A 144,179-nucleotide genomic window follows, 5' to 3' on the forward strand; every position below is an offset into this window, starting at 1 on the left:
ATGAGTTGTTCTGCATTTTATATGCACACCAAGTAGCTGGAATCACCAAGTAGAGGCCCTATAACTCTAGACCAAAAGCAAGCAAGAGTCCTGGGGTATTTTAGCAGAAGTTAATGCTTAAAGGGGAGGGGCGCACACAGAAGAGAGACATTTTCATAAATACAAAGGGGGAAACCCAAAGTTGTCCATCCACCAGTGGAATCGATTGCTTCTTTCTCCCTCTGCAGGCCCTCAGCCTCCCAAAATCTGTTTCAGAGGGTTGGGAGACCCTCTGGAACAGATTTTAAGGGGGGGGGGACTGCAAGGGAGAGGAGAGGAGAGGAAAGTTTCATCACACAAATAGAAGATGTTGATGTTGCCCAAAGTATTTTGATTTTAATACTAAATAAGAAAGTTAAGTCCAATCTATCAGTCCATTTATCTGATGAACTATACATATCAGCTTGTCCATGTCTGTTACTTCCAGAACTTAGTTCTGGAAGTAACACTTTTTCATTGTAGGAAGAAAATGCTTTTTTCCAATAGCAAGTCAGAGTTATTTTGGTTGCAACAATAAGGTTTACTAGTCACAATTTTGCTAATCTTCTGGGGATATGCTGCCCACAAAAGTTCGATACAATTGTCAAACAGATGACAGGATTGTAAAATATAAAGAGTAGGAAAGGGGTGAACAAAAGCTGGACCAAATGAAAATTCTGATCTTAGACATGTTTCTTCAAAAATAAGCTGTGTTGGCACATACTTCCAAGAAACTATGCTTATGAGTGCAGTCAGTGCTGCCTGCCCAGGCAGAACTTTGAAGTGCTTCTGCTCACTCAGACAAAAATTAGAATCCCCAAATGCAGCAGGAATTAGTATCTGCACTTTGAAATAAGTGAAGTACCACACAGCCCTCCATAAGACTATTAAGTCCAGAGCCTAAGATTACCCAACTGCACAGTTATTTGTACAATAAGATTGCAACTGACTCTGCCTAAATTTAATCAGTTTCAGTGGCTGCAGAATTATAGGCCTAATCCATTGTTTAATGACAGCAAAAGCCACATTGTCTTGAAAATACCTAGTTGAGAAGGGTCGACAGTGGTATGGTGGTGATGATTCTGATGTGTGCTTCTAACCAGTTAGCATATTGATGCAGAACCCCATGATGCCTACCATGCCTAATTAACGAAGTGACATATCTTTATCTATTCTCCACACCCCCCCCACTCCCACCCCACCAAGCAACTGTGTTATTCTTGGTCAACAAAATGGTAGCAATATTGGAATGACATACTGATGGAAGTGAGACTCCCCCCCCCTTTTTTTACAAAATAATAATAATAATTTATTATTTCTTTCCTCAGCCACTCTGGGCAGCAACAAAAGATTAAAATACATTAAAACATCAGTAATTAAAAACTTCCCTAAACAGGGCTTCCAGATGTTTTCTAAATGTCATATGGTTGTTTATTTCTTTGACATCTGATGGGAGTGCGTTCCACAGGGTGGGCGCCACTGCCGAGAAGGCCCTCTGCCTGCTTTGCTTCTCACAGTGAGGGGACCGCCAGAAGGCCCTCAGTGCTGGACCTCAGTGTCCAGGTTGAACGATGGGGGTGGAGATGTTCCTTCAGGTATGCTGGTCTGAGGACATTTAGGACTTTAAAGGTCAGCACCGACACTTTGAATTGTGCTTGGAAATGTACTGGGAGACAGTGTAGGTCTTTCAAGACCAGTGTTATGTGGTCTCGGCGGCCACTCCCAGTCACCAGTCTAGCTGCCGCGTTCTGGATTAGTTGTAGTTTCTGGGTCACCTTCAAAGGTAGCCCCACGTAGAGCGCATTGCAGTAGTCCAAGTGGGAGATAACCAGAGCATGCAGCACTCTGGCAAGGTACGGCCTCAGCCTGCGTACCAGATGGAGCTGGTAGACAGCTGCCCTGGACACAGAATTGACCTGTGCCTCCATGGACAGCTGTGAGTCCAAAATGACTCCCAGGTTGCGCACCTGGTCCTTCACGGGCACAGTTGCCCCATTCAGGACCAGGAAATCCTCCACACCCACCCACACCTGTCCCCCAAAAACAGTACTTCTGTCTTGTCAGGATTCAACTTCAATCCATTAGCTGCCATCCATCCTCCAACTGCCTCCAGACACTCACACAGGACCTTCACCGCCTTCACTGGTTCCAATTTGAAAGAGGTAGAAATGATTATATAAGTTCTCTTGTGCCTTTGTGATAAGCTTCCACATAAACATTTCACTTTAGCATTTTTAATCTCTTCATGGCTTAGAGGGGTGGGGCAGAGGGATAACTCTTTCCAGCCCAAGAGCCGCATACTATTGTGGGCAATTTTCGAGAGCTGTAGTAGGTGGAGTTGGAGGCAAAAGTGAGCATGACAAGTCACAAAAGAGCATGGAGCAAGGGATGTGACTCTTTGTGGTCCCAGTTGCAGTGTCACCCACACCCTGGCAGTGGTTAAATTAAGGGGTGATGAGATGAACTCAAACAGACAACGATCTGCATTAAAAATGGCCACAACTTTATTGATAACAAACATAGATAGTACTTTGGCTCAGGCATTGGATGTGTATGTGTTCCAGCCTCCTGCCAGAGGGCTGAAACCATTTCAGAGTCATGCCAAGGATTATGGCCCCCGAAGATGCTGATCTACAGAGGTGGCTATCCTAAAGCTACCGCTAGAAGCTCTATGGCTTCTGGACAAAGACTTCCACCAAGACTCTTCTATCAGGGTAGAATCTGCTGATGGTTTGGGACTAGAATTGATGACTAGGATTCTACCCAATACCTTAACAAGTCACAAAAGAGCATGGAGCAAGGGATGTGACTCTTTGCACAGCATACTACATTCCAGTTAAGCAAAAAGTTTGTACACACAACACACATGCGCACCTCCATCCTCCTTTGCCAATGCTGTGGAGTGTGTAGGTCACCTTGGTCCTTTAGTGACCTGCATGCGATGAAACGGGAAAAAGGGTAGGTGGTGCAAATCTGACCGAACATGCATTATTGCACCTATTATGTGGCAATGGTAGCAGTGAAGAAAGTGTGCACAGAGCTTTTCCATGTGGTGAATGGACTTTTGTCATCTGGCCCAGACATCAATGCTCTGATTTTCCTGGCAGCCTGCCATGACAATTTTGCTGGCTGCTTTAGGGTGTGTGTGTGTGTGGATGCTTTATAATTACTGGTCTCCTCTGTGTGTTTCATTTTTTGTCTTGTCTACCCTAGTTAGTTTGTTTTTAATGGTCTGTTATCTACAGTACAGTACTTGTTTTATTGGTTTTTAAATCTGTATATTTTTGATGCATGGAAACTGCCTTAAATTATGTGACCTATTAGTTCAATTACTAAGATATCATCATCATCATCATCATTTATAAGATTCCACCATAGGAAAATACAAAAAGTGCTTTTTTGAATAAAAAATAAGTGCACCAATGCGTTTGAACAGGATACATAGCTGCAATTATATTAACAATTGTAGTGAGGCAGAACACAGTTTTCCCAAATAAGAAGTGCAATCAACACTGCCTGGTTAGAAATGTTTCATAGTCATTGAGTTGGAGGACAATGGAAAGAGAGTTCAGCTGCCATTTTCAGTTGTATTCTGAAAGGTTTGTCTGCAATGAAGGAAGATCCTTGTTTGTTCAGAGTTAAGAGAGAGGTGTTAATTTTTAGTGAGCTGAAGTGGTACTGCTTAAGAGGTGGGAACCTGTTTTGACTCACACTGCCTCTCAAATTGATGCTGCCATCTTAACTCACTTACAGCCAGAGTACATCCCACTGAACTCAGTAGGGCTTCATTTTCTTTTACAAGCATATTTATTCATTAAAAAGACATGCTGAAGGCAGTTTCCAATCTTATTATCAACATGTTTGGGTTAGCTATATCTTTGTAATCTTGGAGCTGCCTACTTGGGGGGTTTTTTTTTTGGTACTTGATATTATACTTATAGGCATTTTGTACTGATTTTCTGTGCTTTATTATTATGGGAGATATCCACATTGTACAAGCAGACGTCATTGGCACAGGGAAACTTTCCCTCCCTTTCTTCCCCCTGCAGCCTCCTGCAACCCCCACCCCCATTTTCTTAAGAGGGTTCACCACCCCAGAGCAGATTTTGGGGGTGTACAGGAAGCTAGAAGAGGATGGAGAGTTCCTTGTTGCACATAGCACAAGTATATTGTGCTAGCAGATAGGCACTCTAGATGTTACCCTATGTGTTGGTTTAACTCACATATTAATGTTTGCTGCCTCACGAGAAATTTTCTGGAAGGACAGGTAGAAGGTCATTAGACAAATAAAATGAAATAAATGTGAAAAACAATAAATAAATTGACCATAAAAGAGGAAGCCAATAAAACATTTCCAGTTAACAAATCGGGGAGATTAAAATTAACACCTTGACAGGCCAAATGCCTGCTGGAAAATAAATGTCTTTGCACAGGGGCAGAAGGGCCATCTGAGAAGTGACATGGGCCTCCATTGGCTGAGTGTTCCAAGGTGTAGGCATGGCTATGGAAGATGTCTTTTCCTGCATCCCAACCAAACCCATTTCAAATGTTAGTAGGATGTAAGCAAAGAAGATCAGAACTGGCAGGCAGGTTTCCTTACTTCTGAATGGACATTCATGGGCATACACTGTGACATTCTTACTAAATTCTGCATGTATGGGATTGTAGCATTTCATAATTACATTTTCTAAAATGTAATAAATGTAACATACACATGAGATTTGTTTCAGAGCGAACAACCCCTTTAAAAAATAGTTTTGCTAATGGAACTACAGTATGATAGAACTCATTTTTTCAGTACGAACATTTTCCTTCTGCTTATATAGTAAAATTGGGATGCGGGTGGCGCTGTGGGTTAAACCACAGAGCCTAGGACTTGCCGATCAGAAGGTCGGCAGTTCGAATCCCCACAATGGGGTGAGCTCCTGTTGCTCGGTCCCTGCTCCTGCCAACCTAGCAGTTCGAAAGCACGTCTAAGTGCAAGTAGATAAATAGGTACCGCTCCGGCGGGAAGGTAAACGGCGTTTCCGTGCGCTGCTCTGGTTCGCCAGAAGCGGCTTAGCCATGCTGGCCACATGACCCAGAAGCTGTACGCTGGCTCCCTCGACCAATAAAGCAAGATGAGCGCCGCAACCCCAGAGTCGGTCACAACTGGACCTAATGGTCAGGGGTCCCTTTACCTTTTTTATATAGTAAAATTAGCTTGCTGAGAATTTTTTTTTTTTTAGTAGTAGTGTTTCTTCTAAAAGGATTCATTACTTTCAATTTATAATCCAAAACCCTTCCTCATATCAAAATAGAAAATCAGTATATTTTGATTAAAAAAATTATTTCCTTGTTTACAGTTGGAATAACCACATTGTTTTGTTCATCTGAATGATGTTCACAGTTCCTCAGTACTCAGAAATATGCAGCCCATCATAGGCATATACTCAGAAGTACCTTGCATTAAATTCCAAAAGGTTTTTTTTCTTAAAGAAGTGTTCATAGAACTGCAGTCTAAATACAAAGTCTTACCATTGGATTGAAACACCAAAAATGATAAAAACTACTATTGAGATGATTACTAAATTGGGCTGTTTGAATTGCTTTTCTTAACAGTGTTATTTCTCTTTTTCTTGGCTGGTGGTACTGCTGGTGCAATTAGTAGTGATTGCAGTATTAAACTTTTCAATGTGCAAAAGTATTTTGGAGGACACGTAGCAGTTGCACCCATCAGAGATTATTCCCAGAGAAATTATCTACCTGACCAGCATTCTATATGCAGAGTCACTAGTTGTGAAATGAATCTATGATAACAGTTACATCAGGCCCCATTCCCCATAATTTCAGTAACATTTTATTTCCCAGCGGTGAACTGCTTTATGCAATCACACTAATGTTCAGTTCATGCAGTAATGCTATTTCCTACACAGATGAGCTTTCTCTGTTGGAATTTTGCCATGTTTGTAGCAGCCCCGAGTGTGTCCAGATTGCAGCTCATCCTATGCTAAATATTCAGAAGTCCAACTCAACACCTAGCTAATATGTATTGGATGAGTCAACTCAGATTGACTACATCACATTAAAAAAAATAATCCTGTGGACTGGTTCTGTCTTCAAGTTTTCAAGACCGTGGAATCTCCTGTAATAAGAGGTTCTCAACCTCAGAAAGTCATTAGTGATAAAGAGGTGACAAACTAATTACCTTGGGTGTTTTCCTGTCATCCGTAGTGAAGCAGAACAGAATCCTGGCTGTAAAAGTAAGATCTGTAACACACACTGAGCCCTTAACATTGCATATGTAAAATAGAGATATAATTCTGCTTATTGTTTACAAATAGAAGGTCCACAATGCAGCATTGTTCCAGTGATAGCAAGAGCTCTGTTCAAACTTTGTTAACTCAGAGGTAAAAATGAAGAGTGGAATGTTTTCCATCCAGATATTCCCATGTAAAAGTGTCATTAGCACCACCCTGCCAAATCTCACCCTGAGCCATCTGTGAACACCCTTCTTGTTTGGATTAACACACTCAGGTTTGCCCAGATCTCAGTGCTTACTCTTGTGTGTCCATGTTATACCACATTGTCTCCCAGTGTTGCACTGTGGACAATGAAAACATTTCTTAAGACGGATTCAGTCCAAATGCCTGGTTACTTAAGTGATAAAGCTGCAATTAATATATTAAGCCAAATGTTCAAAAATAGCTCAATTCCAAATTAATCCCCTAAATGTCCAAATTGACAGTCTCCCAAATGTGTGCATATATCTAGTATCTATATCTATCTTTCTTTAGACATTTACAAAGCGTGTCTAGAATTGTCAGCTTCAATATTCATTTAACTTTGGACATTAACTGCAGCATATGTACACAAAGAGGCGGATAAGCAAAATTTATACTTTTTATATATTTGGCTGTGTGTGTGTGTGTGTGATCATCAGTACTGGATACGATAGCAGAACTGTTGTAAGTTGTAATACCACAAATAAATATTTTAACACTCATAAAGTACCGTAGATTCCGGCGTATTAGGCGACTGGGCGTATAAGACGACCCCCCCAAATTGGCAGATGCCAATTTGGGGGGTCGACTTATACGCCCAGTCTTATACGTGGCAGCTTTGCTGGGCAGCAGCAGTGGGCGGCGGGCTCCGCGCCGGGAGGCAGCTGCCCAGCAAAACCGGCTTAGCATCGCTGGGCAGCTGCCTCCCGGCGTGGAGCCTGCCGCCCACTGCCACTGCCCAGCGAGCCCATACCCAGCGTATAAGTCGGCCCCCGACTTTTTAGAGGATTTTCCGGGGTTAAAAAGTTGTCTTATACGCCGGAATCTACGGTATATAATTCCCAACATTTTGTCAAACTGCAGAGTGGCCTTGGCTTCATCTGCACCAGGCGTTGAAAGCAGTAATATACCACTTTAAATAGTCAACCACAACCCTACATTCACCCCTTTTGTTTCTTCCATATAAGTTTATGGATGCCATTTACTCTTAAGGGAGAAAAGGAAAGTGTTACACCTGGGAATACAGTGGCAGTGAGGTTTTAAATAATCTGCCCTTCAGTTTGATATTGGGTAGCCCCAACTCCATTGATTGTTGCAACAATTGCCTATATATATGAATTCATTCTTAGAGATAAAATTTGGGGTGGTCCAAAGTTTACCCCCAGTTCATTATTCATTTATAGAAATCTTGTCTTAATATTGGCTGGGGCACACACACCTGTCAGCATCATGTGCACCTACCCTGCATTGGGTCAGACATGATTGTATGGCTTCTCATAGGCCATACTCTCCTCAACATTTGGGTGCATCATTTGAGGTACCACAAAGGTTACTGTGAGCTGCACATCCCCACTTATTTCTTCTACCTTTAAGCACATTTTGTCAGTGTCTTGCACCCAAAGTGTTGGACAGGTCACAATTCACTGTCACCTCGTGGACAACACTCTCCGATATGACTGTATGATCTGTAATGGTACGAAGCTTATTTTGGGATGTGCATCCCTAGTTACTCATCTTACTCATAGTAAATAGTTTTAACTATTATTGCATTGGAGGCACATGACCTGCACCTAAACTAAGCACTGTGTTAGATGTGATTCAACATCAACTTCCAGAGGATACTGTCCTGCAGGAGTGGGTGTGTCATTTGTAGTGACCCCAAGATTATTTTGGAGTGCACAACTCCACTATCTTATTCTGTTCTATAACTGTTGCCTATTAATGGCTTTAGGGCACAATCCTTGGCAGTGTTTGTGCGTAAACAAAGCACTGGGACAGATGTGATTCGGGGCCATCTCAGGGAGGACACTCTCTGGGAGGTGCATGTATGTCATTTGCGGTAGCTCAAGGCTTCTTTCCTTCCTTATTCCACATATTTTGGTTCTTATTGGCAATATAGCAAAGGAATGCAGTGAATGGAATGGAATGGAGTAGAATGGAATGGGCTGGTATTAAATCACCCCCAAACTTGTAGTTTGATGTACTTTTTATGAATGGAGGAGTCATGTTTGATGGGATAAGTGCTGCAAGAGGATGGTTGCAGGCCATTTTGGAGAACGGCTGGAGCAGACGTATGCCAACTGCATCTGCTGTCTACTCAATATCTTTTCACACCAAACTATGCATCTTCTGTGTCATCAAAGTGGAAATTGCTGTCAGTAATGACTTTCCTGTTGGAAATTCGGGTGCAACTCAGCTTAATGAGTGAAGTTTGCATGGGGTTTGCACGGATAGCTTGATGAACTTCAGGATTCCTAGACTATCCCTCTACCTTTATCTCTATGCTGACTTGTTGCTCAGTTTAGACTGATACATCTTAGGTTGCATCCTGTTTACAACTTGTTCCTCCTCACACTTTTACAGGACCTAAAAGTGAAAGGCCATCTTGATCTACCTTCTAAGAACAAAAAGGCAAGTAGAACGTCTTTGTTTCTCCAACTAGCTAGTTAATCGTAAAGGGACCCCTGACTATTAGGTCCAGTTGTGACCGACTCTGGGGTTGCAGCGCTCATCTCGCTTTATTGGCCGAGGGAGCCGGCATACAGCTTCCGGGTCATGTGGCCAGCAGCGCATGGAACCAGAGCAGCTTCCCGCCGGAGCGGTACCTATTTATCTACTTGCATTGCGTGCTTTCGAACTGCTAGGTTGGCAGGAGCAGGGACCAAGCAACGGGAGCTCACTCTGTTGCGGGGATTCGAACCGCCGACCTTCTGATCGGCAAGCCCTAGGCTCTGTGGTTTAACCCACAGCGCCACCCGCATCCCTACTAGCTAGTTAGGTATATCAAAAATGTTCTTCCTTTAATAAATATAAACTTTTAATTTTGTACCAAGTCTCAGTCTGAATACTTTACAACCCAACGTGTGCTCCAAGCAATGATTCATTTAACTGAAGTTCTGCTGCTGCATGTGCACTCTATGAGTTTGAGGTGCTAAGCTATGTATATGGCAGACCCCTCTAATCCCTGGATCCAGCAAGTGTTAGAATTTAATCAAGGCTTCTAATTCTTGGAATAGCCAGGCTAGCTTCCTGGTGAGGTGATAACCTGGGTGATGAGCCATTAGGGGATTAACGAGCTCAGTGTGAGAAAGCAAATGGGTGGAGCCTCTTCCTCAACAGACAAAGCCGGAATAGAGTTTTTTGCAGTGCTGTGGACCAGAACTAAAGCAGCAAACTGGAAAGAGAGAGTCAGAGAAACATTTGAGAGCAATGTATGATTTCTGTTTGAATCCAAGGCTCTGATGATGGGGGAAGCAAAACGCTCTTGGGGTGTTGATGAACCCTCCAGTGTAGTCTCACATTGTACATATGTATGTAAATAAACCATATACCATAAATACACCACAGTCTCCACTGTGCTGCATTCCTGAAGGAAACACAAACCCTGGGTAAGCGTGCCTGGAAACCCTGGAATTTTGCACCGCTCAGAGATTGGATTGACATGCAACAATGTGGACTACTTAATGGCTCATCACCCAGGTTATCACTTCACCAGGAGGCTAGACTTCCTATGGAAATCTATTACATGGACAAGCCTATCTTGGCAGATGTGTCTCTGTACATTCTGCACATGGAACAGTAACCACACATACACTAAACTTGCAGAGGGGACCCTGTAATATACAAGCCCTTCCTTCACATATGCCCTACCAGTCATAATAATGATCATTTTAAGACCATGAAAAACACTGTGCATTAACTATATGATATTGTTCTACCTTGGCAGGGGGAGAGTTGCTATTTGCTTGGCTTATGACCATACTAATATCTGGTACACAGCTTTTCACTGTGCATTCTTCCTTCTTCCCATGACACCTATAGGCATTCTATAGGTGTGCACACATTGTGTGCACTGTTCAGCCTGCTTTAAATAATTGAAGTGACAACTACCACTTCAAATAGTATTACTTTTCTTATGAATAAAATATTCCTAAAGTTCCTCTGCATATTATCATGCAGTACCAGTTTCCCAGTCCACTATTCAAACCTTTAACACTCTTTCCCCTCAGTATAGATCACCCCTGCTCTTGCCTTGAGTGGTATTTTGTTTTACTGTGTGCTTAGCTCATAAACCCTCCTGCAGCTAATCAACAGCTCCAATTCAAAGGTAACATAAGCCACCCCCGAACTGATGAAATATTCCTAGTGACCCAATAAATGTGGAAAATTGGAGCCAAATGCATCATAAACAACACAAACTAGGTCTATGTAATTGGCACCCTGATGGAAAACACTTGACTCCCATGGAATGTGCTTTCAAATCTGTAAGCTTTTGACTCTAGCCTTCTATCGCAACACCACAGACCAGCTTTAGGAGCTAAAGCAACATCCATGATTTTGTAAGTGGCACAAAGCTTGTGGTGCTGGCACATGTACTTCCCATGCAATGTGGCCAGGATCCAAGTGCTCCTTCCTGCAACCATGTGGAGGCCATGTGGGGAGGCCTTCATTGTGAAAAATAAACATGGAGTGGGCAATTTCTGGAAAACATGTATAAACTAGATAGTGCTCCATTGAAACTTTCGGTCATTTCTTCTATGGTGTTCTGTGGATGCCTTTAGGTATTTCAGGTGTTTTGTTTCAGCTCATTGTTCTTGCTGTTGTATTTTAAATTGTTATATATATATTTGTATATAAAATTGTTATATACATACATGTGTCAGTGTGTAGCCAAGGGGGGCAGGAAGGGACAGCTGCCCCCCCCAAAGTAAAAAAATAGAAATACTTAACTGACAAATTGGTTGGTTCTGCCCCCTAACAAAAGTCCTGCCCCCCCCCCCAAAAAAATCCTGGCTACGCCCGTGTGTGTGTGTGAGAGAGAGAGAGAGAGAGAGAGAGAAAATGAAATTTATATATTTGTTTTTATTGTTCAATTCTATTGTTTTTTCCCTGCGTTGGATCTGATTGTTTAATCATTACAAGTTGTTTTGGACACGATTTTTGGGAAAGGGAGGACTAAATATTCGAATGAACTAAAAATACAGTTGCAGGAATTTTCCAACGCGGGAAGCGGCATTTCTCCCAGCAAAACTGAGCACACTCGGACACAGATACACACACGCTGGCTTTCTCACGCTGGCCACTTCGCAGCCCGAGCCCAAGCGTGGTCTCTCCCCTCTGAAGGACAACACAGCCATGTGTCTGCTCAAGTGCGATTCACACTCCCTCGCCAAACCTCTCCCTGGGCCATTTGGAGCTCGCACGCGTCCACGCTCCTTGTTTACCCTGACGCGCCTTTCACGCGCAGCCTTTTTGTTTACCTCTCCGGCAAATGAGAGAAAGCGGCTGGGACCCTGCACGGCGAGAGCTATAAAAACCCCTCGGGCGGCAGCCGCACCAGAACCCAGGCCAGGCTAAACCCCCGAAGGGGAGACACAACGACAAGGAGAGGAGGAGGAAGAGGAAGCGGTGCGCCAGCGGCGTCTGCGCCACTTGGGCTGCCTCGACGGCTGCCAGCGACGCAGCATGGACAGCTCTCGGCTGCGCCTCTGTGCTTCTCCACCTGGCGCGCCCAACGCCCGGATCTGCTGCAGAGGACAAGCGAGGTAACCCGCGCTTTCCTCCAGACCCGCTAGCCGGCCAGCCAGCTCCAGAAATCATAGGCTTCAAGTGTTTTCCTTTCCTTTCCACCACCCTCCTTTCCAACAACCGACCACTTTTTTGTGTTGCCCAGCTAACGCAAAGCTGTATTCCCTTCTATTGATTTTACAGGTCCGGAGGATTCTGGAGACCTTGGATTCCCACCCCCAAAGATGCAGAAAGGCAGCGCAGGCGAAACTACAGGGCGGTGAGTGTGTCCATTCTGATTAAAGCGGCAACAATCCCACGTGGGGTGGCTGGAGTGGGGAGTTGTGTTCTCCTGACTAAGCTGGTCCTTGAATCGTTAACTTTGTGGGTGTGCAGGAGCCAGAATGGGAAAGTCGTCCTTTCCTTTTCAGGCTGTCAGTTAAACACAATTCGGGAAAAGTCATAGATTTGTAGAGTCGGAAGGGATTCCGAGGGTCATCTACTCCAACCCCCTGCAATGCAGGAATCTCAGCCAACGCAACCATTACAGAGGGCCAGCCAACTTCTGCTCAAAAACCTCCAAGGAAGTCATATTGGGATTTGACATTATTTTTATGTCCTTGCTGCTGCTGCTTCAATTTATATCCCACCCTTCTTCCCAAAGAGCCCAAGTTGGCAATAGTGAGGGCAACGTCATGCTTATTTTGATGGCATGCTTTAATTAATTAATTAATTAATTAGAAAAGTTATATATGTTTTTGGCAAAAATAAAAATCCCTAAGCAGGTTACAGACAGGGACGTGGATGGTGCTGTGGGTTAAACCACAGAGTCTAGGACTTGCCGATCAGAAGGTCGGCGGTTCTAATCCCCGCGACAGGGTGAGCTCCCGTTACTCGGTCCCTGCTCCTGCCAACCTAGCAGTTCGAAAGCACGTCAAAGTGCAAGTAGATAAATAGGTACCGCTCCGGTGGGAAGGTAAACGGTGTTTCCATGCACTGCCCTGGTTTGCCAGAAGCGGCTTAGTCATGCTGGCCACATGACCCGGAAGCTGTACGCCGGCTCCCTCGGCCAATAAAGTGAGATGAGCGCCGCAACCCCAGAGTCGGCCACGACTGGACCTAATGGTCAGGGGCCTCTTTACCTTTACTTTAAGCAGGTTACAGAAACTGTAAAATTGAAATACAGCAAATACAACCAAGTAATACAAATAAGAATCCATTATAAAGGCATTATAAAGCTTTGGTCATTTAAAAATGCCAAGTCAATAATTAAACAGGATGACACTCTTCTTTGATATCTGGAATGTTGCTTTACATTTCTTTCACAAGTGATGCCCGAATATGCATGTCCTACCTGTCAGGCAGGGCTGGGGAACCTGTGGTCCTTTCAGATGTTGTTGAATTCCCAACTCTCATCCACCCTCAGCTAGCCTGGCCAGTGGTCAGAGATGATGGGAGTTGTAGTTCAGCAGCATCTGGTGGACCACAGATGGCTAAAACGAAATCAGCTTCCTTACGTTCCACAAATTTTCCATGCTCAGGAATAGTTTTTATATTACTTTTGAAACTGCCCTTTCTGGATACTGTTAATCATTCTGTTTTTGATCTGTGTCTCCTGTTTATTACTCCTAGTTGTGCAGCTCTTCTGAGACAGACTCAGCAAAACTCACACAGTATATACATCCAGTCAGGTAAGGTGTAAGCATTAATATTATTATTTACAGTTTCTGTTAGGGCCATTTTCACTATTTTTTCCTAGCAGGGAATCATTAACAGCTGCCTAGTGAGAAGAATACCAACAGGTGGAAATGGTTATGGTGCAGAACAGTGGACACTTTTTGTTAATTTCAGGCAGCAGCTACATCATTGCACTGTCCCTCTGACCCACAAGGCTTTATGAGGTTGCTGCCTGTATTGCATACCTGCTTCTCCTGGTGGTCATAGAATAGCACGTGGCTCACCTATTGAAGACCATGATTCCTATGGTGTATATTACAATTCCACATGAAAGATGTTCTTCTCTCTCCCGACCCTGCAGTCCTGGGTGAGTTCATTCGCTGCACCAGAGAACTGTGGACTACATAGTTTGTGTGGCAGGATGAGATGAGTTTGAAAACCTCTCTACCGGATTGTACATCCCCACCCCCTCAGTTGTATAACTGTTTCTGGTTTTTTCACCCAGGGGAACGGGAAAATGTACTATGCAGAGTTGTCAGTATCAAGCATCATGGCAAAGGTTCCAGTGCAAAGCTAACCTTTCTTGTATGTGTGTATGTCCTACTCACTATATGTGCCCAGGAGCAATTCAGACCTGCATTGTTAAATTTCCCATCAGATGCTATCAAACCATATCTGGTGTTTGAGTTGTCAGAGGTATCTGTTTGACCTTGTACAACAATAATTGTGTTTGAGGGCTTACATAGCTTCTGTTTTACTAATTCTAGAGTTTTGCAGAATGTATGTTTAAGTATTCTGGCCAAGGACAAGAAATTTTCACAAGGGTGGGGAACTAGGTTGCAGACTGAAGTGATGGGCCCACTAAGCAGCTGCTGCGGAACCAAAGTTCTGTGTCATCACTAAGAATGTAGTACATTTACGCCTTTTGCAGTACAAGAGCAGAGCTATTACCAGTACCAAACCATTCAGAAAGGTTTGCAGCATCATTTAATATTTAATTGTAGGGAAACTTTAGGTGTGAAATGCCGCTAATTACATTTAGGCATAAGTAGGGCCTGTTTTCTCATTAAACTTCCATTTCCTGCTGGACTTTTGTAGCTCTAGTAAATGGAGTATCAGAGTGCAGCCACATATTATAGCTCCTAACTCTGGTTTGCATCCAATGGTACCCACCATGTAAGCCGAAAGAAGATCCACTTGCTTAAGGTGAAGTATCCAATCTCCACCAATTACCTCTTACGCGTGTACTCTAAAACCTAAAGAAGTAATTTTCAGCAAAAGTTATTTCACATTAACCCTAGGTCAACTAGACTGAAATGAATCCCTTAAATATTAAATTAACAGAACAGGTTGTCTCTGTGTGTTTTTAGGTTATTCTGGCCCAAATCAAGGTGCTTTGACTACTTGTATCAAGAAGCTGAAGCACTTCTGAAGAACTTTCCTGTCCAAGCCACAATTTCCTTCTATGAAGATTCAGAGAATGAGGAAGATAGTGATGACTCGGAACATGATTCTGGAGCAGAATTGGATTCTTAATTATAATGAATGTTAATACCACTGTTCATATTCATTCCTTAATTTAATATTGATATCAACATGCTATCATAGTATTTTAAACTAATTTATATGTAAGTTATTTTTCATTAAAAATCAAGCATTTTACATTTTTATAGGAACAATATTGAGTTTTGTTTCATTTTATGCCTGCTACTCTCCTCTGTTCCTCTGAAAATAGCAACTCTTTTATGCTGGTAGTACCATAGGGCAGCAGAATCGATTAGAATTACAGCTGCATAGGTGGTTGGATGCATTGGGGCAGGGGACAGAAATAAGGGGGGGTGAGCTTGCATATTGGAATCTGGATATATATCCAGATATATATCCCTTAAAAAGAAACATTTTTTTAATGCCCCATACCCTGATTCTGAACATATTCATTCAGAAGAAGCCCTATTGATTTCAGTGGAACTGATGTTCATGTAAGAATTTCAGCCTTGCATTGTTTTTCAAGGTTTGAAAAGAGAAGCATACAAACCGGCATGAGGGAGAAATGTGAATTTGTGTTTTCCGTGTTGCATGTCAGACATCACATATGAAAATATTGTCATTCTGGAAGCTGCCCTTAGAAAATGAAAGAGGCAGCTCATTCTTAAATTATTCCATTCTTAAGTCAACAAAGGATCTAAGCCTGCAATCCTACACTAATCTGAAGTCCCACTGAACTCAGTGAGACCTACTTCTGAATAGACAAGTATAGGATTGCACTGTAGGGCTGTAATCCTATGTACATTTACTTGGATAGAGCTCCATCACCTTCAATAGTTGTGTAGAATAGAGAATTTCAGATGTACCTTGTTGTGCAAGGTGCACTCCCTGCTGAAATTTCCTATTCTGCACAACTATCAAAGGTGGGGAAAACCCCGTCCTCTTTTGCATCTAGTTATCCTACCTGATATCATGCCTCACTGAATACAATGGGGCCTGCTTTTGAGTAAACATTGCCTTTTTTGATTACTGAAATCTCCATAAAGAGTTAAAACCAGACTCAACTGGAGTACAAAATGTATCTGACTTGATAAACTGGATTAACTCAATGCTGATTTACACTTCATAAACTCAAACAATGTTCCATGTGTGTGAAACTGGAACCACTCAGAATATACAGTAGTTCATATATAGAAATTGCTCCTATAGGGAAACAAAGTGAGATCCATCTGTAGGACATTGTATATGAAAATCACACAAGCACATATACTGCTCTTGTGTGTTTGTAGTAAGCTGCATAGAATTTCAGCTTTAGTAATGGAAATCTTTCTCCTTTAAGTGAACTCTGAAGACATTTTTACTCAGGAACACTTCTTATTAGATTATTTGTGTATCCTGATGTGTGAAAACAATTTTTTTAGTTAGGCTTTCTTTTTGTATTTTTTCATTTCGTTGTTATGATTGTTTTTATACATTATTGTGAGCTGCCTTGTAAGAAAGTTTCTCTGAAAAGTGGAATATAAATCTACAAAATAAATAGTGTGTTTACAGGCAGTAGTAACATGTTGTTGCATGGTATGATCTCCAAACACAGACACTTTCCAGATAAGAAACGTGGGTTTTATTAAAAAGTCCTAAATCATTGGTGCACATAGATTTTCTAAAGAGCATAATATGTACTGAATTCTGAGCACTTTTCTACAGCATAGATTGCTTACTCATCCACTGAAGTAACTCCATTGACTTCGAAGGGACTGCTGTGGGCTAAACAGTTCAGAACTGTACTCTATCAAATAGTGAGATCAACATGGGTGTAGCTTACATAGCAAACTGAGGTTCTGCACCCCCCCAAAAAAACCCTGGCTACGCTAATGGAGATCCACAGTAACTGTATTCAGGCGTTATGCCTTTATAGGCAATGCAAACGTGAGTAGGGTTGCTATACACGTGTAGTAGCCCTCATCAGACCTTCCTGCTTAACGCAGGAATGGGGGTGGGACGGGTGAGGTGGTGTAAGTGGTTCTTTCCATTTCAACCTCAGAACAACCCTGTGAGGTAGGTTAGGCTGAGAGATTAGGCAGGCGACCTTTACTGCACTGAATACTTTTTTGTTGAGGCAGGAATACCCAGGCATGCAAAACTGACGTCTATTTTAATACTTCGCATTACTATTATTAGTAATAATCATAGCTGTCAACTTTTCCCTTTTCTTGTGAGGAATCCTATTCGGAATAAGGGAATTTCCCTTTAAAAAAGGGGAAAGTTGACAGCTATGGTAATAATAATAATAATAATAATAATACTTCGAATTATTATTGTTGTTATTATTATTGATGTTATGGTTGTACGATCCTCTGCCGCCACCTGGAGCAAGCGCCACTCGAAAAGCAGGATGCAAGCATTTTAAAGGAACAAATCCCCGCGCACCAAGCGCGCGAAACAAAACACAGGCAAGCGGTTAAGCGGCCAGCTAGGAGCGTCTCTGGACCACGTGGGCGGAAGATCCCGCCCCCGCCGTGGGTTTTTGCTGTGCCGCCGTCAGTCAACTCAGGTGGGTGGGGCCTAGGCACGCGCCCTCGTCGGTGGAGAGAGCTCCAACCACCCGCCCCGCCCCGGTTCAACCTCACGCCTGCGCAGTACGGCCTTTTAAGTCTCCGCCTGCCTTTCAGCTAAGCTACTGGCTGCTTCGGCGCCGGGCCGGACCCGGAAGCGGCTCTTTCCGTCCGCTTGCAGTTTCTGAAGAAGAAGAGGAGGCGGCGGCGGCGGCTGGGGCGGCTGTCCTGCGGCCGGCAGGATGCTCAACGTCCCCTCTCAAGCTTTCCCTGCCCCAGGCTCCCAGCAGCGGGTGGCCGCGGGAGGGCGCAGCAAGGTGCGGCGGGAGCTGGGGCCGGGGGGTCTGCGGTACTCCTCGCCACTGGGTCCCAGGGCAAACTGGCGGTGTGAGAGGGGTCGCCTTGCGCATTGGCACCTGCAGAGGCGGAATGGGGGTTAACGCTTCCTTTGCTCGTTGAGGGTAGAGATCTTGAACCCAGATGGGTGTTACAGGCGGAAACTCGGCGGGTGAAGCCTTTCCTGGCCTGGAGATGTAGGAAGTGAGAAAAGCTGTACCTGTTTGGTTTCTGTGTTATGCAGCTCCTAAAGTTCTGCCCGGCGAGAGGATGGTGTCAGTCCTTAAGGAACTGAGGTTCAGAGGTGTTTTTAGGTTAAGAGCAGTTCGTGCTGCCTTTTCTTGTGTTGTGTGTGTGTTTTGCAAGGCAGCACAGATGCATCCTCTTTTCTGAAGACTGTTGTGTAATTATGGGGCACGTAGTTTCTAAAAGAGAAGGGAGCTCCAGGGTTCAAGCTTGCTTTCAGAATACGCTCATTATCCTGGAAGCCCTAATAGCTGACGGGCGGTGTCTGGCTTTTTTGTTCTTTAGGGCTGTGGAAAGACTATAGATGCTTCTGTGCATCCTATTCCTTTCATGTGTTTGGGACTCAACTTAAGTCCAGTGTGGTGTTTGGTTAAAACTATAATAGTGGCAGGGTATGGGGAACATTTGCATAAAGGAAGATTGGTTTCGAAGTGTCTTCAAGCTGATTGTTGTGATTATGGAACTAGTGGGCTGTCATGTATAAGGCTGAAGCCATGTGGCAACAGTGTTGGTATGTCAGCTGATTCCTGTTGAGTAATGTGGTGGGCTGTGGAAATTGCAGAGTCCTCAACAAGTAGAGTCAATGAATTTTTCATGGTACAGCTCTTTTGCAGGCAGTGCTGCTTGAGCTTTAGAGAAGAATGTGCACTTTAAAAACTACGCAGCTGTTAAGTGTGTCACAAATAACAGTTGTAATTGGAGTGAAGTTCTGCCCATATTGAAGATCTAAGGAGAAGTTTAATAGAAATTTAGAGTGACTAAAGATGCAGGAAAAGCAGGAACTGATGCAATGTTGTGTTCCTCATGCATACACAAGTTGCGTATTTTCCAGCATAAGTATCTCCCTATTGTAGGGAGATAGAAATTCTGTTGGGGAAACAATAGCCTCCCTTAAAATCCCCTATGTTACATGTTCTCAATTGCATTTAAAGCATAGTCTCCTTGACCACGAGATTTGCTGTATGCTTGTCTTTCTAGTTTGTATATCTTCTCTCTCTCCTCCCACTGCCAGGCCCAATGTTGTCTCTGATTTAATTTCATATAGAAGTAAAGACAATATTTTATGTTATAAAATATTGGCTTATTAAGTAGTTACTTTACTCCTCCCTTCCCATGAGCAGTGAAATATGGCACAAAGCCAGAGTTAACCATAACTTCCCACTACATCAGAACCAGGAAACTATAGTTACTGGCTTACAGACAAGCCAGGATATGAAATTGTGATAAAAAAATTAATTCAAGAGCCTAGACCATTAGCTATAATGATGTTCATGGGGCTTGGTTACATACATACTTTTATTTTTATGCCACATTTCCATAGTTCAAGTCATGTTCAAGGCAGCTAACAACATGAAAAAAATCCCTAATTGCGAACTTAACAAAAATAGCTGTAAATAATAACTAAAATATCAAAAGTGCACAACCAAGTTAAACAATTTTCACATAAATTATAAGATCTAAAAAAAAGATACAGAAAGTGAATATTAATAACAGCAACACACACAGCCTGAAAAAACCTTAAACTATACCCCATTCCAAGAGTCCGTTCAGGGAAACGTGTTTGGATAGGAGAACTTGGCTGGAATAAATTGAACTTCCCTCCCCCTCCCCCAGTTCTTCTGATTATTAGCTTACATATTTGTATTTACCTCAGAAGCAGTCCTGCATGATAACTTTCCTCACCATTGTCTGCTATGGCTCTGTCTGAAGGTTATTTTCTTCTGCTTTGTATAGCTTTGTCTTTGTGTGCCAGAATTAAATGAGGATTTTTGCTGTTCACCATAAAGGATGGCAAGAAACCAATCTACTTCTGCTTTTTGTTGCTAATTATTTAATAAACTTATCTTCCTCCACAAACTTATCTTCCTTTCTAGGTACCTTTGAAACCAGGCCGAAGTCTTATGGACTGGATTCGATTAACTAAAAGTGGGAAAGATCTAACTGGTCTAAAAGGAAGATTAATAGAGGTGACTGAAGAAGAGCTTGCTAAGCATAATAAGAGGACTGACTGTTGGATATGCATAAGAGGTAGGCTGCTCTATTGACATTTTTTATGAATGTGCTATTGCTACTTATTTTCCCCCAAAGCTTTTATGCAATAATAATAATAATAGTAATTATTTATACCCTGCCCAGCTGGCTGGGTTTCCCCAGCCACTCTTATATAGAGGAAAGAAATATAACAAAATAAATATGTGTAAGTGGTTTTAAAGTTTTATTAGAGCTTAGGTAATGAGATTAATGGACGCGGGTGGCGCTGTGGGTTAAACCACAGAGCCTAGGACTTGCCGATCAGAAGGTCGGCGGTTCGAATCCCCGTGACGGGGTGAGCTCCCGTTGCTCAGTCCCAGCTCCTGCCCACCTAGCAGTTCGAAAGCACTTCAAGTGCAAGTAGATAAATAGGTACCGCTGCAGCGGGAAGGTAAATGGCGTTTCCGTGCGCTGCTCTGGTTCGCCAGAAGCGGCTTAGTCATGCTGGCCACATGACCTGGAAGCTGTACGCCGGCTCCCTTGGCCAATAAAGCGAGATGAGCGCCGCAACCCCAGAGTCAGTCACGGCTGGACCTAATGGTCAGGGGTCCCTTTACCTTTAATGAGATTAGTTAATAACAATGCCATTTAGCATTTAGATAGCAGCAAGTGAACACCTGGAACTATATTGTCCAAAATTTTGCTTTGAGCATATTCTTTTTTTTCTCACTCACCTTCCAAAGAGTTATCCTTGCCTTTCATTTACTGGAAATATACTGCAAATGTATATCCTCTGTCATAAGCAAAGTAGAAACAGATTTGTGGAATTTCCAATGGGTGTGCGGAGAGTGCTTCTGAAACTTAATGCCCACTAGGGGACGTGGGAAATGATGCCCCTTTAGTAAAGACAATAGACCAGAGGTTGTTGGACTGCAATTCCCTTTCTGCCAAAGCACCCAAGGCAGTTTACTATTTTAAAGCATTAAAACAAATACGTTACAGTGGTACCTCAGGTTAAGTACTTAATTTGTTCCGGAGGTCCGTACTTAACCTGAAACTGTTATCAACCTGAAGACCACTTTAGCTAATGGGGCCTCCTGCTGCCGCCGCGCCGCCAGAGCACGATTTCTGTTCTTATCCTGAAGCAAAGTTCTTAACCTGAAGCACTATTTCTGGGTTAGCAGAGTTTGTAACCTGAAGCGTATGTAACCTGAAGCGTATGTAACCCGAGGTACCACTCTATTTAAAATGAAGAGTCACAAAGTCATTTCAGGCCAACTGTGAGCTGATGGTATGTGTTCTTCCTTTCCTGGGCTCCTTCAGGGTTGTCCAAGGTAAGGTGGGACAGGATCTGCCCCAGCGGTTTTCTCAGACCATTAATCGTTCTGTCAGGAGCAGATGGTACATGTGCTCCAGGACCTAGGTTCTCTTTCTCCTGCACACAACCCAAGGACTGCATGTGGCCCTCGAGGCCTCTTGGTGACCGTGGCAACATTTGATTACACCCTCCACAGCCCTCACACTGCCTTCTCAAAGCCAGGAGAGGAGGTGCTGGCCTCTGGAAAGGAGGCATGGGGGCTCTGACCGCATTCTAGAGTCGTCCTGCCTCCTTCCCAAAGCCCAGTTAGCATTTTCCCAGCTGTGGGAGGGGCTCTAGGACCCTTCCAGAGCCTTGTGCCTCCTTTTCAAAGTCCAGCACCTCACTTAGCTTGCTTCTGTGTGTGTGAAATTTTGGGCTTGCTCCCCCACGCAACAAGGCAGTGTACAGCCCGCAGGCTTTGTCTCAAGTACTCTTGTGGCCCTCTTGGTATGAAAAGTTGGACTGTCTGCCCTGTCTTATAAGAATCCTGAGATCAGCAATCAAATGGACTTTAATTCTGTTCAGGTTCAGGAAAAAAAAGTTTTGGTTCAGGTTTGAGTCCTTGCTTTTTTATGCTAGAAACAAGGGAGACAACCAGAATATGAACCACCGAACACCTGTTTTTCCTCAAATGGAAGAATAATATTTGGAGAGGGCCATAGCTCAATGGAAGAGCATTAGCCTTGCCTGCAGAACGTCCCAACACCATTTCCCCAGCATCTCCAGGTAGATCTGGGAGAGAACCCTGTCTGAAAACCTGGAGAGTCATGGCCAATCAGTGTAGAGTCTGTAGACGATGCTGAGCTAGATGGACCCAGTGGACTGACTTGGTATAAGGAAGCTTCCTGTATTTCTCTGTAACATCATTTGACTCTCTGGACTGTTCTTTTCATTCCGGGTTGTGTCCTGACCAGTACACTAATAGGCTGAGAGCCAAATGACACACAGACTGTGCTTACAGAATGCTTCTGCGAGGTTTGTGGGGCAAATTAATTGCCTTGCTGGAGAAAACCAAGGGCCAGCATTCTGCTTCTAGTAGAGACAGGCTTGATGCCTCTGAAAGTAGAGCTTTTGTACATGTTGACTCTACATATTTGTTGTCATAGTGGATTGCTGTTGATAGAGCCATGGTTCATGAATTCAAGGTAATACACTGTTAGATTTCCCTGGAAGACTTAATACCATATGTGTTCCCTTCTACTAACCTCTAATTTTCTTCCAGTGTGTTTTTTTTCCTGTTGGCCTTGGACTTGACAAACAGAGTCTGGCAAACATTGTAAACATCTTTGTTCCATTTTCACTGTTTATTTTTGTGCTCTTGAATGCTGCTTTTCATTTCAAAAAAATACCTCCAGGTGGAGTATATTGCTGGCATTGGCCAGCTTGGAACTCATTCCTCTCTCAGCTGTAGTTTTAATGCTCCGGAAAATATGAAACATTTATCTATAGTAGATAGTATTTTGCCAAGCTGCACAGATGTAATGCATGGTAATAGCTATAATTGCTTTGTGCTTTAGGAAAGCACTAAATGCAAAGGCAAAATTGCTTGTTGTGGGGCTTGGTTGAAACATGAATAAGGAATCTAATATACCAAAATAATCACTGAGTTGCCTGGCTATGAAGAGTACCATTAATTGCAGTAATATATGTATTTACACACACCTGTTAAATGCCACTGTACAACTGACATACTCCCCCCCCCCCCGCAAAGTCTTAAAATCTTGTCGAAACAAAATAAAATAATAAAATAAAATTTACAGTATTACAGTATTTTAATATTTTTTTGGAGGCCGCCCAGAGTGGCTGGGGAGGCCCAGCCAGATGGGCAGGGTATAAATAAATTATTATTATTATTATTATTATTATTATTATTAAAATTTTAAAATCCTTCCAGTAGCACCTTAGAGACCAACTATGAGCTTATACCAATAACTATCTTAGTTGGTGCTACTGGAAGGAATTTTTATTATTTTATTTTGTTTTGTTTTGTTTTGTTTCGACTACGGCAGACCAACACAGCTACCTACCTATAATTAAAATCTTGTGTAAATGATAGTGGGAAGCACACCTTATATAAATTTGTATGTATTGACTTGCTGGCATCACCTACATTTTCTGTGGGTCTCATGATTTGAGAAAGAAAAGCATTTCCATGCATTATGAACAAATTAGGATCCTTTCTATGACATCAGCTACATTGTGATAGCGTTAAAATGGCACTCACATCATTCTGACTGGTGAAATACCCGCTTCTGTTTTTTTTTTATCAGTGATGTTATAAATTCACCTGTCTGCCCAGGACACACTGCAAAGATACCTATGAACAAAAAAATGACTGAATCTACTTTCAGAGTTAACATACCTTTTCTGATATGCAGTGCTCAGTACTTTACACTAGATGGCATTCTGAGTGCATATTGGATGAAAGGCTTTGTTATGTGACATCTGTATTGAGCCAAGATATTTGGACAAGTGGTCCATGAGTCCCTAAAGCATTATTCTCTGTATCTTGTGCTACTGCTAAATAGACAGTGTTATGCACACACAGTCTTGGGGCATTTTTGAAACCTAGTAGATTTGTTGTAGCTTTCTAGCTTTGCAAGTTTGCAAGTCTGTAATGAGAGAGAACCCCACAGTTCTGATTAACCCATTTATCAGCAAATACTTTTCTTAGAGTGGATCCCTTGTCTATGTTGTAAACAAAAACTGAACTCTTTCCCTTATGGGGTCCACAAAAGCCCTTATAGAGTCCTTTGTAGGTTCTCCATCAGAAAGAGAAAATAACAGGCCAACCAGAGAATATTGAGAAGTGAAGCAGCTAGTAAGCCTGATTTTTATTGAAGCTGTTGCAACAGGGTGCTCCCCCACATGCAGGAGAGAGGAGGAGGACCCAAGACAAAGGTGTGCAAGCCCTTATATAGACTTTTGAACTGCCCACCCTGTAGCTCAAGACCACCATACATCATACATACATCACAGAAGGGGTGCAGCCCAAGACCCCCCCCCAATACATCATACGTACATCAGAGAAGGGGCGGACTACAACAGAAATCTGAGTGAGTTGTTTTTATCCTGTCTGCCAGGTTACCTGATTGGATTACCTGGGAATCCTGGCCACTCTTTTGTTATAATAACTACTCAATCCCTGAATCCAGGTCACAGGCTCACCCCATTCATATATTAAATGTGCCCTTGAGACAGGATTTGTGAGCAAAGGGACAATGGGGAGGCTCCCCTTTTCCTTTCACCTTGCAGAGAAATATTTGAGGTCGTTTGGGAGAGACAAAATCGTTTCAGGACTTTGTTCTGAGGGGTTTCTGTGGTGTTTTAGACATGTAGTTTATACATTTATGAATATTTATTTCAGTAGTTGGTTGCAAAAGTAAATATATGTATTTTCCTGGTTCCTTGCATGTTGCAGAGCATGCACAGAGCTCTTCCCAGTGTGACTACATCTCCATTGATTAGGGGAAAGGGTAACCATGCACATAAGAAGGGATGTATGCTTGGATCTACCACTTCCTCTGAAGCAAGGATAGATGTGACTCTGGATTCTGGACTCTCAGATGCCTCGTCACCAGAACATAAGCTCTCACATGTGCTGTAATATTCTGCCTTAGGTTTACCTAGCGTGGCATTCCTGCCTTTTTGTGAATATAACCACTTTCATTGTACAATTTCCTGTTTCAGTATTGCCAAAATAATAAAGGAGCAATGCGGATATATTTAATATTTTTTTTCATAGAGGGCATGCTGCATGTTTTAATTGGATTTTTTAAAATTCTTTTTACAAAAATTGTAGGTCTTGTGTATAATATCACACCGTATATGGAATATCACCCTGGTGGCGAAGATGAGTTGATGAAAGCAGCAGGAGCTGATGGCACAGAGCTATTTGATCAGGTAAAAAGAGTACAGGTCATATTCAGTTCATCAAAACTTAATCTGAAAGCTGCACACTATAAAGTATTCTGCTGCCTGAAGAAGACGACACTATTCTGTCATTTACAATATTTTAAAATTAATTGTGTATAATGTGTGTATCATGATAAACAACAATTTTTTGATGTTTTGAGTTGTAAGATGTGTTGTTTTGAAGTAAAAGCTTCCATTGTGTTCCTCCTGGCCAAGTGAGAGGAAAGGAAAGAGAGAAGTTCATGAGTCCACTCCAAAAAGAAACTGAAAATTCATATCATGCACTTGTTAAGCGATTGGGTACAACTTCAGCAAGGTGCCCTCTTAAATAGCTAAATCAGAAGCTTAAGTGCTACTCCATGTGTTAGTTGCATTGTTCCTATTTTGAGTTTACATTTCTTAAAAATGAAAAGCATATTATGCCACATTAGTACCTCTGTCTCCATGGTGGATCAGGACCTATCTCTGCTTCTGTTTGTTTTCATTCAGAAGTTCTATGTAACAAGTTTTCATTGTTTTTTTTACTATACCTTTACAGTTGCTTAGAAGCAAGTGTTATTATAAGTGCCCGAATCCTCTAAAATAGTCCTGGTTTCTTCTACATGCAGGTTCATCGCTGGGTTAATTATGAATCGATGCTGAAAGAGTGTATGGTTGGAAGAATGGCACTCAAACCTTTTGCTGCTTTGAAAGGTATACACTCTCTCTCTCTCTCTCTCTCTCTCTCTCTCTCTCTCTGTGTGTGTGTGTGTGTAATAATAATTTGTTTAATTTTTTTTTTTAAAAAAAACTAGGTGCAATCCTAATCCCATTTATGTTGGAGTAAGGTTCATTGACACATTCCATTCCAAAATCAATTTCCCTTGCTAGTGTAACTTGACAGAGAGACGTAGCCAATTCTGGCTTCCTCTGTGATATCTGAATTTTCAAACGCATTGCTGCATTACACTTTATAGTGTATGTGCACACCTAATTGTCTTTTGTTGAGGCCCTTAGCATTGACCAGTTAAGCACCTGAGTTTGGATGCAATGATAATCCATAGGCAAATTAGTGCGCTCATGATCTGCCTGTTATTAAAGACCCATTCATTTAACTGAGGCTTGCTTATGATAAGTGGCGTTTGTTAGATTGAATTCTTGGATGTGCAAAACTAGTTCATTGTGTTACCTCTGCAGAGCCATGGTTCCCTTCCCTCAATACATACTCCTGAGTAGCACAGTTTTGTTAAAATTTATTTTTAATGCTTGCCAAGTGTTGGTTCAGCTTTAAAAGGCAATGTTCTAGCTTCTTGTTTTAATTTGCTTGCTGTGTCAACACAACAGAGAGCTCAGGAGACTGGGTTTTATTGTTGCTATGTAGCTGACACTGTGAGTTATAGTAAGATGCTGCTGTGTATAAACGTAACCAAGAGTAGTCTTCTAGTTGAGCAGAATCTGTAGAATCCAGATTGGCTAAGGCATCTTTTAAGTACAAGAACAGGGTTTTAAAACAAATGGTCTTGGTGCAGGTTTATAACTTTTATGTGATTAAAATAGCATTAAAGAATTGGGCATCCTAGGCAATTTTGAGGTTGTGAATGATCATTATCTCCCGCCTCCCATAAGCTCTGCTAGCTTTTGCTCTACGTCTTCTGTTTGCTCCAGGGTAGTAGCTTCTTCATGACTTCTTGCTGACTTGTGTGATGCTGAAAGCTTGTTTTCTTCCTCTAATTTCTGTTGCACACTCTATAATGATATTGAACTCCTGGATTCAGCGAGGAAATGGAGGCTCTTTAGAATGTCTTATAAAGGAGAACTACGAAAATTTCCTTTTCAGTGTAATAGACATAGATCAATATCCTTTCATTTTATTTGGCACTTTTAAATTATACTGAGTATCACCTTCCAATACAGCCTTTCAAAAGTCAGCTTCATATACAAAGCTAAATTAATAGTTACAGTATTTCTTCTACTTAAGATAGTTCATTGTACAGCAATTTAGCTGTTTGTCTTTCCTAGCTCTAAGAACAAACACTAACAACGACAGGGAGCAATAATCTTAAGGGGGAAATTTTGGATACAATCTCCAGAGGTCCTTCATTAGGCAATCTCTGGGGCTTACATATGCATCCCATGGGACTTGTGGTGCTTCTTGAAAAAATGAGAGCCTGCCACTCACCACTGCTTTTGAAATCCATTAAAAATATTAAAAAGCAGAGGTGGTCTTTATGTGGCAGAGATGATCGCAATTTGAAAAAACAAACAAACACCAAAAAACCTACAAGCCTAAAGCACAGCTAGAGACTCGAGCAAGCTGTGTTTGTGGCCATAGTTTGCTGTTTGTTGGCATTTTTGGTACACTTACATTTAGAGTGAAGACTATCTGAATTATTTGAGGACAAAGTAGCAGTTAAACAGTTCATTTATCCCCAGTTGTTGGGACGTGATACTATATTTGAAAAGTATCTATTTTTTTTCCTTTATGAAAAAATAACATGTAAATGAATGTGCTGTAGCCAAAGTTTAAAGAGTAGGGCAAAGTATCCCAAGCTTTCAGTATTCCATATAGAGATCATTCCATTCCTAAAAATGTCTGCTGATAAGACATCAGCTCTAAAGTACTATACATTTTCAAAGGCCCGACTTAGGAATGACAACATTAAAATGCACTGTTAGTTACAGAAATGGTTGTAAACTTTAGTCTAGTGTTTCCTGCAGTTTGCTTGCAGGTGAAAGGGGCAAAGATGACTTGTCCAGAGGAGTAGTAGTAATAATAATAATAATAATTTTTATTTATACCCTCCCCTCCCCAGCCAAGGCCGGGCTAACAAGCAATAATAAAAACAAGTTGAATGAATACAACTTAAAAACAAAATTAAAATACAACATTAAAATATTGAAATATTAAAATGTAGCCTCATCGCAGGAGGAGAAAGGAAAAGAAAAAAGAAAGAGGGGGAGGGAATCAAATTGGCTCCAAGCCAAAGGCCAGGCAGAACAACTCTGTCTTACAGGCCCTGCGGAAAGAAATCAGATCCTGCGGGGCCCTGGTCTCATGAGGCAGAGCGTTCCACCAGGCCGGAGCTAGAGTTGAAAAGGCCCTGGCTCTGGTTGAAGCTAATCTAACTTCCTTAGGGCCTGGGACCACTAGGGTGTTGCTATTTGTGGACCTTGAGGCTCTCCGTGGGGCATACCGGGAGAGGTGGTCCCGTAAGTACGAGGGTCCTAGGCCATGAGTACTGCCACTGAGAGGGTTATAATGCATTCCATTTGAAGCAGCACTGGTGCAGCAAGTCCTAGGGCTGGTGCACATAAATGGGCGCTAAATGAAATGTGCTTTAAGCTGCTTCTTGCAGCAAGTGCTGCCATGTGGCAAACAGTGGCTTGCCATAGCAGCTGGGTGGCTTTTATTCACACTACCACAAACATTGCACAGTGGCATGCAGGGGAAAAAAATCATTCTAGTCTCTACACATAAATGATGTAGCATAATGAGGCAGTTCCATGTTGTTTTCATAGAGATTGTTTCATTATCCGAAAATATAGCAGATAGTTGTGTCATTAGCAGTACAGCATCCTACATGTTGGGAGCATAATGCTAAACATGGTTTGCAGCATTTCTAAGAAATCCAGTTTTCAATTTGTCACTTTTATATGTTATGCAGTTAATGTATCCAGACTGGGGAAACCGTGGCTTTAAATATATAATTCCTAAGGTTGTACTAACTTTTTCATCATATATGCCAGTAGCCCATCAAATAATTGCATTTATTTACATTTGGATATATTCTTCTCTTCAGTTTACTGATGTTTATTCTTTTGCATGCTTTATTTTTCTTCTCTTCAGCTATGATGAGCCTTCTTTATTTTTCCTCAGTTTTTTTGTTTCGTTTTGTTTTGTCCAGAATGATTGCATATTGTAGCATAACTTGTGGGAGTTTTTTTGCTCTCATGATCACAGCATTCTTCTTGCATACTTGCAGAATCTTGCCCCATTGTATCTGAAGAAAACAGAATCTTAAATGGTAAGTATTTGTGCAAACAGTATCGCATGCATTTTAAAAACAACAACACAGAGATATACAAATCAGAGACATGCAGATCACTGGTGGAACTTCATATAGCTATCTTTTTCTGACTAAGCGAAGGACCATCCCACTTTCACTCCAACAACTCTCTATCTAAGTTGCCTGTACTGTCATGTGCTACTGTCAGAAATAATATGGCACAGCAGAAAATGAAGTAGAGAAGATGGAGCATTGGGCTACTTTAGAAGACAGCTGTAGGGGAAGAAAAATGCTCCTCGGATCTGTTGCCAATAATAGTTGAGGAGTTTTTGTTGTTGGAAAACTTGCAGGAGCTTGATGAAATCTCTGTTCCTGTGTGCCCTTATTAACAGCACAGGTCTTGAGTTCTTCTTGCTTTCTGCTTTCATATTATTGTCTTATATTGAAGCCTGCTCAAAGATGGTGGCAGGAGTTTCGGGAAGAACAAGTTGGAGCAAATTGCTATGCATATATGTGGTGCTTAGACATCGGGTCAAATTTTTCATAGTGTTGAAGAAATTGTGTTTACAGAAGTCTTTTGGCTGAGTTGAGATGTTACATGAAACCATAGTGCTCAAGCATTGGGCTAATGCATTTGCTCTTCCAGCGTCATGAGGTGCGTATTAGAAGCTTTAATTTCAGTTTTCAACTAATTGTAGCGTGTTACGTCTGAATTCAAAATGTTGTTAGTCTTTCCTATGGCTTAGACCAGGCATCCCCAAACTCGGCCCTCCAGCTGTTTTGAGACTACAGTTCCCATCATCCCTGACCACTGGTCCTGTTAGCTAGGGATGATGGGAGTTGTAGTCCCAAAAAACATATGGAGGGCCGAGTTTGGGGATACCTGGCTTAGACTAGCAAATTGGGATTACAAACCACGGTTTGAAGTTAGTTTAAACCAGGCATAGGCAAACTCAGCCCCCCAGATGTTTTGGGACTACAACTCCCATCATCCCTGACCACTGGTCCTGTTAGCTAGGGATGATGGGAGTTGTAGTCCCAAAACATCTGGAGGGCCGAGTTTGCCTATGCCTGGTTTAAACCATACTTAAGACTAATCACTGTTTCTCAGAGAATGGACATAGCAACAGACTGCTATTAATTGGAAACAGAAACACAAGCTTCTAATGTCCTTGTGGTTGCACCAGAGGAAGAGAGTGGAGAGGAAACATACAATACCTACCCATTGCTTCTTGCTACAGTTGATTGATCTAGATTTGACACATACCAAACAATTTAAAAGATGATTCTGAAGAGATGATGAAAAAGTTTCTGTGTTTCTAATGCTGTCGCTTATGTCCTAATCAGAAGTCGGCTACTTAACTGAGCAGTGAGTTTGTTAACTGAAACTAGAATTTAGATTTCTTTATTCTTTAAGTCTGTTTTTAGGTTTGATTCCTACAGGGTTGACTGCTGCTAACAAAAGGATGTCTGCAGTTGTGAACAAAATACATTTCAGAAGCAAAATTCGAGATGAAGTTTTCCCACTCTCCCACCCCAGTGAGGCTCTACAGTGCTAGCCCTGCCACAATTCATGTCATTTCTTGTTGTTAAGAGTAAAATGCTTCTTCCAAAATACGGAATCTAGTTTTTAAGAGTATTGTGGAGAAGAATTAAAAAGGCAGTAAACTGGTTCTTCTCTCCCTCTCTTTCTCCCTATCCCTTCCTGTATCAGCATAATTCTGATCATATAAAGCGATCCACTGAGCTATAGTAAGGAATAACAGCTTATTGTATCTGCTGAGAATAAGGAGGAAAGGCTGTTAAATTGTTGCTTTGGAGAAATACCTGTAGAACATATGGACCAGGAATTATATTTGGCTAAAAATTAATACCATATTATCAGTAGCTATCATGGAGTAACACATTTGTTTTTTGTTTGAAAGGGTTAATGGGTGACTGAGCTGAATAAGTCACCATCAAAGTCTGCTTCAATAATATGCTTCATTAGCCGATAAATATATCTGAACAATACTAGAGTCACTGTACTGGACATGTAAAAATGGACTGAATCAGAAATTCATTGCAAATAAGCGTGGGCAGATATGAAGAGCAGCAAAACAACACTGAGTCATCTACCTTGTGTAAATAAGCCCTCTGACTCAACTGTCCCTCATCTGTCTTTCTTTATAAAGATAATCTACCATGCCTTCACCTAAAAAGCAGGTATATTTTCTGCTTGTAATTTATGAATAGAACAGGAACAAAACTATAATTAAAAAGCCTGCCATGAAACCAATTTTCTGTTGCCACCGTTCGTTGAGTTCATTAGCATAGTGGCAGAACCGGAGAAGAATTGGTATGCAGAGAAATCCACAAGGGCCAAATCTTTCCCTGTATATTGCATTAGACTTAGAACCGTTTTTTATTATGGGACTTTGGGAAAATCAGTTTTCCCCAGGCTGTGCTCTCCATCTGTGAAAGCGAAATGTTGAGAATTTGCCTTGTGAGGGTGGATGTAAGAATTAATCTAATATTGCAACACTAAAGGGCAGTGTAAGTTTATGATGAAACTGGGGGGAAAGCTTTATTGTGATAGGAAGCTTATTGAGCATAATATTCTGTGTTGTATATACTGTACAGTGGAACCTCTGGTTACGAACTTAATTCGTTCCGGAGGTCTGTTCTTAACCTGAAACCGTTCTTAACCTGAGGTACCACTTTAGCTAATGGCATGATTTCTGTTCTCATCCTGAGGTAAAGTTCTTAACCAAAGGTACTCCTTCCACGTTAGCGGAGTCTGTAACCCAAAGTGTTTGTAACCTGAAGTGTTCAAGGTACCACTGTATTGAGATGTAAAAGTAGAGGGCCAAGGCAGTTGTGCCAGTGGGGTCTGAATATGTGACCATGTCGCCACTAGGGGGCGCATTGGAAGATGGCCGACAATACCACCTCTCCTACCCACACGGGGTAATTAAGAGGCTGTTATGGGAGTAGGCAGCCTCCCTTGTTGCCCCAAGGAAATGGGGAACACTGCCCTTGCCTGCTGAGCCCATAAATCACCCCCTAATTCGAAAGAAGGGGGTGAGGGCCCTAGGCAGAATGCCCCCGTATGGACATCGGCTCTCCTGGACGCTGTCTCTGATCGCGCACTAGTTGCAGCAATTTGGAATAATTAATTACAAAAGAAGCAAATGCACATATTTCAAGTGAAGAAGGGGAGTGAAGTCTGCTAATTTAAGTGACCTCTGCGAAAGAAGACGACGGGCTGGAGAAACAGGAATATTTTATGATGAAGATACACCAAAGGCGGGGTATGTTGACAACGGGGCTGAATGGGGGGGGGGACCTTTTTTACTTTCCTTCTATGTGATTTACAAGAACCCCTCTTCATTAGAACCGTCGATTGAACTGATCCAAGCAGGATGATTAAGGTCTGTGTGGAGATAAACTTTAACCAAAAGTATGCTTTATGGAGACCGAGAAGCAATGAGAGCTTTTGGGAATGGCGAAGCAATTAATTCAGAGTCGCCATCTTGCCAAAGGATTTATAGCTGGGAGGAAGAACGGATTTGTTTTCAGACTGCATTCCTAGTGAATCTCCTCAGAGGTTTTGAGAAAGGAGGCAGATTGGTGAAGATTAATGACGCTAAGACTGTTTTGATGTATGGAAGTGATGTTATATGGAAAACGTCTGAATATGGCTACTGGATAAAAAAATTAATATCCACGCAGGATTACAAGCTGTTCTAACCAGTTTGCGGAGACTATCAGAGGTCACAAAGAGAGAGGAAAAATATATAAAAATAACAACAAGAGATGCGGAAAAATAATAAGAAAGGACTGGATAGTACTGTGAACATCATAAGGTTAGATTTGTGGACATTAAAATAGCAGTAAGAAGCAAGAAGTTGATTGGATCCCTTCGGAACTTGAAATATGGGTACCCCCAACAAAAATTTAAAATTCGGCTGTGTAATTTGGAATTTATGTAATTTGGTTTGATTTGATGTGATTGGTCGGTTAATAAAAAATTATTCTTGAATATGTGACCATGTCATGGACTGGCTGGAGGCAGAGGAGTGGTGGGAGGCACTAGCTGGAGAACCCTCCAGGGAACCCCCAGGGGAAGAAGGCTGAGAGCCAGGGAGGTTGGTGGTGGGGTGACGATTAGTGGTGAGAGGGAGGAGGAGCAGTCGGAGGCAAAAGAGATAACAGGGTTTAGTGAGCAGGAAGAGGCTGTGTCAGAGAGCGGTTCAAACTCTGTGGGAGAAGCGGAGGCTGGAAAAGAGGGGGACCAAGAGGCAGCGATGAGGCAGGCTGGTGAAAATCCAAGGAGACTCCCCCTCCTTCTGCGACCAGCTGCCCTCTCTCCTGGTCTCCTACAGCCCATTTCTCCTAGAGAAATGGAAAGGGAAGAGCAGAAAGTGGTTGTATGCAGATGCAGTCTGCGACTGCTTCAGAAATACCATGGAGAGGAGGAGCTTTATAGGGCGGCGGGAAGGCGGGGACCTTCAGTCCTTGCAACTGAATCATTGGGGCAAGACCTACTTGTGTAGCTAACTAATGCATCCGGTCAGCACAAGGATTTGCACTTGGACAACAGAACTTTCTCCCTTGTCCCCCTGCACATGCCCTATGCCCTCCCCAAATCTGCTCTGGTGGGTGGGATGTTCTGTTGCACTATAGGAAATCCTTGCGCCGACAGGACATGTTAGTTGGATGCCACCTATTTTCTTCTTTTTCCAGATAAGAGGGAAAAGGCTTGGGCAAAATGCTTGATCGTACCTTGGCTTATTAAGCGGAAATATTATCTTTCAAATGCAATTAGAATGTGGTCACACAGTACTTTCCCCCCTGTGCTATAGCAGACAGTTGATATTTTCACTGAGTTTTCTGTTGTGTCCCATGTTTCCTGTGTTGAATCTAGTTTAGACTTTAATATAAAGGTCACTTGCAGCATTTAGTAAGTTGGGAAATAAATTGTCAAGGCTTGGAAATTCAGTCTTGCTGCATTAAACTGGATTGTTTTTGTTGTTGTTGTTAACTTCAAGATAGTCTGTGAATTTCCAGTAGTAACAGTTTCAGTATATGTGGTCCCCGTAAGCAATATGATATTCCTGAACTCTTAGAACACTATAACATGTAAATATAGGAGAAAAAATGAATGAAGGAATTACTAAAAATCTACAACAACCCTGTAACATAGTTATAGTATAATAGTATAATTCTAAATATATTTTTTTTAGGCAAGCAGGAAAAGATCAATTTTAATCAATAAAAGAAATGCTAAGCATTGTTTACAGAGAGTTTCTAAAGGGCATTCTAAAAATCTCTTCCCTGGGAAGTCTTCATAGTGTATTATTGACAATTCATTAAGAGGGCAGGTTTTGTTTTTCTGTTGTGTTTCTATAGTTATAGCAAACTTTGATTCTACTTACTTTGGATCATAGGTCTTGAATAATACCGAGTTTCCTCATCCTGAAGAGATGGTTAATGGAAAATATTCCAGTTTTAACCATTTAATATTTTATTATAGTTATTGGTAAGGTTTAGAAACTGCTACCACATAGTGGAACAGGTATACTTTCACTGTTTGAAATCATCAGCAGTATTCCAGTTCTTTCTTTCTTTCTTTCTTTCTTTCTTTCTTTCTTTCTTCCTTTCTTTCTTTCTGGTATTGGCTTTGTTTGACTCATTTTCTGTTCAGACTTGCATTAGACACCTGGGAACCTTAAGGTCAGCATTCTTGAATGACATTTCCATTACCAAGTGAAGGACATCTTTTCAAATAACAAGAGCTATATTTAGATGGTAGAATTTAGACAGAATGCCTAGTGGTATTGGGGTGTGTGGATTTTCATCTGGCTACCTGGATCCTTTATCCTCACCTTTTAACGGTATTTGACTTAAATCCTACATGTCCATTCTGTCCACAGAAGCGCGTTCCATCTAGTGGTAGCTTCCACTAGCAGATTCTCATCAATTTCCCCTCCTCTCCGAAATGCCCCATGTCTCCCCAACTCACACACTTTTTGAGAGTTTTCCAACCTTTTGGAAAAGATTTCCTTGGGAAATCTGAGAAGACCCATGAAAAGCAACAGGACATTGACATAAATTTATGTCTATGGACTTTGTGTGACTTTCTTTGGATTTGAGTTACTAGTTGTCTCTGTTCTTTTGTTGGTTCTCATAACATTACAAAACTCTTATGGCTGGGTGGGAATATTACTGTCTCTTGCACCATATAACTATGTGCAGTGGATCCAGCATTCATTTTGATCCTTTACACTGGGAGTGGTGAACCCTACAACCTATGAGTTGGATCTGATTTGCCAAGCCTTTAAATGTGGCCCACTTCCCCGCATGAGGCTGGCTTCCACCAAGAGTAGAAGACTGCTGTGTTTTGGATGGAAATAGTACTTTCTCTGAGCTGGAAATCTCTCCCATCTCCATGCTGGGCTAAGAGCAGAGGTTATCCTAGTGCTGGGATGGGGAAGTTGCAGTTTGTGGATGATGCATGCCTGGATTAACAATTTTTATGTGTGTGTTTTGAAACAAGAGTTTGTGGTGAGTAAAGTGCCTGCATGCAACAGCAGTTGCACATTCAGAGACCACTTTGGCCATAGTCAGACATGTGTCCCTCATGGTTTTCCATTTTTGAATTGCAGTCATTGGACTGGGGAAAAAAGTTATCCACCCCCTACTTCCAAATAAAGTTTCATTAAAGTACGGATTACTCCAGTTTTATGCATAGTCTTCCGCTGCAGTGTCTTGTGTGGATGAAGGGGAAAGTAGTGCTCTCCTAACTGGCAACTGGGGCAGGCCCAAAGGCAGCAGGTATTCTGGAAGTGAGGTGAGATGCTTGTAACAACAAGCTGCTGGCTATGGGGTGAAGCTGAATGCTTTGTGTGACACTTTCCCCCCACCCACACCACTAAAAAAAAGACTCAAAGGCTGTTTTCACAGTACTCTGAATTGTACTTAGTTGAGAGCTGTCTAGATTCATTTTGCTTTCACATGCAGCAGACTCAAGGCAGGGCCCTTGTGTGATCAGATGGATAATGGCTCTAATTATGTGGTATAATCAGCGCTGCAGGTACTTTAGATACTTTAAAATATGAAGCAGTATATGAATATTCTTAAACAAATGAATTTGAGGTAAACAGCGGAAACACATCCAAATGCTGTTCTGCGGAATTTGACGTTGCGAAAGTTTGAGCAATGTCATGTTCAGGCTATGTTCAAAGGTGTGTGCAGCTGCTAGCAACTGTGAAACTCTTCCGCAGTCTTATATGGTACCTGGTTTCTTTGTGTTTTTGATACAAGTTCTATGTGTGTGTGTGTGTGTGTGTGTGTGTGTGTGTGTGTGTGCTGTATTTACTAAAACTGTTTATACATTTTAAAATTGCATCACACTAGCATGTTAGGCACCCTGACAGAAACCTCATCTGAGCTCAAAACAAATGAATTTAAACCAGGATCCCATCTGTTACGCTTTGCTCTTTGACAAGTGATACGTGGTTGCCTTTTCCCCCTCCCTGCTCTTGGATTGGGGTGTTTCTGTGCCTCAGACAATTTAAACTTGTGGAGGCATGAACGTTGTATCCTGAACTTGAGTGCTTCCAGGTACCTAAGGACAATCAACTCTGAACTGAACGTTCTGAACTAATTTCAGCAAGTGCCTGATATGTCGCAGGTAGACAGTGTTCTTTATTTGAAAAAGTTATTATTACTATGTTTTTATATTGCCCTTTGTCCAAGAAGCTCAGATCAAAATGCATGTTCTCCTCATATATTACTGTAACCTACTGAGAGGTAGGTTGGGCTGATACATGTCTCATGCTAATAAAATGGAATGAAACTAAGGTTATATCTGCATACTTGGGGGTGGATGCAGATTATCCCTTCTATAAACTCCTTCCACTTTCTAAAGGGACCAACCAGTGAAGGCTGCCACTGTAGAAAGAGGAAGGGAAGCAGTTATTGTCTGCTCTCCCCAGGCCACCCCCCCCCCATCACTTCCTCCGGCTTTGCAGGGGTCAGTGAAAATATCCTTTGCCATTCCTCCACAGGAGCAGACCATGAGTGGAGTTCTGCCCATGGGAACCATGGATCTAAGTCAATTGGTTTACCTAATGAATAACATTTGCTTTTTAGGTCCCTATATATGTATGTCATTTCTCTCTCTCTCTCTTTTTCTTTTTTGCAGGTCTGTTTTCTAAAAAGAAAGTCCCGGATAATTATTCCAAAGAAGCAGTTCCCAGGTACTATTCCAAGACACCATTATCATTTTTATAAAATCTTTGTAATGTACGGTGACCATAGTTACACTATTTAATGGCATGAATAACAATTCAGTAATTTCTAGGGGGCTGGGATTCTTGGTACATTTCCCACTCCACCACTTGGTGGAGTGGGAAATGGGCAGCTAAATTCTACTAATTTCAAATTATAAACAAAACAAAGTAACTCAACGTTTGTTCTATGTGATGGTGCCTTTCAGATTAAAGTAAACAAAGGTAATATCAATCTTTTGGTGCGACTGCCAGAATTTTGCTCACAAGCTTTGTTAGATAGTGGAATGTTTTCAAGTGCTTTTAGGCATATTTCTTCAGCAAACAAATGAAGACAGGTACAGAGGCAGATATATACATGCATTGTTTCAAAAAGATTAATAGGTTTTTTCCCCTAATATTTCAGTTATGATTGGTTCCAGACAGATGATTCCATCATCGTGGTCATATACACTAAACAAAAGGTAGAGAATTGCTTTTTATATTAAATAATTTTGAAAACTGTATGCTTGTTTTTCCAATATATCATTTAGTAGCTCCATTTGTATCCAAGCTTTGCCCCAAAGAGCTCAAAGCAACATACTTGTTCTCCCCCCACATTTCATCCTCATAACAACCCTGTGAGGTAGGATAGACTGAGAAATAGTGACTAGATCAAGGCCACCCTGTAAGTTTCATGGCTAGCTGGGAATTTGAACTCAGGTCACCTTGGCCTTTGCTCCTCCAGCACCTCACTGACAGCTGTCCAGAGTTGTTTCTTGCTTCTCCATATGCTTGAAACTGCCTCCAAGGACACCTGTGTGGTGTCACTTGCCAGTGCGGTGTAGTGGTTAAGAGCGGTAGTCTTGTAATCTGGGGAACCGGGTTCGTGTCTCCGCTCCTCCACATGCAGCTGCTGGGTGACCTTGGGCCAGTCACACTTCTTTGAAGTCTCTCAGCCTCACTCACCTCACAGAGTGTTTGTTGTGGGGGAGGAAGAGAAAGGAGAATGTTAGCCGCTTTGAGACTCCTTCGGGTAGTGATAAAGCGGGACATCAAATCCAAACTACTACTACTACTCTTCTTCTTCTTCTTCTTCTTCTTCTTCTTCTTCTTCTTCTTCTTCTTCTTCTTCTTTCTCCCTCTGTCCTCCTTCTGTACCAAAACCAAGCTTAAGTATGTGGAAATGAAGTGCCTTCTTCATCCATTTACCCTCACCACCTCCTTCCTGTCTTCTTTCTTGGCTCCTCTTGATAGGTTCAGATTGAAAACTCTCCACTGTAGAGAACTCTTGTTACTTTGTAAAGTGCTGTGCGCATTGATGGTGCACTATTATAATAAAAAACCCTTCAGTTTTAACAACCACTTTGAAAAGCCTTCATTTTCCTTCCTCTGTAAGGATATGAACAGTGAATTGGTGATAGCTGACCTTCAAGAACGTAAACTGAGAGGAGAGCTGATTGTGAAAGACTACTCGTATCTTTTACATCTTGGTAAGGACTTTACTGGCAAATTCTTCATTTCAGAGGTGTGCATGTAATTATATACATGTAATGGATGCACATATATACTCATATATAAATGCAGCTCAGCTGCATTAAAATCCCGCAGTGATAAGAGTGGAATGTGTATTGTACTCAAGCCATGGTACCCCATGAATGTTTTGTACTTGGTAGGCATAGCTGGAGGTCAGGGTTGATGGGAGTTGTAGTCCAACAATGCCTAGAGAGCACAGGGTTGGGAAAGGCTGGTATCTCTATGTTAAGGCTAGACTCCAAAGATGTGAAATATGTTGAGGGAGAGACTTGTGCATTCAGTTGGAGTTTCATTCCTGTATGCAGTTGTTCTGTTCCTTAAGTGTAGCTAGTGTTCATTTTTAAAAGCATCTTTCCTCTCCAGCAGAAAGTGAAGAGAAAATTCAAGTGATAGACTTTGGGCACCATTAAAGGGCACCATTAAATGGTCAGATATTGAACTTAGTAAAACAGAGCAACTGAGTGCAAGTGTAGGATGCTCCATCTAGCTCAGAATCGTCTCTACTGAGTGATAGAGGCTTTCCAAGCTTTCCCCAGCCTCTACTGGAAATGTTGGAGACACTGTGCATGTAATGCACACTTTCTAAAATTGAGCTTTGACCTTTCCTCTTAGTAGCATGAAGCTCCAGCTGTGTGCGCACACCAGATACGTGGATCCTTGATTTATGACTAGTTTTATCACGAGTCTTCATTTGTAAAAGTCTTAGTTTTGTTTTAAATGTATCTGTTGTTTTCCTGTTTTTAATTTATGTGTAAATCACCCTGAGACAGTGGTTTATAAGGTGATTAGTAGATTGGTTGCATTATGAGGCTCAATTGAAGTATAACAGCAAGCAATAATTTGGCAGTACATGAAAACAGCCTTTAATTCGAATGCGCAATTCCTCCTTCCCTCTGGTGCTGCAGTTTCTTCTCTCACTTCCTGTTTGCCACCAAACCAAAATATGCTATTGCGTATTTCCAATTCTGGTTTCAAAGCAAAATATGCTTAGTGTAAAGGGAGGGAATTTCCACCTGGCAAGGAAAGGGGGAGAACGGAGCATGCACATCCAAGACTTGAATATGTACTGCCAAGCCATGCCTATATATTAATTTAATGGAACTTTGTGGTATAGCTAATTATTTGGGTTTTCCATTGTAGAGCACCTCATAACTTTATTTAAATGATGAAATCCAAAGCTCTAAAGCTTTGCATTTTCCTGACACCTGTACATTTAATGGTTATTCTACTCATAATAATCGATGTAGACACTTGGTTTTTATTAAATTAAAATATATACTTCTGTTTTAGAACTAAGTTATGCAGTTCATGAGGATATGATAGGTAAGCAAGTACATCCTCTTACAGTCAAAACATTTGTGCTTTTTTTGCTCTGACTTGTTAGTATATTCAGTATCTGATCACTTTTTTCAGTAATATTACTACTAGTGCTGTTTCCGAAATCTTACATCGTGCAAGAAATGTAACATATTTCTTGTATTTCTATGTATTTATTGTGCTGTATATTAAGTACAAGTAACTCGCAACTTGCGTACATTTAACTTACGCACATTCAGCTTTTTGCTCATGGCCAAAAAGTTAAAAAGAGGGGGCAAAAAGAGGGTGGGCATCTGGAATCCCACCTGCTGTTGAACCCAGGGTGTTTTGACTATATGCAGTTTTTGACTTTAAGTGCTGTCAGGGAACTGCCATCGGTGCCGAAGGGAGAGAGCAAAATCCAGAGGGATTCCAGAGAGTGTCCCGGGATTGGGAGAGATAGCCCATCTTCTGGGGGAGAGAATCAGCGTAGCACCAGTGGAGAAGGGGGGCAGATGGGGAAGCGGCGAGGCGGTCCCATGACTCCTTGCCGGGGACCAGCGGGGAGAGTAGGGGTCCTCCGCTGTCTACGCCCTCCTTGCGCAGAAGGCTTTCGCGCAGAGAGAGTAGGAGGAGACTAGGCGTCAAAGAGCTTCTTTGCTGGAAGAAGTTTAAGAAACGCCCACTGGCGGATTCTGCCAGTGATTGAGACAGCCACGGGTGAGTGGCTGTCCGGACAGAAAAGGTTCACTCAGGCAACCCAGCCAGGTGTTTGCACCGGCTTACGCACGAGCAACCCCTAGAACCACTGCAAGTGCCATCTGCAGAAGCGTAAGTTGAGAGTTGCCCGTACCTTCCAGATGACTGTTTGAGAAACTTAAATAAGACTAATCTATGGTAGAGTGCCCCCATGTGAAATACTTTCCCTGTTCTAACATCATGTTAACTCTTGTGCTAATCAAGACTGCAGAGCCTTAGCAAGTATTTGTTGGCATAGCAATTCATATGATTGGACTATAATCTTAGTCTGTTTGCATGGTTCACCACACATTGATGCATGCCTATATAAAAACAATGTTAGATGCACATGGTGCACCATTGAAGTTAAACTGGTTTAGCTTACTGTAGCAGCATGTTAACTTAAGAACTGAGAGTATCATCTTGCATCAGCTTCTTTGCAAAGCTTACATTTTATGTTAGTTATCTTATTCATTGTAATGCATTTCATAGCTGTCAAGATTCTTGAATGACTATCTTAATGTCTTTTGAGTCTTTTGAGTCTCTTCTTTACTGATAAACTGTTTGAAAGAAATGCTTTTCTGCTCATAGAAGTGTTTTCTATTGATTTTTTTTTTAAAAAACCCTTTAATGCCGTGTTAAAGACTCCTGTGCCATATTGCAAACTACTTTTGAAAGTTACTTTACTTTAGAAACAGTCTGTCATTCTGCATGAGGGCTGCTGTTAAAAAGGAACCAGCCAAAAGCTTCCTTATATTGCTGTTCTTTTTGATTCAGGCTATACTATGTTGGGTCCCGTAACAATGATCTGTTGTCCTTTGAATATAATTTGTCCCTTCCTTCCTTCCTTATTTATTTATTTGCCATATGTAAAACTGTCTTGTTGAGCATGCATCTGCTCTCATTCAAATAAAAACTGCAAAGTGTGGTATTTAATCAAATGCTTTTCACATTCTGACTATTACTGCTTACATTTCTGTTCCATCTCTCTGTATCAAGCAGGTCATGGCAATATTGGTAGATAAGGAGTTCAGGCACTGACTAGACCAAATCTGTTTAATTTCAGCAAAGTAGCTGTGTTTCGTTCTTTCAGCTGCTGCCCTGCAATTTTATTGTCTCTGGAGAATATCCAACTACCATACGCGGAGAAGACTCATTGAAACGAATGACCATTTCTTTCAGTGGGTCTCCCAAGGGCTTTACTCCGTCTCTCTCTCTTTAATAAATTGAACAGAGGCAGGTTGTGAACGCTATAATTACATTTTTTGTACAAAATGACATGTATGTATTAGTATAGAACAACACTGTGTATTTTTAGTACAGGTCTCTGAAAAAGTGGGAAAGGTGGAATTTGTCCTGAAGAAGAAAGAAATTCTGTCTTGGAAAAAACTTGGACAGCCATTGGAAAGTCATAACTCCTTTGTCAAACGCACAGAGAGAGGTAATTAGTTTTGCTGCCATACTCATGACTTATTTTCAGCACACCCAAACTTTAGGAGACAAAATCAGATTGCTGTTCAAGGTCTGCAGCATAGTCAGAATGACTATGTTTAAGGATGTATTATAGTCTTAGCAAAAGCATTGTGTATAGCTGTGTATAATATGATGGCTTTGTGTTTTCATTGTACCTGCAAAATGTACTGTCCATGATAATAAAACCTCTCTATATCCCCTCTTCTCCTCAGCTGCTTAAAAATTTTATGCAGAGTGCAAAGTATCTTAGTTATGTTTCAGATTCTTATATAATGTATTTGGAAACCAAAAACGCAATGATTCAAAAATGCCATAACCTTTACATGGGACCAGATATGATAGCTGAAATTTTCATATTAGCAAGAATCTGTTGTTGCTGTATAAATAACTAATTTTAATACCACTAATGGTTGAAGCATAAGTTGTTGACTTTTCAAGTGATAAAGGCATGAGTAGATATTTTGCATGACTTTGGTTTGAGGATCTGAGGAGTTTGTTCCAGTCATGGAAGAAGAGTTATTCACACAGAAGTATCTCTTTAGATTCATGGAATGTGAACATTTGAGTGGCCTGGATTGAATTAATTACAGTTTCTGTATTTTAAAGGTCTGTATTACAGAAAATGCAGATTGCTGTCAAAGACAAATGTCAGTCATGACACCCAACTCTTCTGTTTAGCATTACCACTGGGAACTCATCTCCTGGTCCCTGTTGGGCACCATGTTTACCTCAGACAAACTATTACAGGTAATGTAATGAAAGATCCTTTGTTATTTCCTAGAATATATTCTAATTCTGTTGTGGTGTTGTTGTTTTAAAAAGGAAAGGCACACAAATGATCACACAAGTTTATCACTTACCTTCTTAAATGAAAAACATGTTCCACCCTAATTAAATAGGTAATGCTCAGATGTCTCAAATGTTGAAAGGGAACCATATACTGTGGAATTAAAACTCTATTTTATAAAGGTTCATTTAGCAGTGTTTTGTGTATGAAGATGTCCACTACTTTACACCTCACCAGAAAGAATTTGCAATGTCCAGCCAGTTAATCTTGCATAAAATAGGATAATACCCAGTTGTGTTCCTCTGCTCATAGAGGGCTTTATTATGCAGAAGAGGGAAAGAAGCCATTTTTGCAAATCCCTTATTTCTCCTACAGACATCCCCCCATGCCACCTACCACACTATTTGAGAGGGTCCCCCAACCTCCAGAATGCATTGGGGGTGTTCAGGAGGGATTGCTGTGGGAAGGGGGAATCAACAAAAATAGCTCCCCCAACTCTGTTATCAGTGGCTCCCGCTGGATTGAAGTGTGCGAGTGGAGAAGCTACAAGGAGAAAATGGCAAGCAGTTCTGAACGGGAAGAAAGGTGATACTCTATTTTCGTTGAGCGTTGTGCCTTTTCACAGTCTAAAAAAATAGGTTTTAGCAACTAGACAAAGATAATAGCCAACCTTAAAAGCTGCATTTGTTACAAGTACCAGGATAAAATACATCAGTGCTGAAACTCAGCCCATCAGCTCGTAATTATTAAGTCAGCTGACAGCATGACTTCTTTTCATAAACACCAGTAAGCTGCTTTTTCTTTTTAAAAAGTCGCTCAGATGGTATTCAAAACTTCTTTGTTTAGCCCATTTATACACACGTGGTCAGGTATGTTGAACATTCAGTTTATCTAGAAAAGGGGTTAGGGCTTCTGGTCCATATGACTTCCACATTTAGCAGGAAGTAATTGCATTATTTGTAAGAATATGTGATTTGACATTGACGGTTGACTCTACTAAAAGGGATTGTTTCTGTGAATACTAAATGTTGAATTTTCTTCTTCTTTTCCTCAGGCACAGAGATAGTGAAGCCATATACACCAGTGCCATCTTTCTTGGTGTCTACATTCAAAAACCCCTGTCATGATGATCAGTTGCATATATTTTTCATAATCAAAATTTACCCAAGTGGACTATTCACACCAGTACTTGATGCCCTACAAATAGGTAAGTGTTTGCTTTCTTTCTTTTTCTCGCACTCTTTCGGGATATTCTAAAACAGTGTTTGTTGCTATAAATCTTGTGAAAGTTTCCATTTTAAATTTTTTTAATGATATGAAAATACATTTAATAGAAAATGGAAAAAAGGGGGAAAGCTGTTAAGCATCGTGCGGTGGTCTATCGAAAAATCTGGTTGCAAACCATTCATTTCAAAAATATAGTTTGTTTTCTTGAAAAATTAATAAAATATAATTTATTTATTTTTAAGTGTTTTGTTTCTCAATCTTTTCCTGATGAATGATTGTTTTATACTAGAAGGAATTCAATGCCTCACTAAGGCAACCCTTCCATCAGGGCAAGCATTTTGGCTTACCAAACAAAACAACCCACTCTTTCCTCTCCTACCCCCAAAGGTGCTGTTACAGAGATTCTCCCAACTGCCCTGAGTCAAATCCTGTTGCGCAAACAGGGTAGGGTTTTGTGTAGGGCTTCCATGGACAGGACTCATAAGTTGAATCCTGCCCACTGTTTTTATAGTTGTATAAAATGTGAGCTAATGCACCCTTAGGTTTCTTTTAATGGGTGGATGTTGAGAGTGCCCTTATTTCATTCTCTCCAAGATTCACTGCACTGTATGTTTTTTTTTTCCTTCTTCTTCTACAGGGGAGTATATTTCTGTGAGTAATCCTGAAGGTAACTTCATGAAATCGCAAATGGAAGATGTAGAGGATCTGTTTTTATTGGCAGGAGGCACAGGATTTACCCCAATGGTTAAGCTGCTCACCTATGCTCTGACCAGTAGCAACAGCCTCAGGTATCTCTCTCTGCTTATGACTAGGTGCAAGCATTATAAATGACAAGAAAAGTCATTTTAAGTAGTTCTTGCTCTGGTTATGTGCTTAGCAGCAAGATTGTTTCAAAACACTGCACAGATATTTGATGATAGAAACAAAACAGTCTTTTGCTGTGAAGGAAGGTTTTGACAAAACAATACAAATTGCTCATGTTTGTGTTGCAGTATTTCTTACTACCTTGTTTTAGCAATATCTGCAGGTGCAGTTTTACACCCACTGTCCCTGGAGTAATCCGTATTGAAATCAGACTTAATTTTGAGTAGGCATGTATAGGATTGTACAGTAAGGCTTCTGCTAATGTTACTTGGCAAGAGTGGGGGCTTCCCTGGTTGTGGTTGTAAAGTTTCTCAAATCACATGTGCACAGTTTCCTACAAGCAGGTTTTAGTGTGGGGTCAGGGTTCATGAAGTTTGATTTCTTCATGGTAATTAAACTGCCAGGGGTCTAGCTGATTCCAATTCTACCATGAATTTCCTGTGACTACCAGTATGTCATTGAAATGAGAGCACCCTCATAGAATGTAGGAGTTTCTGTATAATCGAGGGATCCCAATTTTTCCATCACCCTTCTAGACGGGACCTCTTCTTTAATTTGTGTATTGAGGATCAGTGATTTCTGCACTAACGTGATTTCTCCACTAAGACAATGGAGAAAAAGAGATACTGGGCAATTTCAAAATGATAGGTAGCCCTAGGGTAGGCCTGCTTTACAACACCAACTAAAAATGTGAATTTTTTTGGTCACACCCCTTGTGTTGTTGAGTTGTTGAGGTTTTTTTTAGGGGAGGCACAGAATTTGCACTCCTTAATTCGGGAATGCCAAAGTACGTGCACCAAAAACGGAGCTGGGCGGCGATAACTCCATCTTCCGTTTTAGCGATCCTGCACAAATGCACAACATAGCGAGGGGGCGGGGCCAGAAATGAGCAAGCGATCTACCACAGTCGACCAGTATCACCCAGGGATCGACCTATCGATCGTGGTCGACCAGTTGGACACCCCTGGTATATGCCTGGACCACATAATGTAGTTAACTGATGCTTTTAAAGTGATTATAATATTTGATTGTTGTATTTCTTGTTCTAACCCATCCAGACAAAGGGCAGATATGTTATGTAAATACAAAGGTGAGCAGTGGTCTTAGTACAGCAATGGCGTGCTTGGAGTGAGTTTGATAGGGAGGGCAAAGCAAATTAGGGCTACAGAGGGGCCAGAATCATCTCTTCCAACCCCACTATACATAAGTAAACTTACATGAGTCTTTCACTGCTATTAAATTACACAAAGTGGCATTGTTAAAAGCTGTTGGGAGTTCTTACTGAGGAATACTTGTTGCATTATTCAGTGTCTCCTGCATGGGTACAATATTTCTAACAGCTGTGATTTTAATTATTGAAGCCCTAATTTCTTTTTAAGGGCAGTGAAATTTATGTTCTTCAACAAGACGGAAGATGACATACTTTGGAGAAATCAGCTGGAGCAAATAGCCCTGAATGATGCAAGGTAACTGGGGAGACCCTGGAACTGGGTAACTGGGGGAAAGATGGTAACCTGATTGTTCTTGAGGAGGATGGAGACTTCCCCCCCATTTTCCTTGCAGTAGGTGCCTGCTCAGTTCTAGCAATGTAGAGAAGTATGTTACTCCTGCAAGCACAAAATACATAGAAATGCAGCTTTATTGGGCAGTACAGGTTAGCTTTGAACAATATATATCCTATGTAGGGATAGGTGCACAGAAAGGAATTTAATGCGGTGATGATCATATTGTCTAAAGTTCACAAACCTCCTGTTACTCATATCCCCTGTTTACATCATTCATTGCTTGCACCCCTTGTCTTGCATTTAAGCTTGGTTTGAATTTGCAGTAGTGTAGCGTACAAGGCATTCATCTGTTAGTCATCCAAATTACTTTTAGAAATATTAATGAAGTGCTTTGGGCTGTGGGTGTGGTTGTGTTGAATAATTATTCATCTTGCTTAAAGCAAAGTGCCTCATCTCTGCAGGACCAACATCAGATCACTGCTTGATATCCAAACCATTCACTATTTTTGTTACAGAAAGGGCTATGTAAAAAGCTTTTATTCAGTTGTTTATCTGCCGCGTTAGTTACACACTGCAGGGGGAAGCGGCTTCCTTTATTATTTTAATGGGGGAAAATCACAGGGAAATTGTTTTTCACATTGATTTTGACAGAAAATGTAGAAATCTTGTTTCTGCCTATAGTGGTGATTTCCCATCATCTCAATATGCCTTTCATTGTTCCGAGCTGCTGCTGTAGTTCATAATATTTTTGTCCCCTAAATTCCGGAACAATATCATCACTGTTATCATTATTGCATGCCACTTATGCCAAAATGGTTTCCAAATGGCTATGAAATCAATGATAAAATACATACACAATTAAAATACACAATAACAATTTAATCAGAACATTAAAGCATTATTAATGAATATGCAATAAAAGAGGCCAGTTAGAAAGGAGAACTGTTAAAATAAGAGTAGGAGAAATCCTGAAGTCACTGTAATTTTCATACTTCCCAAATGCAATGAAGACTAGAAGGGAACAGATTTTAGCCTTCACTCTAGATCAAACTCCGTGTTGCAGAACCATACAAGACCTAGAATCATAGAATCATAGAATAGAATCATAGAATCATAGAGTTGGAAGAGACCACAAGGGCCATCGAATCCAACCATCGAGACCTGATATGCTGACATACAAATAATATCCAATTTTATTTATTTTTTGCTCGTTCCAGTTTGTTCTATGGCTGAATAAATTGTGCATGTTCTGTGACTTAATCATTCTGTCTTTCAGATTTGAGGTTCAGTTTGTCCTCTCGGAGCCAAAGAAAGGCTGGAAAGGCAAAGAAGGAAAAATTTCTTCCTCTCTTCTTTCCCAATTTGTGAAAAGAAGTAAATGTGATTCTAAGGTGCTCATATGTATCTGTGGTCCACCACCTTTCATGGAGCAAGGAATACAGTAAGTAAAAGAGGAACTATTGATCCGTTACATGTTGTATACTTCATATGCTCTCCTCGCCCTTAATTTTTATAATTGATATTTTATTTAAAAATTTCCAAATATAAAGCAGTAAAGAATTTACATATGTGGGAAACTTGGTGAGAGCCACCTAGGGTAGAATAATCCATTGTTTTCAGTGGATCTGCCCGGACTAAAATTGGATACCACTTGTTAGTTTTAATACTGCTTTTCTGTGGGCTAATTTTAAGGGTGGGTTGGTGTGACTGAAAAGTTTGTTTTGCTGGGCAGGTTGGGTCCCCAAGTGTTCTCTTTTTCTTTTCCCCTGCCAGCAAACGGTAAACGGATGGCAGCCTCTGATTGGCCAGGGTTCCAGGAGAGGGAGTTGAAAAGGAGAGGATTTTGAGAGACAGTTTGTAGGTTGGGAGAATAGGGTGGGAGGTAGGGAGTGAGAGGATAGAGAGAGTTGGTTCTGGGTAGAAACATCCACTTTAAGGAATATATCACAAGCTAGAGAAAGGAGACTCTGAGCTTAGTGTGAAGGACAGTGTGTGGTGTCCTGTAAGAGTAATAAGCCAGGAATTAACTGGGAGGCTGAGGCTGAGCCAGGAGAAGTAGAAGCTGTGAGGATACAGTCTACTTAGGTTTCATTCCAGTCAGGAGGGGAGAGATTCTTCAACCAAAAGAGAAGTCTCCCAAACCAGTTAAGAGGGGTGTGGTGATCCCTTGGGTCTGTTACCTGGAGTACCTCAGGAGTAGGGTTGTCTAAGGAGGGTGCAACTGACAGAAAATACCACCTTGTTTAAGAACCAAAGTATTAAGTGGCAACAGCTGTGCAACAACTGAGAAAGAACTGAAGTGAAATAGCATTATAATCTGAAGTATCCTATGTTTTACCCACTTTGTGTCATAAACTTCCTTTGTTTAATAAAATCTTTCTTGTTTATTGGATCAAATCCTGCCTCAGGCTCGAAATTATTAAGTTTTCCCTCACACAAGTACCCTACAAGATAATCTGGGGTAGTTTGTAGGAATTAGTGGAACTGGTGTTCTGTGAGGTGGGTGTACTATATTTAAGTGAGGGCGGGCCCAACAGCACCAGAGGGGAAAGTTGGTCATAGGTTTTGTAGCATCAACAAACAAATCCCAGTTTTATAATAGGAATAATCTACATTTTTAAAAAATAAATAAATTGTAATGCTACTTTAATATTCTTGCTTTCCCTCTGTACATTATTTTGTGTATATGTGTTTGTTTCATTCCAGGTTTCTGCAAGATCTTGGGTATTCCTCTAAAGAAATACACTGTTTTACAGCTTAAATATGCAGCATTAAGACCCTAGGTTGTGCACTTCAAAAACATTGTTTTTTAAAAAAATACAAGAAAATATTATGCATGGATATCTTGTTCTTTTTAATGTGATTACTTGAACTCTTATCATATTTAGGTGAGAGTGGGTTCTTTTATATTCTGCTGTTTTGAAATTGTATTTATTTTTGTTACTATATCACACTTAACCAGAATATTTTAAGGGGTAAGTAAACTAACACGTGTATGTATTGCACAGATATGAACTTTGTCCTCCATCAAGTACGATTTAGTAGCATCCCTTTGCACTGGTTACTATGTCTATATAGGCACTAGAGACCTTATTTTAAATTATAACTTCACCACTTTCCAAAGTCTCAGCAATATAGTATGAAGTTATATGTTATACAGTTAACTCAGGAAAACAATCTTACAGGTGTCGTAACGCTGTAGTATTGTAAATAACGAGTGTTCTTATAATTTATACGCAAAATATTGGTTTTATATACCAAATCACTTTTTGTATCATGTTAATAAAAACAAGATGGTTGCGTTTAAATACATCAATTTGTTCATTATTATTTTAAATATAATTTTATTGCATTTCAGAACAACCACAAAAATGTACAGAACTCAAAAACACCAGCCTCCTCCCCACCAGCATCCACTGACCCTCCACCCATCCGTTCCCCAGGTAGTTTAATATCATCAGCACATAGTTCAAGTGGCTATCCATGCTCATAACTACTATTAACCTAGAAGCATAGAATTGTAGAGTTGGAAGCGGCCCTGTAGTCCCAACCCCCTGCAATGTAGAAATCTCAGCTGAAACACCCATGACAGATGGCCATTTAACCTCTGCTTAGAAACCTCCAAGGAAGGAGAGTCCACCACCTCTTGAAGAAGTCCGTTCCACTGTGAAAGAGCTCTTAGCACCAGAAAGTTCTTCCTGCTGTTTAGTTGGAATCTCCGTTCTTGTCACTTGAAGCCATTGGTTCAGATCCTACCCTCCGGAGCAGGGGAAACCAAGCTTGCTCCATCTTTCATGTGACAGCTCTTTAGATATTTGAAGATGGCTATTGTATCTCCTCACAACATCCTCTTATCCAGGGTAAACATCCAACTCCCTTAACTGTTCCCGACCTTGATCATCTTGGTCACCCCTCTCTGTACACATCTCAGCTTGTCAATATCCTCCATAAACTGTGGTGCCCACAATTGGACACAGTACTCCATGTGTGGTCTGACCAAGGCAGAATTGAGCAGTACTATTATTTCCCTTGATCTGGCCATTATACTTCTGTTGATGCAGCCTATAATGGCATTAGCTTTTTTTGCTGCTGCGTCACACTGCTGCCTCAACCTGTATTAATACAATATGCAGTTTTCAACATAGGTCTACAAGATTAACTTCTTTCTGCTTTTCAGACAAGCAACAATCATTTAAAGACACTACCTTGAAAATCACCAAGGTAAATGCTTTCATTGGAATTTTAAGTGATGGCATCTGGCTTTAGAGCTGAAGAAATTGTACCCTAAATATGGAGACACAGCATACCACATATAATAGAAAATCAAAAGGAAAGTTAGCTCACTTTTGTCTTTTAAAGGTGTGTGTGTGTGTGTGTGTGTGTGTGTGTAGTGATGATTTACCTCTGGTGGGAGGTATGTTAGCCCATAAGAGACTTGCTTGATTAAACGTGCACATATAATCTCGGATCACTTGGAACAAAGCTCTGCTCATGTAAAGAGAATAAACGATCACTGCTTTCTCTTGGTAAACTACATAAGCGGATTAGCTGTAGTGATACAAAAAGCAGAGTGTCCAGGGATCATCACAGATATTTATTCAATTCTGAGAATAATACCTGGATGGGAGTAAATGCAGAGGAAAAAATATATCTTGTTGGGATTGTATGATGTTCAGAAGTGGCAGCCCTATCGGCCCCAATGAAAAGTACATACCATTACTTTCCCCACCAGGGATTTTGCTTAATTATGCTAACAATCATGGTGCAGGCAAAAGGAGCTATTTAGGGCCCAGCTTCCTAATCATTAGAAATCTTGCTAAACTTTTTCCACTCATCTGTGACACTTCATCAGACATTACCTACATGCTTTCCATCTTGTCATAAAGGTAATAAACTTGGTTTTGTTTGTTTTTAAAGTGAAAGCTTGGATTCTCAGCCTTGCTATGCCTAATATCAATTTCTGTATATAATGTAGGAATTTTAGTACATGATCTTCTTTCAGCTTTTCCTTTCTGAGCTCAGTGCTTAAGATGGGTTTATCTTTGCCTCTGTAATGAACCTGTGAAGTTTGCTGCTATATAGCAGGGGGAGAACACTGGTTTAAATGTCTTCAACAGGGCATTAGGTAAATTAATGGGGAATAGGTTATTAGCAAGGGCTGTCAGCAATGAATAGCTAAGGGAAACCTTCAGGGTGAGAGGCAGTCTACCATTGAATAGCAAGTGCTGAGGAGCAAACAGACAGAGGATTAAGAAGGCCCTGCTTGCTTTCCTTGTGGGATTGCTAAATACATCTCCCTGGCCACTGAATGGGTCTTTTGTCTGATCCAGTAGTTCTCTTCTTACCATCCTCGATGTCTGACAGTCCCAAATCCTGAATCATGCTCTCTTTGTGTGTGTGTGTGTGTGTGTGTGTGTGTGTGTAATTACTACAAGCAAAACATCTAGCTGTGGCATCCCCTGTTAAGAGTGTTGCCATAGTAACATGGGCACACTTAAACCAAGGGAAAGCAAACCGCTGGAAAATAATCATGTTCTGTTCTGTTTTTTTGTTCTGCACTTGGAAAGCAAGGTTGATCAGAACTTCCTCTTCATGGGAACAGGCAAAACCAGATAACGGCACTGAATGAAGCAACACCAGGTTGATCTTCATGTGAGAGCATCGCTTAGAACAGAATCAGAATAGACTTGTTCACAGGGCCATGTCAGAAACAGGCAATATGCTAAAACATTTATTTTTTAGATGCCAGCAGTTTCCAAGATATTTGTGTCCGCCCCCCCCCCCCGCTTGAATAATTGAGAGAGCATTTTAAAGGGGTTTTCTGTTCCTGCAAGAGGGAATTTGAGGGCCTTTTAAAATTGCATGATATGGAATCAACAGACCGGAAAATGTTAGTAGAAAGTTCATAATTTATTGACTGGTTTAGAAGTTTCCCCTGGTGAAACCTTCCTAAAGTATTAGAAGTGTGAACACAAGAAACATTTCTTTATTTTTTAAATAAAATTGGGAGAGAAAGGTTGGAGAAAATCAGCAGAGAGTACTCTGGTAAAGAGATCGCCCCATTACAGAAGGCTACAAATGGAAAATTATTTTCTTCAAGAACTACTGTTTAAAAACACAAAAAACAGCCTGTCTTTCATTAATTACCAGCAGAAGGTGCAAGGGCATTGCTATTGTCTCACCTGGTTTCTCTTGCCTCCCTCCCGTTCCAGACTTTTATCCTCCTGTCTGTTGGCCAACCAGTGAAACTTAGGATAAAGCCGTACTTGTTTCACCTGACTTTTAAAAACCCCACCCCAAATCTTAGGCAACATTAGCATTTCAAGTTGCATCACCCCAAACTCCTGTTCACGGAAACGGTCATCTGCTCAGGCACCTCAGCATAACTCTGGCTTGAGTTTTCAAATTAGATGGAAGCCGGTTTGAGGGAAAGGAATATTTCTCAAGGAACTGCAGGATCCCTGTGGATTGTGGTTGACGTCATGTGTACACAGCTTTGAACATCAGTGGTGGGAGCAAATGGTAATGTCGACACAGCCTTACTCTGCGCACTAGTGCTACAACGCCCTTTAAAAAGCAACCACAAATGATGCTCTCTCAGAAAAGCCCATGTGCCATGACATGGGGAAAGTTGATGAGTCCCTGAGAAGCCATGGGAGGGTGGAGGAATGAAGAAGGGGAGAGATCAGCCCACTCCCCAGTACAGCTCTACAAATGTCCTAGTGGACCATCTGAGCTCCCTCCAATCGCCAGCTCTAAGTTAAGCAACCTGCACAGATCCTACTCTGCTCCTGTAGGAAGAAATATGCTTGGTTTTGGCATCCAGGACAGAACAGGTCCTCTCCCTACCCCCAAGCTCTGATGCCCAGGGCAACATGCTTCAAGCAAATAATTATTAATTGTAGGGACCAAACCACACGCAATTTTGGAGGGCTGCGCTAGCTTTAATAAAAACTGAACAAAGGCAGCTCCTATTTCTGTTGCTGTCTGGAAGCAAGTGATCTCAACAGCATAATAAATGCTGTGGGAAGGTTAGAGAAATGGCATTTGTAATTTGTGATGATGTACACAAGCTGTAAACCTTCCTCCGCAGTTCACTGGAGTCAGTCTTCATTCTCTCCCCCCTATGATTTTTTTTCTTTATGCTTTAAAAGGCTGAGGATGAATGCTTGCAAAATAATAAAAAAATGGAAAGGACATGTAGAGCTAGGTTAGGGCATAATATCATTTTCTGTTGTCTTTTAATAGCTGTATGCTTGCTTAGCTAGCTAAAGCGAAGCCCAATCCTACAAGTAAGAAAGCCCCTCTGTGTTCAGTGCACTGATTTGTTTATTAGTGGCTGGGAGCGCATGTCCTTTTTACCAAGAGAGTTCAGCCTCAGAGCATAATCTACTCAGTTTCCAAGTGTGTCGCTTCTCTACAAATGTAAAAAACCTTAAAGCATGTATGAAGGAAAGGCCATTGTTGTTTTCCACTCATATGCAGTTACCCTCTACAAGAAGTGTTCCTCTTTCAGCTGGGAACAGGAGCGTTCTGCCTTTATTAGAATCAACTAATAAAGCAAGCTTCTAAGAAAATCAGAACTCGTGATCATACTGGATATTACGCAAAACAAACAGGTGAGGGATCATGAAAAAAAGCCCTTTTGCAGCAGGTGATAAGAGTCTTGTGATAGAGTGGAGCAGGAGTTGTGTAGAATTAAATTGGATTGTGTCTGGTGCAGAGTTGTTGGGCTCTTTTGGGGGAAATGTAGCAGTTTTTGGATTTTGTTTTGATGGACTAAGACAATTTCCCTTTTGAAATGGTTACTGGTGTGTTTTAATATTCAGGAACTTTTCTGCTTGCGTAAGCAGCTGAGTTCTGCTCGTGAATAATTCCTGCACAGTATGAAATGGCGCAGATGCCTAGGCATGGACAAAGACTTCAGAGAGCCGGAGTAGAATTTATTTGCTTCATAGGCCCAATAATAAAATTCTAGGTGCATAGGAAGGCGCTGACTGGCTTTTCAGAAGAATCAGCATTGAACTATTGTCATTCATGTGGGGATGGGGGTGGCTACCTCAAAATCACTTGGGAGGATGAATGTGCCTAGCCAGCTTTAATGTGCTGTACCTGAACAGAAATCCAGAGAGGCAGCCTCCAATACCTTACTTTATTTAATGCATATATTTAACAGGATCCCAGCAGCAGTATTATTGGGAGGATGAGGGGTGGGGAGGTCAGGACTGGGTGGGCCCACTGGTGATTATGACAGAGTTTCTTTACCAGTGAGGTAAAAGAGTTCAGACTTTGCCATCACCTTTCCCACTCCCTTCACTCTCATCTCAAGCACCACTGAGGCAGCTGCCAGGAGGCTATTCCTGTAGCTTCCGGCAACCCATTCCTGTTTTTCAAGTGGCTTGTAATGGCTATCAGGGTTCCAGGTTGGACTCCACGCCAGTCCTACCTGGAGATGCCAGGGTTTGAAGTTGGGGGATGTTCTACATGCAAAATGTATTCTACAGCCCTACCCTGTTTATATTTCCCTCCTTCAGTCATGAAGAGTTATCAGAGCAGCTAACAATTGAAAGTAGTAGCCTAAAAACAGTCAATCCATAATAAAATATTAAAAACTGCAAAAGATAACGGGTAGATTTAGAATCGTGTAAGACTAGAAACAAACAGCAGGAATAATAATAATAAAAAATAAATTTCTAGTACCCGCTCATCTGACTGGGTTGCTCCAGACACACTGGGTGGCTTCCAGCAGAATACACAGAACACACAATACATCAGACATTAAAAGGAAAAGACCCAGAGCCAGAGAGAAGGAACATGTGTCTCTCCAAATGTTGGACTGCAACTCAAGTCAGCCCTAGCCAGAATGGCCTATTATGCTAAAGGACTATGGGAGCTGTAGTTTAGCAATATCTCAAGGGCCACAGGTTCTCCATCCCATCGCTGGAAAAATGCAAATATCTTTACTGAGTGCTGAAAATATGAAGTCAACATCAAAGCAAAAATGTCTCTGGAGTGCATTCTAGAAACATGGTCCCACTACTAAGAAATCTCTGCCTTGGCTTTTCTCATCTCAGCAACAGAGCAGCTGAAGGCTGCCCACAGGCAATCCAAGAGGCTGAAGCGGAGTCAATGGCGCTTTGAGGTATTTGGTCTTGACCTACTCAGGGCTGGGAGGCGGTGGGGACAGCACTTCAAATTGTGTTTTGAAGTGGACTGGTTGCCAATGGACTTATTTCAAAACTGACAAGAATTTGATTTAAAATGTCGAGCCCAGTCTAGCGGCCGCATTTTATACTAGCTGAAACACATGTGAAGTCTTCAAAGAAATCCCTTAGTGAACAATGCACTAATCCAAAATGTACACACAGCTTCCATGAAGCTGTGTTTTCTGCCTTTGTACATCTTTAGGCCTCAGCAGCGAATGGGCTCCAAGTAGCTAGGTTCAGGTGTCAGAAGCAGGTGCTACATTGTTCAAAACAGCCAGGGAAGCACTTCAGGCCGGGACATAGTCACTTAGGCAGCCAGCACTTTCTTACCAGCCAACACCAAGACTTTATAGGGCCTGGTGGCAAAGATCCCCCTCAGGGCTGTCTACATTCACCCACTCCATTTTGCACTTTTGACCGAACGCTTCACTGAAGCAGCATGTAATAATAACCCATTAAGTGTTCTTTAACACAGGTAACATCCAGCACAAACAGGGACTTTTTTCTGATGATGTAACCTTGTATGATTTGTTTCTGAATTTTTTGTTCCAGAGAGACAAAAAAGAAAGAGAACAAATTGGTTTGACGTCTGGCTGAGGATTGATTGCAGCAAATGAGAAATGATAGCTAGACGTGTTCCATTTTAGGTTATTTCTAATGGTTTTTCTTATAACTGGATCCGAGACACTTGGGAGCTTTAGAGTGTCAATCTCACTTTAATACTGCTGGTCTAGTGATCTGACGGTAATTGACAAAAGAGAGTTCCAACAATGGAGAAATTAAGTCTTACGTGATTACACAGGGTAATTGTGTTAAACAAGATAGCTCTTCCAAAGCTTTTGTTCTCCTCACAAAGAGGGCCTATCCACATACATGGAAAGGCTTTGAAATCTCGGCAAGCCATGTCTAATCACTTCATGTGGCTTGGTATAAAGCTTAGATTTGGGAGGAAATGGGCGGAAGAGACCCCCCATACATAGCTGTCAACGTTTTCCTTTTTTAAAGGGAAATTCCCTTATTCCAAATAGGATTCCTCACAAGAAAAGGGAAAAGTTGACAGCTATGCCCCCATAGCCTGTTCTCTTGCAGTTTGAGTCTTGTGTTGTAATACTGCTTGCCAGCTAAGAAATGTATTGCTTTGTAATTATTATTATATATTCATTATACACTTACATTTAGAAAAACTACGACGATGGCGACTAGTTGGATTTTGAGCAGCTACATTCAGGACAGAGCTCTGTGGAGAATCTTATGGCTGCTAACAAATAAATCCAAACCCAAACTGTCATTGATGGGCCTATCTATGAATCCCTCCATAATAGAACATAATTTGTGTTTGTTTAATGTGTGCATAAGTGTATGCTTGTGTGTTTTTCAATATACCTTTTGTCGTCTCTTTAGAACACTTTTGTAATGTATTAAAACTTTTTCTGTATTCTTTTGTAGTTTGGTATCTTTAGCAATGTGAATAGTTTTAAAAATATGGAAAAAAAACTACCTCATAACTATTGCTGCCACATGTTAGTTTTAAAATGTTCCTTTGGAATGTTTTGTATTCTACTGAGGTTGATTGATCTACGGTTTGATGGCTTCCTTTTTCTCCATTGTTCCTTCTCCTCCTCCTCCTCCTTGCCAACAGCTTGCTTGCCTGCCTTTTTCCTCTGGCCAAGAGGAGGCAAAGGATGGTAGACACTTTCAGCTAGATCACTTACCCACCAGTAGCGTCCCTTCCTAGCAAGTAATCAGGTAATGGTAGTGAGGAAACCCAGTAGCTCCACTGTACTTAAGGGCCCGCCAAAAACCGCTGCTGGGAATTGAAAGGGAACTTTGGCATCGAGTTTCGAAAAGAAATAAGGACATCATGGTTTAGTTGATCTCAAAGGATAACTGAACTTTTATCCAATGATCTTTAATCTGCCTCTTTTTCACACAACACATACTGCAGAGCACAGGCCCAGGACACTCCAACCTAAATGTGAATTGAGCATTCAGGGAGCACCAACAATCATTAAAGGGGCTCAGCTTCTTTTCTCAAATTCTTGCTTCCAGGTAAAACCATGGAGACAGACCCATTCACATTAATCAGCGCACAACAGGTACATCCAGACCCCTTGCAACTGGTTGCTATGGAATCTTGTGGGATCTTAAAGGGTGACACATTTATTATAGCATAAGGTTCTGGGGACTGGGATCTACTTCATCAGATGCATTGTAAGTTGACCTATGCTTTTTAATAAACATTGGCACAGAGAAAACAATTGTTTCAGAAGCACATGATATTTCAGCCTCCAGGCAGTGCGTGAGACAAGATTGGCTCAAAGAAGGCCAATTGAAATGTCTTTAACCTTCTGGAAACCCAGAAGTGCAATCACATGCAGCTCTACAAGGAAGGAATTCCAAAGGCATGGAGCTACCACAGAAAAGGTCCTGTCTCTCAAAGGTCTAGGAGCTGGACACCCAGCAAAGCTCTCAGACTGAGATCCCAGTGCGTGGGCATCATAGTATGTGTGCAAGTGGCTCATCTAATAGCTCAGGCCTGATTAGGGCTTTGAAAATTAACACCAGCACTTTGAATTGGGCCTGAAAATACACTGGAAGCCAGGGCAGCTGATAGAACGCAGATGCTCTTTTTATTTATGAGATTGCATGTGTTAATTTCAGTTTGTACCAACTCTGGATCCTTCCAGGTGAAGGGCAGGCGAAAAGTGGTCTGCATATGAATAAAATAAACAAGAACAAATGAGAGGTATTAAACCTTATCTCCCTGATGCGCTAGCTTTCTAGAGGCAGGTTTGATTAAAATAAGAAATAGTTTGCAATATAATCGCCACCCACAGTTTGCAGAGGTAAAATCCAATAGGCTACCACCCGCTCTGCTTCTCCTCCAATGGCCCCTGTCCTTTTCGGAATTCGATGCCACGTGACCAGAGCCTTCTTTTTTTTCCCCTACGTGGGAGGAGCTTGAGAGCATTCATTCACGAGGCTGGCTGAGGGGGAGGAGCTTTCCTGCCTTTGCTTCACTGCGGCGCGCTTCTTCTTATGAATGAAAGCGGCTTGCCCGCTCGTCTGGAGCGGAGGAAGGAGCCCCGGACAGGTAAGGGGATTTATGAAGTGGGGGGCGGGACACGGGACACGACGAGCTTCGGGCGTTTCTCCCGCGGCTTCCTCTCCTAGCAAACTCAAGGGAGTGTATGTTTTGATGGGATGGCTGCAGGTGGGCTCAGAAGACTATTTAATTCGGAGGGGACCCTCTGCTCTCCTTCCTCTTTAGCCGCACCGTAACCACGTTTTTACTCCGAAGCAAGCCCTGTTGGCGGATCGATTCCACCGCTGCGCGCGTGTCTCAGCCGCCAAGCATTGAATCGCTCCGTCCCCTTATTGTAAAGGGACCGTGTGGAATTGACCAGTGGCTCCGTATCTCCGTAGAAAGACGCGGCAGGGGTGGAGATGCCGTCTGGAATCGGAACCGTACTAGAATCGTAGAGTTAGGAGGCACCACAAGCGTCATCTAGTCCATCCCCTGCAATGCAGGAATCTTTTTGCCAACGCGGGGCTCGAACCCACGATTGTGAGATGAAGAGTCCAGTTTGCCTGGAAGCGGGAGTGCAGCTGTGACTGGGAGAATCAATACTCAGCTGGGAACGTGTAAATGGAGGAGGGGAGGGGGTTCTTTTTTCTCTCTGCCTCCCTCCCCGCTCTGGTATCGCAGCCGCGATTGCTTTGCAGCCGCAGACTTTTGCTGATGACCCGCTGTGGCTGCTGATCACCAATTTCTCTAGTCGAGGCAGCTGGTAGAAAGGATATTTATTTAGCTATAGAACCTTTCGCAGACTGCTTTTCAGTCCCTAAAAAGAGAGTGAAACATGATAAAAATAAAAACAGATAGGAAACAGCAGCTTTTTTACTAAAATGGGAAGGGGAACAAAAGATAAGAGGTTTTTTTTAAAATGCTTTTTAAAAACTCAAGCAAATAAAAAAGTCTCCATCAGGCGCCAGAAAGACAGAGTTGGCACAAGGTGAGCTTCCTTAGGGAGAACATCACTGATACCATCTACCTGTGAAGGAAGGGAGGGAAACCCGGACATGGAGCTTGGAGGAAGATCTTAATACATGGACAGGTTTGTGCAGATAACCGGGTCTTCTAGTCATTTAGGTTACAGAATGGAAGCCAATGCAGTTGCTTTAAGATTGGTGAGGAATAGTACACACACACACACACACACACACACACACACACACACTGCACCAATTGAAGTTTCAAGGGCAGCCCCATGTATCTTGTATTATAGTTGTGCAGATAGGAAGTTATCAGAGCATGGCTAGCTGCCACCTGGCTAGCTCTGTCCAGGACCAGCCATAGCTGGTGGACAATGCGTTGTGTCCCAGGTGTAATTTGAGCACCCAACAATAATAGCTCCTCTCAAAATAAAAGCTAGATTATGTAGGCAGGGTGCAATCTGGCCCACTAGCAGTATCTCTGTCTTGTCTGGACTCTGCTTTAGTTTGTTGTTCCTCATCCAGTTTACTGCTAATTCCAGAATTGGCTGCAAAACATATTGTTGGATCTTTGTGTGTGTTATTTCACTCTTGGGATTTTTGTAGTACAGAAAGTCACCACTGGGACTGCTTTTAGCATTTTCGTTGCTGATTGAACTGTTGAAGGTAAGGTGTTTCTTGAAACAAATGTCAAGAATATGAAATGTTAAAGCAGAAACAACTGGAAAATAACCAGAGTCTCTGTAGAAGAGGTGCTGTATTTTTATGAAGTGGCCTGATCCATGTCTTGTTCTGCTTGATTCAGTTATTTCTGAGATTTCTATCTTGCTTCAAACCTCATATGATATTGTGCCTTTTGTGTACACCAGTGCTTTTTCAGTGGCATTTTCCTTTTGCAGCTCTTTCTTGAGAGAGCAGCTCCTGCTCCTCCATTTATGTTCTGTCAGACAGAAAAAGTTGTACAAGCAAAATGGCATTTAAAAAGGAGCTGAAAGCACAAAGTGTTTGGGGCTGTTTTCTTTCTTTCTTTTTAAAAATGCTCCGGATTTTTTCCTTTTATTTTTCCTGTGGATTGATGCTGCTGATTTATGGAAAGTTTCACACAGTATATTTAAAGCACAAGCAACACACATTTATAGCCATGAATTTCCCCAAAGAATTTTAGAAACTGCAGTTTGTTGAAGGTACTGGGAAATAATAGCTCTATGAATGGGGAAATCACAGCTCTCAGGATTCTTTGGGGAAAGTTAAGTGCTTTAAATCAGTGTTCAAAATGCCCCAGGTGTTAGGACCTGTGCAAGGAGCAAAACATTCCTATCATGACTCAGTAGAGATTTCTGGGCACCAAGTTGGCAATAGTTAATACCATTTCCACTGTGTGTGTTTCTCCTCCTTCCATACTGGGACATGTGAATTGATGTTAGAGCAAGCTATGGTCAAGCAATGTAGTTGAGATTGTAGAATCGTAGTGTTGGACGGGAACCCCAGGGTCATCCAGTCCAACCCCCTGGTGAATAGACATTCTGTTGTGGCGACCGTAACCCAGGTTTAAGGTGCCATTTGTTGCCTGGCTTTCTAACACTGCTTTAAATGTATGATATGGACCTGCCCTGTATCTGTGAGAAGCTACGAATGTTCTGTTTAGCTGATGGCTAGCAATTGTGCTCCAAAGGGAGATAGAGAGATGGAAATCATCTTGTATTTGCTTTTCTCTATCTGTTTTACCTGTCCATTGTATTCTCTCTGGGGATGTGGGGTATGGGCAGTAGTCTTCACTCCAACCCAGATGTTTCATCTCCTTCTTTTCTTGTAGCCCATCGCCATGACCACATTTCAGAATTAAGAGTTATATGTGAACTATTTTGTGTGAACCTGTTAGAAAAAAAGTGAAGCTGGTTGGAGGCTCTGCCAATCATATGTAGAAACTGTGTTACAGTGAGGAACAGTACAATGCATTACGAATGTGGGCGAGGACAAATGATCAATTACTGTCATGCTTTCATGAAGAACTTAAACAATTTTTCATCAGTGAGTGAATAATAGCTTTGAGTTGTCTACTCTGGCAGAACCACAGAGTGAGATTTATCCCCCCCCCCCATTGTTGAACTGCTTCAACAGACATTAGAATGGAAACATAACTGAAATGGTTCTGAAAACATGATGAAGCTGGATTGGGAAGGACAGAAACAATGTATGATGTGCAGTTCCACCTAAATATCTGTGGTTGCGGCACAACTGTGGACCTTGGCAGCTGAACAATAGTACCGCAGAATTGTGGAGTTGTAAGGGACCACAAGGACCATCTAGTCCAGGAGTCTGCAAACTTTTTCAGCAGGGGGTTGGTCCACTATCCCTCAGATCTTGTGGTGGGGCGGACTATATTTTGAAGGGGGGGAAAATGAACAAATTCCTATGCCCCACAAATAACCCAGAGATGCACTTTAAATAAAAGGACACATTCTACTCACGTAAAAACACGCTGATTCCCGGACCGTCCACAGCCAGATTTAGAAGGCGATTGGGCTGGATCCAACCCCTGGGCCTTAGTTTGCCTACCCATGATCTAGACCTACCCCTGCAATGCAGGACTCTCAGCTTAATCATACGTGGCAGATGGCCGTCCATCTGTGACAGCCCGCAAAGTTGGGCCTGCTACCTTTACCAGCCTGGAGCTGTCACAGTTAATTATTTTCCCTGTTGGTTTCAGTTGTGGGGGAAGGAAATTAAAAGGCAAAGATCTGCTAGGTGAGAAGAATGGAAAGCAGTGCTCTACTCCCATCCTGGCTAGCGTGAGCTGGCAGGGGTTTGGAAGTGACAGGTGATCTGCCCATCATTCCTGCTCCCCTATCCTACAGAGGATTGCTTTCCCCATCATTAGGTGGCAGAGACTACAAGACGCTTCCATACAGATCCCTGCATTCCTATTTAGACTACCGTATATAGTTCCAGGCTTTGTTAATTTGTAAAGGCATTTTAGTGTGGGGGCATTCTAGGCTGAAAAATGGGAGGCAAACAACTGGGTCCCTTCCAACTCCATAATTCTATGAATAACTTGGGTAGAACTTCATTCAGGAGTTGTTATCAAATGATACTTGGTAATGTAAGCAAACCCTGTGGTCTTCTTTTTAAAGTGAGTCTCATGCTGTGCGGTTTAGGGCCTCTTTGCGTAACCATCCAAAAATGACGTGATTGGAGGCAACTAGAAAATAAAATGTCATATTTGGGGTTGTTTCTTCCTCCTTAATTGTCTGCACCACTCCCATCTCCCAAAGAATATCTGGACATTATGAGAATACTGTAGATCAGGCACCCCCAACCTGCGGCCCTCCAGATGTTTCAGCCTACAACTCCCATGATCCCTAGCTAACAGGACCAGTGGTCAGGGATGATGGGAATTGTAGTCCAAAACATCTGGAGGGCCGAAGGTTGGGGATGCCTGCTGTAAATTAACTGAACTGTACTGTGGAACAAAAATAGCTGATTGTGCAGACACTTCCACGAGCACACTTCCGAAAGCTAAATATGCCCATCTTCTTTGCTGTATGTGTTTAAACCTGTTCTGTGGGGAAATGGTGGCTGAAATATGAACCAATAAGTACTGCACAGCAAATGGTCTTGAGAAAGTGGCTGGGATCACAGTAGGGTTACTCTGATATGCCATTGATGGTGGTGAGTAGAAGTGAATTGGCGGAATTTATTCTGAAGTTAATCCAGATCCCAGAATGAAACACTCACAGAGGGGGAAGGGAGGGAGGGAGAATATGCCTAGAGCAGAGTTCTTATGGCAGGATTCTTTGTGAGGGTGATAATTGTCGTCTGAATTTAAAATTGGTTTGCAGAGAAAAAAGACAGATCAAGTCTGTGAGAACAGTATGTTCCTTGATAGACGCGAATTTGGCTGAACTGAGTCAGTGCTGCAGGAGATGGAAAGCTTTTGGGGAAAGCTTGCAAGAGAAGTATTTGTTGCAGTTCTCTGTTTTTCTGGCTGTTGGGATTATAGCAATTCTGTATTGCAGAAGAGAACACCACAACAGGCCGATTGATGCTTCCAGTCTCCCCTGGTCAAATTATGACACTTTACTAAATAAAAGAAAGCCTCTCTCCAGACTTCTGATCCTGTCAGCCAGAGGAATGGACATATGTGATAGCAGGATCAAATATGGTTGCACTAGTGATGAATGGCAGAAGGTTACCGCTGGTTCCTGCAACTTTCTGTGATAATTTCACTGAACATTTACTAGAGTTGACCATGTTCCTATCCCTTCCTTCAACCCATGCGTTCAGGGTTGGCAGTCAAGGGTTCATATTAATACATTCTCCCTACAGCTCTGAGAGGTAGGCTGTCGAGACTGTCACACCGTAATCTTTGTAGTTGTTTGAACCCAGGTCTTCCTAGTCTCAATTCAGCACTCAGTTTATTTTCTTGAGACTTTCAGTATGGGGGGGGGGAAGGGCTAAATAAGTACTAGACAAAGGAAAGAAAGAGTATGAGGAGGAAAAAGGGGGTTGAAGCTTCAGGGTTGCTGAAGAGTCTGTTTGAAAACGAGGACAGAAGCAAAAGACTACATATTGCAGACTTACCATCTATTCTACCGGTAGATCACTGGACATCTGTGGGAGATCACTGGCTCCCCCTAAAGAAGCTCAACAAGTTTGGCTCAACATTTTTGTCCTGCATGCCAAAAAAGCATGGCTTTCCCCCTCCTTTAAAAAAAGGTTAACAATCTTGACCTGAACCCCTAAAAACGGGCCTTCCTACTTCCTAAAAAGATCACTGCCAGTTTTTAAAGATCGTAGTCTCTTGGGAGTTGCGTAGTCTCTTGGGAGTTGGCCATCCCTGATCTGTTCAAACTACAACCTTTGGTATCACCCATTCCTGCAACACTTTCCAAATATAAGGTAAAAGGTAAAGGACCCCTGGACGGTTAAGTCCAGTCAAAGGCGACTCTGGGGTTGTGGTGTTCATCTCACTTTCAGGCCAAAACTTTATTGATTACAGAAATGTGAGCGGTATTGGCTTAGGCATTGGCAAAGGACTATATCGGACTCCTGCCCCCTTTGCAGGAAGTGAGTAAGGGTAAACCAAAGAGGAAGCCACATTGGAGGAACCCGCCTGTAGCTCTCCTCGGTGTCTCTAGAGGCCTGGCATGGCCCTAGCCCCTCAAGCGGACTTCAGACAGGATTCAGGCCCTGGATTCCTTTAACGGAATACCCTTGGTCAATGGAGGGGCAGGCGATGGCTGACCTCCCCTCCCCCACAAATCAGTGAGCCAATGCCTAACCGCCAAACCTTACGAAGTTGTGACGATTGCTAAGAGGTAGGTGAAAACCAAGTGGCCAGTGCCAATCTGCCAAATGGAAAAATTCCTACCTGGCCCCCGTCCCAAGACAGGTGACCAACCGAAATCCAAACCAATGCCAGAGGACATCTAAAATAAAGGGTGGGTGGGTGTTTGGCAGCGTGAAGCAGGTGCCTGACATGCGTCACGCTGCCACTTTTATATCCCCCCACGATCCCCCCCAAAGCGATTGGCCAAGAAGCCGGGGTGATCGTGGTGCCACCTTGGCATAACGGCATTACTCTGCCCACCCAGTGGAGGAGGAACCGGCCTGGGGGCCTGCCCACAACCAGGACCATCCTTAAAGATGATCCCACTTACCTTCCTGCCACAGTGGTACCTATTTATCTACTTGCACTGGTGTGCTTTCGAACTGCTAGGTTGGCAGGAGCTGGGACAGAGCAACAGGAGCTCACCCCATCGCGGGGATTCAAACCGTCGACCTTCTGATCAGCAAGCCCAAGAGGCTCTTTGGTTTAGACCACAGCACCATGCATGTGCCTCTTTCCTGTAGGAGTGCAAATATCCAGAGTGTGGGGTCAGGTGGGATTACTATGAGGAATTATAAAATATGCATCAAGCCATTGTGTCCACGATGAATGCATTGTGTTGACTGGGTTTGATGCATTGACAATAATTTCTGATCAAATCCTACAACCCTCTGCATCTCTGGCCATTTTCTCTACTGTCCATTTCTCTTGCTTGACAAGTCACGTATGCAGCCCAGTTGCTTCCAGTTGCTTGCCAGGCAGGCATCCTGGGTCATCAAAGACAGTGGGCAGCTTCTTTGAAGTAGCCTTTCTGATATGTTAATCCCAGGATGTTAATCTTAGGGCCAGGAAACAGATCTCACATGAAGGTGATAATGATCGCTGTCCTCCTGGCCATCCTTCTTATCATGTATATTGCTTGTTTATGATCTCTGGGGTTGCTGGATGCACTCCTTTGTAGTTCTCAATTTATTTACCCCATGCTTAATTAGTTTTGGTAGTTTAACTTTGTCCCCCCCCCCCCCCGGGGTTTGTTGAAAAGCTCAGAAGAAATCTGATTGGTTCTTACAAACACTCTGTAAAAGTTCTTTTGTGAATAAACGACCTGGGCCGAGGGGTGGAGGGAGACAGAGATTATTATACGCACCCTTCCCAGCGTCTTGCTGGTTCAAGCCTCTGTGTGTATTCTTATTAATCAAAGTTCAATCCTTCCTTTACTTTGGGTACGCCTCACTTTCCAAATATATGGTACTGCTGACAGCCATAAGGCAAAGATGATTTATTGATAGTTCCTAGCTAGCAGATCATATTATGTCCCCAAGCATGAATAACTTGACTGAGTCATCTCCAGTGAGATTTTTAGTAAAGACATGTAGATTTGAAGGCTTACCTGCAAGATCTGTTGTTGTTAATTTATCTCTGCCATACCTAGCTTTGGAACGCACTTAGAAACCCTATTATCCCACCTGTATTTGCCAAATAGGTTGGACAGAGGAAGACAATTGCCTGAACTTTTGTGCTGCACAGTGGGAGGAACAAAGATCGGGATAGCAAAGCAAAGCGTGTGCCGAAGCCTCAAAGAAGATGAGCAGTCAACTTTATGTCAGATCTCAGTCTTATGCTTCTATAATGAAGTTTGCTGGGGGAGGTGGTGTTGTGGGCAGGGGGCCCAGTCAGTGAAAGGGCAGACATGTAAGAGCTGCAATAATTGGGCTAATGTAATAGTTCAGCCAATACAAACTTGTTCCACCGTAACTTGAATGGATGGAATTAAACTGTCTACCATCTGGGAAACTGAAATGAAGTCTAACCGAAAACTCCAAAAGGAATGGAAATTTACAGAGATTATTAAAAAACAACAACAGTATCCCCAAGTCAAAACCTGGATTTGCTTTGATTAATTTTCGCAAAACACAGCATGGATTACAAGTATAGTATGCGGAAAACAGTAGAAATGAAGAAAGGATAAAAGGAACAGTTTTAAAAATAGGCAAAATAGACCTGCGTTGAGGAGGATGGAAGCCTATTAGAGAAGAAAAGGAATTGGGATTAAAGAATATAGTGACATAAGTCCATCTGGAAGAACTTAATGGATTTATGGTTGTATGTATGCTTTTTGTAAGTTTTTTCCTTCCCCCCCCCCTTTCCCTTTTTGTTTTTTGTTGTCATTTTACTATTTTGGTTATTTTATTGTCTGTGTTTGTTCACCAAGCAAGAAAACTAATAAAAAGCAAATTTTTTAAAAAGAAACTAAAAGAAAAAAATAGCTGCGGGTCTAGGCTGAAGCAAGCTGGATTTATTAAATTGCTTTGAGTTTCTCTAACGTTGAGGAAGGGGCCGACTTAGTTACAATTTAGTTTCCGCACCCGCTAATGATGTGGAAGATATGATTGGGACATTGCTAAAATGCTTCTCCTCCAGTGTTAAACAAAACAAAAACAGCATTTCTTTCTCTTTAACAGAAGTCATTTTCTTCCACGTGGAATTGGCCAAGGCTAATAGTGGAGCAGCCATTTAGTACCTGAGCAGAACTGTTTATGGAGGAAATAAACGTGGTTGTTTTTGTTTCTGGGATAAAGTACACCTTCAGTTGCTTCTCTGTTACGGCCTCAGACAGCAGGGGTTACTTCAACACTTGCTCTCTCTTGTCCTTCAACTTAGAGCATGGCAAAATGGCTTCCCAGTTTGTGAAACTGGATATCTCAAGGAAAGAGATGAGAGGGTGGGTACGATTTTGGGAAGTACCGTATTTTTTGCTCTATAAGACTCACTTTTTCCCTCCTAAAAAATAAGGGGAAATGTGTGTGCGTCTTATGGAGCAAATGCAGGCTGTGCAGCTATCACAGAAGCCAGAAGAGCAAGAGGGATTGCTGCTTTCACTGCGCAGCAATCCCTCTTGCTCTTCTTGGCTTCTGAGATTCAGAATATTTTTCTTCTTGTTTTCCTCCTCCAAAAACTAGGTGCGTCTTGTGGTCTGGTGCGTCTTATAGAGCGAAAAATACAGTAGATCCAAGAGAAACATAGCTTCCTCCTTCCTCCCCCCTTCAGCTAGACCTTTAATAAGAATATAAAGTGTCCAAAATGATTAGGATGACGATTTGTTAAATTTATATACCGCCTTTCATCAAGAGGCCATAGGGTGGTTTGCACAAAAAAGAATAATGCAATAATAGTAACAGGAAAATACAACACTCCCCACACATCTACAACCCACCTGCTGGAAATCTAGCATAGTGTTGCCACCCAGTGCTGAGAGCCACTTCCTGTCTTTCTAGCAAGAAATTATCCACCTGTTTTGTACAATCACGCTTAAACCTTGAGCTCTACGCCCGTAACAGGTTTGCATAGCTGTTTTTGCTAAAAATCAACACTAGAGTAGTTTGGGTCACTGAAGCAAAGCTTCTCCAGCCCTTTGTGACTGGGTACCAAGAGGATCACGGATCTTTGTATAAAATCTTTTTATAAGATAAAAAAGATATGTAAGCTGTACAGCTGGAGCCTTGGTTGTAATTTGACGTAGCTCTTTCGGAAGGTCATTTTTATTTTCTTTCTCCTTCTAACCCTCTTTTGTATTGTTACAGTAATTGCTGCAGTCAAGCAACCCAATTATTTCCCTTTGTATCTTCCTAGCCATACTGTACTGTATTCTTCAGAGGAGAAGCGAATGCCAGGCACGCTCTACATCATGGGTTACCAAACTAAGGCCTGGGGGCCGGATCCAGCCCGTGTACAGTCCAGGAATCAGCGTGTTTTTACATGAGTAGAATGTGTCCTTTTATTTCAAATGCATCTCTGGGTTATTTGTGGGGCATAGGAATTCGTTCTTTTTTTCCCGTTCCAAAATATAGTCCGCCCCCCCCCACAAGGTCTGAGGGACAGTGGACTGAACCCACCCCCTGCTGAAAAAAATTGCTGACCCCTGCTCTACATATCTATGTTACCTTTGGAAAACACCAGGGTTTAATAAACTGTATGAATTTTAATGCAGTTGCAGACAGCGAGTTGTTATAATGTACAGAGAAGTGGATAATTTGTTCATCCGTCGGGGGAGTGTGTGTATTTGAATATCTTATTTGAACTTAATAAGCCACATAAATTTTAAATGATAAATTTAAGCAGGCCAGCTGTGTAAGACCTTGCACTGCTGTTCTGGAGAAGTGGGGTAGTAACTTCCAACGTTCACAGTTTTGAGGTGGGAATTTCTTGAACAAGGCACTGTTTGTTAAAGGCAACTTGATTGTGTGTTGCTTCCAGTGCTGTCTGCGTGAATGCAGTGGAGTTCTGCATGGACGATAGGACTTCACCTTCCTCTCCTCCCTCTGCAGTCCTCTGTGTGTCCTCAAAATCTGGAGGTGGGGGGGACCTTCTGGTTCTGGAGCAGATATTTATGGGGCTAGGGGGTGCAAAAAGTTGCAGGGAGAAGAGTAGAATGTGAAGTTCCATGGTGTGAGTGGTCATTCACTTGTGCAACTTTGAATTCTGTCTTGTATTTCTGATATGCTGCCTTCTGATAACTGAGCTGTTTAAAAACATTGTGGCAAAGCTTTAATATGTGCCCTGAGAAAAGCCCAGGTTCTGGGCTGTGGGAAGAAGTCATGGACAATGCCAAAATGCCTGCATGTGGCACATCCCTGGCATGTCACACTATTTAGGAGAACAAGACAGATAGAAGTGAACAGAGCATTTGTGTTGAATTGTGAAAGCATCAGAAAACCTTGGTTTAGTCTAAATAGGAGAAACTGGAAACAATGTATTTAGGTGTTCTTTTTAATCCTGAAACAGGTGCCTTTTGGTTATTGTAAACCTCTGTTTGTTTGTTTTGAAATTTTTTAAGAATCAAAGATTTTTGTTTTACGATAGGAGAGAGCTGTTATCACTCATGTGGTTCATTCAGGTGGGGCCAGGGAGATGATGGCAGTGTATTTCTAATGAAGCAATTCCTGCCCTTGATAGACAAGAAGAGCCCTACTGAATCAGGCAAAGGGCCTGTCTAGTCCAGCATTCTGTTTTCCTATATTTGATAATTAGTAAATTATATCTCTGTGCATAATAATAATAATAATCTTATTAATTATACCATGCCCAGCTGACTGGGTTTCCCCAACCACTCTGGACAGCTCCCAACAGAATATTAAAAACATGCTAAAACATCAAACATTAAAAACTTCCCTAAACAGGGCTGCCTTTAGATATCTTCTAAAAGTCAGATAGTTATTTATTTCCTTGACATCTGATGGGAGGGTGTTCCACAGGGTGGGCACCACCACTGAGAAGGCCCTTTGCCTGGTAAAGCCCTTCACACTGGTCACTGAAGGTAGAAAGGACTACTTCATCTTATATTGCATTCCTTTCTTAGTTGTGCTAATATTAGACGTTGACTCTTTCAGTTGTTTTTTTACCATTGTATTGTTCCATGTTTCTAAAGTGTCAAGACTCTAATGATAAAGTATACACACTATACTTAAATATTTCTATGTGAGCTTGCTTTTAAAAGACAAGTGTTGCCTCGTTGACTCTTTCAGTTGTTTTTTTACCATTGTATTGTTCCATGTTTCTAAAGTGTCAAGACTCTAATGATAAAGTATACACACTATACTTAAATATTTCTATGTGAGCTTGCTTTTAAAAGACAAGTGTTGCCTCGCAATGGATAGATGTGTCTACAGAGACACTCCTTTTCCTTTATTCTCCTTCCTTAATACGTTCCCTCTTCCATTTCTCTTTCTGCCACTATCATTTTCTTCTTCTCCTCTGGCATATTTCTGCTTTCATGCCAGGCTCCTCTTCTTCTGCCTTAGGTGTTATTGGCCATTTATAATAAGATAGAATGCTTCACATAGCCTTGACAGAGTCATGTCAATCCTTACTCATCATCAAACCTTTTATTGGCATCACATACAAACATCCAAAACAAATCAATACAGAATAACCACTTCCCCAGTGGCACAAAACATTTGCTAAAAGAAAGGAGGCAGAGATCGAGTAATTAATCTGGTGGGTCTGCGACTCACTAAGCTGACCACCACCAGGGCCCTGACGTGGCTCAACGGGCTAACCGATTGGGAAGGCTCTGGGAATCCTTACTGATGCTTGGCTCCTGGGGCCAAAGGGAATCTGTTTGACTGGTCCTTGTACACTGTTTCCCCCATGCAACAAATGAAAGTAGGGCACAGGGACTGAGGACCACCACTGTTCCCAGGAGAACACAAGAAGGACCCTGTGGGATGAGGCCAAAGTCCCATCGAGTCCTGCGTCCTGTTCTTACAGTGGCAGACCAGATGCCCACAGGAAGCCCGCAAGCAGGACCTGAGCACAACACCACTCTCGAAACTTGTGATAACCTGCAACTGGTACTCAGATGCATACCAGCAGGGGAGGCAGTATGAACCTTGGACCAGCACCTCCTTGCTCTATGGGAAGCAGTGAGAATGAGAATGAAAAGAGGGGAGAGGGAGATGGAGGAGGAGGAGGAGGGAATCAATAGGGGGCCATCTGTAACTAATTGTAGTTCTGTGCTAAGATCCTTAAACGCTATCTAAGCTTTATTTTCTGCTTTACAGCCGCAACCGTTGTTAATGAGCATTTATCAAAGCTACTTTGCTTTCTGGGTTGCTGCATTAGCTGTCTTGGAGCTCATTAATGTAGATGAGTAATCTCCATGGTTCTTCCTAAATTTCCTTACTTTGCTTTTTGGTGATGCCTCATTTCATCAGCCTGATTTATCAGCTGCAGGAACCCATGGAAGATGGGCATAAAATCTCTCAGATTGACTTGTTTCCTTGTGGAGTGTTGCGCTAAGCTTTTAAATCTTGGAACTCTGTATGCACATGATGCATTTTTATGTGTGTGTATTCTCTCTCTCTCTCTCTCTCTGATTGCCATGACAGGAGGCATCATCTTGATGCTTTCAGGGTGTGTGTATACACCCACAAGTGTCTGCATGCAGGAGCAAGGCACTTTGTGGGTGCCATTAAATGTAGCAGAATAGAATGGGGAGAGACATGATCTATTGAGCACAACCCACCAGGAAGTTCTGTGTGCAAAGCTCCCTGTAATGGGCAGGAGCAGCAGAAGAGCTCAGTATACACTGACCTAAGGCCACAATCTCATTAAGCATTTATTCTATTATTATTATTTATTTCAATGTGGCTTGAGCAGGGGAACTTTCCACTGGAATGTGTCACTGCCACACTGTTTGGTGAGGAGACTTCCATTTTAGATGTGCCACCTCAAGCGCCATTATGTCTCTGGCCCATCCTGTGTGGGGTGGTGGTGGTAGAAAAGCATCTTGGGATATACTCTGAAGTTCAGGAACCAGTGCTGAACATGTGCTTCCACAGGTATGAGCCATGCCATCAGACAGACTGTTATTGTTTATAAATGGTTGCTGATGTAAATAGGATTTTGCTGTAAATCTGCAAAGGATTTTGCCACAGTGTGGCAGGTTTGTCATCCGGGGCTTTCATGTTATAGCTTTAGTACAGTATTATTATTATTTTTAAAAGAGAGAAATTTGTCTTCTAATTTGTAGAAGCCATCAGAGGACTCCTTGGATGACCTATGTGGTACACTTTGTTGCTAGATTTATTTGAGGTATAAGGAGTAAGGGAACACGTAAAACAATCTGCTGAATCATCAATTTCTACTAGAAACCTGTTGTTATCATCACTTCACCCACTACCATTATTTGCAAATGCAATTTTCCAACAGCTTTCCTGGCCTGTCAGTTCTCTGACTAAACATTTGCCTGGAGCTCTCAAATTTAAATTGATGTCATGCAGAGACTCACTATGGTGAGAATTGAAGATGCTGCTGGTGGTTTAATGATGCCTTTTGCTTGAGGCAGGTAGAGAATGTGGATTATGCCTTTTGATATTTTTTAAATATACAGTTTGATGCTGTGTCTATTGCCTTCCAAAATCCCCCTGGCAAAAGACAAAATTATGTACCTCTACACTGAGTAACTGAAGGGAGAAAACAGTCTCCGCTAACCCAGAAATAGTACCTCGGGTTAAGAACTTTGCTTCAGGATGAGAACAGAAATCGCACGGCGGCAGTGGGAGGCCCCATTAGCTAAAGTGGTACCTCGGGTTAAGGACAGTTTCAGGTTAAGAATAGACCTCCAGAACGAATTAAGTTCTTAACCTGAGGTACCACTGTACAATGACGCCTCTTTCCCCTGCCTGCAATATAGAACACTTTAGGGAAAATTTTCCTTGGGGTTATAAGTACAGTTTCCACAAAAGTCTCTTCAAGTGGATGTTTTGCTTTCTCTTGTTAAATGATAAATATCTCATAAGCACAGATAGAGATGGGAAGACCTGGGGGAAAAACTGGAAAAATTTTCCTGGCCCCCCCCCAAGGCCTTCCCATCCCTAAGCACAGAATAGCCATCATTGGTGGCCCATCTTTTTTAAAAAAAAAAATCATCCAAGGATTGGGCAGTCCTCCCACACTTGTTGCAAAGGGATCCAGGCATTTGAAGTCTCTCTGGCTGGTGTACCCATTTCTTATGTTTATGTTCATGCTAATAAAAGCATCAGCTGCTGATTTCTGAATATCAGATCGTTGTTAAGGAGCCAGAAAGGGTGAGGGATCCACTCCCTTTTCCTGGTCAGGTCATATTTTGATTATGTATTCTGTGTTTTGATATCGTGATTTTATTTTGTGAACCACCCTGAGACCTGCGGGTATAGGGTGGTATACAAATTTAAGAAATAAATAAAGTGCTGATCTAGCCCTTAGGGGATCAAATGACTGTATTGAGGCCATTGCCAGATCATGGATCTGTTCTGTTGTTAAAAGTTTCTTAAGGATGTTAAAAGCTTCATAAGGATGTACAGTGGTACCTCAGGTTACATACGGTTCAGGTTACATACGCTTCAGGTTACAGACTCTGCTAACCCAGAAATACCTCGGGTTAAGAACTTTGCTTCAGGATGAGAACAGAAATTGTGCTCTGGCGGCGCAGCGGCAGCAGGTGGCCCCATTAGCTACAGTGGTGCTTCAGGTTAAGAAAAGTTTCAGGTTAAGAATGGACCTCCAGAACGAATTAAGTTCTTAACCTGAGGTACCACTGTACACTTCACTGCAGTGACTGCAAGGTATCAGGGGTGGCGTGGAGGGACTGGAGCAACATTTGACCTCAAGCTCAAAGGGGGAGTCAAATTCAGACACTTGTTATGAGGGGGGCCATTTGAAGTGGTTGTGTGAGCCAGGAACTTGGCTCCTTCTCCTGCTGTTGTGGAGGGGAAGCAGTCTCCAGCCCATGGCAGCAGCAGGAGGTGGCGAAGGAACCCCGGCCATGGAAGCTGAGCTGCCTGGCCGTCTCGCCAGGCACTGTGCCCAGTGTCGCGACATTGCAATCCATGATGTTGTGCACAACGTAAGCCCCCACAATATCTTTCCGGAGTCTGAGACTCGTTAGCTAGTCGTTCATCTCTTATTAAAGAATACTATGTTAGCACTTCAGTTGGTAGCATACACTGTTTCTGAAAGCTGACAAGCTTAAATAAGAGCAGGGAGCATGAGAGGGAAAGTGGTGGGGCAGGGAGGAGGAAACAAATCATCAAATGTGAATGATTAACAAAAATGATCTCCCTTCCCCTTGCCCCAGTTTCCCTGCGTCACTCAGGTGTACAGGACAGAATGTTGGGTTTGATCCCATGAAGTGCATTGATTGGGTATGCTAGCAATCCTACATTTTGTCTGCTTTGTGAAGTTGGCATGATAAATGTGGTAAATGCTAAAAATGGGTGTATGTTGACTAATGCTTTCAGTGCAGTGAATAAATGTTTGTATGCACCCACTGAGCAGACAACTGGAAAATAACATCATGCCCCAGAGTTGTTTGTTATGAGACATGAGGTGATGATTAGATACTGAGAGTCAGTTGGAAAGTGGCTATACTTAAAAGTGAAAGGGCCCTGGCAAGAAACTGAACGTGGAGCACATGCTTTCGTCTGAAGAACGGAAAGAAATGAATGGCTATCACATTTTCTTTTTCTTTTTTAATGCTAGTAGTTAGTTTTAGAATTAACAGATTACCTCCTGAGGCTGACTAGAGTGTACACTTTTTTCAAAACTGCAGAATTTATTACGAACTGCCTATCAAAATTAAGAGCCCAGCTATTTTTAAAACACTAAGCCTGCAGAGGGTTTTCAAAAATCCCTCTGAGACAGGTACGCTTGGATAGCGAGAGAATACCAAATAGCCTGTACTGCACCGAACAGTCTTAATATATGTGCACACATTTTTCAGAGTTCTCTTTCCTCTAAAGTGGAAACGGTTGTGAGGCTTCAACTTATTAATGTCCTTTAAACTACACTGAAGGCGCCTGATTGTGGCATTGTGCTACACATATAAGCATACATTTGTAAACTATGCAAACGTAAAATGAGGGCTTGTAATAATTGCAAGCTGTCTCTGAATGGATGATAACACAGCATTATGTTCCTTTTATGTGTCTACAGCTGGTCCACAGCACCTCACTTTTAGCATAAAATCTATGAGCCCCAGAGAGTCCAGGTGGCGTAAAGGTTAGAGTTTTGGACTAGGGCCTGGGAAGGCAGAGTTCTAATTCCCACTTAGCCATGAAGCTCACTGGGTGTTGTGTCTGTCTCTCAGTGTCCCCTACATCACAGGAATGTTGTCAGGGAGAGAACCCTTGTATGCCAGCTTGAGCTCCATGGAGGAAAGGCTATATATAGCCTGACATCAGTCCTGGAATCACCTTGTGTTCAGCCGCTTCAATGCTGATTTTAGCCATCCATCAACAGACTGCAAAAGGTGGAGGTGAAGGCTGGCATTTGTAAGAGAAGAGAACTGCTGCTGATTGGAATGAGGAGTCGTGGGTAGAAAGCTGAGAGGTTTGGGGTGGGGGCTTGGTTCACATGCGTTTTTTCTGCTAAAGCTTGTTGTCTTTGCATTTCTGTATTGATACAGGTTGGAGATGGCTGGACCCAGATTTATTTCCAACAGAACATCCCACCACTCTTTGCTATCGAATTCTGATTATACTTGGGAATATGAATATTATGAATATGGGCCAGTTTCCTTTGAAGGCCTCAAGGCTCATAAATGTAAGTCTTAATATGGAAACTCTATGTTTTGGTTGTTTCAATTACTAAAACTCTTCATTCTCAACTCGAATGTCAAGAAAATGCATTTTTGAAATTGCGCGCGCGCGCACACACACACACACACACTCTCTCTCTTAGTCAATTTGATAGCACCGTTGACTTACCCCTTGTAATTTTCTTAAATATTTGTGCCCGTAGTTTGAGAACATGGGCTTTACAGATAGGGAAGGGGGCAACCCTGACTTCTGAGCCAGGAATTTCTTTTCTTTTATGAGCACCAGTCATTTCTGGATCACTCCATGCCTCAGGGGTAGATGGCGAGCTTCTTTTTAGATTGTCTCTGCTCATCCTATGTTTCATGGCCTTGGTAATAATCACATAGCCTCAATTTGTTCCTGTGATCTGAGCTGTTCTTTGCCAAGACTGTTGTGATGAGCACTACATAGTCCTTTATGAAAGGAGAATTATCTTTCCAAATGGAATTTGCCAGAGTTGTATGCAGAACGTCAAATGTGAGCAGAGCATAAAGAAGCTGCAATCAGCCTTAATTATAAGCTGCTTTACTCTGCCACGCAGCAATCGTTCCTTTTATTGTTTGAAAATTATATAGCTAAGAAAAAAATAGCTTTTAGTATCTTACTTTTGTGTTCTTGCTGTCATTTGAGTTTGCCTTCTTTGCTGGTTTTAAATTCAACCCCCTGGACTATTGGGAAGGAAATGCCACAATGTGTGTGTTTGTGTGTATGCGCACGGACCTAGCTGGTTGTTTCCCATGCTATACATGTGCTAGAGGAATCTTTGCAAAGCAGCAGCAGCAGCGGAGAAAGCCGTTCGGGCGCTTGGGGCAGAACGTGTGCCCTATGCCCAGGGCCGTGCCCTGCACCCATGGATGGGGCCAGCCACCTGCAGGGCGGGGCCATCCGGGGCAGGACGCTCCACGGGGCCTCTGAGGAGTCTGCCTGTCTCCTCCCACTCAGCTGCCCTACTGCTGAGGGGGAGGCAACGGGCGGACTGTTTGGGGCAGCGCAGAACCTGTGGGCACTCAAGCCACCGCGTCACTCCCAGGAGAGACGTGTGGCTTGGGTGCTCTGCAGGCCTCGCAGTGAGTGCCGCCTGGCATTTTGTCACCTCTCTCAGTTGTGACACCTGGGACGGCCCACCCCCACTGCACCCCCTTCCTCCACCCCTGCAAAGCAGCACAGTTTTTCTCTGCCTGATTTCACTGACAGTGTATATTATACAAGACTCTGGCCCCAATCCAGAGTTCTTTACATGACTGGCAGTGCAAGTTCTAACATCACTGATCACCTGCTGCAAGTTAGAGAGGAAGGTAGGGAGGGGCATTTAGGCACCCCAGCCTGCTCACAAGTGACCCACACTGTGAACAGCTGACACAGACAGTGATATATGTGGATTGTACATATAGCTGGGGGCAGTAGCACGCACAAATACATTTCTGTGCAGAGATGAACCTCACCAAATCAGGGCTTGACAAAATGTACACGAAACATAATCAGCCAAGGACTGGGCAACAGCTGGTTCATTTTTCATTTTTGTATTAATGGAAATCTAATGCACCCACGGCGATTAATCTCCCTCCTTCTCTGCTTCTCTTACAGATTCGATTGTGATTGGGTTTTGGGTTGGCCTTGTTGTCTTCGTTATTTTTATGTTCTTTGTACTGACCTTGTTGACCAAGGCGGGAGCACCACACCAAGAGTAAGTACCACCAAACAGACGTCTAAGGCCCAGGACCCAGGTGGCAGCAGCACCTCTGTTGCCATAGCTCTTTGGAATTCGCTCAGAAATAGAGTAGACCCAACACAGCTTATGTTTTAGCCACTGTACAATTCTATGTAACTTGTCCGTTCTGAAAAGACGATGTCCCCTTGATCTTGTCAATGAAGGCATGCCAGTTACTTCAATGAAGAAAAGGACACAAGATGGTGGTTTATGGCAAGGCTTGGAAGCTGGGGGAAAGATGGAAAGGGCAAAGCCCCATCAGCCTTCTTTCTCCCGCACCCCCAAACCAGGATGTCTGGAAATAAATCAGATAGCCTAATGAATATTTGAGATGAGGAATAGAGAACTGGCCCTGTGGATGGAGCTGGACTCCAATTCCCATCAGCCTCAGCTGGCATTGCCAATGGTTGGGAGTAATGGGAAGTGTAAACCATCGACATCAGGTGAGCCACAGGTTCCCCATCCCAGTTCCATAACCATTGGGAATACAGAATGTCCAGCTATAGGGTTTAGCTGGCTTGCAGGAGGCAGAGCCCATCTATCGCAAACCTTTTCTAGCAGATGGATTCCAACACAATTTTATCCATTCTCTGAGTGTAAGGGTGCTCCCCTGAAAAGAAGTTTAGTGATTTTATTTAAATTGGTATGGCTTAGGTTTTGTTTATAACTGGGTTTTTTAAATGAAAATTACAATTATGTGGAAAACATTCAAAATTCCTGGGGATTTTTTTTAACCGTTGAAAACACAAAATTAGAACTGCATGTCAAGCTTCTCCTTTTAAGAAGAGTATCTGGAGAGGACAAGTATTTCCATTCAGTTGCTATGTTAAGTTTGTGTTTTCACAGGTGTTTTGCTTTATTGTTATCAGAAATGTATGGTTTGTCGTGGGGCAGGGAGGACAGTCCTTCCAATGAACTCTACAGAATTTGCAGCACTTAGGGTTGGTTCAGATTAGGCATGTAATCAGTTGATTAGTGTAGGATAAGGGCAAGCCATTGACTCAAGAGAATGGGGAGGACATTTCTTTTGCCATCCTGTCTCAGCCCAGTCTGTTTCCAGAGAGTTTTTTGGCACGTGATCTTTTATACTGAGTTCCTAAACAAAATGGTGCCCAATTTTTCACCCACCGCTCCTCTCTCCTTGCTTCCTAGCACTACAGACTCTTCTGAGAAAAGGCTCTGCATGAACAACTTTGTGGCAGACTTTGGAAGGCCTCTCGATTCTGATAGGATCATTTCTCAGCAGGCTGCTGAGGAATCCAGGCTGCTTTTTCACTGCTACATCAATGAGTATGAGAACATGGACAGGGCAAAGCAATGCCAGAGAGTGCCAGTTATGGACAGTAACATCCATTTTCAGGAAGTAATTCAAAGCAGCGAGGGACTGGAGGAGGAGCTGAATAGCCATGCAAAATTCAACATCCCCAACTTTGTGAACACTGACCAGAATTCTTCCCTGGGTGAAGACGACCTGCTGATTTCAGAACCGCCTATCATTTTAGAGAGCAAACACTGAGTCCAGCCTCCCACCAGATTATTGACCGAAGAATATTGAGCAAGGTATTTCTTACATTAAAACAGAACACATTTCTCCTTTACTTTCTATCCTATTTTTCATTGGTGAGTACAGGACTACAGTTGAATACACTCTGGTAACCAGCATGGGATAGTTCTATGTGGTCTTTTTAAGTGTTTGATGAAGCCAGAGCTTTTTACACTGCTTATCGTTTTATTTCATTTTATTTCTAGAAGTACAGGACAGCTGTTTAATAAGGAAGTTATCCATGCTGGAATATGATGGGATGTGAGCGTTGTTGGATTGTGTACATGTGAAGCCCCTGAGTGTGTTTGAAAGTCACAAAACTCTTAAGCCTTGCATTTAAGCAAGCTAAGAACACAACCCTCCAAAAACTCAATTCAGAGGAAGTCAATTGTACCTAAGTGTTGAAATAAATGGGATTGCCACAATTTATCTAAGTCCTGTTGAGATCAAAGGACTTAAGTAGCGAACTCTGCACTGAGGTCAATGGCTTAACAGTGAGACATAGTTCTATGTAATTTAGAAGTAGTTGGACATTCTGTGGCGAAAGCCTTATGCCATATGCTGTGTTGCAGGAATGAGTGGGTATCTATGCTGTATGTGTGCTTTATAATCCTCATAATGTGCAAGAACTATTCTTGTGTGTTCAGTCATATGTATACCACATATACTTACTGGGACCAATTGTCTAGCATGCTTCTTGCATGTATACAAAAAGCCCTGTAGGTATACATCATGCTCAGACAAGTACCTTCTATTCCCTTATGTTCCCATAGTTGTGTTTTTCCTATTGAAAAAGTAAACGGAGATGCTCTTAATTGGTTTCCGTGTGAATAGCATGTTTTGTTTTGCTTTTCTTTATGCTTGATCCAGGAGTGTAACTTCTTGATATACATTATTTCTCCAGTACTATTGTTTGAAATAAACTGGGTTGTTGATTTTTATATTAAAAAATAAAGCCTGCGACCTTCTGTGAACTGCCATACCTTTATTGTGCCATGCAATATCTAGTCTTAAGTGAGCTTCTGAATTGCATTGCACATAGCACTATGGAAACAAACTTACAAATCGAGCCATGGATTGAAGCCAGTGTCAGTTTTCTGCGGCAGCAGTGCTTCCCCTTTTGCCTGTAGGCAGTTGGATGGGCCACTGATGGGATCCTTGTTGACATCAACCAGCAGAAATCCCCCAAATGGCCCCATTGCTGTCACTGGACCAAATTGATATGCCTGCCCCACCTTCTGCCACTGCAGGGCTGCAGATGTGGCAATGGCCCCACCTCCCTGGGATGTGGGGGAGGGGGCTTTGGCTTGCTCATGAAGACTCTGATCTACTAAAGAAGATACCACACCTAGCCATTATGAAAAAGGAATGTGCCTCCATCAGAAGGAAGATGGTGACATCTAGCTGACAGCATCATAAGGACTCTAACCATTACGAGTCCTTACTGTTGACACCAAATGCCCTGACCACTCTGCAAATACCATCACATTGGCATACAGCGTGCCTGGGAAACATTTCCAGCTGTGGTAATGTAAGTCCCTTTTTGCTTTATATTTTCTTTATTTTACAAGGGTTCTCTGATGGTGGGATGGAATCTTGTTGACCATTCCTGTGGTTTTTTGTTTGTTTGTTTGTTACTGCCTTTTCTGAGGATTTATATAACATAACTGTTCCAGCAAAGCAAATTAACATAGTATCTCCTTAAATGCTCCTATTGGTTTGTTTAAATAATTTGAAATTCAAATTTGCCCATTTTTGTATTGAACATCCTTCACTCAATGAGCAGCTTTCTACATCTCAAAAGCTTGCTTCTAGTGTTAAGTCTGAATGAGTCCAAGGAGGATACATATATATACATATATACATATATACATATATATCTGCTACTAAAGCAGTTGCATTAGGGAGTAGTAGTTGCATAAGGGAGTGGGTGGCGCTGTGGTCTAAACCACTGAGCCTCTTGGGCTTGCCACTCAGAAGGTCAGTGGTTCGAATCCCCGTGACGGGGTGAGCTCCTGTTGCTGTGCCTTGCTCCTGCCAACCTAGCAGTTTGAAAGCACGCCAGTGCAAGTAGACAAATAGGTACCACTGTGGCGGGAAGGTAAATGGCATTTCCATGCAGTCTGGTTTCCTTCATGGTGTTCCATTGTGCCAGACGCGGTTTAGTCATGCTGGCCACATGACCCAGAAAGCTGTCTGTGGACAAATGCCGGCTTCCTCGGCCTGAAAGCGAGATGAGTGCCACAACCCCATAGTCGCCTTTGACTGGACTTAACTGTTCAGGGGTCCTTTACCTTTTAACCTTTGTATTAAAAGAACAAGAAGCTGGAACACAACACCATGTCTGTAATGGCAGGTTTATAGCCAGAAATGATGGTTTTGTATATTACTTTGCTAGGTGTTATTTCTTTTTAAAAAAATAGAAGGTGGGAGAACAGACTGTGTACACTAGACTGTGTAGGGACACACTGGTTTTTTTTAAAAGATGGACCTCATCTGGAGGTTAAAGTAGTTGCGCCTTTGTGAGCTTGCCTGCTCTGCCCCCTTCCCTCACTTTCTATGACTTCATTTAATCTCTAGGGAAGGTGGAGATCATGTGAAGTAATGTAGCACCATGATGATACCACAAAGGCCTTTTTAAACAATGCGTACTATTTGATCCCTTGCAAAGTTAGGGCTCCACCAGTCTCTGGATAGCGAAAAGCTTAGGCATCGCTAATTGTGATGGATCAGGCATCAGGAGTGTCATTAAATGGCCTGGTGCTGGTGCATGTAAATTAGTATTTTACATGACTAAATATTGTAGCATTTTGGTGTCACTGTATCAATACTAGAGTGGATAGTATTTCCATGGCCAAATAGAGTGGCACATCATTTATGGGAAAGGATACCATTAGTGTTCTCACTTTGGGGAATCTCAAAGCAGAGTAGAAACAAATCAGCCCCTTTGTTTCAGAGGAAACAGACTCTAGGGCAGATGGTGCGACTTTCACACTGACTTGAGGCCCAGTGCTTTTCATGTAGCTGACTAATTTTTATCTGGCTTTGATGTCTGAAAGTGGCCTTAATGGCCAATGGTCCTGTTTTTGCTCAAGATCGCCAATTATGATTGGCGGCCTTGCCAATGAAATCTTTCCATCCTAGGATATCTAAACCAGCACTTTTCCAGCATTAACTGACATGGAAAAGGATGAGAATAGATGCCATTTGCAAATGTTCATTCTGTCCCTTCCAAGGAATTAAAAAGCTGTTAACCTGATAACGATTTAACAGTTGCCTCTAATGCCTAAAAACCACCTGTATGCCTTTATTTTGTCATGTTGCAACAGCTGTAGGAGACTGAAATCTGCTGCCATTTTATTGATGCACCTATGTCACCTTGTCAATGCTACAGTCACAATTTATGTGGTATTAAGAGCATTCATTTTATAAATACTTTATAAAATTATATATAGACTGCACTAGCAAGGCAGGTGCAGCAATAAAACATAAAATATCATTTGAAATGATGTGCATTTTCCTAATTTGATTTTTAGAAAAGCACCTGGAAAATTGTGTTAGCAGAGATATATATACACCTTACCTTTCAAGAGCCTTTATTCATACCTTTTCAAGAGATAGAAATCCACACTTTAAAGCTTTGCTGTAGTTGCTTCCAGAGTGGAAAGAAGCTCCTTTATTTATACAGGTTTAGGAGCAGGAATGAAAATGGAAGTTTGCTGACACCCCTGCACCCCAAAGGAGAAAGACCTGGTGAAAGTTGACATCATACGCTGCTTATGGATATTCCTGCTTGGTCACCAATAGTTTACTTTGGTAGACAAATCTTTTAATGCATCCAATAAAGTGCGGAGATTCTTTTTTGTGAAGGGGAAAAAAAGTTCAGCACTTCAAATTTGCAAGTAGTATTATTTAATATACAGAATAAAAACAAGTCAGCAAGGATTGGGATAAATGTATACAGGAGAAACCTGGGCACAACTATAAAGTTAAAAACTAATCACCTTTTGTGGCAAGGCTTCATCTTCTCTCTCTATTGAAGCTGTTTCACTGATTAAATGAGGAGCTTTCTAGTCTTCCAGTCATTTTCCGGCATGCTTGGGCCACCTGGTGGAATGATAACACCCTGTTTCTGCAGCTGCCGTAGAACATCCAAAATCGAATCCAGTTCAATGCGAAATTTCTCAAGCTCTTGGTTCTTCAACAGTGCCAGCTTCCGCCATTTCTCAGTTTCCTGGATTTGTTCAACTTCCGCAATATGCTGTGTTTGCTGTATTACCTGGGTAGTAAGCAGGTTCACTGATGAGAGATGGCAGCATCATTTCTAAACCCGACTGTTTCATTATCAGAGCATTTAGAAAACCTTTCATTTATTCTTGTTTTAAAAATTCTTTGGAAGGGGCTCTACAAACCAACACATCTAAATACTGACTAAATCAGGTTGCAGGTCTATCAGACTTTTTAGATGTGGCTTGAGACTCCATAATTTAAGTACTTGTTACATTAAGCATTTTGAAGGGCATTTGCACTCAGACATTTGAAACATTGACTTTTTAAAGAGAAGAATTCCCTGTTTTATTTACCTGATGAAGTTCTTGTTCTCTTTGTTCATATCTGGCCTCCAAGTGTTTGATCTTCCTTTCTAGACACACAAATCGTTTCATCTCTGGGGTCTGGCTCTCTCTAGCCTCTCCAAGTTCTTCTAACAGTTTTGCCATCTAAAATTTGAGAACACGAAATTACCTGTTTTTTTTTTTTGTGTATGTTCAACCGCATTAGCAGCAACAGATGTTCCTACACCCACTCAAAACATTTCTGGGGATAGGAGTTTCCCCAAAAGGAATTCAGTAAGCACACCCTCCCCATTGATTCAGTATGGGATGCAGCACGCTGGAATCTAATAAGCGCACTTGTTTATATAATAAATAGTAGGGATATTTTAATAAAGAGGATAGAAGTCATATGGATTGCACTAGCTTAGCGGCAAGGCTGGAATCCCAAGTACACTTGCTAGAGAGAGCTCCTGCAGCTGCAGCCAATCAGAAGCTGCAGCAGCCCTGTTGGATGTTTGGCTTCCAAAAGAAAGTTCAAAAATCGGAACAACCACTTCTGGGTTTCGATTGTTCGGGAGCCAAAACGTTCGAGAACTAGGCTGTTCGAAAACCAAGGTATATATGTATTTTGTGTGCGTGTGTATGCGCACATTGTCACATGTAAAAATTAGTTTTTATTTTTGGTTTTATATCTCATTCTGCAGTACAATACTGCACCCCTGTTTCCCATTTAAAATGCAATGGAAAACTCTGGCTTAAAGTCTCAATGAACAAAGCATCAAAGCCAATACAGTGGTACCTCTGGTTACATACTTAATTCGTTCTGGAGGTCCGTTCTTAACCTGAAACTGTTCTTAACCTGAAGCACCACTTTAGCTAATGGGGCCTCCCGCTGCTGCCGCACCGCCGGAGCACGATTTCTGTTCTCATCCTGAAGCAAAGTTCTTAACCCGAGGTAATATTTCTGGGTTAGTAACCTGAAGCGTATGTAACCCAAGGTACCACTGTACATAAATTGCAGAAAGGGGGAAGAGGGCAGAGTCTGGGCACCACATTGTTGTTCCTGCTCAAACTGTTGTTTTAAAGAATCAAATTTCTTATACTCTGAATTACCTCTTTTTGAAGAATTTCCTCTCGCTTTTGTGAAACCGCAAGTGCTTCTTGATCTCTTTGCAACTCACGAACTTGTTGCTGAAGATGTTTAATAAAGACCTATGGAAAGATTTTCAATTATTAGAATTTTTCAACAAAGTATCTCTTGAATCCTATTACAAGTAGGTAAGTGGAGCTTTGGTTTAACAACTTGAACTTTTGTTGAGTAAAGCTGTATTAAGATCACTTGAATTTAACTCTGACTAAGCATGTAAGATCAGCTATGACTAGGAACACAAAAAGACACTGGAATGGAGAATTGTGAACTTCACCTTAAATGAATACAAAACTATTACCATAGTATATTTCAGAGGCAAGATTACAGTACGAAACATTGAGAAACAGGAAACGCTGGCAGTTTTTTGAAGCAGTTTTTTGAAGCAGTGAGACAGACGACTGGTCTTCCTCACCTCCTGTGCTGAAATTTTGCTATTTAACTCGGCTGCCTTGGAAGTTGAATGCTCCATAGCATACTGACAAAGAATTTTCTCCAGCTCCTTTTGATGTGATGCTTTAAGCGCTGTAGTGTATTCTTCCAAATCTTCCTTTGCCCTGTAAATGTTGCAAAATAAAATAGTATGTAGAAGTTTGTTGGAAACATCAGAAAATAACACAGCATTTTCATGAAAAACAACACATTTTAGATTTGTATGTGCATTTATGCCTGTGATGTTCCTGTAGCAGTATCCTTTTCTGCCTGGAATCCTTCCTGTACAATATATTTTGGCTCATGTACAAAAAGAGGGCAAGGGATAAGAATGCTAAAGAAATGTTGGGTTTGCCCCCAAATGAACCTGGCATTAACCTTGGTCTGCATGCCCTTTAAAAACACAAATATTTGGCATGTGGTCTTCCCAGCTGGATAGGTACTGTGACATGGGAAAGGGGCTTGAAGCCTTTGCCCCCCAGCCATGGTCCCAACTGGAAATGCCATTCCCACCACCCAGTGCTAACCATGGGAGAAAATGGTGCCAACTGAAGATTTTATCCAATTGCAAATAACAGGCATAAGTGGAAAGAGAATCAGGCATGCAGTTGGAGAAAGGAGTTTAAAGCTCCTCTTGTCATGGCCCCAATTCAACGCATATCCTCCTGCGCCTACTACATTTTGAAAATACAAGCACAAGGTTAAAGATATGAAGAAGGTCATGCCTAGCTTGGCCCTTAGTCCCTGATGGGGACAGCTGCCTTAGAACCAAACTGCACATTAAATGTAGGGTGTGTGCTTGTGTGTGTGGTTTTTTCCCTAGAAAATAGCTATGTGGGGGCTTGATTTTTAAAGCTCCTCTTGTATACTGGAGTATCAGTGAAATTATTTGGGGTGACATTTACACGTCCAGATTTACAGCTAGGCTGAGCTCCCATGAAGACGGAATACATAAATAAAAATGTACATGTCACAAAGGTGTTAAAACACATTCTTTCTCCTCCTGCTGCTTCAAGCCACCACTGCCCCAAATGGAATGGCAGCCTTTTGCAGCTGCATTACAATTAAAATAGGGATGGCGGGGAGAGGAAGTCACTGTTTTCCAGCATGATAAGGTTTCCATTGTTCAGTGAACAAAGCTATGCATAACTCCTTGACTCTTCCCATGTTGGAAGCACAATACACTACAAAAAAATCTCTATGTTGGCTTAATTTACACAATTTATAGAAATGGCAGGGTATGGTTTTTCTGTGCCCAGAGTTGGTGGTGGGGTTATTAGAACAGTGTACCTACAAGCAGGAGTAGGAAACCTGTAGCCATACAGATGCTGGTGGATTCCAACTCCATCAGCCCCATTAATGGCTATAGAAGACATGAGTTGTAGTCAAAAACATCTGGATGCTGCCAGGTTCCCCACTCCTGCCCCAAGCCCAAGGAGTGACCTTGAACATCGCATTTTAAAAACTGCTCAGTGTTAAGTGAATTACCTTCTTACAAGACTTTCAGAATTTGCCATGGCTGCTTGAGCTTTTATCCTTTCCTGGCTTAGTTCTAGAGTCAACTTTTCTACATCATCTTTCAGACGGCTGTTTTCTTGCAGGACTTCTGAAATGTGACAATCGGCAAAAGCGTGGGGCTGATATATTTTCTCATCGAGAGTGCCGGGGAAGAACTCTTCATTTCTGGGGTTCAGCTGACTAGGTTTGACAATATCCTTTTTCAGGATTCCTGAAGGCTTCTCTTTAGCATCTGCTTTGCCAGCTGAGAGCATAATCCTCCTCTCTTTCTGAAGCCTTTCTACAGTTTTTGTGAGGTCCTGTATCTCTCTGTTTTTGGCAATCATTTCCTGATTTAGTCTTACCAGCTTCGCTTTAGAGTGAGCCTGCTCCACCTGGTATTCTAGCGACTGGAGGTCCGCATCATCTTTTGCTTTCTTCTGCAGCTCTAGCTGAGCTAACTGGTTTCTGAGAGAGTTTATTTCAGTCTGAAGGTTTTGCACTGTGATCTGGTGGGCTTCATTTACACTACAAAGTTCTCTTTCATGAGCTGCAAGGGTGGCGGCCTTGTCCGGAAGCTTCTGCGGCTCGTTCAGCAGCTTATATTCCAGCAGCTGCTCAAGCTCCCCAATCCTCTTCTCATACTGAATCTGCAAAGACAAGACCCCATGAAGTGACGCTTCCAGGTAAATTAGATTTGCATCATACACACAGATGGGATAGCCCAGTTGGTTAGAGCATAGTGTTGATAACGCCAAGGTGGCAGGTTCGATCCCCATATGGAACAGGTGTATATTCCTGCATTGCAGGGGTTTGGACCAGATAATCTGCAGGGTCCTTTCGCAATGGGCTGTATTGAGACTAACTGTGAATGCAGCTCTGCTCATGGGATGCTTCCATGGGTGAAAGGGAAGAGGCAGGTTTTGTGACTCCCTCACCCTTAACCCCCCGTGCAGCTTAAGGAGAGGATAAAAGGAGCACCCTAATTCCGCACCCTAAAAGGCTCAGATAAAGGAGCACCCTAATTCAGAAAGTTCTGCATATGGAAGCAGCCTTCCACACACATTGCTAATATGGAAGCAGATAGGCACCTAGACCCACATCCCCACTGGGATGCTCCTCTGAGCCTAAGCAAACTTGCTGTAGGCATCTTTTGTTATGACTATGCAACTGAATCTGCACAGGAATGAGCATACTTATTGTCCATGAATATGCCTGCATTGGAGCATGTCTATAATATTAAAGGTATTGAAATTTCTGGTGCTAGAATACAAAGAGTTTTTAAAGAATATATAAAAGGTAACTATGATCTAATTCCCACTCCTTGGTTCATTACTGTAGGATTCAGTTAACACTTGGGAGCGCCTAGGAGCAGCTCAAACTACTCGTCGGGAGAAACAAAAACTACGCAACCACATCAAAACAATACTGCTGTTTAAAAGCACAGTGGAGTCTAAATCACCTTTATCTTTTGAAACTGCTGCTCCATGGCACGGAGACTTTTCTTCGCTTCATCATCTTTACCCTCAAGTTCGGCTTCCAGCTTCTTAACTCTTCTCTCAAGAAAATCCACTGTATTCGTTTTTGCTGATGGATTGCCTTCCCCTTCAGAAGCAGTGGCCGTGGCAGCGGCATATATCAAAGCTGGCAAAGAATTTGGGTGCCTTCGTTTCAGTATCCCTTCCATTTCTTTAACCTTTCAAAAATTAGGACAACAACTATTAGTTACTGTGTTTTAACTAGGCTGAAATCACATGAGCTGCATTTTCCCAATGACAGAGAATATACTGACAGTAATTAAGATCATGGATGTAATCCTGTCTACACACTTTGCACTGCAAATGTTTAGAAATAGTGCTTCCAAATTTAAAATTCTATCATTAATGAGACATGGCTGGGATCCAAAAAAAGTCACACAGCAAGTTGTGCCTAAGAGTTTGGGCACACAGAGAGGCTTTTACAACTTTTTCTTTTTATAAAAAAACTGAACAGCAGACCCAGTGCCTTATCATAATACTCCTCTCTTGCAAAAATGGTTTGCTAGATGCTAGGAAGATGAACACTGGTGTCAACTGAGAACAGAGAAGGGACCATAGCTCACTCATAGAGATTTGCATGCAGATGATAACAGCATCAATCCTGGGCATTACCACTTAAAATAAATTAGGTAGCAGGTGAGGAAAAAGACCCTTGGCAGAGACCCTGGAGAATCACTGCCTGTTACTGTATACGATCCTAGGATGATAATACCCAAAGTTCTCTTGAGGATCTGAACCTAGTTGTATGATTCTTTCCCATATGCCATAAACATATACATACAGGAAATGAAAGTATAAGGAAGTAATAGCTTTAAAAGGCATCACCAAATTACATGAATCAACTATTAAAACCACAAAATTATCTCTGACATCAATATCTATAGACCACATAATTAATAAAAATCTTTATTTTTTTTCATAAACACATGTAGTAAAAACTTCATTACCTATTACTTATCCCATATCTGAAGTCTGGATTGCAGTTTCTTCTCTGACACTCGATGCTCCTCACCTACCTGGAATTTGATGCCCTACCTTTGGATATAATGCTATTTGAAACATTGCAATATATAGTTAAGATATATGGGAAGCAGTGTTTCGTTGTGCCTATGATTTGCCATTATTCTTCTCTCCTAAAGCATAAATGAGGAAAGCGGTAGCCCTCCAGATGTGGCTGGGACAACAACTCCATTCTTGACCACTAGTCATGCTGGCCAAGGCCAAGCAAAGACAGCGGGAGTACACAAAAATTTGAAAGGCCACAGTGTCCCCATCTCTGTCCTATAGCACTCCCATTTACCTAATTTTAGCAACCGAATCAACTCTGGCAAACAGTGGGTTGACAGATGTCACACCGAGATCACTCTTAGCTAGTTGTGCACCATTAGAACTGGTACAATCTAAACAAATTAAGATCAGCCCTACAAGTGCCTAAACACGTCTCCGATGCTACCATACATCTCGAAACTGGATTCGTAAGAATAGAGGCCAGAGTATGGCTCGCCACACTAAATTACCAGCAGAGACTATCCTCCCTCCCTTGCCTGTTAAGGGGAATTGTTGTACTACGTGCCTGCCGCTCAAGGTCTTGTATTCGTTTGGCATCTGCCGCTCTGTCCTTCAGCCGTTTCTTTTGTTGTGCAGACTGATTCCCAGCTTCACTTCTAAGCTGATCCACCTACACAGTACACAGAAAGGCACACAGAAGAGCGATGTAAGCAATCCATTCATTTTATCATTAGCACGACCTCTTCTTTAAAACCGTTAAAGACTTGCATGTGTACGAACAAGAACGATAAACACAGAAATTGGTAACCACGGTGCATAGGAAATGATCCCCTCAATCTTATTTACAAAACTTGTAATTTAAGCAGCAGGGGAAAATCAGTACCAGCATGGTAAATGAATGGGTCGTTTTATCCCAGTTTAGTTAGTGCCAAATCTCATGCGCAGAATGTTCTAACTACATATTCTGGAGTGGAAACTGAATTACAGCCTAGATTCAGACAAACCCTGACCTACCGTGAAACCAAAGAAAGGGAGACCATAGGCTGAGACGGGGAAGCTTGCTTGGCAGCCTGTGACTGAAAGTCATGCCTTTGGAAACTTTATGACAGATAAATCTATGATCATAAATGTGCAAGCAGAACTGCTTGAGCCCCTGACAGCTAGAAACCTGAAGGACGTTAGATGGGATTCAGCCCAAGTGTCACTACTCAGCTCTGGCCAAAAGGGAATTGCAGCAACCATTCCCAAAGTAAAATTCCTGAAGTTCAGACTGCATGGTGCCCTAGCCTTTTCTCTTATCTCAATATGAAAAAGTAAGATTTTGCTGTCTGGTCTCAGACGGCCTTTGCCTTGCTACTGCCTTGAGCGGTACTGGAGGGAAGTGTGACAATGCAATCACCTCACGCTGCAGTTTATCAATTTCTTCTTTAGCTCCTCGAAGGCGAGCTGCATCTCTGTCTAAGAGTTCCTGATTTTCTGCATACCACTGGAGTCTTTTCTGCAAGCGACCAATTTCGTCTTTGTATGATTCTTCTACAATCTTCATCTCATATGATTTTTCAGCTAGGAAGAAAATGTTCCAATTAAAAAAGTGTGACAAAGCATATCCGACTCAAGACTAAGCTTATTTTGGGCATTGGGGAAAAAATAGAGGCAAATTAATTTTAAATATCTTAAAGCTTTCTACAAAAGCCGTAAGATATTTAGATTTCCTCTTTGTGGTAAAAATGATGCTTGTGAAGAAAAGCTATAAATCATTGTTTTAAAGTCTGACAATTTGTTGTGGTGGCAGAGAGCTTTTTCGAGAGCTGCTATTCCTTCCTTTCCATTCTAATAATATACATAGAAAGACCAAACTACTACTGATATGCAAAGAACCAGTGGCCTGGAACCAACACCCCCCCTCCAATAATTCCATCCCACGTTGCCATCAAAAGGAATTTAGGGAAATTTCTCCCACTGCCCCCAGTCTTTGATGCATACTTTCTCTCTCGGAACTGCTCTTGTTGCCTGTCCCCAACTCATATGTGAGCAGTTTCCTTTGCATGCAAAGGGTCCTAGGTACAATCTCTAGCATCTCCAGAAAGGAGCAAGATCAGGTGATGGAGAAGACCCGACACTTTGAGGAGGACCTTGCATTAGGCAGCTTCCTATGCTTGTATGATGATAAATTGTTTCATTTGTGAGATTTCCATCACACAGGCCCACCCCCTGGTAGACAACTCACAGAAGCAAATGTTGTGCAGTACCCTGCTCACGTGTTTCTGGAGGGGTAGCTGCCAGTGTACATATAATCCAGCTACTGCCCCCGCCATCTCTCTTGATTACCCCACTCTTCCCTGGTGTGTTAATGCAAGACACAGTATCACAAAAGCTTAATACAGTATTAATGGAAACACAGGTTTTATATTCAGTGAAGTAAAAGATCTTATTATTAAACGGAGGATTAACCTGTTCAAAAGCAGTGCTTTACCTGAAGTGGAAGTGATTTGGGCTCTTGCTAAATCTCGTTCCTTCTTCACTTGCACCAAATCTACTTCAAGGGCTTGCTTGTCTTGCTTTAGACGCTTTCTCTCTTCGAGCAAATTGCTTTCTATAGTCTTCATCCCCCACACCCCAGGAAAACAAAAGAGAGATACAGAAAACATGCCATAATAATAATTTTTTATTATTTATATCCCGTCCTCCCCAGCCGAAGCCGGGCTCAGAGCGGCTAACAACAATAAAAGTAACACAGCATTCGAAAATCAATTCAGCCATGAGGATAACACCTCTTCTAACCATTGAAGTGAACTGAACTGATGCCTGGATAAAGTGAGAGATTTCCAGGCATGGATCTGCTGTACTGGGGCCACAGCATGAGGGGAGCAGATTTGTTATTTCCCCTTGTGCCAGCAGCATCAATATAATGCAAATTATAGTGTCTTGTTTAGAGGTCTCCATGCAGCTTGGCCACAGCAATTTATCGTAAATGGCCCATTTGTTTCATTATTTGAAATAAAAATAATTAATAGTAATAGCAACTTGTTGGCAAAATGTATAATGTTTTAAGTGGTGTCTATTTCAGCAAACTAGTCTAAAGAAAAAGCATAAGTACTTGCCTTGGCAGCCCGAAGTTCTAAAATCAGGTCAGTGAAACTCTGATTCCCAGCTGATTCAGCATTCTGCACTCCACATGATAAAAGGTTATTTTTATCCTGTTGCTCTCTAGTTTAATTTTGAAAAAAAGAGAGGATTATTAATTTTATACAGCTCATGGTTTGTTGAAGTAGTTCTATCTAAACACTATTCCTGCAATTAAATCAGAGTAATTTTTAAAATATCCAGCCCTTGTTAACTCATGCTGGCCTGATTCACATGTCATGTCAAGGTATAGTTTGGTGCTGATTGTTGGAAGACTGTTTTATTCTCTCTGGTGAGAAATATTGGTGAATGTTTATTTTCCCTAGTACTGTCAGAGTGAGAGGCTGTGAATCTAGTGGGAGTCAGCACCCATAGGTAAGAAGCAGGGGTGGGTGAATGTTAAAGTACCCCAGGTGAGCTTTGGGATAGGCCGCCTGAGACTTTCTCTCTCCCTCTCTCTTGTGATTTATTGTTTCTTCTGCCTCCCCTTCCCCCTTCCTTCCCTGCTGCATGGGTATTCTCTCTTTATGTGATGGTGAATTGGTTGGATGGGCACTGTATTGTTGACTGCTATGATGCATTAGGGGTTGATGTGAAAAGGTAATCTGCATGCAGCATGTATTTGCAGGGAGTTGCACAGAGCCAGGGCACAGGGGACCATGCAACTTGGTGACAGAAGGAAAAAATAGGCACAGCTTAGTGGTGGCAATGGAACAAAAGATGCTCACATCTGATGCCTATATCTGCCTCCCCACAGCTCCAGAATACTGTTGGATGCTCTTCCACTGTGCCCAACAGCTTGGTGGTGCTATTGCTAAATGCCAGGTCTGTACAGAATAAGACAGTGCTCATTGAATGGCATACATTGAATGGCATGCATTACTGAAACATGGGTGAGAAAGATGGGGGTAGAGGATTATACCCTTGGTCTTATTTACTGGTAGGTGTATTCTGTCACTGAAAAAGTACAATTCATATGATTTTCTTCAACCTATTTAACACACAGTAATTACTTTTTCTATAAAGTGTTAGTGAGGGTCCTCTCCCCCTTTTGTCGAATGGAATGTTAATGTGTTGTATGATACCCCTTTTCTTTGGTATAATGTATTCATGTATATATATTTTTCACTGTAAGTTCCTTGAAGACTCTTTAGATGACAAGCGACTAAATTTAATAAAACAAACAATCATTGTTATACTACTTCTTGAAAAGTTAAAGAAATGGAAGGGACACTGAAAAGAAGACACCCAAACTCTTTGCCAGCTTTGATACATTACTGCTGCTACAGTCAAATGGTATATAATTTTCTAAAATAAATAAATGATATCTGTGATCCTAAGCCTGATTAAGCTGACTTCAATGGAAGAATTAAGTTTAACTCCCTTCCACACAAAAAATTGGACATGCATTTCAATCCTATGTACGTTTACTTGGAAAAGAGACCTATAGTGTTCATTGGGGCTTAATCGCAAGTATGTGGGCAGCTTCCTCTTCACATTCACATTAAGACCTGCTTAAAGTCATCTACATTTTTCATTAGATCCTCAAATAAACTCACCGTAAAGACACCAACTCAGCCATCAAACGCTGGTTCTCTTTAAACATGTTTTCTTCATTTTTCTTGTTATTTAGCTGCAGCTCTTTCACTTGCTTATATAATCTTTCATTTTCCTTCATTGAAATATCAAGGATTAATTCACTTAGTTGTTATGTATTCATGTGAAAGACACTTCTTAGAAATTACTCTTTACAAATTCCAGAAGGGTAGCCTTTTCTTCCGTCTCCATATAAATAAGTACCTCATTGAACTAATCAATGCACATTGTCCCTTGCTTATGAATGGACTAACATTTTCATGCATGTCCCAGCAATTGTCCAGCTGCTCTACCTTCATTATCAGTCTTTTATCTACCAATTTCAGATACCAATGTCTTTTCATATACGATATCTTTATTGTCATTGTCCCATACAGAACAATGAAATTGGAAATCTACATAAAATATTCAAAAACCCCTAAAAACCCTGAAACCCCATTTTAAAATACAATATACTAAAGAGACTCCTTATGCTACATTTAGAACCAGAATTGCATTTGCGTAGAAACTGTTTCTCAGGAGGCTAGTCCTGGTCTTTATAACCCTATACCTTCTTCCAGAAGGCAGAAGCTGAAAGAGATAATTTCCAGGGTGTGTACTATCCTGTGCTATCTCTGCAGAATTCTTATGGCACCTGACAGCATAGATTTGATCTAAGGTGGGAAGAGTGCACCCAATTATTCTCTCTGCAGTCTTTACAACCCTGGACAGCATTGTTTTTTCCCTGGCCGTGCAGCTCCCAAACCACACACACAGACCATAAGTTAATACACTCTCCACAGTTCAATGGTAAAATGCCATCAACAGGTCCTTTGAGAGATTGTTTTTCTGGAGGATTCTCAGAAAATATAACCTCTGCTGTGCTCTCTTCATCAGGTCTTTGCTGTTTTCTTCCCAGGTTAGGTCACCTCTCAACTCCATTCCCAGAAATCGAAACACCGAGACCTGTTCCACGCACTTCCCCTCAATAATAAGTGGTGTCAGGGCCATTGCCTTTGACCTTCAACAATCTGGTCAATTCACTATCAAGCTCCCCACCTCTCCTTTTATTTTAATACAATGCACCATAGTTCTCAACCTGGATACAGCTTTAAAAACTGACTGTGTAAATACTTTGTGAGTTTTACTCAGTGAAGCCACAGTATTAAGTATATCTACCTGTTGATACCCTTGAAGGAGAGTCTCCTGATTTTGGACTTCTTTTTGGATTTCTTTCAGCATTTCTCCATCATCAGGAATTCTTTCCAAAGCATTTGACAACTTTGTTCCTTTGTTCGGGTCTCCTCTGTTATTTAGCTGAGAAAACATGAACTATGATTAACGTATACTTCATAAAATCACTAGGAAGAAAAAGCCCTTATTAACAGATTCCTGTACCTTTAACAGACTGTTCTCTTATTTGTATCTTATGCCTGTCTCCTTGCAATATAGCAAAACATATTAAGGGGGTGGGGAGCAGCTTGCTTGGCTACCAGCTGAAATAGCCTTCTAAACGCAAAAGGTCACTTCCTGCAAGGTGTTTTAGCTAGCTATGAGAGACAACATTTTATCCATGGCTTGCCATGATTCCCAATTTGATTTTATCAGAACTAAAATGAAATATATAGTAAATGCTGTTTTTAGTGAACTGTATTAAAAGTGGTTTTTTTTTATTAAAAAAATTGAACAGGGAAAGGATATAACTAGGTATAGTACCTGTGTTTGAAGAATGTAATTTTCTTGGTTTAGCTGAAAAAGGTCTTTATCTTGTTGCATTTTCATTTCTAGGATCTTAGTCTCCATTTCCTTCTCCTTTTGCAAAGATGCGGCTTTTAGATTCTGAATCAAATCATGGGCTTTGGCCAATTTTTCCTCTGCTTCCTGAACTCTTTGCAGTAAATAAAGCTCCCTCCCACTATTTTGGGATGGAGAATATGAGGCAACCTGCTGTGGGGAAAAAGTATACTATTCTGACAGCTCATCACACAACCAAGATTTATGGATCATTTTCTTTCACTTCTGTAGTACAAATTGCAAGTTTCAAAATTTTCAAAGACTGAATTTTATGAGAACCACTTAGCATTTTAAATTGAGAGAGGAAAACAACAACAATGCAAGTGAGTTTTCCATGAAACAAGATGTCAGCTTCAAGGTCAACTCGTTTCAAGTGTGAGGTAAGCTTTGGCACTGCAGAAAAAACTTCATGCATTAAAAATGTAGTCAGTTGTTTGGGAGCACCCTGGGCTGTAGCATAGATATGGATGTTATCAAATTAATAGATGGAGAACCATTGGAGATGAAGTGAAATCAATATCATTTACTATGGGTTGGGTTTAATTTAGTATTTCCACATATGGAAAATCAAAAGGTCTCCTTTTAGGCATAGGCAAACTCGGCCCTCCAGATGTTTTTTGGGACTACAAACCCCATCATCCCTGACCCCTGGTCCTGTTAGCTAGGGATGATGGGAGTTGTAGTCCCAAAACACCTGGAGGGCCGAGTTTGCCTATGTCTGCCTTATGCAGAAGAAGAGGAGGAGTTTGGATTTGATATCCCGCTTTATCACTACCCAAAGGAGTCTCAAAGTGGCTAACATTCTCCTTTCCCTTCCTCCCCCACAACAAACACTCTGTGAGGTGAGTGGGGCTGAGAGACTTCAGAGAAGTGTGACTGGCCCAAGGTCACCCAGCAGCTGCATGCGGAGGAGCGGAGACGAGAACCCGGTTCACCAGATTACAAGTCTACCGCTCTTAACCACAACACCACACTGGCTCCACCAGCCAGAGGCTATGATTCAATGAAGGCTTACATGAATGAGCAGGGATAGAAGTTGCCCCTTCCTATACTCTCATTTATGGACCTCTGCATCCAACCTTATGCAGTTTTCAATGACAGCTGTCCTGCCTCCAGTGGACACTTACTCTATTAAATTCAAAGAGAAGGCAACACACTTTTGTAACCCGAACGGGATCTCTAATGCTGCACACACTTTTTGTGCAATGATTTGGAGTTACATTATAAGTGCAGTGTAAATCAGGCCACAGATCAGAACAGATAGAGTGCATCAAATTACATATGTATTCTCTTCTCACATTTGTAAGGGTAGACAACCTGGGTGACACTGAGACACTCCAGGACAGCAGGGATTCCTACGACTCTACAAAAAGTTTATATCTGCTGCAGTACTGTTATTCCCTTGCAAGTCCCCTTAAAAAATTTCAATTTAGCAGCAATGACTTACATTGTGTGTCTGTAAGCAAGAGTCACTTTCTTTAGCTGGCTGTTGAAGACTGCTTGCAGATGATTGTCCAGGTGTAGCACAGTAATTTCTCTTTGTAGAAACTGGATTGTTTGCTGTCTGTATTGTCATAGTTCCAGAAAATGTTTCTTTGATGAGAAAAAAAATATAGTGGGCGCTGTAATCTTAATAGCCCTAGCTATTTATATGGAGACATAACATTTCATTGAACAGATCATGCAATGTACAAGTGGAAAAGCGAATACTACTACTGGGCGAAATTCCATGATGCCTATTCACTAGTAGAATAGACTTCTGCTTCCATAAAATAACTTCCCCTTCCTTTCCTCCTCTTTGCTGTGTTGAGGGAACTTCTGGAGGAGGTGGAGGTCACTCATGTGACATTAAATGTTGCCCACTGCTGTTGTCTTCCTGCTTTAAAATTACAAAACCAAATACTGCTGCCATACTTCCAAACCACTTTCCACAGTTCACTATTCTTCTTTATATATCCCATTACCCTCTAAGTATTTAAAATGACATATAATCTTCTCTTACAATTCTCGGGGGGGGGGGGGAATCCACTTTAAACAAGGATCAATCCTGTAGGGAACATGCATGTTAAAACAAGGCACTTGTGTCTGACAAGTCATTTTACAACTTCACCCCCTCACCTTATTTCTGTGCTTTTATATTGTAAACATACCACCATCTAAAATATTTCCTTCCTGCTTTAACAACCTTACCTACTCAAAGGTCTCTAAACAAATCCCACTGCTACTTATTGTATCTAGAATTCTGACATCAAATCCTTCTCTAAAACACATCCTTTGCACAAATTCTTTCACTTAATGTTGTGCAGCCAAATCCTATACAGATTGACCACATGGTAAGTATGCACAGGAATGCATTTACAACTTGTTATCCCAGCCTCAGCCTCCCTTCACTTTGTCAACTCTTCCTCCTCCTCATCTAGATTTGGATTGTAAACAAATTAGGAGAAAGTTCTATATTTTTCAGAGTATCCTAAACAGAGCACCGTGTTTACCAAACTGAAGGACACTAACACATAGGTCCTCAGTTTTTTGTTTTGAATTCTGACTTGCTTCCCTGAATCATCAAACTTGATAATCTATCCCATCTTCAAAAAGCAGTTTAGAGAAGATCCACAGGAGCTCTTTGTAATGAGAAGCTGAGGGAAAAGAGCATGCACAGGGTGATCTTTTCCCTTTGGGACTCCTTCATGGCCAACTCTTTATCTGCTGCCTTACAAATAGTCTCAGGCCACAGTGGCTTTGCCTCGGGAACTCGAGGTCAAAGATACTCTGCAGTCTCAAACAGTTTGCTGAATATAGTTGACAAACTGGAAGTGCAGTTAACTAACTACACCTTGCTTTAAAGAAGTTGAAATGCCTTGTGCAATCACGTTGCTATGTTGAGCACTGGTAAATCTACCAACAAAATTTTTTAGGTTAAAACATATGTTTGAATGTATCTAAAAGTTCCACGTTTTTAAACAGTATTATCATCTTGCAAGAAGCAGTATGCAGTAATATTTAACCCTGAGGAATCCTACACTTGACATTTTCCCTACATTAAATCAAACACATCTGCATTAAAGACACACTAAAAATCCATTACCTTTTTGTCTTGGAGGAGATTTTGTTTTTAAAACTGGCTTTTTGATGTTTTCCTTTAATGTCTTCTTCTCATTAATTGTGGAAAAGTGCTTTAATGGAGAACTGGATCTTCCATATCCAGAACTCCTAACAGAGCTATGGGGTCCACTTAGAGATTTCTTTCTATGTACAGCAGCTGTATTTTTGGTATTTCTGAATGTTACTTGTTTGTTCATCACCGAATTTAGACCTTCTTTAGTCCAAGTGTGGGACAGACGGGTCTGGAGACAACATTATATATTATTAAATCAACCAGCTTGGCTTTGAATGTAAAATCAAGTCAAGTGTTTACAATGAGCTTAACACAACAAGTTTTATACAGAGTGCTCACCTGTCAATCATCAGGTATCAGGTGACAGAACTTCAAAGGAAAGAATCTGCTTGAATTCAAGCCAGAATGCAAAGGAAGAATTGGGAGCACACTTCCTGTTAGCTAGTTAGAACTTTCCCTGGTCATCAGGCCAGGCAAAGTAGGGCATAGTGTGCCCAAAACAACCTGGTGAGCAAACCTCTGAGGCTGGTAGGTCTAATGAGACTCAAGGGAATAGAGGTTCCACACCAATGATATATACCAGATTACATTTCAATGTGTTGTGCTATTCAGCTCATGTGTAAAATTTCCTCTTAGCTCCCAAAGTCTGGAAAATGAGAATAACCAGGAAACAAATTTGTGTGCCCATGCAGAGGTACCAGCTTCTGTGGCAGGGTGAAGCAGCCTTCCTGGCACTGCCATCACTGCAGCTTACCTGGGTGGGGCTGGGGTCAGAGCTCTGTTGGCCAATCCAGCACTACTGCTGGTGCACCTAAGCAGCCCTGACCTTCCATTGCCCTGCTCTATCCAGGTAGTGCAGCGACACAGCTGTCAGAAGAGTGGCTCTGCCTCACCGCTACTGATGGGCTATACTGAGAGAGGTGAAGGCTGCATTCTTAAAACAATTTGCCTGGAAGTAAGTCCCACTGAAATTGATCTCGCTTACCCGAGTAAACATGGGTAAGAGTGGGATGGAAAGAAGTCTGTTGATAATATTTTAAAGGTCTACTAAGACTTCTTTGATATTCAGCTGCCTAGCCCTCAGCTGCTTCAGACACAGAAGACAAGGCAGCTTCTGTCTTCAAAGCTGCATAATCAGAGAAGATTAGCCAAGAGTGTCAAGACAGGTGAGGCAGGAAGAGGTCAAGGAGGAAACTGCAACAGTGAAAAAGTTAGAGCAAGGGTCAGCAACCTTTTTCAGCCGTGGGCAGGTCCACCGTCCCTCAGACCATGTGGTGGGCCGGACTATAGTTTGAAAAAAAATAATGAACGAATTCCTATGCCCCACAAATAACCCAGAGATGCATTTTAAATAAAAGCACAGATTCTACTCATGTAAAAACAAGTTGATTCCCGAACCGTCCGCGGGCCGGATTGAGAAGGTGATTGGGCCGCATCCGGCCCACAGGCCTTAGGTTGCCTACCCCTGGGTTAGAGGAAAAAAATGGGGAACAATAGCAGGGATTCAACAACAGAGATCTTTATTGGCTGAGCCCAGTGTCTTGGACTTCTTTCTAGGGAGGCTAATTTAGTTAACCATCTTTGGTGCTTGGTGAAGGAAAGTGAGATAAAAATATTAAGGAAAAAATAATCAATCAATTAATCCTTGCAGCACCCAAGGGCCTAACTAGTGAATATTATGTACAATCTGTTTATTAAACAGACAGACAAACAAACAAATAAATAAATATATTATGTGCATAGCTGATCTTTATACTTGCATAAATCTCTTTAAGACACTGAGATGCTGTTTACCTGGTTAGTCTTTTTGTCTTGATGCAGTACTGAAGAACTTGGGAGACTATTTTGCCTCAACACATCATGTTTAAGTTTATCAATCCGTTTGTCCTTGCCAGTCCTTTGATGAGGAATCAGTTCACTATCTTCCTTTGCAACAGCTTGAACAAAAACATTCTCTTGTCCACTATGCTGCTCCAATGAACAGCCAATGTTTTGCTTTTCCTGAGCAGTAGCATTCTGCTGCTCTTCCAGTATTAAATGGCTCATTAATTCATCAGTGCCGTTGTGTGTTGCTTTCACAGGGCTACAGAAAAAAAGTGAAGAAAGCACAATCCAAAGATTATATGCATTAGGTTTTAGTTTACACATTATTGTTACGTGACTGTTAACGGGATACATTAAGACATATGGCCTGATTCTGCAGGACGGGCTTTAAGCAGTCATGGAAGAAACCGTGGGTGCTGCAGGAGCTAAAAAGCAGCACCTTATATGAGGCTGAGTGGAAAAGACACAGCTTGATATTCCCAGTTTTCTTTAACAGCATTTGCAGGTAGGGCTGGGAAAGTACCTGCCTGAAACCCTTGACAGAGGCAGCCAATGAATGTAGACAATACTGAGGTAGATTGACCAATGGCCTGACTTAATATAAAGCAGCTTTCAATGTTGGAAAAGACTAGGGTTGGCTCCTACAGCTGGTGCAAAGAGAAGAGCTGTTCACTTATGCTGGAAACTGTGCCCAGTCACAGCACCTGTTCTCTTAGTTTAGCATTCTGCAGGACTGGACCATTAGAATCTATTTCAGGTGCACAACAGCATGCCAGCTTCAAAGTTAAGCCAATAACTGTATTAAGTGAGTACTGGCAGTATGGGACTTAATCTCAGGATTAGGTTTTAAGGACTGATCTGTCTCAACTGCAAAGCACAAACTGCAAGCTAAGACAAACTCCCAAATCCTTTGGACAGAGGTTGAAGAAGGGGGAGGGGGCAAAGAACAAGACAGAAAGAAAGGACATTAATTGGCATAAACTGTGTATTTTCTAGAATGAATACCTTGCAGGGTCCCTGGTAAAATCTGAATCTGCTCTGATAGGTTTCATCAGTTCTTCTATGGTGGGGAGATCTAAGTAGATGAAACGACAACATTCTAGATCAACAAACAGTAATGAAATACTTTCAAATGAAACTCACCCACTGATTCTGTGTTCATGTACATGCATGTGCACATCCAGTATGTCTTTGGCTATAGGTAGTCTCCTGTTATATGTAATGTGATCTCTCCTGTCTATGGCATAACATTCCTTTTGTAACGACAGCAATCCTTTTGAGATATAATTCATAACCTCCCCAGACTATTTACAAACCAATTAATCTTCACTTTTATGTATGTGTTTAGTAACTGTCTTACATTTTGGTCAGGTCTCCTGTATATGCAATCTTTTTTAGTGAGTGAACAGTTTGTGTGACTCCTGGGTCAACTTTCACATTACTAAATGAACACACTCAAACGGTATCTGATTAAGGACCTACCACTCTAAAAATGAGCATCGTCAGTGCTTCAAAATTTACTTTCATGCTGTGCTAGTATCTCAGCAGGTAGCAAAGACACAGATGAATAATAATTCACTGGGTGGCAGTTTCCACAGCAAGCTGCTGAGGGTCAGTGGGGCTAATAGTCACTTATGAAGACTGTATGTGGAAGATGCTCCTCTTTATCTTGGCCTTTGAGACCATTAAGATATTGTTTTATGTTGCGCACTTCTTTTGCTGAATTTGTTCCATTTGGAACATTTTTATGTGCTTTTATGACTGTAATGGATTTACTTGTTTTTATAACTGTATATTATCTTGCTACAACCTGCTCTGGGACCTTATGTTGAAGGGCAGGTGATAAATATTATCCATAAATAAAGGGAGAGAAGCTATTGTGAACAAAAGAATGAGCCATGAAGGATCTCCGTGGAAACCAAAACACTATCCTCAAAGCTGAGGAAGACCTCATAAACATCTAGGCAAGTGCAGGTTCTGATGCAGCAGACAGCAGGATGAGTCATCATGGAATTAAAAGGGAGATTTTTAAAAAAAGGACTTTGCCCTCAGCCTGGCTCAGAAAGTGCTCTTGAAGCCATGTGTACACTAGAAGACAGACTGCATTAACAATTATGCTTGCCTTTGCAACAGTGTGCAGCCAATCTTTTAACTAAACTGTGGTTTGGTGCTAGTGCAACTGCAGCCTACTAAACATAAGGATTGAATGCTGGAGATGGGAAAATAGTGTCTCGAGAGGAGAGGTAAAATAACATGATTCCAAGAGAATTCAAGGACTCCATCCCCAAGCCACCAGTGTTGGTATAAGCTTGTGCTGGAAGCAATAATAAATCAGGAATCATTTATGTGCATATGCCAAAATAAAGTTGTATTGGGAATTTTCAATATTTACCAGAATCAGTAGTGGAGGTATTTTTGGGACAGCCTTCTGTGTTCGGTGAAACATCTTTAGCCAAGTTCTCTTCTATTTTACCACCATGAATTCTTTGCTCATCAGAATCTCCTAAAGACTGCTCAATATGGCAGTAGGCCTGATGCAAAGCTTCAATATCACTATTCGTTTGTGCACCAGAAATACCTGAGGAGGGTCAGGTGAAAAAGTCAACCAAGATGAAGTGAGCTGAAATGTCAATAAAGCAATAGCAACAATTACCTAAGATACTAACAGTAGAATCGTGTCCACTGAGAAACATATCTTACAAGAGTTCAGTAGGACCAACTTCCAAGGAAGCAAGTTCAGGATTGCAGTATTAGGCTGAAGTTCACAATAATTAAATATTGGTTGCCACCAGTGACAAAAATATAGATTACATCCTTAGCCATTAAAACTCAGTAACTAGTAAGAAAAAAACAAAGCATTTCTCTTCTTCAATTCAGAACTAGATTTTCAAAACTTAGGAATTGCCTACATAATCTTTTACCTTGAGAAAACATTAAGCAATGAAGACATGTTAGAGTTATGCACTTCTAAGCCTCTTCCATTTGAAATGCTTGATTCTTTCCTGTTGAAATCAATATGACTTCAAAGAGCTTAGCTTTGGCTGAATAAGGCTCTAAATGTTTACATGATCAAAGGGTAATTGTGAAGCAGAAAGAGCTAGAACTGACCAAGACAGACTGCTCTTGCCTTACTTCTGTTTTCAGCATGGCTAACAGATGTGGAAAGAAGTAGTCAATAATAAAGAGGGTTTACCTGTTCCATTCATTTCATCGGCAGCGGTTTCTTGAGGTAGAGGGTGTTCTGTCACAGCTGCATCCTGCTGCTCACCAATCTTTTGCATCTCCAGGGTCGAGTCTTGGGAATCGAGAAGGACAACTAAAGAGAAAACAGATAAGTTAAGAGAACACTGACGTGCAACACAATTGTATCTCCCATACCAGACAATATGAGGGTTACAGACTCTAACCTTTGCTCTTCTGCCATTTCAGTACAACTTTTTAAAGTAGCCACCCCAGCAATCTCAGATGTCCCTAGCAGCTTCTAAAAAGCACATGGATAAGATATATAAGGTGGCAACCCAAACTTCTGGCTGGGAGCAACAGGGCTTGCCAGAGTGGCTAGGCCGCATCCACAGCTCTGTCCCTTGTGCTAGCCCAGGCAAAAGATGAGTGGGGGAGCCTCTTTGTTGTGCCACCCCCAAGACTAGGCCTGTTGCTATCCTGTGGTGGCAGCAGGGCTGGCTCAAGACCCAGCATATGCCCTCCATCCCTTCCTTATCCCTGAAACACCTCATTTTGGTGGATTTCTGAGGGCTGCTACCAATGGTAGCTTCTGCCCACTTGCTATTTGGGTGGGTAAATTGGGGTGCTGGTGGGGCTCCCCTGCCAGTGGAGGCTTGGCAGCCAGGCTAGGTGGAGGGACACCTCCGTCCCCTCCCACATGGTGCACTGGGGGCTTGGATCGCTTTGCTTGATTAATAAGTGAGGCTAGGGCCATAGGCCAGAAGATGTTTCAAAAGTGGAGAAGGCATTCGTGATAAACAGGGTGGAAGGGGGAAATGGATAACACAGTTTTTTATAGTAAACAATTCACTATAAAGGATTTTTGTAGTACAAACTCCAACTATGGCTCTTTACTATTGGGCAATTGCTTCAAGCCCTGCCCAGATTTAGCTTGTTTTCCCCAAAGCATGGTATAAATTTCATAGCTAAAGGTGCAATTAGGCACCCTTTTTTGGAAGAAAGTCACAATGAACTTGGTGGGAATTGCTTTTGTGTAAAAATGTATGCAGTTGGGTGCCACATTTCTCATAGTAAGACAGGTCAGAAAGATAGCAGTGCAAGGAAGTTTTACCTGACCATGAACTGCAATAAAATATAAATATATTTACCGGTAACTTAATACAAACACATATTAATTATTTTACTGGGATTGTTTGGCTTATAAAATTATTGTTAAAGCCAACTTGGCACCCTCCTGTTATTTTGGATCAGTCCTGACCATTGACCATGCTAGTTGGAGCTGACAAGAGCTAAGGTCCAATAAATAGTACAGGAGGCATCACATTGAGAAGGCTGGTTTAGATTATCCAGCATAAACACAATTTACACATCTGAACTACTTCTCAAAATGATTCTCAAAACTGAAGAACAATGCTCTGTGCTGGTTTCTGTTACTAATAATTTGATTTCAGACCTTGCTCATGTCCTCCCAGATAAAAATGGGGATTAATAGTGATAAATACTGAGGACTCCACTGTTACTACATTAAGGGAGGAGATGGTTTTTGTTTATTCCTCCTTGCCAGTGTGTTTATTTTGTCTAACAATAAATGACTGTTAGAAAAACTCTAAGCAGAAGAACCCTATACTCCCTTAAAAGGTCCTCCAGAGATTTGTATGAGCTTCTTTCTGGAATAATGGGAGAGGGAGACTGGTAAACATTTGACTTCTCCCTCCTTCTACTGGATCTCAGTCCCTTTTACAAATGGAAGGAGATATTCAGTTCTAGAGCTAATCCTCTGATTCCAAAAGGAAGCCAATAGTAGGCATCAATTTGGAATAAAAGGAATAACCTTTACTTCTACAGATATCTGCAAAGCATCTCTAAAGCAAATATCGCCAGCACAATCGGAGCTAGCATTGAGGTCCATTTAAAAAGTGTGGATAATTTCTGACTCTTTTCACCCAAAATTGGGTACAGCAAAGCCAATCAAACATTCAAGCCCTGTGCTGTATTTTTAACACGTTTCCACATCTTGTGAATTTTTTGTACCTTCAGCCAGCATGCCAGTCTTTTCTTCCTAAAAAGTTAGAGAATACATATGAATGTGCATGATGTGAAATATACATATTTTGATTATCTTGAATGCTTTAGATGGTGAGCATATCACTGCTATACAACTACAGTGCAGGGACATTCATCCTGCCTTTATTAAAATAGTAAGGCACATATGTACACATGGATTTCCATCTCTCTTCCTATCACATCCATATCCTGCAATTTACAAACCTTTTTCTATTCTATTTTGTGACTGAGAGTGATGCCTGGGCACTGTTAATGGTTTTTTTTTGGTAACATGCCTTATATCTCCTAATCTTTTTCTGCATCAGTACTGCTACTGATCCAGCCCCCCCCCCCCGCAGTTTTCAGATTACATTGATCTTTGTCACATTTATTATTGTCCTTTGTTTTATTCCTGGATTGTAAAACCACCCTGAGAGTTACAAATGGGATTGAATGGCCAGATATTAAATATTACAGAGTCCACCGCTACCCTAAACAGCAAGCCTATCAACTAAATAGCATCCATTACGTTTGGACTGGATGCATCATCATCATCATCATCATCATCATCTGCTACCCTACTACCAAAGAACCTAATGGGCCTTTAGTGTGTCTGAATAGGATTGCACTGTACAGTAGATGTCTGGTAAGTTGTTCGTTGGGTATAAGCAACACTAAAATCATTATAAGTAATGTTCAAAACATGAAATGGTTCTGCTTTTCCAAAACGCTTACTTTAGCTTCTGTCACAAGAACTTGCTCAGCTTTATTGTCTTCATTAGATTCTGAACCTTCTTCAAAATCTTCACTATAATCACCTGGAATGTGTGTGACGCAAGGCATACGGTTAATTCTTTGTAAGAAAATAGGACCAGCCATCCCCCTACATCTCTATATAGCTCTTCCTTGGATCAGATCAAATGACCAGGAAGAGATGGATACAAGAAACAGACTGGAACCCTTTTATTTGCAGATTTATTCACGAGTAAGCAGCTCAGCCCCCTCCTTCAGCAGACTGTGAACTGCACAAATTCAAGTATTAGACAAAGGTTCTGGGGGTAGGGATAATCTCTCGACCCTCCTTCTAGCAGAAATAACCTAGATGGCATGAAAAACCCCAATACTTAAACCCTCATTCATTTGGAACAGAGTCCCTTCCAAAGTGCACACTGTGCTCTGCAAAAAAACTGATATTCTGCAGTAAGCATTGAAAAAGGTTCTTCAGCATCCATCAGTTCTGTAATATTTCCCACATGTACTGCTACATTGTAAGAACAACCTTCTTTGATCAGACTGAAACTTTTATCTTGGGTTGGAAGACATCAGGCCTGAGAGAGGCCTTCCAGGTCCTTCTGGCTAGACCTTGGAATTCCCCCCAGGCCACGCCCCTTTCCAGGCCACACCCTGTTCTTCCCAGACCCCACCCCTCACCAGTTCTGCTCCATACTTTCCTTGAGTGCTTTTGCATGACTGGAGTGTATCCCTGAACTGCGATAATGCCTTTTGCTTATCTGGATTAAAAGAGGTGTGTGTGTGTGTTTAGAACTTCTGAGTCGCAGGAATGTATCCTATGGCTCAAGGGTAAGAGTCATGTATGTTGCTCCACTCACGTTTGTCTCTGGCTCCATCCATGAGGCCCCTAGAAAGTTGTTCATGAGACAATGTGGCCCTCAGGCTGAGAAAGTCCCCCCCCACCCCAATATATCTGTTTCAGCACTCTGTTACCCATGGCAGACAGCAATATGCTTTCATTTGTCTCTGGTAACTACAGCTTTAGGCTATTGTGACCTGACCTGCACGGATCATTCACTTCATAAGTCAAATTATTGTCCATAAAATGCTGTCTATAAAGCAAATGATAATAAAACACTGAAGTACAGTTACCAGATTTTTCATGGTTCCTCGGTTCATCTTCATTGCCTTCTTCTACCTGTTTGGCTTCAGAGTGATTTCTGCAAAATATGACAGCATTACTTCTAGAAAAACGTCTCTCACTCAGCAGTATTAGACAGAACAAATTTGTTTTCATGCTCATAGTACAGACTGCTCTGCTGTTCTGGTAGTTAACAGCATATCCTTCTAAAAAATTTTAAAAATCTAAACTATGCAAAATAGACAACTTTGCAAGTAGTACAGAACTCTTGACGCTAAGCCATGGTCTGTTTTAAACATTGGCTTAATAGCAAATGTGCCTCCCAGCCCTCCTGCTTCCATGTGCAGCACAAACAGGCGATAGTATTATTGTTGTTGTTGTTGTTGTTGTTGACTTACTGCTTGTTTGAAACAAAAAAACCATTATCTGGGTCCATGTGACATGACAAGCCACACTGTGGCTAATCTGCTGTGTGCAGAATCTGCAGGGGGGAGTCATAAGAGAGGGCGAGGAATACACTCACAATTAAGTCACGTTTTAAAACAGGGTGAGGAACCTGTGGTCCTTCAGATGTTGTTGTGCTACAGCTCCCATCAACCCCAAGTACTGGCCACATTGACTGGGGCAGATGGGAGTTGGGAGTCCAGCAACAGCTGGAGGCCTACAGGTTAGCCACAAATTCAACCAGAATCCTGAATACGGTGAGCCATAACAGGAAGATTTAATTTGCACAGTTCAAAGCAGAGAATTAAGGTTTCATCATTAGAAAACTGGATATTATTATGCCCTGCTTAAGAAACTATTACTGAAAAGATCACAGGAATGTTTCGAGTTCTGAATATTACTAGAACTATTGATTTTTATTTTAACTTTACCGTAGAAATGCTCTTAATCCTTCAGAATCATTGGAATCCAGCTCCTTATTCAATCTAGAATAGTCTATCGTAGATGATGCTCCTTTCTCAAGATCAGCAAAGAACTTATCCTTTTCCTCTTGTTCTTCTAAAGTATCCAATCCGGCTCCCAAAAAGATCTCATGAGGCCCTGAAGCCACAACAGAATCTAAATTTAAACGCACCAGAATATAAATAAGTACAGTAAATTAATATCAATTTTCGTAAGAAGGTAATTGCAGGGGGAAATTGTCTAGTGTCCAGGCACTGCTTTAAGTGAGAAATCAAGAAAATGCAGAGATAATGCCCAAAAATGTATGACTTGATCTTAAACAAGCCTATTCTAAAAATAGCAGAGTTTCATGAGCATTATACATTTATTGAGTGTTTATGAAACTGGCACTGAGTGCTCACAAAACTCTGGTGTAGTTGTGTATAACCTCATGGAAACAGAGAAGATGTTCTGAGGAGGAGAGCTGCATGTGTGCACCAGAGCTCCTATGGCTGGAACAGACTGGGGACTGAAGTAATTTGCAATGAGAGCAATTCAGAGAACGCTAAAGGCCTGAACAGCACTATACAACATCATTTGATTGCAGCATCTCCCAAGTTTTAGTGCCAGTGTAAAAATAATTATCATATTATTTTAAGGGGATCAGTTCATATTCAACATATAATTTAACAGTTATTTAATCTGCCAAATAAAGCTGAGTAGGGCTGGGGGAGAGGGAAGTTTGAGGTCTGAAGCAATTTTACCGTTAGTTTCCAGGCTATCTTTGCTTAAAGAAACCGAAACCCCACTAGGTTGCTGGAGCTGAATGCTTCCCGCATGATCTTCGTCTACTTCCATGATAGCATGAGAAAGCCTTCGCGACTTCAGAAAACTACTACTTGTGCTGCGTATTCCTTAAAACAAAAGGAGGAGGGGGAAGAAAAGTCTGACATAAAAATCCATGCTGGAACACAGTTTTATTTTTGGAATTTATATAGGTTGCCCCACAAGACTGATCTTTGGATGCCTTGCAAACATAAAATAGATACCATGAAAAACAAATCATAGCTTTAAAAACAACACGTCAGCAGGGATAGAGATAAAACCGGTTTCACTGTAAGGCCAAACAATGCACAACATGTAAACAATGGTTTACAATTGTGAAAAATCTCACATTTTTTCAGGCCTGAAAAAAATCAAAAAGGTGTTAACAGGCACCAAAATAATAAAAAACAAAGTGCCAGGCGAGTCTCACCAGGGAGGTGGGTCACATAGCTGCAGCTCAACTACTGAAAAGTCCCCTCCCTAGTAAGCAGCGTCTCTGAAGAGGATCTCAAGATTTGGGGAGGTGCACGTGGGAGAAAGCAATCTTTATTTTGGAGGAGAAATAAAAGTGCACTGCACTACTAAGGTGTCAAAAATCCCTTCATTGGTCCGTATAGTTTACGGACTGTCTAAAAGCTTCTTGAGGGCTGCAACTGGAAGAGATAATCAGTACATCCCCAAGGCCCACATGGAAGCCAGTGCACAGGGCTCTCTCCATTCCAAGTATGGATCTTTGCTTTCACAACTCTATTTCACAAAGCGCGATATCCTGGCAACTTCATTTTCTAGATTATTTCTAAAAATAATAGACATTCACTCACGTTAACTCCTGCACCACTGGCTCCTACATTATAGCTGATAACTAGGTTGGAAGTTCTATTAATAAATCATTGAAATATTTTTTATAAAAAAACCCTAGGATATTTCATAAATTGCAAAATGAATAGATTCAAACATAGGCCAGGAAACAGAGCCCTGCTTACTTAATGAAGCCCATTCAGTGGTATATTGATTAATAAAAAATATTTATATTCTGCTGTACTATAAAAAGAAAAACATCAAAGCAGTTTACATCAATAATATATAAAACATGCAATAAAAGCCATATAAAAAAGTTAAAAACAGATAACAATTTATAGCTGTAAAAAAGAACAGACTACATTCAGTGGCACTTTTTAACGAAAAGGCTATATGTGTGAATAGTTCTTTTAAATAATAATTTTAAAAATCATACTGAAAAACCAGTTTAGGCTTGTTACCCTTAGTATGGTCATGGTTGTTGTTAGCAGAGATTTCTTCTTTGTTAGAACACACACTTTTCTTTGCCTTAAGGGATTTTTCCAGTGTTTTGTACTTAGCCAGTGCCTTGCTGTGGGATGCACTTGAAAAGGGTTTAGGAGCAACTACTTTAACTACACACAAACAGTCACAAGTGTACAGGTAATTGGTTAGGGACCAAAAAAAGAAGGGTAAATTTTGTTACCAAGCTGAAAAAAATGACTCAATATCTAGCTATTTTCACATTGCAGCTAGAAGTGCACCACGATTAGACAACTCCTCTAAAACAACACCACACAGTTCTTTGGCTAAATTACGCTTCCTTGAAGTATACACCAAACTATTTATTTAATGCTTTACAAGAAATATTGCACATGTTCATGGAGTCAGAATGCTCAGTGTAAAAAACAAAACAAAACTGGTTTGCTCAAGCACTGTTTGCAATGAAACTTAACAGTAAAAATGAATAAAGGGTGTGATTATAATAACTGGTCTAATATTCAGATTGAATTTGTCCAATCCTAATTCCTGGCTGAGCACTGCACCATGCATCATCTCTACACATAGCTCACGATTACACAATTAATTCATACCATATTTACATACTTTTGTATGTTGCCTAAATAAGCACGAGGTTTTTTACCCAAGTCAAAGTTGCGTTCACCAAATACTGTTGGCGATAGCACACATAATTAAAGCCAATATTTGTTTGATCAGAACTGGTATCAAACAAAGGAAAACCATTATTTCTCAGAAATAATTGATTTTGACTTGCAATATAGCACAACTATTGCAAAGCTGATCTCTAAAAAGGGGTAACTAAATCTAGTACCAGACTGGTTATTTGAAAGTGGTGATTTGTTTTCACTATCTTCAATCATTTCATCTTTTGCCCCAATGAGTTTCTTCTCATTTTCTTGTTTGATAAATCTGTTTGTCTTAGCAACTTGGGAAATGAGAGAAAAACAACATATGTAGAAAACCAAGGAAGACATCATGTCAATTTTCTTTTTTTTGAGGGGGGAGGTTACCAAAAAGCAAACAAGCAAGTTAAGTCCAAAAAAGGATTTAATAAATGGCAGGGGCAAGCACCTTTGAGACAGCATCAGTGTCTTAGCATGCCAAGTATAGAAGTCCATGACTGGAAACAGCGACCGCTGGCCAATGCAACCTTGGCTGAAGACCAAAGGAATCAAAGTACACTATCTCAATCAGCTGCCATACATTCCTGACTGCACTCTCCATGCAACACTTTTGTCCTCAGGTAACCTTGCAAATCCTTCACCAAATATGAGGCCCAAAACAATGTGAATTCACTCCTTAGGCACTACTGCACTTGACTAGGGATAAGAGAGAAACTCATTCACAACTAAATATGAGCCTACCTAATTTGTGCTTCTGGAACCAGTATGTGACCTGGAAAGAAGCGCTCAATATGCAGAACAGTCATTTTCTTAAAACAAGATGTTTGTACAAGAACTTTGCATAAGTAAAATCAAACAGTATCCAGAGAAAATGTTTTTGCCTGCAGAGGCTGCATCGCTCACCTACTTTGACACACAGGTTCCACAATGGCTTGCTTGAGTAGTCTGTATTTTAAGAACAGCATCTTTAAAACTGAAAATTACTTTATCTAACACAGGAACCTCAATAATTCTATTTGTAAAAAAATAATCATAAAAACTATGAACACAAAAGGCCTTGATTGCCATCTTGTGGTCACAAGTAGTAAAAACATTACACAGAATCCAAATAGAATTCACTACCATTATCGGAATCATCCTCGGATATCCACCACGGCACAGGATTCTTCTTCGGTTCTTTATTTGTGGCCTGCCCAACAGAGTCATGAATGCTGGATTTTTTCTTTGGCTCATTTCCAAGTGAATCATCTGAAAGGGACTGAATCAGAAGCAAGAATTACTTGTGCTGTTACGGTTTATTTTCTTGGGTCTCCATAAAATAGGACATGAGACCGGTTCAAAGTTAAGCTTTTTTAAGACCCACTGATCTCAAAGAGAGTTGAGCATATTGCAGCAATTCAATGGGTCTTAACTAATATTTATGATCAATTCCATGGTAATTTACCGGAGGACCAGAGTACTGATATTCTATGGCAAAGTGTGATATTTGTGCGGTTTCTAGCCTCTCTTCTTCTGTTTTAGCAGACAAATTAATCTCTGACTACTCCCCAGTATTTCTCATCACTGTCATTCTGGGAAGGGAAAGAAAGACGCTTATGTACTTGTAGCAGAACCTGCAGACATATGCCAAGGACTTTCTGTACAACCATGTGCAGAACACAACAATTACCCAAAGGATTGCTTGCAGACTTCTAAGATCACTTAGCACTGCACACTACAGAATATCATAGGGTGGTGACCAAAAAATCGTCATTTTCCAAGGTTTTCCCCACACTTTGGAATGTCTTTTCTTCTGCTGTATATGACACAACATTAATTATTTGCTTCAGAAGTCTTGTAAAGATGTATCTGTTTGTGCAGGCTTTTCCTGATCCATAAGATTGAACACTGAACTACAGGACTTCCGTTTTATCTTTTATTTATTATGAGATTATTTCACTGCTTTTATGTTGATCTGTACTGCTTGTGAGCTGCTTAGAATATTTTTTAAGTATCAATAAGTTTAGAAATGATTTTAATTAAATAGATTTTAAAGGTTTTTTTGTTGTTTTTTTTAAAAAGTCTAAACATAAGCCATTGTTTGGTCTTACATCTGAATCAACCCACAGTAATGTACATAGTATAGACTTTTTCTAGACATTTCAAGTATTGAAACATAGCATACGAAGCAGCCCTTAAGTAAGTGGTAAAGACAAAATAACAGCATTTATTTCTACTTTTCCAAGCTATTGAACTATCCAGAGAAAACAGATTTATGTTTTTAATATAATTTTAATGCATAGCATATAAATAACAAAGTCAAAGTTAAGTTCTGTTTTTAAGGCAGAGCACAAGTTCAAATGCAACACTGAAGCCACAAAACAACTGCACTGGGAGCTACTGACAGGTGCTTGATGCAAGTTCTGTTATCACTTGCTATTTCTTTTGCGACTAACTGCATCCTCTGCTCAGCAAGTGGAACTAGGATGATGCCGACACTCCTCAGAGCATTGTAACTGAAGAAACTGAAATGTCCCCAGATGTTTCAACAGAGATCTGGAAACCTTCTATGTCTAGCCATCTTGTCAACTTCAAAAACAGTAGAGTAACAGCTGGGAAAGAAAACACTTACAGAAAAAAATGGCATTACAGGTCCCTGATATATAAATTGCATGAACATGACCATAATGAGAAAGACTGAAAAAAGAAAGGAATTATCCAGGCCTTTTTAGCTGTACCGTCCAAGCCCCGGTTTGACAGACAAAAAAACAACAACACCTCTGTATGTCCGTGCAAAATCATGGACTATACAAAGCAGTTAGACAGAGTTAGCAGTGAAATTTGGATCTAAATAACAATGGTTCTTATTGGAAAGCCAAATGTAGCATCATAGTAGCATTGAAAAAGTAGCATACAGTGTAATTAAATCAGGTTGCCTCATTAATGGCACGCACCATGAAGCATTTTACAAAAGATGAGAGTTGCATCCAACTAAGTAATAGGGCAGACACACTGAAATTAATGGACATGACTAACTTAACTTTGTTTATTTCAGTGGGTCTATCGTGAGTTGGATACAACTCTGAGTGTCCTGTCCACACAATGTGTGGGTTACAAGTGTGTAGTTACACTTACACACACACACAATGTGCTTGTAGACATGCCATATAGGACTATGCTTAATAGCAGCATGGGGGGCAGTACTAAAATACAGATAAACACATTCCTCAAGATTCCAGAGAATGTACAAAATGCAGTTGAGATATGCACAGTGTCCAAGGCCTGTTGTAGTCAACCAAGTCCTACTTAGAGCAGACCCACTAAAAATTAATGAACTTAAGTCAGTCATGTCCATTAACTTCAATAGGTCTACTCTGAGTACGACTAGCATTGACTACTGCCCTACGTATAGAAGGAGGAGTTCAACATGATGCTGTTACAAACATTCCAACTGTGGAAGCATTTCTGCTTGTCTGATGAAACAATCTCTCCTCTCCTCCTGCTGTGCACTGTTCTGGAGTTCTCTGTAGAGCTGATCTGGGTGCTGGGCAGGGAAGGGTGGGGGGAAGTTCCATTACACTAGCGGAAGTCCTTTATAAGGCTTTCACTAGCAGGACCAGTTAGTTGAATCAATTCCACTGTTGAATCCAGAGTGCAAAACACTGGACAGATTATGTGCACATTCTCAATGAGGCCTGGTGAATGTGCAGAATGGCTGGCTGCTATGTGCATTAACTGCTGAACTTACATCACCCTAACATATATATGGCAATGGTTATGATGTGCACACTGTAGTTGCTTCTCCTCTCATTAGAAAGGAAGCAACAGGATCCCTGCTATGGTATCCAATAAAGAATGATAACCAAGAGTCTCACTGATGGATCACCCACTGTCACAGATCTAACAGTGACTAGCTACAGAACCTTTCATTTACAGGAAATACTTAACAGTCAAACGCACTAATAAAGAACATGATCTGTTTGTTTACACCAAGCTCTGTAAAAATTAGGAACAAGCTAAAGAGAGATGTATATTATGCCATTTCTCACAAAAGAAAATGAAAGCTCTGTCTTCCAAAAGTTAATTCCATAAATTGGAATTCATCTCTTGTAAGCCAATCATAGATGTTAATAAGTTTAGCCAAACTGCAGGTATGTCTCTGAAAGAATACAGTAAAGAAAAAAAAGTGTAACAATACCTCTTTCAAAAACTGTTCAAACTGTTCATCTAGGTCTTCTTTTGAAAACCGGTGAGCCATAATCAGCAACTGCGTTTAAACTCGCAAATCCCTGAAATTACCAAGTAGATAATAAAAGAAACGGCATGAACAACAAAAACAGAATAAAGCACAAATTAAATTACTGCCGCCAAGTATTTGAATTTTTAATGTACAACCTTCCAATCTGCTCTTAGCATACTTGTTTGACAACCTTTAACAAACGATTCATGCTGGAGTAGACAGGCCCTTGGTCTGACCCAACAGAACTCTAATGCTCTTTAAAGTCATGCTCCGAAAGTCACGTACTTCTGCACTCTTATGTAAATACCAGAGTCTTAAAATGAAAGCTCTTCTTACATAAGGTTCTATCCGTGGAAGATAGTAAGCTTGCTGGAATTTTGTCATTTCTCACAAGAGAGACTGAAAGCCATGTCTTCCATGAGTTAATTCCAGATCCTCCAAGTGTCCCTATTTTCCAGGGACATCCCTGACTTAGAGAAGCTGTCCCAGTTTTTGATTTGATCCTGGAATGTCCCGCTTTTTCTTAGGATGTCTCTATTTTCACTGGAGAAATGGTGGAGGGTATGGAATTATCTGACACCCCCCCTCCCTGAGCCATCAGAAGGCAATCCTGTATAGGGAAGTTTTTTAAAAAAATGCTTAATGTTTTATTACGTTTTTATATATGTTGGAAGCTGCCCAGAGTGGCTGGGGCAACCCAGTGAGATGTGTGTGGTATAAATAGTAAAATTATTGTTATCTCTCTGTGGTAGCTTATCTTAAAGTTTTAAGTGTCTATACTATACACTTATTGCATTTATAAATTTTAAATTTATTGTTGTACATTGTTTTAAATGTTTGTTTTCCTTCTGGGATTGTACCCCGAAGTGTGTTTTATAAGCTGGTCTCCAACCGTAATAAATTATCTATCTAGTAAAATTATCTTTATGGAATGGGACGTCCCTATTTTCATAGGAGAAATGTTGGAGGGTATGTAATTCTATTAAAATGAATTCTTATCTTGTAAGTCAAAACCCGTCTTTTGTTATATTACTCTATAAAACACATTGAATGCTGATGGCTCCATATAAATAAACAACAAGCAAACAAAACGATTATTTCCTATAAGCCACCCACTCCACTCAACTAACACAAGAGAAATGATCCTGAGATTGAAATAGTTAGATGTACCATGTTTTGCTATGTTGTGCAACTTGGATATCTCCTTAGCTATGTTCTAGTCAAAGATCTCAAATATTTTTGTTCAGATAACTAAATAATAGAAACACTTCCCAAAATGTAAATAAAGCAATTGTCACTATGAATACAAGCAAACTTACCTCTCAAAGAAAGTCCCTTCCTGAGCCAATATGGGTGAACAACAGGCCTTTAAACCTTCTTCAAGTAATTCATGATCCAAGAATATATACTATATATATAAAAAGTAAATGAGAAGTGTCTTGATTGGTCTCTAATAGGACATTTTAAAGCTCTCTAGATGTGTCAGGTGCCGACACAAAATATCAAAAACAAATCCCAATTTGGGAAGTTTATCACAAAGCATATTTTCCACATCTTGCTCATTGTTCTTCTGAAACCTACATGGCACTACAATATAAAACAACAGGGATGACTGCAGAGAATTCAATTAAATAAGGTATTGTTATGTAAGCACATGGAAAAAGTCTCAGAAAACACGGTAAGAAGATTACAAATGCCACCTCTCATGACACATAATCTAATCTGCTTTTTTTAAATAAAAAAAGACACAAGAAATAATATTGTATTGCTTTACAACTAAGTACAGAAAGAAAAAAGAAAGAAAATATTTCGGCCTTTTGTAAAAACTAAAAATCCTATTCCTTCATCTGTAGTGCCTCAATTTATCTGCATTTATCATCAAAGAAATTTAACAAAGTGTCTAAGGAAAGCTTACATTATAATCCTATACCTGTTTTAACTCAGCCCTTTGAGTGCAATGGTGCTTACTCCCAGGAAAGCATGCATAGGACTGCCACCTTATGGATTTCCTGAGCTGCTAGCCTGAGCCCACCTGTCCTACTAAACGTAATTAGCCGTACTGAAAATCAGAGAGATCAGTTTCAACTGCGTGGCCCAAGTTTGTATATGCAGACTTGCATATAGATACAGGTGGATATGAGCAGCTTGAGGTATGAGCCATATGGATTTGCGTTGCTTGATGAGGAAGAGGGCAATTTTAAGTGCCCAGCATTCTGTTTCCAACGCTGGCAAGCGAGGGAGGGCGCTTAGAAGTAGGAAATGCGGCGGGGGGAGGGGGGGCTTTACACCTGATTCACAGGGAGACAAAGGCTCCTCGCATCTGCCACACCTGTTGACAGCCCTAGCCTTTTTGCATCTGCTTATTCCCTCTTCAAGTTCCCAGGGACCAGCCCCCCCCCCCGCTCCGGCAGGGCTGAGAGGCCTCGTCATAGGGGCCCGTTTCTTTCTCACCCCCACCCCACCCCGAGAAGGCGACGGCTCGCTTCTATATCCCCTCGCGGGACTTCACCTGCCGAGGCGGAACTCTTCATGGGACGACGAGGGTCCGCGGAGCGACTCGGCCCCATCCGCGCCAGGCGTCAGCCGCCGTTTCCTAGGAAACGAGCGGAACTCGACGGGCCACCGTAGGGTTACGGGCTACGTGATGGTCACGTGAGGCAGCGCCGATTGGGGAGGGAAATCTACAAGGGGGGGAAGGGAAAGAGACCGGCCTCTCGCCGTCACGTGGTACAAACGGTTCCTCGCCTCTCGCAGCCCGCGCGCGAATTAAAAACAACAACTCCGAACCCGTTTTATCTCAGCGCGTGACCCCACTTGCTGGAGAGGATAAAGGAGGGCAGAGCAAAGCGCTGCATTTTAAATGTTTACAATCTAAATAAATAAATACCGTTTTGCACACCCATGTAGTAAGGCTTGATTTCTGCTGCCGCCGCCTGCTCGAGGCAGGGCGCGCTGGTGCTCAGACGCAGCCATCATGGTAACAGATCGGAATTTCTGCATTGATTTCTATGGGTAGCTCTTCTGCTCTGGGGAGAGGGGAAAAGGAAGTCGTCGCCTGAAGCCAGGAACCGGCCCTGTGTCTTAAATCGAGGAATAATCCAGGAAAGAAACACAGCGCTTCGGAGGGACGGGGGCTGAATGGAAGCATCGCCAATGCAGCGCTTAGGGAAGCCAGGAGCCGCCTAACGGAGGGAAGGAGAAAAATGCACGGGGAGAACTGGGTGTGGGGCGGCGGCTGGAGATGGACGTAGGTGAGCAAAAGGAAACTTTGAGAGTTTGGTTCGCTTTCAACTTCTTAAGACAGCTTGCTACTGGCCGTGTCGATAACATCAGCACCGTAAAAGCATTCTGCAGGCATCATTGACTCTCCTTGTGTCACATTTTCTTGAGAATTCTGTTTTTGCTTTTGCTATCATAGAAGCGTTTAGCATTGAAGATGATCGTGCCTAGCAAACATAGCCAGTGGCCAAGGATGTTGGGAGATGCAGCTCAGCAACATCTGGAGGGCGAAAGGCTCTCCCCACGACACATACCAGGAATGCATCCCCCTCAGGCTTCCAGAGGGGGTTCAGTGAAAATCACACCGCTGCAAAGGAAGTACTGGAAGGCTAAATAAAAATAGTTGTGATTGTAACATAGACAATATGGTGGCAGCCTGTTTCTGAAATGCCAGATCCAGGATTAAATTTGGGAGCAATTTTCCTTTGAACTAAGTGGGGCTTCCTTTTAAGGAAGTGTGCATAGGCTTTGGTGTAAATCTTATGATAAAATCTTATGATTAAAAAGACCTTCCAGTTTAACATCAGAGTACAGAGTTAATGCTATCTAGTGTTGGCTCAATCTTCACAAAGCTGGGAAACTAAGGACAATGCCATAACAAATCCGTCTTGTAATCAACATGCATGTTGTGCAACTCTCAAACTGCTTGCTTATAACTTGCCATTCATGCACCCACACTTTTCATTAGATTTCCATGTGGGGCAGGGTGTGGGGTGTTCAGTGGGGGGAAGATACGGGGGGGGGGCCTTCAGTGTGAGGTGTGTGCATGGAAAGTTTCTGTGTGGAGCATTTCAGTGTGAGATGGCGTATATGTACAGCATTTCAGTGTTGAAGTCCATGAGAGAGGTTGTGTGTACATCAATAGATAACAAATTGAATGTGTGTAGCTTAGAGGGGGGCCTGTCATCATGATCCTGCCCCCTGTTTGCATGTTCACTCACCTCTACACTCTACACTACACCTCTGCATGAAGATAGATTTGCTTTCTAGCAATCACACTCTGAAACTGGAGGCAAACTATTAATGGAAAGAAAGTAAAAGTCAGAGGAAGATACAGAGATGTTTTCCTCAAGCAGCAAAGCAGCAAGTGGGGATAGCCAGAAACCACACTATCCTATGTACTCATACAGGGAAGTAAGTCCTCTTATGTTCAATAGGACTTGTTCGCCAGTAGTGTTCAGGATCACAGCCCAGGCCTCTTGTGTACAGCTGCACACACTTTACAACAAGTGGGGAACCTGTGGCCCTCCAGATATTATTGAACTCCAACTCCCATCCTCCCTAATCAATGGCTGCACTGACCGGAGCTGATGGGAGTTGGAGTCCAACAACAGCAGCATGGCCATACGTTTCCTCTTCTCTGCTTTACAATCTAAGACACTCTATGGTGAAGCTAAGATGCTAGAGTGGTTTACCAAAACTGAAGTAATCTTAAATAAGTGTGTTACATTGGCAACAGCATGAAAAAAGTAGAGTTGGCAACATTTCAGAACTGTAAAACAATGTGTTGTTTTGGAATGGATTTTCAGTGTCACTGCTCAACATGGCCCCATCTGTCTCTGCTTTGTTCAGTAGAGACTGGGCTGGTGGTCCTCTGACAAATTTGTGGCTAGGTTACTTGAAGTCTAAGGCTACAATTGCCTAAGGCAGCAGGAGTGAAAATTCAAGACTTGGGCTTTGTTGTTCAGTTCACAGCAGGCTGCACTTCCAAGTATAGAAAACAGAGGTCTTTCTATTTGCTCATCCCAATAAAGAATTATTCCAAACCTTGCTATACATGCCATAGATTCAGGTATCTGTAGCTAATGTTGCAACAAAACCAGATAAATATGTGGAGAGGCTTTATTGAGAACTAATTTGACTCACCCTTTTCTTCTTATATGTGATAATTGCATGCGGCATTGAAGTCTCAGTTGTCTCCCGGTTTCCACCTCTCCTCTGTATTCTAATTTTATTTTTCTACTTTTTGCATTCATTATTCTTACTGCATTTTCTATGTGCTTATGTCAATTAACGACCATTCTGTATGAGAAATGACCATCATAATAATAAAGTTTTTTTTAAGAAATAAAGGGGGAAAGTACCCCAAAGTGAGATCACTCTTGGGTATTTTCTACAGAATTTGTTAAACAATATGTTTTATGATAGAACACTGCAGCAGTAATGTAGTGTGTGTCCTTGTGTGTGTAAACACGCACATTGTATGTTTTATTTCCAAAACAGAAATATGCCCAAGTGGTGATGAAGCTTTAAAAAAGAGAAATTGGGGGAAGCTGCTGAGCTTGCCTGAGGCATCTGATTAGATAGTATTTCAGGACTGAACTTGAAAATATGTGAAATCAGATATTATGATAATAAATCTTAGGCCATTTTCAAAGCCATGTGTTGTTGTTTTTTTAAAAAATAAAGGGTTAGAAGTTTCATACGAGATGAAAAGCAAACAAACAGCAGTGAATGGAGAATTTTCCTTAAACTGTGCTCTCTGTTTGTGGCCACTGCTGCTACTTCCTTACATGACTATGCAATAAAAATAACACACAGCATCTGCAACCAAAAATAACAAAAGGGCTTACCGCACACGTACAAGCCACATAGCACTCAGAATTACCATTAGCTTCCTGGGAGGCGTTCATTTTTGTAAAAATGAAAAATAACCTGTAAATTCAATAGATGTTATTCGCACATCATAACACTGGCTCTCATGGCACTCCCCGGGACATGTTTGTGTGAATTGATTCTCCCCTCCTCAATATATGAAGCAAGCAATAAAAGTAGTAGACTGCTTCACCCAGAATAAGTCCTATCAGGGCCAGTGTCTGCCTGGTGTAATGGCTGCTTCTGGTTATATTTCCAAGCTTGTGTTTTGAAACTATAAGGAAAGCAGCCAGAGAATAGCCATGAAATGTCTGGAGTGGAGTGAGGTTCTTGAGTTTGGAAAAAAGATTTCAACATCATTTGCTCATCATTCCAAAATTACAAATGATGTGTGGCTTTGACCATTTATGATTTCTGGAAAACTGTGACTGCATTAAAAAAAATACGGGACAAAAAATAAATCAATCTGATATTCAGATTGTAAGGCTATGAGCAAGACCACCTGTTTATATTTATTTTTGAGCAAAGCTTAGCTGTAGCTGCTAAACAATATTTATTATTATTATTAATGATTGCTTCCAAATATGCTTCAAAAAGGGTTTCAGTCTACGCGCAGTAAATTATGCAATAGTCTCTTGTGTTGGAATCCAGACACCCTCGTGTGCAAGTGGAAAATGCTTCCATAGGCATGTGATAGGAATGGGTGAGATCAGAGGTGGAGTTAGGGGAGCATGACCAGTTTGCCTTCACTGGGCACCAAGCTGAGAGGGCATTGCAGGGGCCGCCACAACAGTGACAAACAACAGAAGGCAAGGGGGTGCCACTGAAATGTTAAAGCCCAAAGAATGTAACTGGTGAGATTTCCTTCTGACAGTAGCTGCCCCATACCTCATGGGGCACCCCTACCTTGTGAAACTTAAGGAATGCAAAGGGAGCTGAAGCCCTATGGCATGTGCAGAACACTTCAGATCCCAGTCTGTAAAACCCAATCCATCTGTTTCAGGACAGTTTCCAGCTGATTGCACTGGTATAGCTTCATTCTCTCTCTCTCTCTCTCTCTCTCTCACACACACACACACACACACTGCAGAACATCAAAGGCTTGGGTTTTTGTTTTGTTTTTTACATCTCCAAGTAGGCACAGACAGATATGTCAATTTCTGATCTCAGTTTCTAATTTTTATAATCTTGAGTTCTCCATATTTCTGCAGCAATTTGTGAATTGTATGCAGCTGTGACAAGTACATATTTTTCCAACCATCATCCCTAATATAATGCATTTCTTAAATGTTATTTTCACTAATATATTAATTTTATGCACATCTCTCCCTAATATATATATTTTGGTAAAAATTGGCTGGTTGAAGAACGGTATACAAAATTCAGAGAAGTTTGTTTCGGTTCTCATATTGTTTCAGAAACTGTGAATTAACTAGTTTTGCCTTTAAATGCAAAGTGAGTTGATTCCCTCCTCTCCCTGTCTCCAGGTAAGGCTGGAAGTGTACCCTGTTAGCCAATGATCTGATTCAGTACAAGATCATTTCCTATGGTCCAGTGCAACTCCCTACCATGGTCTTATCCAATATGTCAATACAGAAACTAAGCTTTGGGATTGTCTGTTGTAGGCAATTGTTTCTGAATTCTATGTAGGTCGCTTCAAAATGCTGGCAGAGATTTCAGCCTTCCATTTCGGATTCTTCTTTGGTTATTTTTAGTCCTTCTGAAGCCTGGGAAATCAGAAATATAACCACTTTGAACAGCCTAGAGAGCCAACTATAGTAGAAGCTCTGAATTTGATTAGATAAAACAACAAAGAGGTTCTGTTAGGGCAGAGGCAGGAAGAACTGAGGTGGGTGGCAATATCTGTCATAACTCAGGGGAAATGTAGCCTCAAAGCACTCAAAAGTGGGTGTAAAAATAACATAAGCAATAGACAACTTTCCCACATCTTGAGGTCACTCTTCAGCCTGAATAAAAAAAAAGAATTCTTCACATTCACTTGTTTTTTAACTTTTAAAGTATAATAAACAGTACATGAATGGGTGTTTCTTCTGAGAATCCTAGGGAGGGGATCTTCATCAGTCTCCCCCCCCCCAAAAAAAAGAGTGCTTCAGCAAGAAGTCTTCAAAACAAAAGAATCCCATAGCAATTGCATTTGTTTTGGGATCAGAACTTAAGAATCAAGATTATGTGTAAATCACCTCAGATTGCAAACTGTAAATTTATTCATTTTAGATTAAATCTATGCTGGATCAGTATTATTGCCTTCTCATGTTTGAGAGTTAACCTTTAGTTTAAGAGAATTTTCATTACTAAAGAATATCATTGTTCTATATAGAACATATTGGATATTTCTTACCTCAGAATATCCATAGGGTTGTTGCTCAGTGGCAGAACATTTGATCTGAATGCAGAAAGTCACAGGTTGAACCCCTGGCATTTCCAGAGAGGGCTGGGAGAGAATCGTGTGTGAAACTGGGAGAGAACTCCTGGAAACTTCTGCTGGTCATTGTAGACAAAACAATTGAAAATAAGTAAGCATGTTAAATACATAGTCACAATGCAAACATTCTGCCCAAATCCCCTGGGGAAACAAAAATATCTTTGCCTGACAAAGTTGGCACCAGGTGGGCATCCCAGGGGATAGAATACCATAGAAGGGAGAAGCTACAGAAAAGGCTTGTTCTCTCATCATCGCACTCTAGACCTTCTTTGGAGGTGGCACACTGAGAAGAGCCTCAGGTGACGATCTTAGGGTCTGGACAGATTCCTATGGCGAAAGGCAGTCTCTTATAGTGTACAGGTCCTCAGCCATAAAAGGTTTTAAAGGTTAAAAATGGCACTTTGAATCGGGTTCTGTAACAAACTGACAGCCAGGACAACACTTTCTTGTCCGAGTCTAGCTGCTATGGTGTTCACTAGCCATAGTTTCTGAACTGTCTTCAAAGGTAGCAGGCATGCCTGGTATATGGTGCACAGGGCCGTCTTTAGCATACGCGGCGCCGGGGTGCAAAGATCAGCCCAGCACCCCCAAATTTAGTTTAGCCCCCAAATTAACTTTTATTATGCCTTATGCCACTTTTATCATTTGATAAATAGCGCTTATGCCTGTGTGGCTCTAAAAGGAGTTTTTGTGTGTGTTTTGTTTTAAACCAGCTTTTCTAAAGAAGACAAAGAACACATTGGGAGTCGGTGTAAAGACTCCATGCATGCGCTTACGGTCGTAGAGAGGTGTCTGAAAGATGAGACCGGCGGGCATTGTGCGCATGCGTGGGAGAGCCATCTCAGGCAACCTTTCATTGTGGGAGCAACCTCATTTCTAGAGGAGCTGGGAAGGCCCTTGTGAGTGCGCATATACGAGTTCTTCGTCCAGAGCCTGTGCACACTCCTGTCGCTAGATAGGAGCATTCTCTTTCTGTCTCTCTCTCCCTCTTTCCTGTTACTCCCCCTCCTCCCGGCTTTGGTGAGCGATACTTTCCAGAGAGCTCTCCCTGCAGCAGCATTAGCAGGCAGGCGATGCAAGATCAGTTATGTCAAAGGTGTCGCTGACCCGCTGCCGCATAGCAGCTCAACCCAATATGCTTAGGCGGCTTCAGCAGCAGGCGCCTGGCGCCCCCCATAATTCAGTGCCCAGGTGCCCTGCACCCCTTGCTCCCCCGGGTAAAGACGGCCCTGATGGGGCACAAGGGGCCGCGCCAACCCCATATTGAGGAGGCTGCCACACCCCACTGAAGCCAGGCACCTTTCACACACCACAGCCACAGCCTACACCTGGGAGCCCAGGAGCTTAGCAGGAGCTGCAAAAAGTGAGGGCAATCTTCGCCTTTGCTCATCCCAACCTCCGCCTGGCAGCCCAGGAGCCTTGGAGCCAGGCAGGGGCTGCAATGAGCAAGCGCGAGGATTGCCCTTCCGTGCGTTCTGCCTCTTCCCAGCACACACTGGGCGGCTGTCACGTGACACGTGATGCATCACATGGTTGCACCCCCTTAATGGGGGGGGGGGCAAGTTAGCGCCCCTGAAAGGTAGCCACATGCACAGCACATTGCAGTAGTCTAACCAGAATATAGACAACCAAAGCCACCCTATCCCTGTTCAGTTTGGGTTGCAGCCAAGCTACCAGTCGAAGCTGGTAGAAGATATTTTGCAACAATGTAGTCAACTTAGGTGACACTGTTGGATTCATGAGTAATGTCAGCTGACTGACAGGTAGGCCAGGATCTGCACCACTCCTATGCTTGATTCTCACCAACACTCTCTGTCCCCTCCAGATAATAGAAAGCACACAGTCATTTATTTCCCAGGAAAGTACGTTGTTGGGATTCTAGTTTTCCTGATTTCATGTCTGTTATAAATGATACCAAATGGTTTTTCTAGTTCCCTGGCATTTCAAAAAAAGATTTTTTAAACAAAACAGTCACAACACAGCAAATGTTATGGAAATATCCTGAACACAGAGTTCATTCCAATTCTCTTTTTTATCTAAACAATTTTTCAATAAGAATTTTCTCTCGAACTATTATGCTCAGTATCCATTTTGCCTCTTAAACAGGGGCGGGGTGTTCGTTTTGCATTTTTAGAAGGACCACAGCTGTAATTTTCAGGAGCAAGTCCAAACAAACAATAAAAATGCAAAATTGTTAATGTAAACACAGCGAATAAATCCCTAATTCCCTTCCCCCACTCCTCCCGGAACAAATGATCAATTTATCAGACTTCTAAAATTGGTTTAGCAAATGCCTTTCCTTGAGATATATACAAAAACATACACATTTTTGTACTTTTAAAAAACATGCATTATAATTCAGGATGGTTTTTTTTTTAAAAAAAATGGTTTGGAGAGGTTTTTCTGCACTTTGCTATTTGATTTGGCTTAGGTATAGGTTGCACAATATATGCCTTTGTAAATCGCAAATTCCTGAAGGTTAAGGAAAACACAGCTTCGAAGCTTTAGGGGTGTAGCTTTTGGCGCTGAGACTGTTGACTAATGAAAAATGCTCTGCAGCTTTGCATGAAAACGTGTACAATAATTATCGTGGCAATGACATGATGTCTGACTCATCCTTGGTGGTTTGGATTGCATGTGTGGGATTGTGTTTTGGACAGAGTACTCCAGAATAGCAACACTCCATCAAAAAACACAGCAGTACACCTGTATTCCAAATGGCTGAATAAGGCAAAACACATGTCACCCCAACGCTGCAAATGAAATTTAACGGGGAAAGCTGCAGGAGAAATAAAGGCAAGGACCGTAACACTGGCATGTTTGAGGATTTGTTTCTCTCTCCAGCTCTCTGGGATGATTTATTCATCACTAAACCTCTGTTCACAAGCCATGTTTGATTTCACTTAATGCCGACAAAGTCGCTGCAACCGGATCTTTGGAAAGCAATGCCAAAGAATGTTTGATCCAGATAGATAGATTACAATAGCAGGCATAATTTACAATGAAAAGCCAACGCTGCTTCTGCCCCCAACGTGTGATGTGGTTTTAAAACACTTACAGGCCTGATTCTTATTTACACAAAGTTTTCTTTGCGCTGCTAAGAAAGGCCCTCAGATGTGAGGGTTAGTGACATTCATTCATTTTATTTTTTAAAAATTACTTTTATATGTCCCTTCCCCGCCAAGGAAATCAAGATGGCGTGCGTGTTCTCCCTCATATTTATCCTCAGAACAACCCTGTAGGTTAGGCTAAAAGGAAGTGACCCAGACCTAGTCTGCTACTCTAGCTTAGAACCAGGTATTTTTCTTTTGGTACATTTAGGGCATGCTTGCAGTATAAATATAAAACAGTTTTTTAAATCTTAAATGTACAAGTCAAAAAATAAAGCACACAAACATCTGAACAGTCAATAGTTAACAAAGGTATAATATTTTACTATGCCCTACAAAGTTAGCTGGGGAATAAAAAGAAAATGGGGGAAAACATAACAAAAGGGGAAAGGATTGTCCATTATAATACTGAGTTTAGAATTCCAATAGACTCTCAAATACTTTTCATTCTTTGACTGTAAAACAGTTTAACTGGCACAATTTCCTGTATTCCCGTGAAAGGGATCACTAGGCATAGTGTTAGCTCTCTCCCAAACTACATTTTCCTGAGTGAAAGGAGGAATATCAGTTAAATCAGATTAAAATCTGTTTAAGGCCACAATCCAACCCTATTGAATTGGATGCAAAGAAGCCAAATTGCATACAGCCGCCCTTGGTCATGCCACACAAGAACAGTGACTACAGCAGAAGAAAATGGCAGTAGTACATCATCATTGTAGGTGGCACTGCTGGGGTCAGTTCACCCTTTCCACGGTGAGGAACTTTTAGTGGACCACTGGGCATATTGGCCAGTCCCTCTGTTACTGAGAAATTCGGTTCAGGTGGAACTCTGCACATGTCTTTGAATATGGGTTTGGTTTGGCTTTTGGCAAAAGCATAGAGAAAACAAGACATTTTTGTGCAATAGCATCTGTGCATGGATTGAGTCCCCAGCACCCTTGCCATTTTTAATGCAAACACACCCTTATTCCATTCAAGGGATATCTCAGCTTTTCAGCTGTGAGTTTCATATAAAGTTTTTGGCTGTGAGTTTCTGATTGACCAGAGACCCCTTATGACCAGAGACCTTGCCTACGCTGAGAAAAAACATGTGTTTATGTCTGGCAATAACTCAGTATTAAAATAGCATTGAATGTCCCTTTTCATATTTTGCATGTGCATATTTCGGTGCACATACGTGTTCTCTCCTCAGTGTTCACCACATTGTCTCTGCACAGTATTCTAAAATGGACAGTATTTCTAAAATGGACAAAAAACAGAATCCATTTATCCCACTGGTGAGCCACACAAATACATATTCTTCCTGAAGATCTCCAGTTGCGGGATATTTAAATGCGTGTCACTACTCAAGTTTTAGTAGAGATTAATATTACCCATTTAGGCACCTTTTATGTTTTCTCATGCAAAAAAGTAAATAAAGAGATACCTTGAATATTTCAAATTTCACAGTGGATCACATCTACTTCTGGGACAACAACTGCAAATGTAGCCTTTCAGACACATGTCAGTGTGATGAGCCAAAATGCCAGCAGTGAGGGAGCACACATATGGTATTGTTTGTACTCCAAAGTACGGAGGAACGAAACAAGTTTAACAAATACAGATGGTTAAGATCAGTAAGGGTGTTTAATGAAAACAAACAAAGGACGGCTGCATATAAACCAGAACCTGTTTGCCTTTTGCTCCTTTTGACCAGTGACGAAGGACTGTTTTCTGAGTCTACAGCAACCCTTTCCTGGTGACAAATGTCCTGTGGTAGTTTTTGTTGTCTTCTTTTGGGGACTTTGGCCTCCACAGATGCTGACTGTTGCTGGTTCTTTCATGCTTACTCATCTGATGAATTAATGGTTGGGTATTTTTCCGCTTTTCTTTTTTAAATTAAACATTTGTACAACCTGTGATTCAAAAATACGCGTGCAGCAAGACAACTGGAATATGGGGGGGGGGGAGCAGCTCCTATTTCATTACAGAGGACAGATCATGATCCATTATATATATATAATTATTATACATTATATATATAATTATTTCATAAACAGATTCTAAGCAACTGAGGAAGCTTTAAAACATAAAAAGCATTACATAAAAGCAAAGAAGGGAAAAACCCCACCCCAAAACAAAAAACCTATGGCACAAAACAAGAAAAACACATACATTTTAATAAAAACTGTACACTCATACAACAAACAGAGAAACCAAAATTAACAGATCAGTCCATCTCTACACACAAACATGCATAAACTGAAAAATACAAAAGTTAGAGAAACCCACTTTAAAGGGCTGAAATAAACAGGCAAGCTTTCAGCTTATGTGTTCATGCAAAGGCTTCCCAAAAAATGGCATGGAGGATGTGGCATTTTGTATCTCATCCATGCAGTTATGGAGCAGACAAGTATCTACTTTGATGCAGAAACAATCATTTTCAAGTCACTGTTTCTACTGGATCTCTCAGGAAACACCGAGTCAAGTAGAACAAAATAGCACAGGAAGCTGCCTGTATACAGAGTCCACCAAGTTCAGTATTGTCTACACTGATGACCACCAGCTTTCTAGGATTTCAGTCGAAGAACATTCCCTTTCTTATCGGCAGATGCCAGAGATTGGAACTGAGACTCTTCCTCCATGCAAAAATGGTGCTCTGCCACAGTGCTGAGACCTTTCCCCTTCCCCTCTGCCACAGTGCTGAGACCCATCTAGTTCACCATCCTATTCTCACACTGGCCAGATGCTGATGGGAAGTCTGCAAGCAGAAGTGCAATAGCACTCTCCCCACTTGTGATTGCTAGTGGGGCATAACTACTTGAAACTGACATTAAAATAAAAGGCAGCAGCAATGACATTATTTATTTATTTTTGAAGATGCTGAAGTAGCGAAGACACAACTTATACTTATTATTTGCTACAAATGGGAATGAACAAGGCTATTGACTAGGGGTTTTTTTTTGTCCAGGTTACTGGACAAAACTGGATTTGTGTCAACCTGTGAACTGAATATTATGGATTGGTTTTTTAAAAAGTATGAATTTTTAATACATGCAGAATGTAGTTGCACCACAGAACTTGTCCTCACAGAAGGCAGTGATGTCCACCAGCTTGGATGGCTTTGAAAGAGGATTAGACAAATTCATAGACAATAAGGCTACCAATGGCTACTCCATGCCTGTGTTCTGCCTGTATAAAGGTAAAGGTAAAGGGACCCCTGACCATTGGGTCCAGTCGTGGCCAACTCTGGGGTTGCGGCGCTCATCTTGCTTTATTGGCTGAGGGAGCCGGCGTACAGCTTCCGGGTCATGTGGCCAGCATGACTAAACCGCTTCTGGCGAACCAGAGCAGGGCATGGAAACGCCATTTACCTTCCCGCCTGAGCACTTTGAGGTGCTTTCAAACTGCTAGGTTGGCAGGAGCAGGGACTGAGCAATGGGAGCTCATCCCATAGCAGGGATTCGAACTGCTGACCTTCTGATTGACAAGTCCTAGGCTCTGTGGTTTAACCCACAGCGCCACCCGCATCCCTTACTGCCTGTATAGATGGAGGCAATAATGCCAGTTGCTTGAAGCTATGTGAGAGGAGAGGGCTCCTGTGCTTGGGTCCTGCTTGTGGGTTTGCTGTAGGCATCTGCTTGGCCACCGCAAGAACAGGATGTTGGACTAGTTGGCCAGTGGCCTGATCCAGCAGCCTCTTCTTACATTCTTAATACATGGGAACCAGTATGGATATTGGTAAGTTTCTGAAGATTTTGTTTCCTCTTCTTAAATGTGACGCTGGGAATATGTACATAATCTTCACAGAATGGGAAGGTCACAGAGAAAAGAAACACTTTGGTACATCTGCCGCAGCACAACTGGATGCCTTCATTTGCCCAACTGCAACAAAACATGTCTCTCCTGTATGGGTCTCTGCAGCCACAGCAGGCAATGCAACCTTCTAACAGTTTGACTTCACCCACAAAGACACACTCCTCCACTGTCTCTCAAGACAGACAGATGGCAGTAACATTTATAGAGTTGGATCAGATCATGTGACCATCCAAAACTGGAGTATTTCCAACTACCTGGCCTTTGTTGGAAGACCTTCTTCTGTAGGTAATATATCCATACTTTGAGGGTATTTGCAGTCTTCTTAAAATTGAGGGGCTGCTCCTTTTAAATGCAGTACTAGCATACCAGCCCAGTATCCAACTGAACCATAGATCGCTGGTATGCTAATGCTGTTCATGTACAGCAGCGGTTCTCAACCTGTGGGTCCCCAGATGTTGTTGGACTACAACTCCCATCATCCCTGAGCTCTGGCCTTGCTAGCTAGGGGTTATGGGAGTTGTAGTTCAACAACATCTGGGGACCCACAGGTTGAGAAAGGCTGATGTAGAGGATACTGGTCTGATTTAAAAGTTAGCCATATGGAATTCCACACAGGAAAGCTTTACTAAAAACAACAGCATCACATATCCAATGGATTTCTGGGAAGACATATTTACCTTTGTGTCCTTGCAGCATTGTTATCAAAAGTGTAGGATAAATCTCCACATCCAAATCCTAGGCAAGAGGTGAGTCTTTATGATTTACGAAATCTTATTTGGCTCTAGCCTCTGGGAATGGGGATTTGGGGGTGGGGGGAGGAAACCAGTATCTGGTAGCAATGTCACACTCTTCAGTGAGGCTTAAAACAAAACTCAGAAATCAGTGTCAGGGGATTGTGTTGTTGTTGTTGTTGAATGAGGTATTTATCATATCACTTTGGGGTTAATCTCTTGAGCCAGCACTAGGGTGGATGAGGTAATATCTGCACATGCTGAGGATAAGATAGAATGGAAATGGATGGGTGGGAGAATGGGACGGTAACATGCCGTGAAGATTATGAGCCTGTTGGCTGAAATCAGTATGAGCTGTGACTGAGTAGTAATGTGTGGAAATGCCAGATTAGAATGGCTTTCATAGAGAATGCAATGCCCTCTGAAACATGAGTTTTCCGTAGCGTGTGCTGCAAAGATGGGGGCCTGCAGGAGTACTAAGATAAGTAATTGGGAGTTTGACATAATCCTGGAGGGAAGAAGTTCACAGAGCCAACACATTTCACGGATAAAACTTCAAGTCTCAGCCTTATTGATTTACTTAGGGGTGTCAGCAACTAACTTCTATGGGGTGTTGGAATTTTGAAGATAGAACCAAGTTAATGCTGTTCGTATGTCCCGGAAGGGAATGTGGCACTGGCTCATATGGTTACAGCATATCCTTAAACACACACATCCTAAAAGGATGATGGAAGAATTCCATTAGCTGTCTTTAAGCATGCCCTTAGTAAAAGCACAGCTCATCCAGTCATTTCAATTCTTCTTCTTCGTCTTCTTCTTCTTCCTCTCCCATGTGTTGATTTTTACAAAAACAAAATCTAAAGGTGACTTAACAAGATAATGTGCAACAGATAAAAACAATGAAACCCATAAAATTTTAATACAATGTATAATAAAAACATCTAAAATAGTCATACAATAGCATAACAACAAGGACAAGTCCTATCCAGTCCACTAAAAGTAACCACCACAGAGACCAGCTTAGTTACCAAAGGCCTAAGAGAATTAAAAGGTCTTAGCTTGGCACCTAAAAGCTGTTAATAATGGTGCCAGGAGCATTTCTCGGGGGTGATCATTCCACATAATTTGCTTTGGCCCAGGGTTGGTGCTTAATGAGCTTTTGAAAGTAATTCATTTTGAGAAATATGATTCTAGATATGAAGGGGAGCATAATCCTCTTTCCTTCTTAATCTCAGGACCTCGCACCTGCATTCTAGACTAATCAGCTCATCTTTAGCATGCTCTCACTATGAAGGGAAATTTCTGCTGTCAAATTTACCTAATAACCAGAGCCCTCTCAAGTTCCAGCAGAATGGTAATCTCAAACACAAGGGTCATGCATGGACTCCTAGATAATCTTTCAGAATGCACTTCACATTTCTTTAGGGTTATAAAGAAGAGACTGCAGAAACTTGGCAGGTCTCTTCTCTTTGTGTTTGACTGCTTTGAGGTGCAGGAAGAGGATGTGTGGTGAAAAGTGTTTTTGATATATGTACGCCTGCTTTGGTTGTAAGACCAGGATGTGTGGCAACCCTGTTGTGGATTAATACCCACATGGTAAGTGTTAGCCAATTGTGGAAATGTTATATAGGAGTCCTGCTTTCCTCACATTATAAATATGGCACCTGAAAGAATCTCAGTACAGTGGTACCTCGGGTTACATACGCTTCAGGTTACATACGCTTCAAGTTACACACTCCGCTAACCCAGAAATAGTGCTTCAGGTTAAGAAATTTGCTTCAGGATAAGAACAGAAATCGGGCTCCGGCGGTGCGGCAGCAGCAGGAGGCCCCATTAGTTAAAGTGGTGCTTCAGGTTAAGAACAGTTTCAGGTTAAGAACGGACCTCCAGAACAAATTAAGTACTTAACCCGAGGTACCACTGTACTGTTTTGGTTCTTATAGGGCACAGGGTGTCACTGAGAAAAACCTTTTCCATTCTGCATAAAAGGACAAATGCGTGTGAATTTGCCTCTTTTAAGTCTCCCTAGCAAGTGTATTCTAGATGGCCACAATCCAGGGAAATATGGGGGAAGAAGAGCCACAGACACAGGGAAAGCTCATTTTGAGCAACAACACAGGTTGCAAAGACAGCTTTTGACATAGCATGGAAAAATGGCTGCTCACTGAGGATATTAAAATAGCTCCCTGCACATGTGTGTGTGCCCATGTGTGTGTGTAAATGACCCTCATAGATCGGGGCTTAAGACACAAATTTCCGGAAGGTAATGCCCAAGGTAGGCTACTAACACCAGCCCAATCTTTGGATACTCAAATTGAATCCATGACATGAAGCAGCTTCCATCAGTTGATCCTACGCCTCCAGAACAGCTGTAACTTGGGCACAGTTATTTATGCTCTGGAATGTGATGTGGAGTTGTTTTTGAAGACTGGCCAGAATTCTTAGTTGGTTTAAAATGTAGCAGGAGAAGTGGGCACAAACAGACTGAGTTCCTTCTGGCAAGACAAGCCGGACAGGGCCAAGTCCAATCAATTCAGTAAGGCAATGCCAAGTCAGATGTAGAACGAATATTCTAGTCAAGTCAGTAATCAGGACCCTGGACAGTTCTCAGTGGCCCTTCATGCAACAATGCTCCATCAACAGAGAGCTGAAGCATCTGCAGTCTTATAAAGGCAGACAAGGCCTGTTTTATATTAGACCCCACCTCCTTCAAGGTGGCAGCTGTGTTCTTAAAGGGCCCTTGCCTGATTCTGTATCTTTTAGCTTCTGTGAAGTCTAGGAGATGAAGGAGCTACTTTGAGTCCGCAGATGGTGGTAGGGCCACATACTTTGGCCAAGAAGGCACAGGAGAAGATTCTCCCCTCAGGGAAGTGGCCTGAACTTCAACCTCATCCAAATCTTCTTCTGAGCATGGTGGGACCCCAGGACCATGGGCATGATAGTGTTGGGACATAATTCTTCTTGGTTTCCCAAATCACGATTCCTTGGACTATGATTTTTACATCTGAACTGGGCCAAGTGGCATAGCAACACAGAGAGAGAATGAGAGAGAGAGAATACAAGAATGCAAAAGCAAAACACCTACCAGACCACTGCAATGTGGCATTGCCTCTGCAATGTGAAGGAATGTAAGAAACACCCATAGATTTCATTTTCGTAGAGGCTCCCATAGACTTCATTTTCTTCGTAGGCACACATCACACTTTTTTTTGAATAAGTGTGTGTGCTCTGTTCCATGGGTGAATTAAGAGATACTTCATCCAACAAAAAGTTTTACAAAAAGGCATCACTGGGCACCCAATTTCAGGAGTAGGTTAATATGACTGAAACAGCTGATAGCAAAGTTGTAGGGTGGGGCACCTGGATGGGTGGAGAGGGCTTCCCTCCACTATCCCCACTGGCTAGTAGCCTTTGTTACTTTCTTGAAGGTATATGGCAAGACCTTTCCTTGTTTAAATATTTCCATCTTTAGGTATGCTTCAGGTAATGGAAGGCCATTTCAAATTTGCATTAGGCACTTACCCAAAGTAGTTTAGCTCAACGTGCTGCTAGCTATAGAAAGTATTGCTTAATGTAATTTATTTGAGTCAGGATTTACTGAGCAGTGTCCTCATCTGTAAATAAACTGTTTTCCACAACAGTCAGATCATGTAAGGAAGAGGCATGCTGTAAGACAATTGTATGGGAATGGTTAAAAGCAGATGTGAATTGATGCAAATAACAGGAAAATAACCCCCCACCCACCCCTGCCACCATCAAACAGCATATAAATTATGGATAAAATGGTTTGAATATGCAATTCAAACAATATTTGATCTACCAAATGGAAGCTAGAAGCTTATTTCTTCTTCTTCTTCAACTTTGCTTTGCTAGCTCCTATCAATAACTATATAAATTAGTAGATCTGTACTAGTATAAAGCTAGGTGGTACAACCAATGATATCAATCCCTTCAATAGCATTCACGCAGGGCACCCCCCACCCCCTCAAGATGTGGAGGGTGCAGCCCCGGTGTTTTCATATCCAACCAGCTGCCACCAATATTGGCACAAAGGTTCTGTTATGGTTCACTATTTCCGGCAGTGAATTATTGTATGCACAATCCATGCCACGTACACCATATTAATGTAGTAGTGCCTGCTTTTGTTGTTCTTCTGGATTCAAAAAAATAATAATACTTTTTGTATGCTTTTTCCCCTTCTTTTACATGCAGTAGCTGGGTATAGGTGTGGGACAAATAGACCAGGAGATAAGGGACTGAAAGCCAAAAGTAATAATTTGTGAAAGCATACTATAATAAAGAATATGTTGACTATGCAATAATACTTAGTTTGATAATTGCTTAGACATATTATGATTGTTTGAAAGATGCTCCATTTCCTTTAACGGTGTTGCATTTAAAGAGGTTTATATATGCACTTGTTTTACTTCCTATCCCTATATAAACACCACTAATCAACTACCCATTTAGTTAGCTCCATCTCCAATTTAATCACAGACTGGTTAGAGAGATTTACCTGAAATATTACTGATAGCATGACTAATTAATTAAAATTCTGCTACTGTGGGTTTTGAGACAAACAACATACTTTTGGTTGGAGGCCACTCTGCAGTGGAATGGAAACAGGGCTGCATGTGACAAACACAGGTCAGAACAGAAATCAATGCCTTTGTACGTCTGGTACACCGACAGAAGCACCATATTCAAAACGGTGTTTCTTCCAGTGCATTCATGCAGTCCTGACCTTACTGTACCTTGCCCCACCATGCCCCTTTCAGGTAAACACTGTGACACTGATTTTGGGAGAGAAGCACTGCCCCACCACACGTGCTGCTACTGAGCAAACAGACTCACATAGTCTAACTCTCAGATGGAAATCAGTGGGACTCAAAAGGACTCAACTGGCTAAATTGTTATTGTACTGAAAGATTATGAAGAGACTCTAGACTTAGGTTTAATACCTAGGTAAAGGTAAAGGTTTGGACAGACGATGGCATGCTTGCATACAACTCTGTATTGCCAGGTATAGGATAGATTGAGCCTGAATAGCATTCAAACTATCAGTGAACAAAGGAATTGCTGGCATACTGAATCACTAGTAGGGATCAGCTGGAAGAGTCTGATATGGTTTGGTTTTCTCATTGCACTAGGGCTATGTTTTCAATGTGCTGCTTTTGAGCTTGGTTATAATGCAACAACAAACTTTTCCAACTTCTGATTCAGAAGTTTCCTAATATGCTAGCTGCATTATAAAATACTTTGTTAATCTCATATCCTTATTTTCAAAGAGCCACATCATCTAGTTATCTATTTTTCTGAAGTAAAATGTTGGCAGAATTGATCTTTCTGTTGATTTCACTGCACAGGGCAGGGCAGGGGTGGGAAGATAAGAATGAAAGAGGTTGAATGTGCAATCATTTAACTAGCAAAAGGGTGCCATTCTTATAAGCTATTATTGAACTACTAAACAGGAGATGTAGAGTCACGTGAGCATGGCTGTCTTAAATGCCTGACAGCTGCAAAAAGCATCACAGTTCCTGCAAAGTACATTTCCACAGATCAAGTTACTGCCGGGGAAGGCTTTAACAATCTTCTACTCTACTTTTAACCAACAACAATTAGTATTAGCAAATGGTCCAAGCCATTGCCTGGAATCACATATGATTTTTATTCAAGTAAGACAAAAATCTTATTCATACCAGATCTATAAGCTCAGCACAAGTTACTCTGCTTAAAATAATGACTCTGAAGTAGTCCTATCCTTCATTTTCTAAGCTGCACAAAAAACATGCTCACGTTTATTTGAAATCAAGTCTCCACCCCACTTTTTTTGTCAGCCATCTGGAAATGGGAGCTTACGTCTGGGCATACACTTCATTCTGAAAACCATTATTCATTGTGCCTTTATGACTCCATTGTCTCTCTGTTATAACCAATCATCATCTGAACTTTGAAAATAGAGGATAGTCTGGCTGTGGTAGTGATGGAGGAGGAGGAAGGAGAAGACACACAGAATGTTTTCTTCTAGCTGATTTATAATGTATTTCACAGAGAAAACTGTGTCTTCTTGTGGGGAGGAAGATGTGGAAGGCGGGTGGTGGAAATCACAGACCAATTTTAGGTCATTCAAGTTCATTCTCCAAATCAAGACAGGCACAAAGAGATTACTTTTCAAAAATGATGCATTTATGGAATATAAAATATCTGTTTTGATTTCCAGTGCCTGGGCAGGTTCAGGATGTAGTTCCTTTACCACATACTTCATGATCTAAAGGGGTAAAAAATGCACAGAGGTTTTGATGCCGAAGAAAAATATTGGCACTTCTAAGCTCCCCCCACCCTTCTCTCACATGAAAGGACTTGAAAATCTATCCTCTTGCTGGCTGCTGTAAGTAGTTAAAGGGTTTAAGCATAAACCTTATTCTCTATGGATACAAATCAGGAAGTACAAATACTTAGACACTTCATTGTAGAAAGTTCAACCTTCTTCACTTCTGCTCACAATGGGATATGTGAAAATAGCTCAAAAGTATCAAGAAAATGCTTTTGTTCAGGGATGGTAATATATGTGAATATACATGAGTGGGGAGATGCCTGAATTCACTCCAATCCTGAATACACACACATATATCACAGAGTTTCAAAAATTGGGAATCCAGCCACCCATAGCTTGCAGAAGCTAGCACACAGGGCTCCTTGCCACCACATGCTGTGAATGCAAATATAGCAAGTTCCTTTGGAAGCAACCATGCCCTTTTCCACCACTACGTAAGCAGCCACACCCTTCACACCAACTGGGGACTGGTGGCCGTTATCATAAATACTATTACCTCATGCCATTTCTATTGAGAATTCTTCTTTGCCACTTATCAGTTTGTGTCCTTGGCATAATAAGGCCTACCAATTGCCTAAAATCTGTCCTGCTACATATTACACCTATGCTGAAAGACGAGACCACCATTTTCTCTCAATTGCAAAACAAACAAACAAACAAACATCAACAACAACAACAACTCATGGCTGCATTGTGAACGAAAGTCCTGAAATTTCAGCTCAAAGAAACCCAGAGTGCCATAGGTCCTTCTTCTTCCCCAGTATGTTGATGGGCAGGGCATAACAAATGTTAGGGTCATTGAGTTCAATTCCAGAGGCAATGCCATCTTTTGTAATAGTGGTTGTTTTAGTACCAATGTACCCCAAGTGTCCTCAGTGTCTTTAAAATACATGCTAGCACTGATGCTGCCAATTTATTGGGTCTGTTATATTGGCTGCAAACTTTGTTACCTTCAAAGTTGCACGCATCTTTAGTTTTATATGAGCCTTTCGGTAGATGTGAAGGGTGTGTTTTGTGGAAACTGGGGCACACAACACTTTCAAATATTTAGAACCAAGGGCCTGATACTTTCCATGCTGTCCCTTTCAAAGATTTTAAAGGTTCATGAGCCACATTTGACTGTGTGTGCCCTTCAGATTCCAAAAAGAGGCATGTGAGATATTTTTAAAAAAGAGTGTAAGTCATACTTCTCAGAACCATCGACTATGGCAAACCTATTATCCAGTGCTGGGCAGAAATTGGTGTGTGCTGAGTTGCTTCCTAGAGTGGCTAAGGCAGCATGGACACAGCACCTTAATAATATTAGCAAATGCAGAGAAGAACATCCAGCTACATCTATTCAGAGGTGAACATCACTAAGAGGTAATTTTCTTAATGATGGTACAGTCCTGTTGCAAATAGCAGCTTATGAAATGACACATATTTAAAGCACAGCTGTCCAGATCATTTCGCTCAAGAGTCTCTTTAGAGTAACTGCTGGAAAATATAAGGCAGTGACGTCTTCAAATTTGCTTTACATGGGTTTTTAAAGACTTTTGCCGTGATCCACCTTTTTGTCAGTAAGTGAATATTTTTCATGTTTGCGCACAGGTGTGATATATATTCCACCAAAGCTATGGTGCTATCGGAAGAACACACACACACACACACACACACACACACACAGCATCAAACTGCAGTATTTTGTACCATGCTTTACTTCTGTTCCCCTGATTTCTCTGCAGAGGATGTATGCATGCCCACCTGATATTGTATGTGGCTAGTGAGTGGTGGCTAAGGATGGATGAATCCGCCATTTTCAGTTTCTCATTCTTTCCAGTCTGAAGTTGAATTTCTCCACATTTCCACATGTGATACATATCAAGGCATCTCTTTATTAGCTGCGGCCAGCAAAATTCTTTCAAGGATCTTTGCAAACCGCCTCTTAACTATGTACATCCAAGGCTACCCTTCCTGAATCCCAAAATGGTTTCGACCTTCTGGGGGACAGTGGCCATAATTTTCACTGCTCGGCAGCATCAAGAAAAATGCGGAGAGCAGAACCAACCCCTGTATATGGCGTTTATCGACCTGACTAAGGCCTTTGACACTGTAAATTGCAATACCCTGAAATTGACTGCCTTCGGCTCCTCCATGATAATATGACAGCAACAACTGCAGATAACAATGGCTCTCAAAGTGAACCATTCACAGTGGGATCAGGTGTTAAACAGGGTGGTGTTATCACCCCAACTCTATTCATTATTTTCATTGCCATGATCCTACACATTGTCAGATGAAAACTACCCACCATAGTACAAATTATATATCGAACAGATGGAAAGCTCTTTAATCTGAGTAGGCTGAAAGCAAAGAGTAAGGTTACCATAACTTCTGTCATAGAGCTTCAGTATGCTGATGACAATGTAATGTGCGCACAGTCAGAGGATCCGCAGAAGCCTACGAAAGGCTTGGCCTATCACTCAACATCCAAAAAACCAGAGTGCTGCACCAACAAGCACAAAGCAACCCCTTTGCAGTGCCACAAATCCAACTTAATGGTGCAACGTTGGAAAGTGTCAAATCACTTCTCCTACCTTTCCACAAGGGCCGACACTGATGCTGAAATCCAGCATCGCCTGAGCTCGGTGAGTGCAGCTTTCTCCCAATTGAAGAGCAGAGTGTTTGAAGTCTGGGACATTCACAGGGAAACCAAAATACTTGTTACAAAGCTATTGTACTACCAATCTGACTGTATGCTTTTGAAACATGGACCACTTATAAACACCATCTCCAACTCCTTGGAAAATTCCATCAACGGTGTCTCTGAAAAATTATACATATCACTTGGAAAGCCAGGCAAACTAATGCCCATGTACTAGAAGAAGCAAAGATCACCAGTGTTGAAGCAATGATTCTTCAACATCAACTTTGTTGGACTGGTCATGTTGTGCATATGCCTGATTATCATCTTCCAAAGCAACTACTCTATTCCGAACTTAGAATTGGAAAGTGTAATGCTGGTGGTCAACAAAAGAGGTTTAAAGACGCTCTCAAGGCATTGATTCACATCTAAAAAAATGTAGTATAAACACTGACAATTGGGAAACACTAGCCTGCGAGTGCCCCAATTAGAGAACAGCCTTTACCAAAGGTGTAATGGACTTTGAAGACGCTCAAACTCAGGACGAAAGGGAGAAACGAGCTTAAAAGAAGGCACATTTAGCAAACCTTCACCATGATCAACTCCCGCAAAGAAACTTGTGTCCCTACTGTAGAGGGACATGTGGATCCAGAATTAGCCTCCACAGTCACTTACTGACTCACTGTTAAGACCATGTTCATGGAAGACAATCTTACTTGGCTATGAGTAATCGCCAAAGAAGAAGACATGTATATTCATAAGCATTTATGTGTGAATTTCCCTAATATTCACATTTTTGTATGCAATGTTGCCTAATATTCACATTGCTGCAGAGCAATTTCCCATAGTATAATGCATCTTTGTATATCATTTTCCCTAACATATGCTTTATATGCACATTTTCTCCTAGTATATTTGGTTGGGAAATTGGATTGCATTGCAAACTTCAGAGAAGTGTGAATTTTGAAGCATAGGTCTGCTTCACATATGCTTTTGGAATGTTTGAATTAGGTAGGTTCACCTTTAAATGCAAATTGAATTTCTTCACATTCCCTACTGGCACACAACTCATCATCACTCTGCTTCCTTGCATGCACATTCACCAATTGTACAATTCCAGGCCCTTGGGACTTTCCCCATGCCACCCCCCCTTCACTGGCCCTCCATTCCACCCTCCTTGAGTGTTTTTGTCTGGCTGGAATGTGTCCTTCTGCTTATCCAAAGGGCACTGGCTTCTGGTGTGTAGATAGTGGCCTACTGTACAAAGGGGGGGGGGTGGGAATCACATTCCTTGCCCACCCACTTTTGCCCCTGGCTCCTCACTCTTGGTGTACAACAGGTCTGTTACATTCCCTTCAATTCTCCTTCAGCAACACGCTTACTATAGCCCTAGATTGCAATACTTTTGAGCAGCTAGAAATCTTTTCTTTCAACACAGCCATGTTTCTTCTCAGCTAAGGCAACGTAATCACTTGGGGTTGCCAATTTGTCCTGTCCCCCTTCCATTTCCCAGAATGCCCGTTGAAAGCCTTCCCCATTCACCAGCAGCTTTGGGCAGAGACCAAGCTGAGCCGCTAATTTTCACACCTCATCATCCCCAGGAGATCTCAGCTGCAGCATGCCTATTAACATCGGTCTTCAGAGCCATGTCAGCAGGGGGTGCTCCTGCAGCAGGATTGCCTCCCTCCCTCAGGCGCTTCCCCGCGTGATAGGTCTCGAGGCACATAAAGACGATGGAAGTCTTGGCTTATATAAATTATGAACTCCAGCGCTCCGACAGGCTAGCAGGCTCACATCTGCAGATATTTTATGTAAAAGACAAGTAATGGGAGAAGGTGAGATCTTCAAAGTGTCTTGTAACTCAAGAAGGCCTGTATTATACAAGCACAGAAGGCAGCAAGGGATTATGATAAGTTGTGTTTGGGCTACAGGGCTGAACCTCGGCTCTTTGGGCTCTTGTTTGGCTCATGGTGCCAGCGGAGCCTTTTGTGAGGATTCCATTTCCAGGTCTAAGTATACAAAGGAATTCCAAAGGGAGTTCTGTCATTTCCCCCACTTGAGGGTGAGAAAGACAAGCCATTGACTATGTCCTGGCATAGCCAGATTCCATGGGGCCTGGGGACACACACACACATATATGCATAAATCCACATGAAAAAATATATTTAAATATGTATTCAAATATATATTTCATCGTAAAATACCTATTCAAATACATATTTTGTTTCAACGAATGCATTTCTCAATGTGTTTTAACCCTAAAATATGTCTCCTTTTACTCATTTTTGGTATGATTTTTGAGCCAGGAAGTGTGCAGCAAAATTCAGAGCAGTACAAAACCCAAAGGGCAATTATGTTGTGATAGGCATATTAATCCAGAAGGTGTGAATTAAGGTCAGTTCAACTTTAAAATGCAAAATTCAAAAAATAATTGTCCTCCATCACTTTGTGCCAAGCAACAACCTGTAGCGTGTTTGGGTGTAAAGTGGTATATAGGGAGAGAAGAGAAACCAAGGAGAGTGGGCAAGAAGCCATCATACAATTTAGTTATCTATATTTATCTTGAAATATTTCAAGATAAATATAGATAACTA

The 144,179-nt window shown here is 41.6% G+C and overlaps 4 protein-coding genes and 1 long non-coding RNA gene across 10 annotated transcripts; 4 read left to right on the plus strand and 1 right to left on the minus strand.

The window, feature by feature from the left end:
* The first annotated feature begins 11,562 nt into the window (after positions 1-11,562).
* On the plus strand, positions 11,563-15,513 carry RIPPLY2 (ripply transcriptional repressor 2). The gene is made up of 4 exons (XM_080998484.1): positions 11,563-12,046; positions 12,213-12,288; positions 13,641-13,699; positions 15,056-15,513. Exons 1-4 carry the CDS (start codon positions 11,967-11,969, stop codon positions 15,219-15,221), a joined length of 381 nt encoding a protein of 126 aa, XP_080854610.1. The 5' UTR covers positions 11,563-11,966; the 3' UTR covers positions 15,222-15,513.
* A 2,310-nt stretch (positions 15,514-17,823) lies between these two features.
* CYB5R4 (cytochrome b5 reductase 4) lies at positions 17,824-50,529 on the plus strand. 2 transcript variants are annotated; one of them, XM_080999893.1, is made up of 16 exons: positions 17,825-18,039; positions 20,179-20,332; positions 25,438-25,538; positions 26,159-26,243; positions 29,513-29,554; positions 37,728-37,782; positions 38,219-38,276; positions 39,191-39,284; positions 40,618-40,650; positions 42,680-42,802; positions 43,441-43,581; positions 44,676-44,828; positions 45,486-45,636; positions 47,092-47,178; positions 48,494-48,658; positions 49,924-50,529. In XM_080999893.1, exons 1-16 carry the CDS (start codon positions 17,965-17,967, stop codon positions 49,976-49,978), a joined length of 1,572 nt encoding a protein of 523 aa, XP_080856019.1. In that variant the 5' UTR covers positions 17,825-17,964; the 3' UTR covers positions 49,979-50,529. The 2 variants fall into 2 exon arrangements, with proteins under 2 accessions (XP_080856020.1, XP_080856019.1); XM_080999894.1 differs by lacking the exon at positions 29,513-29,554 and having other exon boundaries at positions 17,824-18,039.
* A 3,687-nt stretch (positions 50,530-54,216) lies between these two features.
* On the plus strand, positions 54,217-57,785 carry LOC308473996. The gene is made up of 3 exons (XR_013984447.1): positions 54,217-54,836; positions 56,292-56,359; positions 57,603-57,785. It is a non-coding gene; the product is annotated as an uncharacterized lncRNA (long non-coding RNA).
* A 2,532-nt stretch (positions 57,786-60,317) lies between these two features.
* MRAP2 (melanocortin 2 receptor accessory protein 2) lies at positions 60,318-80,223 on the plus strand. Its single transcript, XM_080998705.1, has 4 exons — positions 60,318-60,439; positions 76,694-76,830; positions 78,450-78,549; positions 79,726-80,223. Exons 1-4 carry the CDS (start codon positions 60,333-60,335, stop codon positions 80,087-80,089), a joined length of 708 nt encoding a protein of 235 aa, XP_080854831.1. The 5' UTR covers positions 60,318-60,332; the 3' UTR covers positions 80,090-80,223.
* A 3,788-nt stretch (positions 80,224-84,011) lies between these two features.
* CEP162 (centrosomal protein 162) lies at positions 84,012-119,311 on the minus strand. Of its 5 annotated transcripts, XM_081000023.1 has the most exons (29): positions 119,182-119,311; positions 117,992-118,080; positions 116,631-116,721; positions 113,576-113,711; positions 110,471-110,620; positions 109,697-109,883; positions 108,833-108,900; positions 107,684-107,766; positions 106,937-106,964; positions 104,916-105,038; positions 104,115-104,300; positions 102,728-102,797; positions 101,750-101,981; positions 101,693-101,716; positions 99,869-100,127; positions 98,231-98,376; positions 96,706-96,936; positions 96,169-96,306; positions 94,974-95,086; positions 93,393-93,498; positions 92,765-92,891; positions 91,691-91,854; positions 90,857-90,961; positions 89,208-89,441; positions 87,737-88,395; positions 86,232-86,373; positions 85,783-85,881; positions 84,700-84,834; positions 84,012-84,395 (listed from the first exon to the last, which is right to left on the minus strand). In XM_081000023.1, the coding sequence occupies exons 3-29, from the start codon at positions 116,688-116,690 to the stop codon at positions 84,171-84,173; spliced, it is 4,230 nt and encodes a 1,409-aa protein (XP_080856149.1). In that variant the 5' UTR covers positions 116,691-116,721; positions 117,992-118,080; positions 119,182-119,311; the 3' UTR covers positions 84,012-84,170. The 5 variants fall into 5 exon arrangements, with proteins under 5 accessions (XP_080856149.1, XP_080856148.1, XP_080856145.1 ...); XM_081000022.1 differs by having other exon boundaries at positions 96,706-96,933; positions 101,693-101,981; XM_081000019.1 differs by having other exon boundaries at positions 101,693-101,981.
* Between the last annotated feature and the right edge of the window lie 24,868 nt (positions 119,312-144,179).

This window comes from Podarcis pityusensis (assembly GCF_964106645.2).
Source record: "Podarcis pityusensis genome assembly, chromosome: 3".
Lineage (NCBI taxonomy): Eukaryota > Metazoa > Chordata > Lepidosauria > Squamata > Lacertidae > Podarcis > Podarcis pityusensis.

Excerpts from the sequence above, each read along its gene's own strand:
- RIPPLY2 (XM_080998484.1), top strand. The coding sequence starts at position 11,967 with ATGGACAGCTCTCGGCTGCGCCTCTGTGCTTCTCCACCTGGCGCGCCC. Across the intron at positions 12,047-12,212 it reads TGCTGCAGAGGACAAGCGAG|GTCCGGAGGATTCTGGAGAC; the intron begins GTAACCCGCGCT and ends TTGATTTTACAG. Across the intron at positions 12,289-13,640 it reads GCAGGCGAAACTACAGGGCG|TTGTGCAGCTCTTCTGAGAC; the intron begins GTGAGTGTGTCC and ends TATTACTCCTAG.
- CYB5R4 (XM_080999893.1), top strand. The coding sequence starts at position 17,965 with ATGCTCAACGTCCCCTCTCAAGCTTTCCCTGCCCCAGGCTCCCAGCAG. Across the intron at positions 25,539-26,158 it reads GCACAGAGCTATTTGATCAG|GTTCATCGCTGGGTTAATTA; the intron begins GTAAAAAGAGTA and ends TTCTACATGCAG. Across the intron at positions 43,582-44,675 it reads CCTCAGACAAACTATTACAG|GCACAGAGATAGTGAAGCCA; the intron begins GTAATGTAATGA and ends TCTTTTCCTCAG.
- MRAP2 (XM_080998705.1), top strand. The coding sequence starts at position 60,333 with ATGGGAAGGGGAACAAAAGATAAGAGGTTTTTTTTAAAATGCTTTTTA. Across the intron at positions 60,440-76,693 it reads AAAGACAGAGTTGGCACAAG|GTTGGAGATGGCTGGACCCA; the intron begins GTGAGCTTCCTT and ends GTATTGATACAG. Across the intron at positions 76,831-78,449 it reads AGGCCTCAAGGCTCATAAAT|ATTCGATTGTGATTGGGTTT; the intron begins GTAAGTCTTAAT and ends CTTCTCTTACAG.
- CEP162 (XM_081000019.1), bottom strand. The coding sequence starts at position 116,690 with ATGGCTCACCGGTTTTCAAAAGAAGACCTAGATGAACAGTTTGAACAG. Across the intron at positions 107,767-108,832 it reads GAGGAACCATGAAAAATCTG|GTGATTATAGTGAAGATTTT; the intron begins GTAACTGTACTT and ends CACACATTCCAG. Across the intron at positions 100,128-101,692 it reads AAGACAAAAAGACTAACCAG|ACCCGTCTGTCCCACACTTG; the intron begins GTAAACAGCATC and ends TGTTGTCTCCAG.